The sequence below is a fragment of the Pleurodeles waltl genome, chromosome 11, assembly GCF_031143425.1.
Source record: "Pleurodeles waltl isolate 20211129_DDA chromosome 11, aPleWal1.hap1.20221129, whole genome shotgun sequence".
NCBI lineage: Eukaryota > Metazoa > Chordata > Amphibia > Caudata > Salamandridae > Pleurodeles > Pleurodeles waltl.
The window spans coordinates 126,589,833-126,734,011 of NC_090450.1; the positions used below are offsets into that span (position 1 = coordinate 126,589,833).

The 144,179-nt window shown below is 46.2% G+C and overlaps 1 protein-coding gene across 7 annotated transcripts; it reads left to right on the plus strand.

The window, feature by feature from the left end:
- Positions 1-72,619: 72,619 nt before the first annotated feature.
- Positions 72,620-121,316, plus strand: TRIM59 (tripartite motif containing 59). Of its 7 annotated transcripts, none has more exons than XR_011199369.1 (3): positions 73,030-73,144; positions 74,017-74,243; positions 78,659-78,750. XR_011199369.1 is itself a non-coding variant. In XM_069213249.1 (3 exons), exon 3 carries the CDS (start codon positions 119,611-119,613, stop codon positions 120,844-120,846), a length of 1,236 nt encoding a protein of 411 aa, XP_069069350.1. In that variant the 5' UTR covers positions 73,073-73,144; positions 74,017-74,243; positions 119,608-119,610; the 3' UTR covers positions 120,847-121,316. The 7 variants fall into 7 exon arrangements, 6 of the variants coding, with proteins under 6 accessions (XP_069069352.1, XP_069069348.1, XP_069069350.1 ...); XM_069213249.1 differs by lacking the exon at positions 78,659-78,750 and adding an exon at positions 119,608-121,316 and having other exon boundaries at positions 73,073-73,144; XM_069213250.1 differs by lacking the exons at positions 73,030-73,144; positions 78,659-78,750 and adding exons at positions 73,580-73,892; positions 119,608-121,316.
- The last annotated feature ends 22,863 nt before the right edge of the window (positions 121,317-144,179 follow it).

The following is a 144,179-nucleotide window of genomic DNA, read 5'->3' on the forward strand; positions in this document are numbered from 1 at the left end:
AGTAATTATGATGGGCTGTACAATTTATTTGTGAAAGAACACCTGTTAAGTAATTGTTTCAATGATAAACTGCATCAGCATCTGGTAGACCTAGGACCAATTTCTCCCCAAGAATTGGGAAAGAAGGCGGACCATTGGGTCAAGACAAGGGTGTCCAAAACTTCCACAGGGGGTGACCAAAAGAAAGGGGTCACAAAACCTCCCCAGGGGAAAGGTGGTGAGACAGCCAAAAATAAAAATAGTAAAGAGTCTTCTACAGGCCCCCAAAAACCTGCACAGGAGGGTGGGCCCAGAGCCTCTTCACAAACCAATCCTGGGTACAAGGGTAAAAACTTTGATCCCAAAAAGGCCTGGTGTCGAAACTGTAGTCAGTCTGGACACCAAACTGGAGACAATGCCTGTCCCAAGAAAAGTTCCACTCCAAACTCCAATCCAGGGAACACTGGAATGGCTAGTCTCCAAGTGGGATCAACAGTGTGCCCAGAGCAAATCAGGGTCCACACTGAAGCTACTCTAGTCTCTGAGGGTGGGGTGGATTTAGCCACACTAGCTGCCTGGCCTCCTAACATGCAAAAATACCGGCAGCAGCTCTTTATTAATGGGACAAGTGTAGAGGGCCTGAGGGATACAGGTGCCAGTGTCACCATGGTGACAGAGAAACTGGTTTCCCCTGGCCAATACCTGACTGGAAAAACCTATACAGTCACCAATGCTGACAATCAGACTAAAGCACATCCCATGGCAATGGTAACTTTAGAATGGGGAGGGGTCAATGGCCTGAAACAGGTGGTGGTCTCCTCAAACATCCCAGTAGACTGTCTGCTTGGAAATGACCTGGAGTCCTCAGCATGGGCTGAGGTAGAACTAAAAACCCATGCAGCCATGCTGGGTATCCCTGAACTGGTGTGTGTAAAAACAAGAGCACAATGCAAGGCACAGGGTGAAAAAGTAGAGCTGGAGTCTGGAAGAATGGCCCAGCCTACCAAGAGAAAAGGAAAGTCAGTTGGGAAACCAACTGCAACACAGTCAGAAAAAGAGAACCTCTCTTCTCAGGAAGAAGTTCTGCCCTCTGAGGGAACTGAGCCTTTGGAGCTTGAACCTTATCAGGTTGAGCTCTTAGGCCCAGGGGGACCCTCAAGGGAGGAGCTGTGTAAGGGACAAGAAACCTGTCCCTCTCTTGAAGGCCTTAGGCAGCAAGCTGCTGAAGAGTCCAAGGGCAAGAAAAATGGAACACATAGGGTCTATTGGGAAGATGGACTCCTGTACACTGAGGCCAGAGACCCCAAACCTGGTGCCACTAGGAGAGTGGTAGTGCCTCAGTCGTTCAGAGAGTTTATTCTGACCTTAGCCCATGATATTCCCCTTGCTGGGCATTTGGGACAAACCAAGACGTGGGAGAGGTTAGTCAACCACTTCTACTGGCCCAATATGTCCCAGAAGGTTAAGGAGTTTTGCCTCTCCTGCCCCACCTGTCAATCCAGTGGTAAGACAGGTGGGCACCCAAAGGCCCCCCTCATTCCACTTCCAGTGGTGGGGGTCCCCTTTGAAAGAGTGGGTGTGGACATAGTTGGTCCACTGGAACCTCCCACAGCCTCAGGAAATATGTACATCCTAGTAGTAGTGGATCATGCTACTAGGTATCCTGAAGCTATTCCCCTTAGGTCGACTACTGCCCCTGCAGTAGCCAAGGCCCTCATAGGTATCTTTACCAGAGTGGGTTTCCCTAAGGAGGTGGTGTCTGACAGAGGTACCAACTTCATGTCAGCATACCTAAAACACATGTGGAATGAGTGTGGAGTGGCTTACAAATTCACTACACCATACCATCCACAAATTAATGGCTTAGTTGAGAGATTCAACAAGACATTAAAAGGCATGATCATGGGGCTCCCAGAAAAACTCAAAAGGAGATGGGATGTCCTCTTGCCATGTCTACTTTTTGCTTACAGAGAGGTGCCACAGAAGGGAGTAGGATTCTCACCCTTTGAACTTCTGTTTGGTCACCCTGTAAGGGGACCACTTGCTCTTGTTAAAGAAGGCTGGGAGAGACCTCTTCATGAGCCTAAACAAGACATAGTGGACTATGTACTTGGCCTTCGCTCTAGAATGGCAGAGTACATGGAAAAGGCAACCAAAAACCTTGAGGCCAGCCAACAGCTCCAGAAGTTTTGGTATGACCAAAAGGCTGCACTGGTTGAGTTCCAACCAGGGCAGAAAGTCTGGGTTCTGGAGCCTGTGGCTCCCAGGGCACTCCAGGACAAATGGAGTGGCCCTTACCCAGTGCTAGAAAGGAAGAGTCAGGTCACCTACCTGGTGGACCTGGGCACAAGCAGGAGCCCCAAGAGGGTGATCCATGTGAACCGCCTTAAGCTCTTCCATGACAGGGCTGATGTGAATCTGTTGATGGTAACAGATGAGGATCAGGAGACAGAGAGTGAACCTCTCCCTCATCTTCTGTCATCAGACCCAAAAGATGGCTCAGTAGATGGGGTGATCTACTCAGACACCCTCTCTGGCCAACAGCAAGCGGATTGTAGGAGAGTCCTACAACAGTTTCCTGAACTCTTCTCCTTAACCCCTGGTCAGACACACCTGTGTACCCATGATGTGGACACAGGAGACAGCATGCTTGTCAAAAACAAAATTTTTAGACAGTCTGACCATGTTAAGGAAAGCATCAAGGTGGAAGTCCACAAGATGCTGGAATTGGGAGTAATTGAGCGCTCTGACAGCCCCTGGGCTAGCCCAGTGGTCTTAGTCCCCAAACCTCACACCAAAGATGGAAAGAAAGAGATGAGGTTTTGTGTGGACTACAGAGGGCTCAACTCTGTCACCAAGACAGATGCTCATCCAATTCCTAGAGCTGATGAGCTCATAGACAAATTAGGTGCTGCCAAATTCTTAAGTACCTTTGACTTGACAGCAGGGTACTGGCAAATAAAAATGGCACCTGGAGCAAAAGAGAAAACCGCATTCTCCACACCTGATGGGCATTATCAGTTTACTGTTATGCCCTTTGGTTTAAAGAATGCCCTGCCACCTTCCAAAGGTTGGTGAATCAAGTGCTTGCTGGTTTGGAGACCTTTAGCACAGCTTATCTTGATGATATTGCTGTCTTTAGCTCCACCTGGCAGGATCACCTGGTCCACCTGAAGAAGGTTTTGAAGGCTCTGCAATCTGCAGGCCTCTCTATCAAGGCATCCAAATGCCAGATAGGGCAGGGAACTGTGGTTTACTTGGGCCACCTTGTAGGTGGAGGCCAAGTTCAGCCACTCCAACCCAAGATCCAGACTATTCTGGACTGGGTAGCTCCAAAAACCCAGACTCAAGTCAGGGCATTCCTTGGCTTGACTGGGTATTACAGGAGGTTTGTGAAGGGATATGGATCCATTGTGACAGCCCTCACTGAACTCACCTCCAAGAAAATGCCCAAGAAAGTGAACTGGACTGTGGAATGCCAACAGGCCTTTGACACCCTGAAACAGGCAATGTGCTCAGCACCAGTTCTAAAAGCTCCAGATTATTCTAAGCAGTTCATTGTGCAGACAGATGCCTCTGAACATGGGATAGGGGCAGTTTTGTCCCAAACAAATGATGATGGCCTTGACCAGCCTGTTGCTTTCATTAGCAGGAGGTTACTCCCCAGGGAGCAGCGTTGGAGTGCCATTGAGAGGGAGGCCTTTGCTGTGGTTTGGTCCCTGAAGAAGCTGAGACCATACCTCTTTGGGACTCACTTCCTAGTTCAAACTGACCACAGACCTCTCAAATGGCTGATGCAAATGAAAGGTGAAAATCCTAAACTGTTGAGGTGGTCCATCTCCCTACAGGGAATGGACTTTATAGTGGAACACAGACCTGGGACTGCCCATGCCAATGCAGATGGCCTTTCCAGGTTCTTCCACTTAGAAAATGAAGACTCTCTTGGGAAAGGTTAGTCTCATCCTCTTTCATTTGGGGGGGGTTGTGTAAGGAAATGCCTCCTTGGCATGGTTGCCCCCTGACTTTTTGCCTTTGCTGATGCTATGTTTACAATTGAAAGTGTGCTGAGGCCTGCTAACCAGGCCCCAGCACCAGTGTTCTTTCCCTAACCTGTACTTTTGTATCCACAATTGGCAGACCCTGGCATCCAGATAAGTCCCTTGTAACTGGTACTTCTAGTACCAAGGGCCCTGATGCCAAGGAAGGTCTCTAAGGGCTGCAGCATGTCTTATGCCACCCTGGAGACCTCTCACTCAGCACAGACACACTGCTTGCCAGCTTGTGTGTGCTAGTGAGAACAAAACGAGTAAGTCGACATGGCACTCCCCTCAGGGTGCCATGCCAGCCTCTCACTGCCTATGCAAGTATAGGTCAGTCACCCCTCTAGCAGGCCTTACAGCCCTAAGGCAGGGTGCACTATACCATAGGTGAGGGTACCAGTGCATGAGCATGGTGCCCCTACAGTGTCTAAACAAAACCTTAGACATTGTAAGTGCAGGGTAGCCATAAGAGTATATGGTCTGGGAGTTTGTCAAACACGAACTCCACAGCACCATAATGGCTACACTGAAAACTGGGAAGTTTGGTATCAAACTTCTCAGCACAATAAATGCACACTGATGCCAGTGTACATTTTATTGCAAAATACACCCCAGAGGGCACCTTAGAGGTGCCCCCTGAAACTTAACCGACTGTCTGTGTAGGCTGACTAGTTCCAGCAGCCTGCCACACTAGAGACATGTTGCTGGCCCCATGGGGAGAGTGCCTTTGTCACTCTGAGGCCAGTAACAAAGCCTGCACTGGGTGGAGATGCTAACACCTCCCCCAGGCAGGAGCTGTAACACCTGGCGGTGAGCCTCAAAGGCTCACCCCTTTGTCACAGCCCAGCAGGGCACTCCAGCTTAGTGGAGTTGCCCGCCCCCTCCGGCCACGGCCCCCACTTTTGGCGGCAAGGCTGGAGGGAACAAAGAAAGCAACAAGGAGGAGTCACTGGCCAGTCAGGACAGCCCCTAAGGTGTCCTGAGCTGAGGTGACTCTAACTTTTAGAAATCCTCCATCTTGCAGATGGAGGATTCCCCCAATAGGGTTAGGATTGTGACCCCCTCCCCTTGGGAGGAGGCACAAAGAGGGTGTACCCACCCTCAGGGCTAGTAGCCATTGGCTACTAACCCCCCAGACCTAAACACGCCCTTAAATTTAGTATTTAAGGGCTACCCTGAACCCTAGAAAATTAGATTCCTGCAACAACAAGAAGAAGGACTGCCCAGCTGAAAACCCCTGCAGAGGAAGACCAGAAGACAACAACTGCCTTGGCTCCAGAAACTCACCGGCCTGTCTCCTGCCTTCCAAAGAACTCTGCTCCAGCGACGCCTTCCAAAGGGACCAGCGACCTCTGAATCCTCTGAGGACTGCCCTGCTTCGACGACGACAAGAAACTCCCGAGGACAGCGGACCTGCTCCAAAAAGACTGCAACTTTGTTTCAAGAAGCAGCTTTAAAGAACCCTGCAACTCCCCGCAATCAGCGTGAGACTTGCAACACTGCACCCGGCGACCCCGACTCGGCTGGTGGAGAACCAACACCTCAGGGAGGACCCCCGGACTACTCTACGACTGTGAGTACCAAAACCTGTCCCCCCTGAGCCCCCACAGCGCCGCCTGCAGAGGGAATCCCGAGACTTCCCCTGACCGCGACTCTCTGAAACCTAAGTCCCGACGCCTGGAAAAGACCCTGCACCCGCAGCCCCCAGGACCTGAAGGACCGGACTTTCACTGAAGAAGTGACCCCCAGGAGTCCCTCTCCCTTGCCCAAGTGGAGGTTTCCCCGAGGAAGCCCCCCCTTGCCTGCCTGCAGCGTTGAAGAGATCCCTTGATCTCTCATTGACTTACATTGCGAACCCGACGCTTGTTCGAACACTGCACCCGGTCGCCCCCGCGCCGCTGAGGGTGAAATTTCTGTGTGGGCTTGTGTCCCCCCCGGTGCCCTACAAAACCCCCCTGGTCTGCCCTCCGAAGACGCGGGTACTTACCTGCAAGCAGACCGGAACCGGGGCACCCCCTTCTCTCCATTATAGCCTATGCGTTTTGGGCACCACTTTGAACTCTGCACCTGACCGGCCCTGAGCTGCTGGTGTGGTAACTTTGGGGTTGCTCTGAACCCCCAACGGTGGGCTACCTTGGACCAAGAACTGAACCCTGTAAGTGTCTTACTTACCTGGTAAAACTAACAAAAAACTTACCTCCCCAGGAACTGTGAAAATTGCACTGTGTCCACTTTTGAAATAGCTATTTGTGAATAACTTGAAAAGTATACATGCAATTGAAATGATTCAAAGTTCCTAATGTACTTACCTGCAATACCTTTCAAACAAGATATTACATGTTAAATTTGAACCTGTGGTTCTTAAAATAAACTAAGAAAAGATATTTTTCTATACAAAACCTATTGGCTGGATTTGTCTCTGAGTGTGTGTACCTCATTTATTGTCTATGTGTATGTACAACAAATGCTTAACACTACTCCTTGGATAAGCCTACTGCTCGACCACACTACCACAAAATAGAGCATTAGTATTATCTATTTTTACCACTATTTTACCTCTAAGGGGAACCCTTGGACTCTGTGCATGCTATTCCTTACTTTGAAATAGCACATACAGAGCCAACTTCCTACAGTACCCCTGTGTGCATTCTTTATTTTTGTTGTTTGCAAAGTGCACTTGTGCTGTTTTAATAATATTTTGTTTGGTTATTTTATAAGGATGAGACTGTTTTTTAAATTAAAGTGTCTTTTTCTTGGTGCAGTTCTTGTGCGTGATATTGTATACATAGAAATTGCTATTAGATTATCACTGAATCCCTATATAGGGACTGTTAGTAACATAAAAACACAGGAAACTATGTATTGAGTAGAGATGTGTGGGGCTACAACAACCTGCTTATTCACATTCAATCACCGGTGCATTGAACTAAGTTCACTTATGACACTCTTAGATATGAAAGTCAGCGTCCTAGTTTATGCAACATTGGAGCCCAACAGCGACAGGAATATGGATTTTTTGGGCCGCTGGAGTAATTTCTTCCACTATGCACACACAAGAGAACCATCATTACAGAGACATCCGTTTTAATCATGGTTACTTACAACAGGGAATAAGGAAACACCTGTTGCTGTAGGTTTGCAAAGCTTGACTTTTAAAAGGTTATTCTCCATCTGTGGGTTTTCCATTTCTTTTGAATCCATATGGTTAAACAATGGCTCCTATTGCAATAGAAGTAAATTACCGGGAAGCAGTGAACCAGAATCTCAAGACTAGAGATGTCCCTGATGCAAGGGGTGGTGGGGAACACTTTGTGGTGTACCTAATGCCTCAATATGTAGTCAAGTGTCCCTCGGTCTAGTATTGATGTGAGAGACATGCGTTTTGACGAAAGTAGCACATTAGTTGCTGTTTTACTACAAAAGTAAATCCCTTTGACCTTTGTGGCAGAAACTTATAATTTGCAGACTACCACAACTGCTTCAGGGATTCAGAGACTGTTACAGACACAATACTTGACTTACGTTGCTGACATTGGTCATACGATTTTTTAATTAATCAACACCAACTTGTATTGTGCACTTTTTAAGAACCTTGGATTTGTTATGGTGACTGGATCTAAAGCTTTGTTCAAACTGATACCATCAATTTTTCACTCTTTATTTTCCAGTCTTTTTTTAGGGTTTCTGTTGTATCTTGATTTCTGAATGTTCTATGTATCTCTGCTCCAGAATGTCAGTGATGCTCCATTGAGTGTTGGTATGTCACGTGGAGTGTACGTATTTCATTTGGAATGTTGGTATTACTTTTACACCAGCTGAGACCAGAGGGTGATCAGTTAAGTCCCATTCTCCTAACGGGGTAACCTGTAGATGTATTATTGTACTTGCAGCTGAACCTGATGTTTCTTGACCATTTTTGTAATGTGTGAATAAAGACGCTAACTACTGCTAACCACACTAGTTGCTGCATTAGTGGGACTTCATTACACTCGCGATGGGATTAATGAATTAATGCGTGTGAAAAGAGCAAGAAGAAGAAGAGTAAAGAATTGGGTACCCCCACCAGTGTCTTCAGTATCAGATAATCGCCTGGTACAACATCCAGTTGAAAAAGAAAACAAGCCTTCATCTGTGCTTTGCCACCACTGACTTCATCATCAGACAGAGTGTAGGAAGCTGGCCTGGTGTGTGGTGAGCACCTATGGTGTTATCACCTCATACCAGGTCCAGGTATCCCCTATTAGTGAGGTGTAGTCAGTGTCTAGGAAGCCAGGCTCTCTAGAGGTAGCTGTGGATGAGCAGCTAAGACTTATCTAGAAGACATGCAAAACTTATGCAATACCACTGTAGTCACACAGCACTTACACTCATGAAAGAACCACCCAGTGTTACAAAAATAAAGGTACTTTATTATGGTAACACAAATGCCAAAGTACTATATAGGCAATACGCCAACTGGAGATACGTAAGCATACTATTATGTACACATTAGGAGTCACTGATTAGCTTAAAAGGCAATAGAAAACAGTGAAAACAATAGTAAGTCTTGAAGGCCCAGGGGGGACTAAACCATATACTAAGTAAGTGGAATGCAAAAGTTGGGTCCCCACCCAAGGAAGTGGAATTGGTAGAGGGGAGCTGGAGGAACCAGGAACCCCAAAAGGTAAGTACCAGAGTGCCCCCCAGCGACCAGGAGAAGAGAGTTAAGTACCTGGTTCTCCCCAAACCCACCAAAAGGAGTTTAGAAGAGGATTTTGCAAGACCAAGCCAAGACTGCAAGAAACCAAAGGAGGGTCCTGTTAGAAGAAGATCTATAAAGAAAGGGGACCAAGTGCAGTTCACGTTGCAGTGTCCGGTGGTGGCAGGAGCCACTACCCACCCTTCTGTGGATGCAGGACCAGGTCGACAGTGAATGAAGACAGTCAGCAGTGCAGCACTGGAGCAGCTGAAGAGTACCTGAAGTGATGCAGTAGATATCTCATGCCGGAAGAAGGACTGCAGTTGGTCAGTGGTGTGGAAAACCACCAACAAGCCTTGGCAACGGCAAATGACCTGGAAGACGAAATGAGGAGCTGCCGGGGACCAGCAAGGTCCAGAGGGACTCAACCCAAAGAGGGGAGTCCTGGGAGACTCTTAGTAGTGAGGAGAGTCACAGGAGGAGGAGGCAGACCCCACAGACAACCCACAGGCAGCAAGCACGAGTTGCAGTGAGACCCATGCAGCACACCTAGAAAGGAGTCCCACGTAGCAAGAGAGCCACACAGAGGGTTGTGCGTCGCAGGGAGGAGTGCTGGGTGCTTGGGCTACACGGAGCCTGAAAATTCCTTCGAGATCCCAACAAGACTTGGTAGCTGCAAGAGACGCAGGTCACAGGGGTACTGTCCTGTGTGGAAAGGCAAGGGCTTACCGTCTCCCAAGTTGGACAGCTGGTAGACAGGACCAAAGGGACCACTCCGGACTACCAGCCGTGATGTAGGATCCACACAGCACTGGAAGAGAAGAGATCCACGGAGCCAGTCGTTGTTGCAGTTGGTGCTTTCGGGTGCAGGGGTGTGACTCCTTTACTCCAAGGGAGATACCTTCTTCCTTCTCGTGCAGACTGAAGACTTGTCGCCCTCGGAGGATGCAGGGCCAGGGATATGTTGCACTTGCTGGAAGGAGCCATAGAAATAATGTTGCAAGCAAAGTCTTCACTGTGGATCCAGATAGTCGGTTCCTGGAACGTTCAGTTGCAGTTCAAGTGGCCAGAAGGTGAAGTAAACGATGTAGAGGAGTCCTGCTGGAATTTTGCATGTCGAATCTGAGGACCCACCCAAAAGGGAGACCATAAATAGCCCAGGAAGAGGAATTGGTCACCTAGCAGAGTGGCCACCTATCAGGAGGGGGCTGTGATGTCACTTGCCTGTCCTTGCCACTCAGATGCTCCCAGAAGCCTCTGCCCATCTTAGACTCAAGATGGTAGGATCAAGTGGCCACCTGGAGGAGCTCTGGGCACCACCCCTGGGGTGGTGATGGAGAGGGGAGTGGTTACTTCCTTTTCATTCCCCAGTTTCGAGGCAGAGCATGGACCGGGGATCCCTGGACTGGTGCAAACTGGTTTATGCAAGAAGGGCACCAAAATTACCCTTCATAGGATACCAGTGGCTTGGGGAGGCTACTCCTCTCAAATCATGTAACACCTATTTCCAAATGGAGAGGGTGTTGCCTCCGTCTCCCAAAGAAAATCCTTTGTTCTGCCTTCCTGGGCTTGAGCTGGACCATCAGCAGGTAGGCAGGAGCCTGTCTGTAGGATGGCAGCAGCGCGGGCTGCCCGGGAAAACCCTGCAAACTAGTAGGAGCAAAGCTGGGGGTCCTCTAAGGAGCCACCAGACTGCATGGAATCATACATCCAATACTGGCAACAGTATTGGGATATGATTCTTACATGTTTAATACCAAACATGCACAGGTTCGGAGTTACCATTATGTAGAAGGACACAGGTAGTGACCTATGTCCAGTACACGGGTAAAATGTATTTCCCGCACTTATGAAGTCCAGGAAAATGGAGCTGGAGTCATAGGGGCACCTCTGCTCATGAAGGGGTGCCCTCACACACAGGTACCTCCACCCTGTCCTATGGGCCAGGAGGGCCTACCATAGAGGTGACTTACAGTAACCTGGTGCAGTGACCTGTAGTGAAAGGGTGCATGTACATTTTCATGCACCTCAACGGCAGGCCAGCAAACCCATTTTACATGGGCTCCCATGGATGGCATAATACATGCAGCAGCCCATGGGAACCCCAGGTGCCCCAATGCCATTGGTACCTGGGTACCATATACTAGGGACTTATATGGGGGCACCAGTATGCCAAATGAGGGGTGTGTGAAGTCTCAAGCAAAATCATTTAGAGGGAGCACAGTCACCAGGGTCCTGGTTAGCAGGATCCCAGTGAACACAGTCAAAACACACTGACAGCAGGCAAAATGTGTGGGTAACCATGCCAAAAAGAGGGTACTTTCCTACACAGAGGGCCGTATTTACAAAGTCCATTGCACAGCTGGAACATCACTTTTTGTGACAGTTTGAGGGTGCACACTGCAGGGCCTTATTTACCAGGCCATGTAAACCCCTCTGCGTGACTTTTAAGGCTTTGTAAATATGGAATGAGCCAACGCAGTGCAAGTTGCTGAGTTGCCTCACCCTGAGTCAGGGAGGCGTGCCATGGGTGTTACGGTGGGTGTTCCAACATAACACCCATGGCATTTGACACATCCCAGATTTATAAAGCTTTGTGAACCTGAGAATGTGTCAAAAGCCTACTCCGTAAGGGAGACGCAAGGAGGCAAAATAACATTATTTCTCCTCAGTTTTTCCTGTTTCTGTGTGCTGCATTCTGTCCTGTGTTCTGGTGGCTGAATTATTCAGCTGAAATCATTGTGTGGCTTTCTTAGACATGGAAATGCTCCTGCAACTGTTGCAATTACACCAGAGACAATGCCAAGCAATGCATCTTTCCTTTCTGCAAGATGTTAAATATGATGGATCACTATCACCAGCGTCGCTTATTGATGAAGTTCTTGAGGATTGGCTTGTGTCATTGTTGTCGTTCAGGCCTCCAAATGAAGTACTCTCACCATCAGCAAGTGCTTTGGAATTGCAACCACTTCCTGGTCCATTTACTACGTGAACTAAGGACAACAAGAACTCCTTGACTGTTTTTCTCCACGACCATACATATCCTGTGTGTGACCCTGATGTTGTTGAAATATCCTTGGAAAAGGACTAAGAGCAACTTTAAATTCAGCAGAAATGTTTTAACTAACTAGATTTAATTTTTCCTTTTTTCTTCTTGAAGCCACATTATTTTTAATTTGTCAGATTCCGTATCATGTCTGATCTGTTTAATCACCATCATGCAACTCTCTTAAGTAAACCATCATGAGATAATATGCTTTTTACTGTAATGTTCTCCATGCTATCTTTAATAGAAGTGCCTTTTATTGCTTGAAACCTTCAAGGCTTTACAATTATTCATGTACAGTTTAATGCATTATTTCTTGCTATTTTAGGTCAGGGCACTGTCAGGAAAGCAAGGCACTACATATTGTGTTAGGTTGAACCCTTGCCCCCGGCTCCCCTCGTCTTATGAGTCCTATCATTGCACAGGAGGTGTTCCACCTTCACAGATAACTTCAGGGCCACCGTGTTGAGACATGACAAATGTTCCATTCATAGACATTCCAAATTCTAAATCTTGTTCCATTTTTGTGGGCAGGCCCGGCCCTCATAAACCACCTTTTCCGCCAACATAAGCCAGACCATGTCATCTTTCCAGTTGTCCAATTGTGGCACTTGTTCTGATCCCTACAGTCTGGTTATGTTTCTTTCAACAATAATCAACCCCAGTTTAACACAGATACCTTTTATGTGGATCAAATCTGTTCCCTTCCAAATGTTCAAAAGGCACAGATGTGATATCGGAATGAGGGTCATCGTGATTTTGAAGCCTTCCCAACTGTTGACTGACATTTGAGCTCTTGCCCCCATATGGCCTCCTGAGAAGACTGTGACTGCTCAAGTGCACCATCCTGAAAGTGAAGTCACTCTTGAGGCCCGGTACTCCCTCTCTTTTCCGTGGCCTCCCCGAGCGGGTTCTGACATTTGCTTTCCTGCCTGACTCTCTTCGGTGAGTAGGAGATTTGTCCAGAAGGGCATTGACTTATGCCCCCACTGCCCTGTGCAAACATATGGAAAGCCTATCTACATCCGAGTGATACACCGTTACTCTCAGATATTTAAATGTGTCACAGCTATGCCCTCTTCCTACCTTACTGGTTGCAGTGAGAAGTTGCCAGTTTCAGTCAGTGTGGTCCTCTCATGGTGAGGTCGGATAGGATTTCTCACTGTTAACCCTAAGTTTGGACTGAGGGCCAAATATATAGATCCCATCACTGAGGTAATATTCTGTGCATGGTGCCTAATAAAGAGCATAATATCACCTTCATACATGAAAAGTTCTTGCAGGTCACCCCTACTCATAACATGGCTCCAATTTTCTCATGTAACACATCAGCTAATGCAAAGATCAGTGTTGTAAGTATGCCTCAAGCCATTTTTATGCTCAGCTAAGAGGATATTTCCAGGCTTGTGTCTTTGAGTCTGTGCCCAGTATATCAAATACAAAGTTCATAGCAGCAAATACAGCTCTGAGGAAGTTCCAACGCAGTGTGTCGAAAGCTTTCACCATGTCAAAAGATACCACAGATGAAAGGGAGTTCTCTCCAGGGAAATCAGCCCTTAATTGGAATAGATGCCTAAGATTAGGGGAATCTGTTCAAATCTGCTTTGGAAAGGTGTTTCAAAGCTGTTAGTAAAGTTTAACATCCTATTGACTACAGGCTTCCCCAGTATGTTGTAATCTATGTTGAGCATCAACAGAGATTGGCAGGACTTTCCAATGTGTGTTCTCAGGCATTTGTACTACCACGGTGACAGCTTTTCTAGCAGGAGGTGGGAGTTGGCCATTGGCTTTAACAAAGTTATACATGTCCTGAAGCAATGATACAAGTTACCCTTGGTAAGAGATATAACATTTGACAGGTAGATCATCCAAACCTAACATTGTTTCCCTATATACAAGTGGTAGTCCATACATCTCTGCCATTCCACGAGAGTTGCAAGCTGTGTTTTTCCTTCTCAATGTGCTTGTTTGATTCAACGCACACCTTACATCTAAAGAGGAAATACATTCTTCTAGTTTGGCACCTATGGTACCGATTTCCCCAATACATGTCCCTTTAACCACTACTTTGAATGTCTGTCATTCAACTCCGACATTACCAGTAGAATCCTGAATCTCTTTAATGCCTTTAGGAACATCTCTAATAGTCCCTGTGATCGCCAAATCGGAAATTTGGCCGGTAAACTGTCCATGTTAGGCACAGCTGAATGAAATGAGCATTCACAGGTTCGAGTACAGATCTTGCCCATGTGTCCTCGACCCAAAAGGACAAGCCAGTATTTGAATTCTGTTAATATTCGGGATCAACAGGGAGAAAGGGCCTGTTAAAGCCACACAGTTCACGTCTCCACCCTGCGGTGTTGTGACAGTGCTGTTTAAAAAAAAAAAAATGAATCAGTAATCTTATCGTCTTTCTTAGGAAATCTGCCAGGTGTAAATTGGGTACATATATAATCTCAGAATGAGGGGCATATCGTTCACTCTTCCTTCCACCATTACATATCTTTCCCCCTATCCACTTTTTTCAATAGGACTAAGTATTCTCCAAATTAATACTGCCAGGGGATTAGTAGAGAAAGTGTTGTAGTGTAGCTGTTACCTCCATCTTCTTGCAATCTTGGCCCCTTCTCTCCCATCCAAGTATGTTTCCTTTATAAAAGGAAAATGCATACTCCTCCACGTCGGGTATGCTAACGCCCTGTGGCATTTCAGTGCATTTGCCATGCCCCTTACATTCAATTTCAAGAAAGTATACTCTACTAGCTATACCATGGTAACAAAGGATTTAGGGACAGATGTATCAAAGGGTTTTACCCATTCTGTGTCTATGGGGAAATGTGTTCGTACATATGGCCCTTAATACCATACAATTATCTAAACTTGTCTTCCCACAACCACTGGGGTATATATTATTCTTGTATCTCACCTATCCAATGAAATGACAGGTGCATCAATGCCAAACCTTCATTCTTATAAAAAAGAGAATTTGTATTTAAAGGGACCATGAAGTGAGGGCTACAACATACCGGTCTATATGATGTGACACCAGAAAGCTGTTATTGATAAAGGAATTTCCTATGGAATGGTAAGCCGTTTCAAAGCTGTGTTCACTTTGGTGCCACAACTGCCATCTAATTGCATTTCTACCCAGAGGGCAGGCTTAAACACCTCCCATCCCACAAAAGACCCCAAATCAGAAACGAGATTAACCAGAACAATGGGAAACTTGTATCAAGTGGCGGGTATCCCTCATTACTCCTAACTAGGATTATTGACACCCTAAAGTCTCTGAGTGCCACGGAGAAGGAACCTCTGTCCAGAAAATATCACTAGCAATATTTACCAGTACTTTATCTTTGCAGCAATGTGACCAGTAAGAGAGGAAGAATAAGCAGTAGGGCATGGGGGGAGTATCTCAGTAACCACTTTTTCCTGACACTTGCCGAGTCTAGCACTGTTCTATACATTTATTGATAAGGGACTGCCAAGTGCCCCTTGGGTCTCTGAACGCATGGACTACCTCTTTTGTGGGGGTTAGTATGTAGGATATAGGAATCAGTAACAACACACAATTGTGTTCAAAGTCCTAGGTCTTACAGATGGTCTAGACAACTCTACCTCTGAAAAGTGCTTTGAGTCCCCTCCTGATTTCACAGAGTGGTAATCAGAGGGGCTCACTATGTTAGTGGTGCCAGTGCACCTCCTAATGTCTGTGTCGGCTACTACTCTTTAGTGTTGTTTCTTTGTTTCGCTAACCATCGCTCTTCCCTAGTTTGTCTTTTATTTCTTGCCCACCAACATTGTATGTCAACCAAGGTCTCAGCTTGATTATCTGCAGTGCACACCCTTATATCAATGTGGTCCCACGTCTCTGAAGTATCTGTGGAAAAAAATCTACTTCCCATCCACCATGACCTTCAGCTGTGCAGGTGGAAATGTGACATGTATTTAGTGGTAGAACACAAACTCTCTTCTTTATTTCCAAAGCTGAGTGCAGTTATTGTAACATCACCAGTGTGTAGTCTAGAAAAATCACTAAATGAAGCATTTCTGATCATAAAATGACCCCTCTGTGACGAATGATGTAGCAGTATCTAAACTTCAGCTATATGACTGTGATGGAGGGCCTCTGGTGGCAGGGGCCCCACCAGTTCTGTGTACATCCTTTCCTCTGCAAAGTACTTCAAAAATGTTTTGTATTACCCTTCTTATAATACAAATTTCAGGCTGGGTCCTTCTGTCTGCTTTGGACGACCTACAACTCTAATACTGTTCTACCTGGGGCAATCTTTTGAACCCTCACCTCGGCACTCCAGTTTACATACTTACTATTGTAGGACTGTGACGTGGCAGTGCAGCTCTGATACCCTAGAGGGCATATTTTCAATCCCCTTGTGATGCAGGTGCGTCACTTTTTATGACGCAACAGCAGCACGGAATGCAGACACAATTTGCGTGGCTTTTCATGGCCTCGTAGATATGGTGAAAGGCAATTCAGAGCAAGTCGCAGCTTTGCCTTACACTGCGTCAGGTAGGCATTCCATGGGCGGTGAGGTGGGTGTTCCCACTCAACACCCAAGGATTTTGATGCATCCCCTGATTTACACGGATCTGTATACCTGGGAATGCGTCAAGACCTTGTAAACCTGGGTATGCGCCAAACCCTTAATCCTCTCCAGGGGAGGTGCAACCATGAGAAATATCACTATTTCTCCTTGTTGTTTTCTTCCTCTTTCTATTAGTGCTGCATTCTGCAGCACACATAGAAAGTGGAAAACAATCTCCCAGGATTGATGTTGTGCAGGAAGGGCACCTTCCTGCACAAAAGCAATCCTGCATGCAACGCAGGCACCCTTGAACCATGGTGCAAGGGTGCCTGCACTGGCCCTAGGATGCCAAAACGGTGCCACGCAAGGGGGAAAGGACAGGAATGTGCCATATGCCATTAATACAGTGCATTCCTACCCTTTCCCTGTGATGCAGGGAAGTGCAGCAAGGTAACTTGCTGTGCTGCCCAGCGCCACAAATCCATAAATATGCCTCTCAACATCCCATTTCCACACTTCTCTCAAACCCACCAGAGTATCTGAGGAGTCATTCGTTCTTTTTGTATAGATAACGATGATTGCCTAGTGCTGTAGGGGTTCAGCTAATACTCGATCCTCTAGACGATTTCAATCCTTCAATCTTGTCTCTTTCGATATGGCCTTTTGTAGGGTATATCTGATTCTCAGATAGCGGAAAAACCTCCCCCTCAGGCATCTCATATTCATCCTTGAGGGCCTAAAACGTCTTCAGTGTAGTGCCTTCCCACACATCGCCCAATTAGCTAATACTTACTTGATCCCACTCTCTAAAGTCAGTTAGGCGATACATTTCAGTTACTTACTGAAAGTCCCGAAACGGGGTCTCTTTTGTTAAAGTCTCTTGCCACCCTAGTTGTCGGAGTGCCTCGTCCTACCTACAGCACCGCCGTCATATATGCTGGCCAATTGAATCCTCCTAGTTTCCTATAAAAGGCGGCCTGATACCTTGTGCTCCCATCCAGTGCACATCATGTCTAACAGAAGGTTCTCTTTGGTTGGCATGTACCCAGTCATTGACCTTCACTAAATGCCACGGACCCTTCCTGTCTCGCTGCATTATACACATTTAAGAGACAAGACAATAGTTTGCTAGCCATTCTTTTGTAGACCTCGAATAGTAGGCCTTTCTGGCCTGCAGCACTTTTATCACTTTCTCAATTTCCTCAGTCATTGTCTGTGAGTCCAGAGCAAACTTATTCTCATAATCCATATGCGATATCTCTTTTCCCAATGTTTATACATCTGGCAGCCAGATATTATGACTTGACCCTCTCAGGGATGCCTTCTTCACAACGGTGAGTTCCTCAATGCCAGTCTGATTTGACTTTATCTAAACTAGCTGTGGATCATTTTCGCCTACAACTGTACAGGCAAGGTATCCTTCAATACTGTGCTTTATCCTTCCTTTAGTGGTCCCCTTAGGCAAGATGTTCTAGGAAATACTAACACCTGAGGCAGAGAATCTTGTGAAGTGGCTGTATTTCCTTCTGGGAAGTTTCATGATAATTATGAAATGCCTTCATCATTTGAGGCTGGAGTCTGAAACCAGGAGACTAATCTGTTTGACATAGTGCTGAATGAGGAAAACAATCATAATATGCACCAATACTAAGAGTGTAGCCGATGATAATGGAAGACGCCCAATTCTCCAGCTCCGGTGTGAAAACTTTTAGACGACACGGTCAGGCTACCTTCTGGCAAACCAATATACATTTTCTCAAATCCAGTTGTTGGTGATGGGGGAAAGACTCCTGACTTTCTACCAACTGCTCTACTCAAGAAAAGAGGGCACATTTCTAGATAGCTAACATGTTATCAATGTTTAAATAGTGTTTACTGAATATAAATCAGATTTGTGTAAACACAGCATATCTTAAGAGGCTCTAGGTGACCAGGCTGCAACAATTTTCACAGATCTTGGCTAATCCTGCCAGCATCCACAGGAGTTTCTTCTGTTCTTTGATGTCTTACTGCGTAGAAGCTCCACATGAGGCTACACATCTCACAGTTGAGGGCAATGTGGGCGCCTCGAAGTCCCAATGGCACCATCTTGTATCTACAGCTGTTCGTCAGAGAAAGCCCCAACAACTCCAATTCCTCGAATGCCACCTGTCCATCTATCAATCGGACAACATGTGTGGCCTCACAATTGGTTCGGCGTCTAATAAATGGAAGTTAGTGGTGAAAAGAGTTTGGTGGGCAGCCCCCGGCATCGAGACATGGTAGCAACTTGAGGAGCCAGAAGGAAAGTATCCATTCCACTTGACGCGAGTGTCCGCCTTCAGAATTGTATTTTAATCTGGGATGAGCCTTAGTCCTCAGTCAAATTCTCAAAGTATAATGTAATGTTGCAACTCCTAAATATTTAGAAGAATTTTAATTCTTGAAGAAGCTTGTTTCGGAGCATGCCGGAAATACTTGCTTGGAGTGGCAAATGAGTGATAACCTTTTTTTAATTATTAGTACTACTTGTGACCAATTAAAACGAGCCACGATATCCAAGGTCCAGGTTGCCACACAAAAAATCAATGTGCGGTTGACAGAGGAAGCCTCGGACAGGGTGAATGATTTCTCAGTTAGTTGGAAAGTTCATTTTTCACTGTGCTATTAGTGAGTTTTTCATACAATGTAAGACTGGGGCACTTCTCGTCAAATAATTCTCTCTTTTTGGGGCCTTACAATAAATCCCCAAATTCTTCTTCTTTTCATATGCTCCCAGATACAAATGAACACAAGTCTCACTGCAACATTCAAATAAAAATTCAGAAATGTTTTTTCGAGCCAAACCTAAAGGACACTAGAAAAGCAAATAAAATACTAAATAAATGGATTATCCTCCAAGGATTTTGACTGTAAACAGCAAAACTGTCTCCTCATGCCAGTCAGAGCAGACGTTTTTCAGGCAACACCAATCATCATTTCAATGACTATCAACAATGGGGACACATGTCAAGGCTCCTAGATGCTCATGGTAGTAAGCCGCTGTGAGATTTCCACACGCCTTACACTCACACCCACATGTTCAACCCACCACACAAGAACACCTGCCTATCAAAACATTAAAGTAGGTTAATTGTCCCAGATTCTGGAGAATAGGCAGGGTTTCTCCAACAAATCCGCAGGATGCATTGCTTCCTTTTCTGATTTGGGCTGCCACCACCTTTGGATTGTGATAGGAAAATAAAACAACCAATACATAGTCCTGTTCATCCTCAAAGGACATGGAATCTTCAGAAAGACCATGGTAGCAGTGCTATGCTACTTTTGAAAACAGTAGATGCACGTTATATTATGTGTATTTGTATAGCGTACAACTCACCCTGGAGGGCGGAGCCAGTGCCAGGGCTAGGTGAAGAGTCAGGTCTTCAATTTCTTGCAGAATTTAAGCACTGAGGAGACGGCTCTGATGTGCAGGGGTAGGTCTCTCCAGGCTTTAGAAGCGAGGTAAAAGGCACAACTGCTAAATCAGGTTCTGTGTTTGCCAGGCGTATGAGTAGGGAACTGGCTGAGCGTAGGTGTCCTGTAGGCTTGGGGATGTTTCTGCTGTTGTTCAGGTATGTGTGGCTTATCTTGTGTATGGATTTGAATGTGTGCATAAGGAGTGCTAGTTTGTTGATTGGGAACCAGTGGACCTCTTTGAGGTGAAGGGTGATGTGAGTGCACTACCTTAAAGATTAACCTATGAGAGCTTCACTACCAAACTAAATAATAATTTCACCTCATAGAGGTCCTAGAGACAATGCTCTATGTTTCTTAGTAAATTTGATTAGGTCCACCATAGTTGCACTTTAAAGATCACAGCTTACTGATGGAGTTCTGGCCACAAATCAAGCTATGCTCTATAATGACAATTGCATATACTCGCACTCAGCAGAAGGTGCCTCCTTTTAAAAAAAGGAAAGGCAACAGCATGGTGGTTTTAGTGTATCACAGGTTAGAGGTACCCTTGGTAATAAAATGCAAACATAAAAAGGAACAACCAAATTTCATATTTCAGATGGCTCAGGTGAGATTTAGTATCCTTAGACTGGCAACATCACCACAATGGAATTCAAGATATTCATTTAATTGCTTTAGGTTTCAATATTATTTATTGATTTTGCAGGTAAACAATAAGGTAGTAAATGACTGCACCCAGCTCTCATCACCAGCTCTTCCTAAACCCCTCATGTCACACCCAAATTAATAATTAAAGCACCCTCTCCCATAAATGAGCCAGTCTGACTACTAACTCCTACACCGTAGTTTATTTCAGCTCTACTTCTCTGGTTTACTCTCTTTCAAACTCTGTTGATCAGTTTGCTCTATTGTACTCAGTCCCTCCCTTAAAATATGCAGCACCTGATGTCACCGCAATATCGCAAATCCTGTAAGTTCCTTGCCAATTATTGTTTGCCATCACTTTACAAATGTCTTCTCCTCTGAGACAGCTCCTCCACCACCAGCACCCACCATACATTTTGAAGCCATTTATGCTCACAGGTATCGTCTGTGTATCCCAAGGTGCTAGGAGAACCTGCATTAGGAGTTTGGTTTTGTGGGGGTGCCAACTAAGGTCACCTATGGGCATTGCTCTAACGCAGACCCTGTAATTTCCTCTACAGACATCAGAATTGCTCACTAAAATTGCTGTATCTTGAGGCAAGGCAACAAAATGTGTTAGAGTCTCGATGTCCCCACAGGGCGGATCAAGTATAGCTTTTCTGGGATATGATGCCACCTACATAGTAATCTAAACATGCCTACATGCACAGTGAAGTTATTTGCTCTCATCAAAATGTTTTCCCTCTTGTGCTTTTGTTCCGCTGTGTGTCTATAAATGGTGGATTTTACATGTGTGAGGTGTGGTCATCAAGGAGAAATGTCTCAAACGGCATCAGCTGACTTATTGCTCCCCTGCTGAGCTGTGGATTCATAACTCAGTGCCTAACCTATTGATTCTGGAAGTACTCTACTCCTGGAGCCCAAACTCCTCCTTCACCTGTTGAAATGCTTTCTCTATTCCTCTGTGGCACTGTCGCGAATAGTGTGACCAGCCCCTTTCTCTCTCCATGGCTTTTAGCTGGCCTGGTCGATGCCTGGGGAAATATTTGGGCTGCCCTAAAGTATGGTGATGGGGAGCGAAACACAGTTAACCAGTTTGGTCCTGATTTGATTCCACATTTGCTGTTGTGACACACACAGCTTATGTTTTTGGTAGTCAAGGAACTTCCCAGAGGGATCTATTCGATTGGCTATGATAAATTATACACCAAGCACTGTGGGCATCGCTCTTCAATCTATTCTGTGAAGAACCTGAATTGTGCCACCTAATAGTAGTGCCACATATTAGTACTCACAGTACCCCCTCTCTTGGCCGCTTTGTGTACACTCCATTCTTTTTTCCCTTGCCATACATACCGCAGACTCAAGCTTCTGTGTGTCTCCTTTTTTTGAGATGCAGAGGCCTGATCCACAATCAGCCACCTAAGGAACCACTCTCCTAATACCTTCTGCAGAAAAGCTCATTCCACCACGTCGAAAGCTTTTTTGGCTTACAGTGTCAGGACCACCTTCCTTTCACCCTTACATACAACCTCAATAAGACAGAGTGCTATGTTTGCTTCTCCCTTGTTCCTCTGCTGAATAAACTCTGCTTGTACCAAAAAGGTTATGTGAGTCTACAGTTGGGTTACTAATGTTTTTTTTTAAAGTAGCTTCAAGTCCACATTGAGAGGAGATATGAGTCTATAAGAGGCACAGTTGTAGAGGGATTTATTAGGATTTTAGGGGCCGATTTAAGAGCCCCTTGCGCCACTTTTATGCCTCCTAAGCATATATATATTTTTTTTTTTGCACTAAGGTGAGGTTTTGCAGGCATTGTGCCACTTTGTAACCCTTTGCGCCACATTATGCAAGTGCCATGCATAATGTATGCAAATGGGGCGTTCCGGCGCAAGGAGGCCAGCAAAAATGGAGCAATCAAATCTACAAGGTTTTATTGCACCATTTTTGCGTCATTTTTAATGCCTGCTGAAAGCTGGTGTTAAAAGGACACACCCATTGTAATCTATGGGCCCCCTTGCACTTTGCTCCACTAGTGTAAAAGTTTTTTTCAGTAGTGGAGCAAAGCGCCACTATAGTGTCAAAAATTGACTATTGTTCCTAATACTGCCATGGTGTGACGTATCATAGATATGGTGCACACATGGTGCCATTAGGAGGGTTCAGGGGGGGAGCAAGAAAAGTGTCCCTGCATTGGATGCAGCGCCACTTTTCCTAAATTCGGCTCCTTAGTTTTATCGAGATTAAGGTCTCTGTCATTCTTTTTGTCATGGCTACTGAATGTGCCACATCATTCAGAAATTCTGTGAGGATTACCAGTAGCAAAGGAGCGAAGGTCTTGTTAAAGCCTGTCAAAAAGCCATCGGATCCCGATGCTTTTACACTTTTAAGGCTTTTTATTGACACCAGCACCACTTCTTTAAGTTATGGGAACCTCAGTTTAGGAAGTTGGCTCTGTATGTACTATTTCAAAGTAAGAAATAACATGCACAGAGTCCAAGGGTTCCCCTTAGAGGTAAGTTAGTGTCAAAAAGAGATAATTCTAATGCTCTATTTTGTGGTAGTGTGGTCGAGCAGTAGGCTTATCAGAGGGTAGTGTTAAGCATTTGTTGTACACACACAGGCAATAAATGAGAAACACACACTCAGAGACAATTCCAGGCCAATAGGTTTTTATATAGAAAAATATATTTTCTTAGTTTATTTTAAGAACCACAGGTTCAAGATTTACAATCAATACTTCAAATGAAAGGTACTTCACTTAGGTATCATAGGAACTTTGAATCAGCAAAATAGCACATACAGTTTTGGCAAAAATGGCAATAAACTATTTTAAAACTAGACAGTGCAAATTTCAACAGTTCCTGGGGGAGGTAAGTATTTGTTAGTTTTGCAGGTAAGTAAACCACCTACAGGGTTCAAAGTTGGGTCCAAGGTAGCCCACAGTTGGGGGTTCAGGGCAACCCCAAAGTTACCACACCAGCAGCTCAGGGCCGGTCAGGTGCAGAGGTCAAAGTGGTGCCCAAAACACATAGGCTTCAATGGAGAAGGGGGTGCCCCGGTTCCAGTCTGCCAGCAGGTAGGTACCCGCGACTTCGGAGGGCAGACCAGGGGGGGGTTTTGTAGAGCACCGGGGGGGACACAAGTCAGCACAAAAAGTACACCCTCAGCGGCACAGGGGCGGACGGGTGCAGAGTGCAAACAGGCGTCGGGTTTGCAATGGAGTTCAATGGGAGACCCGGGGGTCTCTTCAGCAAAGTAGGCAGGCAAGGGGGGGCTCCTCGGGGTAGCCACCACCTGGGCTAGGGAGAGGACCACCTGGGGGTCGCTTCTGCATGGGAGGTTGGATCCTTCAAGTCCTGGGGGCTGCGGGTGCAGTGTCATTACCAGGCGTCGGGTTCTTAGAAGCAGGCAGTTGCGGTCAGGGGGAGCCTCTGGATTCCCTCTGCAGGCGTCGCTGGGGGTGCTTAGGGGGGTCAACTATGGCTACTCACAGAGTCGCAGTCGCCGGGGAGTCCTCCCTGTAGTGTTGTTTCTCCGCAAGTCGAGCCGGGGGTGTCGGGTGCAGAGTGGAAAATCTCACGCTTCCGGCGGGAAACGTGCAGTCCTTTAAAAGATGTTTCTTTGTTGCAAAGTTGTTTCTTCTTTGGAGCAGAGCCGCTGTCCTTGGGAGTTCTTGGTCCTTTTAGATGCAGGGTAGTCCTCTGAGGCTTCAGAGGTCGCTGGAATCTGGGGAACGCGTCACTGTTGCAGTTTTTCTTGAAGTGGGGAGACAGGCCGGTAGGGCTAGGGCCAAAGCAGTTGGTGTCTCCGTCTTCTCTGCAGGGCTTTCAGGTCAGCAGTCCTTCTTCGTCTTCAGGTTGCATGAATCTATCTTGCTAGGTTCTGGGGGGCCCTAAATACTCAATTTAGGGGTGTGTTTAGGCCTGGGGGGTTAGTAGCCAATGGCTACTAGCCCTGAGGGTAGCTACACCCTCTTTGTGCCTCCTCCCTGAGGGGAGGGGGGCACATCCCTAATCCTATTGGGAGAATCCTCCATCTGCAAGATGGAGGATTTCTAAAAGTCAGTCACCTCAGCTCAGGACACCTTAGGGGTTGTCCTAACTGACCAGTGACTCCTCCTTGTTTTTCTCATTATCTCCTCCGGCCTTGCCGCCAAAAGTGGGGCCGTGGCCGGAGTGGGCGGACATCTCCACTAGCTGGAGTGCCCTGTGGCGCTGTAACAAAGGGGGTGAGCCTTTGAGGCTCACCGCCAGGTGTTACAGCTCCTGCAGGGGGAGGTGAGAAGCACCTCCACCCAGTACAGGCTTTGTTACTAGCCACAGAGTGACAAAGGCACTCTCCCCATGTGGCCAGCAACATATCTGGTGTGTGGCAGGCTGATAAAACTAGTCAGCCCACACTGGAAGTCGGGTATGTTTTCAGGGGGCATCTCTAAGATGCCCTCTGGGGTGTATTTCACAATAAAATGTACACTGGCATCAATGTGCATTTATTGTCCTGAGAAGTTTGATACCAAACTTCCCAGTTTTCAGTGTAGCCATTATGGTGCTGTGGAGTTCGTGTTTGACAGACTCCCAGACCATATACTCTTATGGCTACCCTGCACTTACAATGTCTAAGGTTTTGCTTAGACACTGTAGGGGCATAGTGCTCATGCACCTATGCCCTCACTTACGGTATAGTGCACCCTGCCTTAGGGCTGTAAGGCCTGCGAGAGGGGTGACTTATCTATGCCATAGGCAGTGTGAGGTGGGCATGGCACCCTGAGAGGAGTGCCATGTCGACTTAGTCATTTTCTCCCCACCAGCACACACAAGCTGGCAAGCAGTGTGTCTGTGCTGAGTGAGGGGTCCCCAGGGTGGCATAAGACATGCAGCAGCCCTTAGAGACCTTCCCTGGCATCAGGGCCCTTGGTACCAGGGGTACCAGTTACAAGGGACTTACCTGGATGCCAGGGTGTGCCAATTGTGGAAACAAAGGTACAGTTTTAGGGAAAGAACACTGGTGCTGGGGCCTGGTTAGCAGGCCTCAGCACACTTTCAAATCATAACTTGGCATCAGCAAAGGCAAAAAGTCAGGGGGTAACCATGCCAAGGAGGCATTTCCTTACACAGCCCCCCACCCCCAAACGAAAGAGGAAGAGACTAACCTTTCCCAAGATAGTCTTCATTTTCTCAGTGGAAGAACCTGGAAAGGCCATCTGCATTGGCATGGGCAGTCCCAGGTCTGTGTTCCACTATAAAGTCCATTCCCTGTAGGGAGATGGACCACCTGAACAGTTTTGGATTTTCACCGTTCATTTGCATTAGCCATCTGAGAGGTCTGTGGTCAGTTTGAACTACAAAGTGAGTACCAAAGAGGTATGGTCTCAGCTTCTTCAGGGACCAAACCACAGCAAAGGCCTCCCTCTCAATGGCACTCCAACGCTGCTCCCTGGGTTGTAACCTCCTGCTAATGAAAGCAACAGGCTGGTCAAGGCCATCATCATTTGTTTGGGACAAAACTGCCCCTATCCCATGTTCAGAGGCATCAGTCTGCACAATGAACTGCTTGGAGTAATCTGGAGCTTTTATAACTGGTGCTGTGCACATAGCTTGTTTCAGGGTGTCAAAGGCCTGTTGGCATTCTACAGTCCAGTTTACCTTCTTGGGCATTTTCTTGGAGGTAAGTTCTGTGAGGGGTGTCACTATTGATCCATATCCCTTCACAAACCTCCTGTAGTACCCAGTCAAGCCAATGAATGCCCTGACTTGAGTCTGGGTTTTTGGAGCTGCCCAGTTCAGAATAGTCTGGATCTTGGGCTGGAGTGGCTGAACTTGGCCTCCACCTACAAGGTGTCCCAAGTAAACCACAGTTCCCTGCCCTATCTGGCATTTGGATGCCTTGATAGAGAGGCCTGCTGCTTGCAGGGCCTTCAAAACCTTCTTCAGGTGGACCAGGTGATCCTGCCAGCTGGAGCTAAAGACAGCAATATCGTCAAGATAAGCTGCACTAAAGGACTCCAAGCCAGCAAGGACTTGATTCACCAACCTTTGGAAGGTGGCAGGGGCATTTTTTAGACCAAAAGGGCATAACAGTGAACTGATAGTGCCCATCAGGTGTGGAGAATGCTGTCTTTTCTTTTGCTCCTGGTGCCATTTTGATTTGCCAGTACCCTGCTGTCAAGTCAAAGGTACTTAAGTATCTGGCAGCACCTAGCTTGTCAATCAATTCATCTGCCCTTGGAATGGGATGGGTATCTGTCTTGGTGACTGTAGGAAGTTGGCTCTGTATGTGCTATTTCAAAGTAAGGAATAGCATGCACAGAGTCCAAGGGTTCCCCTTAGAGGTAAAATAGTGGTAAAAATAGATAATACTAATGCTCTATTTTGTGGTAGTGTGGTCGAGCAGTAGGCTTATCCAAGGAGTAGTGTTAAGCATTTGTTGTACATACACATAGACAATAAATGAGGTACACACACTCAGAGACAAATCCAGCCAATAGGTTTTTATATAGAAAAATATCTTTTCTTAGTTTATTTTAAGAACCACAGGTTCAAATTCTACATGTAATATCTCATTCGAAAGGTATTGCAGGTAAGTACTTTAGGAACTTCAAATCATCAAAATTGCATGTATACTTTTCAAGTTATTCACAAATAGCTGTTTTAAAAGTGGACACTTAGTGCAATTTTCACAGTTCCTAGGGGAGGTAAGTATTTGTTAGGTTAACCATGTAAGTAAGACACTTACAGGGCTTAGTTCTTGGTCCAAGGTAGCCCACCGTTGGGGGTTCAGAGCAACCCCAAAGTCACCACACCAGCAGCTCAGGGCCGGTCAGGTGCAGAGTTCAAAGTGGTGCCCAAAACACATAGGCTAGAATGGAGAGAAGGGGGTGCCCCGGTTCCGGTCTGCTTGCAGGTAAGTACCCGCGTCTTCGGAGGGCAGACCAGGGGGGTTTTGTAGGGCACCGGGGGGGACACAAGCCCACACAGAAATTTCACCCTCAGCAGCGCGGGGGCGGCCGGGTGCAGTGTAGAAACAAGCGTCGGGTTTGTAATGGAAGTCAATGGGAGATCTAGGGATCTCTTCAGTGCTGCAGGCAGGCAAGGGGGGGGTTCCTCGGGGAAACCTCCACTTGGGCAAGGGAGAGGGACTCCTGGGGGTCACTTCTCCAGTGAAAGTCCGGTCCTTCAGGTCCTGGGGGCTGCGGGTGCAGGGTCTCTCCCAGGCGTCGGGACTTAGGATTCAAAGAGTCGCGGTCAGGGGAAGCCTCGGGATTCCCTCTGCAGGCGGCGCTGTGGGGGCTCAGGGGGGACAGGTCTTGGTACTCACAGTCTTAGAGTAGTCCTGGGGTCCCTCCTGAGGTGTTGGATCGCCACCAGCCGAGTCGGGGTCGCCGGGTGCAGTGTTGCAAGTCTCACGCTTCTTGCGGGGAGCTTGCAGGGTTCTTTAAAGCTGCTGGAAACAAAGTTGCAGCTTTTCTTGGAGCAGGTCCGCTGTCCTCGGGAGTTTCTTGTCTTTTCGAAGCAGGGGCAGTCCTCAGAGGATGTCGAGGTCGCTGGTCCCTTTGGAAGGCGTCGCTGGAGCAGGATCTTTGGAAGGCAGGAGACAGGCCGGTGAGTTTCTGGAGCCAAGGCAGTTGTCGTCTTCTGGTCTTCCTCTGCAGGGGTTTTCAGCTAGGCAGTCCTTCTTCTTGTAGTTGCAGGAATCTAATTTTCTAGGGTTCATGGTAGCCCTTAAATACTAAATTTAAGGGCGTGTTTAGGTCTGGGGGGTTAGTAGCCAATGGCTACTAGCCCTGAGGGTGGGTACACCCTCTTTGTGCCTCCTCCCAAGGGGAGGGGGTCACAATCCTAACCCTATTGGGGGAATCCTCCATCTGCAAGATGGAGGATTTCTAAAAGTTAGAGTCACTTCAGCTCAGGACACCTTAGGGGCTGTCCTGACTGGCCAGTGACTCCTCCTTGTTGCTTTCTTTGTTCCCTCCAGCCTTGCCGCCAAAAGTGGGGGCCGTGGCCGGAGGGGGCGGGCAACTCCACTAAGCTGGAGTGCCCTGCTGGGCTGTGACAAAGGGGTGAGCCTTTGAGGCTCACCGCCAGGTGTTACAGCTCCTGCCTGGGGGAGGTGTTAGCATCTCCACCCAGTGCAGGCTTTGTTACTGGCCTCAGAGTGACAAAGGCACTCTCCCCATGGGGCCAGCAACATGTCTCTGGTGTGGCAGGCTGCTGGAACTAGTCAGCCTACACAGACAGTCGGTTAAGTTTCAGGGGGCACCTCTAAGGTGCCCTCTGGGGTGTATTTTACAATAAAATGTACACTGGCATCAGTGTGCATTTATTGTGCTGAGAAGTTTGATACCAAACTTCCCAGTTTTCAGTGTAGCCATTATGGTGCTGTGGAGTTCGTGTTTGACAGACTCCCAGACCATATACTCTTATGGCTACCCTGCACTTACAATGTCTAAGGTTTTGCTTAGACACTGTAGGGGTACCATGCTCATGCACTGGTACCCTCACCTATGGTATAGTGCACCCTGCCTTAGGGCTGTAAGGCCTGCTAGAGGGGTGTCTTACCTATACTGCATAGGCAGTGAGAGGCTGGCATGGCACCCTGAGGGGAGTGCCATGTCGACTTACTCGTTTTGTCCTCACTAGCACACACAAGCTGGCAAGCAGTGTGTCTGTGCTGAGTGAGAGGTCTCCAGGGTGGCATAAGACATGCTGCAGCCCTTAGAGACCTTCCTTGGCATCAGGGCCCTTGGTACTAGAGGTACCAGTTACAAGGGACTTATCTGGATGCCAGGGTCTGCCAATTGTGGATACAAAAGTACAGGTTAGGGAAAGAACACTGGTGCTGGGGCCTGGTTAGCAGGCCTCAGCACACTTTCAATTGTAAACATAGCATCAGCAAAGGCAAAAAGTCAGGGGGCAACCATGCCAAGGAGGCATTTCCTTACAGTGACAGAATTAAGTCCTCTGTAGTCCACACAAAACCTCATCTCTCTTTTCCATCTTTGGTGTGAGGTTTGGGGACTAAGACCACTGGGCTAGCCCAGGGGCTGTCAGAGTGCTCATTGACTCCCAATTCCAGCATCTTGTGGACTTCCACTTTGATGCTTTCCTTAACTTGGTCAGACTGTCTGAAGATTTTGTTTTTGACAGGCATGCTGTCTCCTGTGTCCACATCATGGGTACACAGGTGTGTCTGACCAGGGGTTAGGGAAAAGAGCTCAGCAAACTGTTGTAAGACCTTCCTACAGCCAGATTGCTGTTGGCCAGAGAGGGTGTCTGAGTAGATCACTCCATCTACTGAGCCATCTTTAGGGTCTGTGGAGAGGAGATCAGGGAGAGGTTCACTCTCAGCTTCCTGGTCCTCATCTGTTACCATCAGCAGATTCACATCTGCCCTGTCATGAAAGAGTTTGAGGCGGTTCACATGGATCACCCTTTTGGGGGTCCTGGTAGTGCCTAGGTCTACCAGGTAGGTGACCTGACTCTTTCTTTCTAGTACTGGGTAAGGGCCACTCCATCTGTCCTGAAGTGCCCTAGGAGCCACAGGCTCCAGAACCCAGTCTTTCTGCCCTGGCTGAAACTCAACAATAGCAGCCTTTTGGTCATACACATCTTCTGGAGTTGTTGGCTGGCCTCAAGGTTTTTACTTGCCTTTTCCATGTACTCTGCCATCCTGGAACGTAGGCCTAGTACATAGTCCACTATATCTTGTTTAGGCTCATGAAGAGGTCTCTCCCAGCCTTCTTTTACAAGAGCTAGTGGTCCCCTGACAGGGTCGCCAAACAGAAGTTCAAAGGGGGAAAACCCTACGCCCTTCTGAGGCACCTCTCTGTAGGCGAAAAGCAGACATGGCAAGAGGACTTCCCATCTCCTTTTGAGCTTTTCATGGAGCCCCATGATCATGCCTTTCAATGTCTGGTTAAATCTTTCTACAAGGCCATTGGTTTGTGGATGGTATGGTGTGGTGAATTTTTTTTTTTTTTTAATATATTTTTATTTTGTATAACACAACAAATGAACATAGAGAAGATATACAGGTGGACGTAGTACAATGCAAGTGTAGACTCATTCTTCTCATCCCCTGGCAGTCGAGTCGAGTGTTACCGAGTAGCAGTGCCCACAGGTGGCCCCGAGCGCCCAGGCAGGCATGGGTATGCGCTAGGTCGGTGGGGCAAAGCCAGGGGAGAGCGTTAGTCTGGAAAGCTTTAAAAGATTAAGAGTCTACGATTAGAGGGGGGGGTGTAGGAGGGCCACGATCAAGGGGGTCGGGGGGGTCCAGCGAGCGCGAGCCATGAGCGGCGGGGGAAAGAACACATAGAGGAGTGCAGAGATAGTAGTACACGGGTCTACACCCCCTCCCCTACCGGCAAACTCGGGAGGGGTCTACCGCGTCGCATGGCGCGCCGGCCATATGCAATCAGAGATCACTACGTGGGAGCGAGCCCCCGGAGGTCAAGGGGGGCGGGGGGGACACTCGGTGAGGCAAGTGCAGTTGTGGGGCTAGGTCTCATTGGGAGGCAGTCAAGCCCAGCTGTTACCCTGCCAGCACTCTCTCATCCCGTCCCCCTAGCGCGTCTTGTTTTTTTTGTTTTTTTGTTATTCTTTGGTGATGTTGTGCTAGGCTTTGCCGAGGTTATGCCTGAACCATCACATGTGATTATGTGGTCTGGTGTGTTTTGAGGTGTGTCATTATAGTGTGTAAGTAAATATTTGATATTAACGGGTATATCTGTTCTTGATCTCGGGGGTTATCTTTTAGTGAGATATTCATGGTGGGCGTTCGTCGTCTTTGTTTTCTATTTTTGTGACAAAGGAATTCCATGTGTTTAAGCCCTTGATCGGGATCCCCCTGGCCAACAGGAGCTGCAACGTCCATGCCTCGGCTTTGGCCCAGCGCAGCAGTTCTGCACGCCACATATCAATCCCAGAGGCGGCCGGTGCTTTCCAATGCATGGTTATAAGGCGCCTGTACATCACCAGCGCCAAGGCTATGCATCTTAATGAGTGCTTCTGGTTTTTAGGGCAGGGGACAATACCCAACAGGCACAGTTCAGGTGTGAGAGGGAGCAAGATGGTCGTCCATTCTGTCAACTGCGTTATAATATCGTTCCATGTTGTACGGACTGGGAGGCAGTCCCAGGTCATGTGAAAAAAATTGGCATCGGGAGTAGCGCATCTGGGGCAAGCCTGGGGCGATTGGGGAAACATGCGTGTGATGCAGTAGGGTGAGAGGTATGTTTGGTGTATATAGTTAAACTGGGTATATCGAAAACGTGGGTTGCGTGATACTTCTTTTACCATATTCATAGCCTGGGTCCATGCGCGCTGTGACAGGGATTCTGATAGTACGCTGTCCCATCTGTTTTTTGCTTGTTCTTGTCTGTGTTCTAGGTGGGAGGCGAGGATCGTGTAAGTTCTGGTTTTATTTAATGGGGCGGTTATGCTGCTTAGTATGTCGTGGAGCGTAGGAGAGATGTTAGGTTCCAAGTTGCCGGAATTTCAGCAGGAGCGTAACACTTGTTGCACTGCTCCGAATGTTATGAAGCCACCTTGCCCCAAGTTATATTTGACGGAGAGAGCATTGAACGTTAGGAGGTGGCCTTCACTGTATAGATCCCTGATTATGCTTATGCCTTTATCGACCCATCCACCCAGACCCACCTTGGGAGCTATATTAGCGAGTTTTGAGTTTGCTAGTAGTGGGATCTTTGGGGAGTACGGCAGTGTTTGGTCGTCCGTTAGAACGTAGCGGCCCCATAGCCAGTGCGCGGTTTTCAGTAATATATTGCATGGGTGTTTGGGGTGCTCGCGATTCATAAGGTAATGTAGTACTCCCGTGTTACCCAGAGTGGAGATGATCAATTGTGATTCTGCATTGTCGGGGCATCCAAGCCAGGTAGATGTCCATTGTAATTGGGCGGCTGCATAGTATAGTTCAAATCTGGGAGCTCCCAGTCGACCCAGGGTTAGTGGCTGATATATTTTAGTTAATGCGTCGCCTACCATTGCCCCAGATTAAGGCTGTTAAAAGGCTATTCAAAACTTTAAAGAAGGAGGCTGGTAGTATCAACATGAGGGCCATAAAAAAATAGGAGTCGGGGAAGGATTATCATTTTTGCAATGGCCACTCTGCCCATAGGCGAGAGCGGGAGCGAGCACCAGAAGGGCAAGGAGCCTCTAATGGATCTGATCGCCTGCCCAAGATTACCGTCCCTAAGGTCATGTGTATCGTGATATATGTTTATGCCCAAATATTTGAAAGTGGTGTAGCACCACTTCAGATCACCCGGGTTGGAAAATACCCTGTGTGCCTCAGGGACCGGGCGCATGGGAAATATACACAATTTTGTCCAGTTCACCTTTAACCTGGCGAGTGAGCCGAATTCGCGCAATAGTTTCAATAAGTCAGGCAGAGAATCGTTATAATTGTGGAGAAAGATTAGGGCATTGTCTGCGTATAAAGATACTATGCGGTGTGTATAGTCGTCGCGAATGCCCCATAAAGGGGCGACCAACCGTAGGCGGGCTGCTAGGGGTTAGATGGCGAGAGCGAACAGAAGAGGGGACAGTGGGCAACCTTGTCTGGTACCCCTTTCTATATTGAATGATTGGGAGATCGTGTCGCCAGTTTTGACCCGCGCGGTTGGGTTAGTATAAAGCACCCTCACCCATGCAATGTATGCCCGTCCAAAGCCCATGCGATGGAGTGTTCCCATCAGAAAGGGCCATCCCAGCGTGTCGAATGCTTTTTCTATGTCTAAAGACACAGCTACTCGATGATAGTCGCCCTCTGGGGAGTTCGCCATTAGGCGCAGTAAATTCCGGATATTGCCGAAGGTGCTACGACCCGGAATAAAACCGGACTGGTCTTGGTGGACTAAGTCCGTCATGTATGGGAGCAATCGATTGGCCAAGAGTTTACAGAGTAATTTACAGTCTGTGTTCAATAGCGAAAGTGGTCTGTATGAGCGTACGTCTAGTGGGTCGCGACCCGGTTTAGGGAGTACCGCTATTAATGCTTCCCGGCAAGTATCAGGCAGTTGGCCACGTTTCATAGCTTCGGATAGCATTGCGAGGTACGGGATTAAGATTTGCGATGAGAACGTGGTGTAATACTCCGGGGGTAGACCGTCGCTGCCGGGTGCCTTGCCTTGTGATAATTGTTGCAATGCCCGTTGTATTTCCTTTATATCTATAGGCCTGTCCAGGTCCGCTGTTTGTGTGGTAGTCAGGCAGTTTATGGTGATATCATTGAAAACCTCGCTCATTGATGTTGTGGAGGGTGGTGGGTGAGCTTTGTAGAGTGTACTATAGTAGTCTCTAAAGGCACTGTTGATATCTGCTTGGGTGTTCACTATTAGTCCTGTGTTAAGGCGGATGGCGCCTATAGGAGAATTCCGTGGCTCAGAACTTGTGAGCCATGATAGAAGTTTACCTGATCTATCCCCCTCCGAGTGCGTACGGGCCATGTGGTGTCGATAGTCAAAAAGCCTTAGTCGTTTATCTGTTTCGTACCACTGTGTTCGCGTTCCGGTGAGCTCAGCCTGGGTGATTGTGCCGCGAGCTAATTTATTTTCGGAGGAATGGACTTCTTCTTCTAGGTCGCGGAGCTCGCGTACTAATGTTTGCCGTACTCCTACTGTCTTTGATATGCAAGCTCCTCTTATAACTGCCTTGTGAGCATCCCATTCGTTTGCTCTGGAGTTCGATGTTCCATCATTTTGAATAAAGTAGGAGGAGAGGTGTGTGTCTAAATCATTTCTGAATGCCGGGTCCTGTAGTAACTGGGTTTGCAAGCGCCAAGTTGGGATACAGGCGCGTGGCCTATCCCATCTAATATGGGCAATGAGTGGGGAGTGATCTGAGATTACCCTGGCAGTATATTCGGCACTCGTGATTTTATGTATCAGATCCAGAGTAGTGAGAATAAGGTCTATGTGGGTGTGGAGAAGATGCACCGGGGAGTAATAGGAGTATTCCCGGTCTTGTGGATGTAAGTGCCTCCAAGTGTCTATCAGGCGGCGATCCGACATCCACTTCCGTAACAACTGCGAGTTTTTGGTGGCTGGGGTAGCGGCTATGGGGGGGTGTGATCTATCCATGTCTACTTGCGGTACGCAGTTCATATGTCCCCCCCAGATGCATGTTGAAAGAGAGTCATTTGAGATGTGGGAGATCGTTTTTTGTAGGAAGTCGCCTTGTCCGACATTCGGGGTGTATAGACCATTAATCACCAACATCTCTCCATCCAAATGGCTCGCTAGTTGTATGTACCTGCCATCCCTGTCAGTAGCGCTGCGTTGTACTATGTAGGGAACCCCAGGGGCTATCCACACCAGGACCCCCCTAGCGAAGGATGAATTACCCGAGCCGTATGCCTGTCCCGCCCAGCACTTTACTAGCCGTGGGATCTCTTCTGAGGGGATGTGTGTTTCTTGGAGAATGGCTATGTGGATACGATGTCTTTTTAGGTGTGCATGTATTCTGTTGCGTTTTTTCATTCCCGCCATGCCCTTTACGTTCCAAGTCATTATGTTGTATATTGGTGCCTTATTCATTATGTTGGGGTGAGGTTTAGCGCGATGGTGTTATGGTCCCGGGATCCCATCCCCAGTGTCAAACATAAGTCGCTGCCCGCCCGGCGCGTGTGTAACTCGCGCATGCCCATTGACCGCCCCGCCCCCACCCGCCGCCCCCCCCGGACCCGAAAAGGGGGAAATAGTGCTGAGTTAGGATAAGAAAAAGAAAGAGGAACAACAATATACCACAAAAAAGGATATTTCGGGAGAGACCCGATTTGAAACAAATTGGCACAACCGGTGCCTAAACAGCAGTCCAAAAGGTTAAGTTCCATACGGGTGTTTTTCGGTTGATGGGGAGCGTGGGTTGGTTGAAGCTGGACACCTCGTGGTCCTCCTCCAGGATAGTTCTTTCCCTTTGTGCATTGAGTTGTGGTCGCGTCCTCCGGCCCCGGTCCAATGAAAAGTCGGCATGGCCGCAGCGGCCCCAGCTACATCGCAGAGCGCTCGCGTGACTCTGTCCGTGTCTACCCGGGAAGTGGGCGGCCGCACCCCCCCAGCCCGGCGCCCAGAGAAAGCGCGGCAGCGGCGTGTCTAACAACACTAAAGTTCATCCGCAGAGCGCGGAGTGAGGTCGGGGCCGGCCAGGAGAGGGGAGAGGGAAGAGCCGGATTCCCCTCCGGGAGAGCTGCTGTCGGTGACGCACGCCTCTCTTCTGGTGTCGGTTTGGGATCCGGTAAATGTGCTGGTTTCCCCTAAGCTTTGCGCCTGATCGGCCTCCATTTGCGACCTCGTTGGGCGAGATATTGTTTTAGTTTTCTTTTTCCTATTGTGGTTGGGTGTGATCCATTCTTCAGCTACTTCTTTTCCTTTGGGAGAGCTGACCAGACCCTTTGCGTGAATCCATGTCCATGCATCCTCTGGGGTGGAGAACATGAGTATTTTCTCATCGATGACTACACGGAGGCGGGCAGGGAACACAAGAGAGTAAGTGATGTTGTGTTCCCGTAGAAGTTGTTTTATTTTGATATATGTTGCACGTTTACGTTGCACTTCCATCGTGTAGTCCGGATAAGTAGATACGGTGCTGTTTTACAAGCTAATGGGATTGGATTTCCGGAAGTGCTGGAGGACTGAGTCTCTCTCTCTGTGGTTAAGGAACCGGGCTATCAGTGGGCGTGGTGGTGCTCCGGGTCGTGGGGGCCTGCCCGGGATTCTGTGAGCTCTTTCTATTACTGGAGCTTTTGTAGTGCCTAGTATGTTCATTATATCTTTCAGCCATTTCTCTATGAAATCTTCAGCTGTAGGTAGTTCCAAGCGCTCCGGGATGCCGATAAATCTGATGTTATTATGCCTCGACCGCCCTTCCGCTTCCTCGGCCCTACGTTGCAATTGTGCAAGTTCCGTTTCCATTTGTTGAATTTTATTTTTCATATCTGTTACCTCTGGTTGGATCGTTTCTAGTGATAGTTCTGTATTTTGCACTCTGTCCTTTAGCTTACGGTGGTCCGCGCGGAGCAGTGAGACTTCCAGTGCCGCAGCGTCAATTTTCGCTTCCAGCGATGTCTTCGTCTCCATTATCGCTTGCATGATTTTGTCGAACTGTAGGGAGTGTGTTTGTAGAGTTTTGCTCAACTGGAGCAGCGTAGCAGCTTGCGTGTCAGTGCGGCCAGTAGCGAGGGGGGAGTCCCCTTCCGTGGGGGCCCCCGGTTTGGGGTGTTTTGGTTTAACCATAGCGCCTTCTACACCGTTGAGGTGGGGGGGTAGGATAACTTCCTTGAGGGGTCCAGGAAAAGTAGGCTAGGTGACTCGCCTGCGCAGGCGGATGCTGTTGTGTGAGCTTCACTGGGTGGAAGCGCGTGGTTTAGTTTTGAAGCGGAGCCGCAGGCTGTTTGAGTCTGTTTTTTTTTTTTAATGCGGATCCGGATTTACGCCGATATCGGCGCTGTCCTTGTTGCCTTCGCTGGCGCAGTCCCTGGAGCCCCGGCCTTCGGTCACTGAAAGAGAGATGTTTTATCTTGCACCAGTGAGGTCAGTGCTGTAACCCGCTTCTTGGGGAGTTACTCTATTTTTTCCTCTCCCCCTTTTTTTTTCCCTTCTTTCCTTTTTTAAAATTTTTTTTTATTTGTTTTTCCCCCCTTGCTCTTCACGCAGTCTTCTCACCCTTCACTAAATTGCCGTTCTGTGTCCTCTGCGCTCGATCCAGCGGCAGGACGCGATCAGGCCCGCATATTTTCCTGATGTGGGAGGGCGAGCAGTCACCAACTGAAGGACGCAATCCTTGTTCCAGGCCCCGGCGCGCACTGATCCTCGCGCCGCCGCGGGCCGGGGACAGAGTTCAGGCCTCACCAAGCCCCACGGAGGCACCAGCAGAAAACGAGCGGCACCTAGACCAGGTATCCGCTCGCGGGGGCCCGGGAACACTTGCGCCGCTCCTCTACGGAGTCGATCGATGCAGCGGGCCGCAGTCCGCTGAACGGGGTCCAATTCCGCCTGCCGCGCACGCCCTGGGCCCCGGCCGCCCAGGCAGAGCGCGGCCGGGCCGAGGGACGGAGGGCGCCCGAGTCGCGCTCGGGAAGGCGGCACACAGCTCCCCCGGGAGTCGACGGGCGCTGGAGCCCCAACGCCGTCTGGTGGGGAGCCGCTGATTTCGGTCGGCTCCCACCTCGGCAAGGGCTGTCGCTCCACGGAGCCGGGGCCTCGGCCACGCCTCGCTCCGCGCTCCACTCTTGGGCCGCAGCAGGATCGACGCAACCAGCTGTGGGATATGTTGGGCTTCCCCTAGATGCTAGGGGAGAGCCCCCTTGACTTATAGCACTTCAGGGGCCAGGATAATTGTTTATAGGGCGGACCGTGAGCGGAGCTCCTAGCTCAGAGCGTCCGCTCCGACCGCCATCTTGGCCACGCCCCCGTGTGGTGAATTTGTAAGTCACCCCACACTCATTCCACATATGTTTCAGGTATGCTGACATGAAGTTGGTACCCCTGTCAGACACCACCTCCTTAGGAAATCCCACTCTGGTAAAGATACCAATGAGTGCTTTAGCTACTGCAGGGGCAGTAGTGTACCTAAGGTGAATTGCTTCAGGGTACCTAGTGGCATGATCCACTACCACTAGGATATACTGGTTCCCTGAGGCTGTGGGAGGTTCAAGTGGACCCACTATGTCCACACCCACTCTTTCAAAGGGGACCCCCGCCACTGGAAGTTGAATGAGGGGGGGCTTTGGGTGTCCACCTGTCTTACCACTGGCTTGACAGGTGGTACAGGAGACACAAAACTCCTTTACCTTCTGGGACATGTTGGGCCAATAGAAATGGTTAACTAACCTTTCCCAAGTCTTGGTTTGTCCCAAATGCCCAGCAAGTGGAATATCATGAGCTAAGGTTAGAATGAACTCCCTAAACTCCTGAGGCACTACCACTCTCCTAGTGGCACCAGGTTTGGGATCTCTTGCCTTAGTGTAGAGGAGTCCATCTTCCCAATAGACTCTATGTGTTCCAATGATCTTTCCTTTGGTCTCTTCAGCAGCTTGCTGCCTAAGGGCTTCAAGAGAGGGACAGGTTTCTTGCCCTTTACACAACTGTTCCCTTGTGGGTCCCCCTGGGCCTAAGAGTTCAACCTGATAAGGTTCCAACTCCATGGGCTCAGTTCCCTCAGAGGGCAGAACTTCTTCCTGGGAAGAGAGGTTCTCTTTCTCTTGTTGTGTTGAAGCTGGTTCTCCAGTCTTCTTTCCTTTTCTCTTGGAGGGTTGGGCCCTTTTCCAGGCTCCGACACCACTTTTTCACCCTGATCCTTGCACTGTGCCCTTGTCTTGACACACACCAGTTCAGGGATACCCAGCATGGCTGCATGGGTTTTAAGTTCTACCTCAGCCCATGCTGAGGACTCCAGGTCATTTCCAAGCAAACAGTCTACAGGGATATTTGAGGAGACCACCACCTGTTTCAGGCCATTGACCCCTCCCCACTCTAAAGTTACCATAGCCATGGGATGTACTTTAGTCTGATTGTCAGCGTTGGTGACTGGATAAGTTTTTTTTACATTGGTGACACTGGCACCTGTATCCCTCAGGCCTTCTACACTAGTCCCATTAATTAAGAGTTACTGCCTGTACTTTTGCATATTAGGAGGCCAGGCAGCCAGTGTGGCTAAGTCCACCCCACCCTCAGAGACTAATGTAGCTTCAGTGCGAACCCTGATTTGCTCTGGGCACACTGTTGATCCCACCTGGAGACTGGCTATTCCAGTATTAGCTGGAGTAGAGTTTGAAGTGGAACCTTTCTTGGGATAGGCCTTGTCTCCAGTTTGGTGTCCTTGCTGATTACAGCTACGACACCAGGCTTTCTTGGGATCAAAGTTTTAACCCTTGTACCCAAAATTGGATTGTGAAGAGGCTTTGGACCCTCCTTCCTGAGCAGGTTTTTGGGGCCCTGTAGAAGACTCTTTTCTTTTTCCCTTGGATGTCTCAACACTCTTCCCCTGGGGAGTCTTTGTGACCCCTTTCTTTTGGTCAGCCCCTGTGGAAGTCTTGGTCACCCTAGTCTTGACCCAATGGTCCGCCTTCTTTCCCAATTCTTGGGGAGAAATTGGTCCTAGGTCTACCAGATGCTGGTGCAGTTTATCATTGAAACAATTACTTAACAGGTGTTCTTTCACAAATAAATTGTACAGCCCATCATAATCATTTACACCACTGCCATGAATCCAACCATCCAGTGTTTTGACTGAGAAGTCAACAAAATCAACCCAGGTCTGGCTCGAGGATTTTTGAGCCCCCCTGAACCTAATCCTGTACTCCTCAGTTGAGAATCCAAAACCCTCAATCAGGGTAGCCTTCATGAGGTCATAGGATTCTGCATCTTTTCCAGAGAGTGTGAGGAGTCTATCCCTACACTTTCCAGTGAACATTTCCCAAAGGAGAGCACCCCAGTGAGATCTGTTTACTTTTCTGGTTGCACAAGCCCTCTCAAAAGCTGTGAACCACTTGGTGATGTCATCGCCATCTTCATATTTAGTTACAATCCCTTTAGGGATTTTCAACATGTCAGGAGAATCTCTGACCCTATTTATGTTGCTGCCACCATTGATGAAACCTAAGCCCATCTCTTGTCTTTCCCTTTCTATGGCTAGGATCTGTCTTTCCAAAGCCTATCTTTTGGCCAACCTGGCTAGCAGGAGGTCATCTTCATTGAGGCTGCCCCCAATGCTTGCAGAGCTGTTGGACTCTCCTGTGAGAGAAGCAACATCTCTGACTATCACTTCTGGAGTCAGGGTTGGAGAAACCCTGGGCTCCCTAACTAGGAGAGGGGGTGGGAACTTTCCCTCCTCATCACTAGCTTCCCCCTCTGTGAAGATATCATCAGAGGGGTTGTTTTTAGCAAACTCTGCCAAAAGCTCCTGGAGCTGTACTTTGGTAGGGTTTGAACCAGTCTTTATCTTTTTGATTTTGCAGAGAGACCTTAACTCTGACATCCTAAGATGCAGGTAAGGGGTGAGGTTGAGTTCCATCACTATCTCTTCTGCAGCAGACATTATGGGGGTTATTCCAACTTTGGAGGAGGTGGTAATCCGTCCAAATGTGACGGATTTACCACCAGCCGTGTTATGAGTTCCATAGGATATAATGGACTCGTAATACGGCTGGTGGTATATCCGTTACTTTACCGTCACTTTTGGGACGGATTACCACTTCCTCCAAAGTTGGAATAACCCCCTATGTTTCTAAAAGTTGGAATACTTTTTAAGAATCTAAACCTATCTCTAGAACTTAATTCAAACTTTTACAAAACTTTTAAACTCTAAAAGAAATGCTAACAGGGACTAACACAAGGCCCTAGCAGGACTTTAAAAAATTTAGAAAAATAGCTCAAATTTCAAAAATCAGTTTCTAATGACAATTTTTGGAATTTAGTCGTGTGATCAGGTATTGGCTGAGTAGTCCAACAAATGCAAAGTCTTGTACCCCACCGCTGATCCACCAATGTAGGAAGTTGGCTCTGTATGTACTATTTCAAAGTAAGAAATAGCATGCACAGAGTCCAAGGGTTCCCCTTAGAGGTAAGATAGTGGCAAAAATAGATAATTCTAATGCTCTATTTTGTGGTAGTGTGGTCGAGCAGTAGGCTTATCAGAGGGTAGTGTTAAGCATTTGTTGTACACACACAGGCAATAAATGAGGAACACACACTCAAAGACAATTCCAGGCCAATAGGTTTTTATATAGAAAAATATATTTTCTTAGTTTATTTTAAGAACCACAGGTTCAAGATTTACAATCAATAATTCAAATGAAAGGTACTTCACTTAGGTATCATAGGAACTTTGAATCAGCAAAATAGCACATACAGTTTTGGCAAAAATGGCAATAAGCTATTTTAAAAATAGACACAATGCAAATTTCAACAGTTCCTGGGGGAGGTAAGTATTTCTTAGTTTTGCAGGTAAGTAAACCACCTACAGGGTTCAAAGTTACCACACCAGCAGCTCAGGGCCGGTCAGGTGCAGAGGTCAAAGTGGTGCCCAAAACACATAGGCTTCAATAGAGAAGGGGGTGCCCCGGTTCCAGTCTGCCAGCAGGTAGGTACCCGCGACTTCGGAGGGCAGACCAGGGGGTTTTGTAGAGCACCGGGGGGGACACCAGTCAGCACAAAAAGTACACCCTCAGCGGCACGGGGGCGGCGGGGTGCAGAGTGCAAACAGGCGTCGGATTTGTAATGGAGTTCAATGGGAGACCCGGGGGTCTCTTCAGCGAAGCAGGCAGGCAAGGGGGGGGGGCTCCTCGGGGTAGCCACCACCTGGATAAGGGAGAGGGCCACCTGGGGGTCGCTTCTGCACGGGAGGTCGGTTGCAGTGTCTTTACCAGGCGTCGGGTTCTTAGAAGCAGGCAGTCGCGGTCAGGGGGAGCCTCTGGATCCCCTCTGCAGGCGTCGCTGTTGGGGCTCAGGGAGGTCAACTCTGGCTACCCACAGGGTCGCAGTCGCCGGGGAGTCCTCCCTGTAGTGTTGTTTCTCCGCAGGTCGAGCCGGGGGCGTCGGGTGCAGAGTGGAAAGTCTCCCGCTTCCGGCGAGAAACGTGCAGTCCTTTAAAAGATGTTTCTTTGTTACAAAGTTGTTTCTTCTTTGGAGCAGAGCCGCTGTCCTCGGGAGTTCTTGGTCCTTTTAGATGCAGGGTAGTCCTCTGAGGCTTCAGAGGTCGCTGGACCCTGGGGAACGCGTCGCTGTTGCAGTTTTTCTTGAAGTGGGGAGACAGGCCGGTAGGGCTGGGGCCAAAGCAGTTGGTGTCTCCGTCTTCTCCGCAGGGCTTTCAGGTCAGCAGTCCTTCTTCGTCTTCAGGTTGCAGGAATCTATCTTGCTAGGTTCTGGGGGCCCCTAAATACTCAATTTAGGGGTGTGTTTAGGTCTGGGGGTTAGTAGCCAATGGCTACTAGCCCTGAAGGTGGCTACACCCTCTTTGTGCCTCCTCCCTGAGGGGAGGGGGGCACATCCCTAATCCTATTGGGAGAATCCTCCATCTCCAAGATGGAGGATTTCTAAAAGTCAGAGTCACCTCAGCTCAGGACACCTTAGGGGTTGTCCTGACTGGCCAGTGACTCCTTGTTTTTCTCATTATCTCCTCCGGTCTTGCCGCCAAAAGTGGGCCCGTGGTCGGGGGCGGGCATCTCCACTAGCTGGAGTGCCCTGTGGCGCTGTAACAAAGGGGGTGAGCCTTTGAGGCTCAGCGCCAGGTGTTACAGCTCCTGCAGGGGGAGGTGAGAAGCACCTCCACCCAGTACAGGCTTTGTTACTGGCCACAGAGTGACAAAGGCACTCTCCCCATGTGGCCAGCAACATGTCTGGTGTGTGGCAGGCTGATAAAACTAGTCAGCCCACACTGGAAGTCGGGTATGTTTTCAGGGAGCCTCTCTAAGATGCCCTCTGGGGTGTATTTCACAATAAAATGTACACTGGCATCAGTGTGCATTTATTGTGCTGAGAAGTTTGATACCAAACTTCCCAGTTTTCAGTGTAGCCATTATGGTGCTGTAGAGTTTGTGTTTGACAGACTCCCAGACCATATACTCTTATGGCTACCCTGCACCTACAATGTCTAAGGTTTTGCTTAGACACTGTAGGGGCATAGTGCTCATGCACCTATGCCCTCACCTATGATATAGTGCACCCTGCCTTAGGGCTGTAAGGCCTGCGAGAGGGGTGACTTATCTATGCCATAGGCAGTGTGAGGTGGGCATGGCACCCTGAGGGGAGTGCCATGTCGACTTAGTCATTTTCTCCCCACCAGCACACACAAGCTGGCAAGCAGTGTGTCTGTGCTGAGTGAGGGGTCCCCAGGGTGGCATAAGACATGCTGCAGCCCTTAGAGACCTTCCCTGGCATCAGGGCCCTTGGTACCAGGGGTACCAGTTACAAGGGACTTACCTGGATGCCAGGGTGTGCCAATTGTGGAAACAAAGGTACAGTTTTAGGGAAAGAACACTGGTGCTGGGGCCTGGTTAGCAGGCCTCAGCACACTTTCAAATCATAACTTGGCATCAGCAAAGGCAAAAAGTCAGGGGGTAACCATGCCAAGGAGGCGTTTCCCATACACTCAGTCTCTTCTCTGGCTTGCTGATTGAGAATCTGGAACCACCACTGAATTCCGGTCAGACTCTCTTGCCCTGGTCTGTAATTCGGTACTCATAAAGTCAGTGTAAGACTGCCTGAACCTTTCAGATTTCCAAATTCCTCTGCATAGCAACACTCCCTACTTGTCACTAATTTGCACCACGTTTCCCCTGGCTTGCCAGGCGCACAATCTGTTTGCTAACCTCCTTCTTGCTTTGTTGCTCAAAGAACTTAATGTCAAGTTCCGTCAGTATATGACTGAAACTCTCGGATTTTAGGGTCTTGATCTTCCCACTCCATCCTATGACTTCCTTCCAAAGCGTTTGTGATTGTGTTTCTTTACCATCTCCTGCAACTCTTCTTTGAGCTTCTTATGAAATGTCTGTCTTCTCATTGAGATGTGCTGCTTCAGCAATAAATAATTGCAGCACTGCTTTAAGGATGTTCCACAGGACAGCTTTGCTTACCTCTGTATTGATTTAGTTGGAGGCTAAATCCTTGATGAACATTCACCAATACTATCAGATATCTAGGTAGTGCTCTGTGATACTTTTGTGAAGCCCTGCCTCTCTCTCCCTCTCCCTCTCCCACTTCAAGCTAAGAAGCACTTAATATGTCCATGGTACAAGAAAGTTAGTGAGCGATATTCCATCTCCCCCACTTAAAGGAGCAGGAGTTTATCAAGAAGGATTTGGGCTATTCATGCACAGCGGAGCAGTATGAATTGTCCAGTAGAATTGGGTGTTGGTGTCACCACTCATGACCTGAGCCAATAACTTCTAATCACACCCTTCCCTTATGTGATATTATGTTTGTGCCACTGAATCGAGTCTGGGACTTGTCTTTTGCATACTAAGTCGAAGTCCACACCAATAATCGAGGGCATTAGCATGAGAGGTGATCCTTTTTGTGTGCTAGGTATTGCCACTTATCTTACCTTCTTTTCTCTCTTGTGACTTTGATCCAAAAACTGAAAGGTCTGCGTAACAAATTGCCCATTTCTGCCACCCTTTTTCCTCGCAGATGAGAGGTATTACAAGGAAACATGCTTTGATCTTATGCATTTTTGGTTCACTACTAATAGGTGAATTAGTTGCTTATCTTTTGAGCAGCACTGTTCATCTTATGGAATTTCATCCCACTCTCCTCTATTCTTCACCTAAACCTCCTTCCGCAAAAACAACCCCTTATAATAGTAACAAATTTAACGGGGAAAACTCATGGTCTCCCCGCTCCACTACATCCACCCAAAGGATCAATGTCTCAACTCTCTGAAACAAGAATCCATGGATTGGGGCATGGCTTGGCCGCTTACTAAGAGCGCTCTGCAGCTCTGAAACAGAAGTTCCTCAAATCCGGACAGAATCCGTCAACATCCTGCCCCAGAAAATGCTCGAGCAGCTGAGCTGATCAATGGTAGGCGAGGCCCCTGGAAATTCAGAGCGACCATGTAGGGGAGAGGCAGTAGGATGAGGTGAGGCGTGCCCAGGGGCCAGAGCTGAGAGGGTACATAGGCTCTGGAGCGTGCTGCGGCAGCTGAGTGTCTCGTGCACCGCAAGAGAGGACACCTGCCAGCCGGCCCAGGAGCCAAGAGAGAGGCCAGGAGTTCGGAGTAGCGGAGGGGCGGCCTGGCTCTCTGGATAGTGCGTGAGAGGGGCCAGACGTGCAGCAGTGGCCTGCTGGAGCGTGCAGAGATGAAAGGCTGCGCTATGACTGGTGGTCCCTGAGCAGGGCTGCTGTTGGCAACAGAGGAGGGAGAGTGGAGCCTGGAGCAGGGCCCGAACTCGGTGGGAGAGGAGCAGAGAGGTGCATTGCAATTGTACCTCCGCCTCCTGGGACTTACTGCGAGTACGAGGGGTGGCCTGCTATAAGGGGGGGAGACTGAAGTTCTGCACCCAAACTGAGTGGAGAGGAACAGCCGGCGTGTGACGGAGGAGCCTGATTTTGGGTGCACCACTCCTGGGAGGGGCCGGACAGAGTTGTTTGCAAGCCCTACTGTCAGTCACACTCAGTTGGAGAGACTAGGACTTCGTGTCAGACCACATGCTATAACCAGTCAAAACTGGAGGCAAAAGAGATTTCAGAGGAGACGCAGAGGAGGAGGTGGACTGAGGGAGGCAGCTGTGATCGTTGTGGGGATGGAGGGACACAGGAGGTGAGGATGGCAGACCACACACAAGTGAGAGAGCTGGGGCCACCAGGATCCCCCAATCGGGTGCTCATTCCAACAAAATACACAAATATGCAATAACCAAACAGGCCCTGCCCCCATCAGGACAGGATTCATTCAGATTAGAAGCAACAGGGCCTTCTCTGGGTGCTATAATGGAGGCAATCTCAAATCTCAAGTCCACTCTGGAATCCAAATTAGATGCTGTAACAGAGAATGTTTCCTTCCTGCGAGCAGATCTCCAGAAGATGCCAGATAAGGTGTCCACTGCAGAGACAAATATCCAGGCGCTCAGGTCGACCTCCAAAAGTTTAGAAGAGCAGGTGCAATATCTCACAAAACATCAAAGAGCAATGGCAGCTAAGCTGGAAGACCAGGAAAGCCAAGCAAAAAGGTACAATATTAGGGTGGTCGGAGTCCCAGAGGGGGCGGAGGGGCCTAGCATGGACCTTCTTCTTGAAGACCTTATCCTGAATACCCTCTGCCCAGAGTTTCTATCAAACGTCTTCTCAGTGGAAAGGGCTCATCGGGTGCCGATTCCGCCATCAAGGCCTGGGGCCCCTCCATGGGCAATTATTGCCAGAATCTTTAACCAATGCGATCACAATGCCATTCTACAGGCAGCTTGAACTCATGGGGACTTGCACCACGAAAACGCTGTCATCAGGTTCTTCCCAGACTGCACATTTGAAGTCCAGAAGCAAGCAGCAGCTTTGATGAAGTTAAGAAATTTCTGCGAGCTAAGAAACTTAAATACATTATGCTCTTGCTAGCTAAGCTTCGTGTAGTAGCAGAGGGAAAATCCTGGTACTTTACCACACCAGCAGTAGCATGGGATTGGATTGAAGCCTGGCATCTGGTGGGGCAACTAGCCAGAGAGAAAGGGAAGGATGAACAAGTGGACTGGTGGCCCCATCGAACCAACCCAAGATTGCGACGCCTCCGAAGAGAAGGAAGGGGTGAGCCTTAGATCTGAATAGCTTCAAGGTTGCGGGCTGGGCCCACCGGGGAAGCCACAGGAACAGAATAGATGATGCACCCCAGGGAGGTGGGAAGGCAGGAGCAAGAAAACAGACAAGACTCTTATTGGACAGGATGGCACATAAATCAAGATGGATAACATAGCTCCAACAGGCCCAAAGAGGGGTTAAGCATGTTGATGATGACGGGCAGGATGTTGAACGTTAGGCATGCTGGTCGTAATCAAAAGGAGAGATACATCCGAACATCACCTTTGCGGGGTTGTAGGGGGGTCATGGGTGTTAGGGGAGCGCTCTGGGGAAGGGGAGGTGGGAGGGGGAGACCCCAATCAGTGCCAGGGAGCGTATTCTTCATCTGTGGTGTTCTTCTTTTCTCCTCTTCCTCACCACGTTCTCTTCCTGCTTTGCTCTTCATCTGTGTTCTTCTTTTCTCCTCTGCACCCCGTTCTGCGTGTTCTTTCTTCATCTGTGTTCTTCTTCTTTTCTCCTCTTCCTCACCGCGTTCTCTTCCTGCTTTGCTCTTCATCTGTGTTCTTCTTTTCTCCTCTGCACCCCGTCCTGCGTGTTCTTTCTTCATCTGTGTTCTTCTTTTCTCCTCTGCACCCCGTCCTGCGTGTTCTTTCTTCATCTGTGTTCTTCTTCTTTTCTCCTCTTCCTCACCGCGTTCTCTTCCTGCTTTGCTCTTCATCTGTGTTCTTCTTTTCTCCTCTTCCTCACCGCGTTCTCTTCCTGCTTTGCTCTTCATCTGTTCTTCTTTTCTCCTCTGCACCCCATCCTGCGTGTTCTTTCTTCATCTGTGTTCTTCTTTTCTCCTCTGCACCCCGACCTGCTTGTTCTTTCTTCATCTATGTTCTTCTTCTTTTCTCCTCTTCCTCACCGCGTTTTCTTCCTGCTTTGCTCTTCATCTGTGTTCTTCTTTTCTCCTCTGCACCCCGTCCTGCGTGTTCTTTCTTCATCTGTGTTCTTCTTTTCTCCTCTGCACCTCATCCTTCGTGTTCTTTCTTCATCTGTGTTCTTCTTCTTTTCTCCTCTTCCTCACCGCGTTCTCTTCCTGCTTTGCTCTTCATCTGTGTTCTTCTTTTCTCCTCTGCACCCCGTCCTGCGTGTTCTTTCTTCATCTGTGTTCTTCTTCTTTTCTCCTCTTCCTCACCGCGTTCTCTTCCTGCTTTGCTCTTCATCTGTGTTCTTCTTTTCTCCTCTTCCTCACCGCGTTCTCTTCCTGCTTTGCTCTTCATCTGTGTTCTTCTTTTCTCCTCTGCACCCCGTCCTGCGTGTTCTTTCTTCATCTGTGTTCTTCTTTTCTCCTCTGCACCCCGACCTGCTTGTTCTTTCTTCATCTATGTTCTTCTTCTTTTCTCCTCTTCCTCACCGCGTTCTCTTCCTGCTTTGCTCTTCATCTGTGTTCTTCTTTTCTCCTCTGCACCCCGTTCTGCGTGTTCTTTCTTCATCTGTGTTCTTCTTCTTTTCTCCTCTTCCTCACCGCGTTCTCTTCCTGCTTTGCTCTTCATCTGTGTTCTTCTTTTCTCCTCTGCACCCCGTCCTGCGTGTTCTTTCTTCATCTGTGTTCTTCTTTTCTCCTCTGCACCCCGTCCTGCGTGTTCTTTCTTCATCTGTGTTCTTCTTCTTTTCTCCTCTTCCTCACCGCGTTCTCTTCCTGCTTTGCTCTTCATCTGTGTTCTTCTTTTCTCCTCTTCCTCACCGCGTTCTCTTCCTGCTTTGCTCTTCATCTGTTCTTCTTTTCTCCTCTGCACCCCATCCTGCATGTTCTTTCTTCATCTGTGTTCTTCTTTTCTCCTCTGCACCCCGACCTGCTTGTTCTTTCTTCATCTATGTTCTTCTTCTTTTCTCCTCTTCCTCACCGCGTTTTCTTCCTGCTTTGCTCTTCATCTGTGTTCTTCTTTTCTCCTCTGCACCCCGTCCTGCGTGTTCTTTCTTCATCTGTGTTCTTCTTCTTTTCTCCTCTTCCTCACCGCGTTCTCTTCCTGCTTTGCTCTTCATCTGTGTTCTTCTTTTCTCCTCTGCACCCCGTCCTGCGTGTTCTTTCTTCATCTGTGTTCTTCTTTTCTCCTCTGCACCCCGTCCTGCGTGTTCTTTCTTCATCTGTGTTCTTCTTCTTTTCTCCTCTTCCTCACCGTGTTCTCTTCCTGCTTTGCTCTTCATGTGTAAGGAAATGCCTCCTTGGCATGGTTGCCCCCTGACTTTTTGCCTTTGCTGATGCTATGTTTACAATTGAAAGTGTGCTGAGGCCTGCTAACCAGGCCCCAGCACCAGTGTTCTTTCCCTAACCTGTACTTTTGTATCCACAATTGGCAGACCCTGGCATCCAGATAAGTCCCTTGTAACTGGTACTTCTAGTACCAAGGGCCCTGATGCCAAGGAAGGTCTCTAAGGGCTGCAGCATGTCTTATGCCACCCTGGAGACCTCTCACTCAGCACAGACACACTGCTTGCCAGCTTGTGTGTGCTAGTGAGGACAAAACGAGTAAGTCGACATGGCACTCCCCTCAGGGTGCCATGCCAGCCTCTCACTGCCTATGCAGTATAGGTAAGACACCCCTCTAGCAGGCCTTACAGCCCTAAGGCAGGGTGCACTATACCATAGGTGAGGGTACCAGTGCATGAGCATGGTACCCCTACAGTGTCTAAACAAAACCTTAGACATTGTAAGTGCAGGGTAGCCATAAGAGTATATGGTCTGGGAGTCTGTCAAATACGAACTCCACAGCACCATAATGGCTACACTGAAAACTGGGAAGTTTGGTATCAAACTTCTCAGCACAATAAATGCACACTGATGCCAGTGTACATTTTATTGCAAAATACACCCCAGAGGGCACCTTAGAGGTGCCCCCTGAAACTTAACCGACTATCTGTGTAGGCTGACTAGTTCCAGCAGCCTGCCACACTAGAGACATGTTGCTGGCCCCATGGGGAGAGTGCCTTTGTCACTCTGAGGCCAGTAACAAAGCCTGCACTGGGTGGAGATGCTAACACCTCCCCCAGGCAGGAGCTGTAACACCTGGCGGTGAGCCTCAAAGGCTCACCCCTTTGTCACAGCACCGCAGGGCACTCCAGCTAGTGGAGTTGCCCGCCCCCTCCGGCCCCGGCCCCCACTTTTGGCGGCAAGGCCGGAGAAAATAATGAGAATAACAAGGAGGAGTCACTGGCCAGTCAGGACAGCCCCTAAGGTGTCCTGAGCTGAGGTGACTCTAACTTTTAGAAATCCTCCATCTTGCAGATGGAGGATTCCCCCAATAGGGTTAGGATTGTGACCCCCTCCCCTTGGGAGGAGGCACAAAGAGGGTGTACCCACCCTCAGGGCTAGTAGCCATTGGCTACTAACCCCCCAGACCTAAACACGCCCTTAAATTTAGTATTTAAGGGCTACCCTGAACCCTAGAAAATTAGATTCCTGCGACAACAAGAAGAAGGACTGCCCAGCTGAAAACCCCTGCAGAGGAAGACCAGAAGACAACAACTGCCTTGGCTCCAGAAACTCACCGGCCTGTCTCCTGCCTTCCAAAGAACTCTGCTCCAGCGACGCCTTCCAAAGGGACCAGCGACCTCTGAATCCTCTGAGGACTGCCCTGCTTCGACGACGACCAGAAACTCCCGAGGACAGCGGACCTGCTCCAAAAAGACTGCAACTTTGTTTCAAGAAGCAGCTTTAAAGAACCCTGCAACTCCCCGCAAGAAGCGTGAGACTTGCAACACTGCACCCGGCGACCCCGACTCGGCTGGTGGAGAACCAACACCTCAGGGAGGACCCCCGGACTACTCTCCGACTGTGAGTACCAAAACCTGTCCCCCCTGAGCCCCCACAGCGCCGCCTGCAGAGGGAATCCCGAGGCTTCCCCTGACCGCGACTCTCTGAAACCTAAGTCCCGACGCCTGGAAAAGACCCTGCACCCGCAGCCCCCAGGACCTGAAGGACCGGACTTTCACTGGAGAAGTGACCCCCAGGAGTCCCTCTCCCTTGCCCAAGTGGAGGTTTCCCCGAGGAAGCCCCCCTTGCCTGCCTGCAGCGCTGAAGAGATCCGTTGATCTCTCATCGACTAACATTGCAAACCCGACGCTTGTTTCTACACTGCACCCGGCCGCCCCCGCGCTGCTGAGGGTGAAATTTCTGTGTGGGCTTGTGTCCCCCCCGGTGCCCTACAAAACCCTCCTGGTCTGCCCTCCGAAGACGCGGGTACTTACCTGCAAGCAGACCGGAACCGGGGCACCCCCTTCTCTCCATTCTAGCCTATGCGTTTTGGGCACCACTTTGAACTCTGCACCTGACCGGCCCTGAGCTGCTGGTGTGGTGACTTTGGGGTTGCTCTGAACCCCCAACGGTGGGCTACCTTGGACCAAGAACTGAACCCTGTAAGTGTCTTACTTACCTGGTAAAACTAACAAAAACTTACCTCCCCCAGGAACTGTGAAAATTGCACTGTGTCCACTTTTGAAATAGCTATTTGTCAATAACTTGAAAAGTATACATGCAATTGAAATGATTCAAAGTTCCTAATGTACTTACCTGCAATACCTTTCAAACAAGATATTACATGTTAAATTTGAACCTGTGGTTCTTAAAATAAACTAAGAAAAGATATTTTTCTATAACAAAACCTATTGGCTGGATTTGTCTCTGAGTGTGTGTACCTCATTTATTGTCTATGTGTATGTACAACAAATGCTTAACACTACTCCTTGGATAAGCCTACTGCTCGACCACACTACCACAAAATAGAGCATTAGTATTATCTCTTTTTACCACTATTTTACCTCTAAGGGGAACCCTTGGACTCTGTGCATGCTATTCCTTACTTTGAAATAGCACATACAGAGCCAACTTCCTACATCTGTGTTCTTCTTTTCTCCTCTTCCTCACCGCGTTCTCTTCCTGCTTTGCTCTTCATCTGTGTTCTTCTTTTCTCCTCTGCACCCCGTCCTGCGTGTTCTTTCTTCATCTGTGTTCTTCTTTTCTCCTCTGCACCCCGACCTGCTTGTTCTTTCTTCATCTATGTTCTTCTTCTTTTCTCCTCTTCCTCACCGCGTTCTCTTCCTGCTTTGCTCTTCATGTGTTCTTCTTTTCTCCTCTGCACCCCGTCCTGCGTGTTCTTTCTTCATCTGTGTTCTTCTTCTTTTCTCCTCTTACTCACCGCGTTCTCTTCCTGCTTTGCTCTTCATCTGTGTTCTTCTTTTCTCCTCTGCACCCCGTCCTGCGTGTTCTTTCTTCATCTGTGTTCTTCTTTTCTCCTCTGCACCCCGTCCTGCGTGTTCTTTCTTCATATGTGTTCTTCTTCTTTTCTCCTCTTCCTCACTGCGTTCTCTTCCTGCTTTGCTCTTCATCTGTGTTCTTCTTTTCTCCTCTTCCTCACCGCGTTCTCTTCCTGCTTTGCTTTTCAACTGTGTTCTTCTTTTCTTCTCTGCACCCCGTCCTGCGTGTTCTTTCTTCATCTGTGTTCTTCTTTTCTCCTCTGCACCCCGACCTGCTTGTTCTTTCTTCATCTATGTTCTTCTTTTCTCCTCTTCCTCACCGCGTTTTCTTCCTGCTTTGCTCTTCATCTGTGTTCTTCCTTTCTCCTCTGCACCCCGTCCTGCGTGTTCTTTCTTCATCTGTGTTCTTCTTTTCTCCTCTTCCTCACCGCGTTCTCTTCCTGCTTTGCTCTTCATTTGTGTTCTTCTTTTCTCCTCTGCACCCCGTCCTGCGTGTTCTTTCTTCATCTGTGTTCTTCTTTTCTCCTCTGCACCCCGTCCTGCATGTTCTTTCTTCATCTGTGTTCTTCTTCTTTTCTCCTCTTCGTCACCGCGTTCTCTTCCTGCTTTGCTCTTCATCTGTGTTCTTCTTTTCTCCTCTGCACCCCGTCCTGCGTGTTCTTTCTTCATCTGTGTTCTTCTTTTCTCCTCTGCAACCCGTCCTGCGTGTTCTTTCTTCATCTGTGTTCTTCTTCTTTTCTCCTCTTCCTCACTGCGTTCTCATCCTGCTTTGCTCTTCATCTGAGTTCTTCTTTTCTCCTCTTCCTCACTGCGTTCTCTTCCTGCTTTGCTCTTCATCTGTGTTCTTCTTTTCCCCTCTGCACCCCGTCCTGCGTGTTCTTTCTTCATCTGTGTTCTTCTTTTCTCCTCTGCACCCCGACCTGCTTGTTCTTCTCTTCCTCTGCACTTTTCTCTGCGTGTTCCTTTTCTTCCTCTGTGGCCTTCTCCTCATCTTCTAGACGCTTCCCTCCTCTGCTTCTCTGGTCTCTCCTCTTCTGCCTGACTCTTCTTCTTGACTCCTCTCTCCTCTTCTTCTTGACTCTTCTTCTGGTCTCTTCTCTCTTCTCTCGACTCTTCTCTCCTCTTCTTCTTGTCTCTTCTCTCTTGACTCTTCTCTCCTCTCTCCTGACTCTTCTCTCTCCTCCTCTTCTGTTCTTCCTGACTCCTCTCCTTCTCTGTAATCCCCCTTCCCCTATCTTTTCTCCCCTCCCCTCTACCTGACCGCCCACCCTCCGCTTTCCCGCCGCCACCTCCTGCTCGGCCCGCCCCCCCTGCTCCCATTCGTCACCCCCCCTCCCACCTCCCGCCCCCAGCTGACCCCTCCTCCCCCCCTCCTCCCTCTTATGGTGGCCGCGGCGCGCCATTGGTGTGCCGAAGGTGTGCCAAAGGCAAGCCCGTCTGCGCCCGTCCGCGCCTGGACCACGCCCAGCGCCACGACCCCTGGCCCCCAGCACTCCCAATCCCCACAGCACCGCTACGACCCCAACACCCTCCACGCCCTCAACCCGGGACGCTCTAGAACCTGCTTCCAAGCCAACCCTAAACGCACCCACGGACCCTTCGCATGCCTTACCTGCAAACTCACCTTCCACCGTGAATCCACCCCGCCCGCCAGCCCACGCGCCAACAACCACCTCAAATGCATCCTGATCAACGCACGCTCCGTCCACAAGCACGCCGTTGAACTATGGGACCTCCTGGACTCCACCGGACATCGCCTTCATCACTGAGACCTGGATGAACGCCTCTTCGGCCCCCGACATCGCAATAGCCATCCCAGACGGCTACAAGATCTCCAGGAGAGACCGCACCAACCAAGTCGGTGGAGGAATCGCCATCGTCTTCAAGGACTCCATCAACGTCACCACCTCCACTGAAGACACCCCCCTCGCCGCCGAACACCTGCACTTCCAGATCCACACCGACCCCAGGACCACCCTCAGAGAAACTCTCATCTACAGACCCCCTGACCACGCACCCTTTTCAGCGAATCCATCACTGACTTCATCTCCCCGCACGCCCTTGCCTCGCCGGACTACATCCTCCTCGGTGACCTCAACTTCCACCTGGAACAGAACAACGACCCCAACACCACCACCCTGCTCGACAACCTCGCCAACCTCGGTCTCAAGCAACTGGTGAACACCCCCACCCATATCGCCGGACACACTGTCGACCCCATCTTCTCCGCCAGCAACCACGTATCCTTCAGCCACTCCTCCGTAATACACTGGACCGACCACAGATGTGTCCACTTCACCTTCAGACACGAGACTCTCCACCTCCGCACACAACCCATCCCACGCAGACATTGGAACAAAATCCCCACGGAACAGCTTCTCTCCACTCTCAGCGACAACCAACCCACCTTCTCCACCGACCCCAACGACGCAGCCCTCAGCCTCACGCATTGGATCACCAACTGCGCGGACAACCTCGCACCCCTCAGACGCCTCCCAAGACAGACCAACACCAGGAAACCTCTTTGGTTCACAGACACCCTCAAGGAATCTAAAAAAACCTGCCACACCCTCGAGAAAGCCTGGCGCAAGGACCACACCGCAGAAAACATGTCTGCCCTCAAAAACGCCACCCGCGAACAACACCAACTGATCCGCGCCACCAAAAGAACTTCCTTCACAGACAGACTGGACAAGAACACTCACAACAGCAAAGAACTCTTCAACATTGTCAAAGAGCTTTCCAATCCCAACGCCAACTCCAACACCATCACACCCTCACAAGACCTCTGCAACTCCCTCGCCACCTTCTTCCATCGTAAGATCACCGACCTACACGACAGCTTCGGACACCAGACCCAGCCAACCACCACAGAACCTACAACCCCAGCCATCACCCTCAACGCCTGGACTTACATCAGCACGGAGGAGACCAAAGCTACCATGAACTCCATCCACTCCGGTGCCCCCTCGGACCCCTGCCCACACTTCATCTTCAACAAAGCCGACAACATCATCGCCCCGCATCTCCAGACCATCATCAACAGCTCGTTTGCTTCTGCCACCTTCCCCGAGAGCTGGAAACACGCAGAAGTCAACGCCCTACTAAAGAAACCTACGGCGGACCCCAGCGACCTGAAGAACTTCCGCCCCATCTCGCTCCTCCCCTTCCCTGCCAAAGTCATAGAGAAGACCGTCAACAAGCAACTTACCAACTTCCTTGAAGACAACAACCTACTCGACCCCTCTCAGTCCGGATTCCGAGCCAATCACAGCACAGAAACCGCCCTCATCTCAGTCACAGACGACATCAGAACTCTGATGGACAACGGAGAAACAGTCGCCCTCATCCTCCTCGACCTCTCGGCTGCCTTCAACACTGTCTGCCACCGAACCCTAATATCCCGCCTCCGCTCCACTGGTATCCAAGGACAGGCCCTGGACTGGATCACCTCTTTCCTCTCCAACCGCTCCCAAAGAGTCTACCTCCCACCGTTCCGCTCAGACCCCACCGAGATCATCTGCGGCGTCCCACAAGGCTCCTCGCTCCGCCCGACTCTCTTCAATGTCTACATGAGCCCCCTCGCCGACATCGTATGCAAACACAACATCAACATCACCTCCTACGCCGACGACACTCAGCTGATACTCTCCCTCACCAAGGACCCCACCAGCGCCAAGACCAACCTGCAAGATGGAATGAAAGATGTTGCAGAATGGATGAAACTCAACCGTCTGAAACTTAGACAAAACGGAAGTCCTCATCCTCGGAAACACCCCGTCAGCCTGGGACGACTCCTGGTGGCCCACGGCCCTTGGCACCGCACCTACCCCCTCAGACTACGCACACAACCTCGGATTCATCCTGGACCCACTTCTCACCATGACCAAACAAGTCAACGCCGTATCATCTTCCTGCTTCCTCACTCCCCGCATGCTCCGAAAGATCTTCCGTTGGATCCCCGCCAACACCAGAAAGACTGTGAGCCACGCCCTCGTCACAAGCTGCCTGGACTACGGAAACACCCTATACGCAGGAACAACCGCTAAACTCCAGAAACGTCTGCAGCGAATACAAAACGCCTCAGCCCGCCTCATCCTCGACATACCCCGCAACAGCCACATCTCCGCCCACCTGAGACACCTACACTGGCTTCCCGTCATCAAAAGGATCTCCTTCCGGCTCCTCACCCACACACACAAAGCCCTCCACAACAAGGGACCCGAATACCTCAACCGTCGCCTCAGTTTCTACACGCCCACCTGTCAACTTTGCTCCGCCAGCTTCGCCGCCGTCCCTCGCATCCGCCACACCACGGCAGGTGGGAAATCCTTCTCCTACCTGGCGGCCAAGACATGGAATTCCCTCCCCACCAACCTCAGGACCACCCAGGACCACCTCTCATTCCGGAGGCAACTCAAGACCTGGATCTTCGAGCAGCAGTAACCCCTCCCCCTAGCACCTTGAGACCCTCACGGGTGAGTAGCGCGCTTTATAAATGTTTTTGATTTTATTTGATTTGACACTCACACACCCTTCCAGCCCTTGGGACCCTGCTGTTACAATTGCCCCAGGGATTCTAATATTGGGGGGATACGAACGATACCACAGATCGGAAGTATGACAGACTGACTAAAACCGGGGAGGGCAGAGGAGTTAGGAAACTGAAGTCCTTTGCAGACTTGATGGGGCTGACAGACTTGTAGAGGGCCCACAGCCCATGCGAGAGACAATATACCTTCCTGTCCGCATCCCATAAAAGTTTCTCATATCTAAATTATTTATTTACCCATCACTCAGAGGTAGGCTCCCTTCAGGGGATGACCCATCTGGCAAGAGACATCTATGATCATTCCACAGTAGAGGTTACATTGCAAGGAGCCATAACGGGCATGCCGCAAATGCCTAGACTAGACATGTGGTGTTTGAAGGAGAAAGGCTTCCCAGAAAAGATACAAGAGGGACCATAGCGATACTTCTATGAAAATGGTGGGACAATGGCCACATGGCCAAGCTGATACATCGGGATCAAACTGGCTTCATGCCACACAAAAACACTTGATTAAATTTGAGACGCCAGTATGGGATCTTGCATGCGACAGGGGCCCAAGGCACGGAGGAGGCAGCAGTACTCTTGCTGGGTGCCAGGATGGCCTTTGACAGTATTGAATGGCCTTACCAATATGCAGTTCTGGCCAGGCTGGGTTTTGTCCTCAGGTTTTGGGCTTGGGTTCAACTATTATATAATTGCCCATAAGCAAGGGCCAGAGTTAATGGAGTTATGTCCTGTTCCTTTATGCTCCACAGAGGCACTAGGCAGGGCTGTCCTTTATCGCTGTGGCTGTTTGCCCTTGCATTGGAGCCATTGGCCACCTGGGTGAACCAAGACCCCCTAGTGTGGGGTATACCCAAAGGGGGCTGGTGGAAGGCCCGGATATCTCTGTATGCTGACCGTATTCTCTTATATGTCACAAAACCTTGCTGCTCCATAGATAGATTGTTGCATATTTTCCATCTTTTGGATCTTACTCTGGTTATCAGATAAAATGGGCGAAATACCAAGTCTTTACTTTAACAGTAAAATAGATTTCCCAACCAAAAAGGTGTGTAGCCTCGGTGACTAGAGAGGGTTTTCCCTATATGGGAATTTATGTGACAAGAAACTCAGCAGAGTTCCTTAGAAAGAACCTCTACTCTCAACTGGACCAGCTCTGCGTTGATCTCACGCACTGGCGGTGGCTCCCGCTGTCCTTGATGGGGTGAGCCACCCTTTTCAAAATGATGACCTTACCCTGCCTGATCTATGTATTCTAGAATACCCCATTTAGGGTGCCCCCAGAGTTCTTCTCAAAGATAAATGGTGAGATACGCAAGCTCTTGTGGCATGGTGGAAGCCCTTGCATATCCCTTGGTAAACTGCAGGGAGGGGTTTTCGACTGCGGAATAGCGGTCCCTGACATATAAATGTACTACTGGGCAGCCCAACTAACTCAGTTGGTGACTGGGTATTCGCCGAGGTGGGGGGCCCGCCTACCGGATAGACAGGGAGGCAATGGGAGAAGAAGGGCACCCCTCAGTGTTCTACTTCAGGAAGGAGGAGGACTTGCTCCCGCCCCACATGCAGGCCACAGTGAGTGCATGGAGGGAGGGCCATGGTGTAGTGACCAACTAAAAGAGATTAGTACTCTGAGGGGATTACTAGGTCTCAACAGACATAGGGACATCTGGAGGTGTGGGATACTAATTCCTCTAGACGACCTACAGAAGGAATATGAATTGGGAGTCTCCAAAACTTTTAAATATATCCAAATGGGCCATGCACTCAAGAGGCATCTACATGCTAGGAACATCTTCCTGAATCCTCCCCATTAGAGGACCATTTACTACTGGACCCTATGCCCGAAAAAGCGATCTCACCTATCTACAGGAAATGAATAACTCCCCGATCCATGCCATTCTCTCCTTGAGGCATGGGTGGGCGACCTAGGCAAGATAGAAGACAATGATTGGCAGGACGCCCTCCAGGGCCCTAGAAAGGTGGCAATACGTGCGATGTTCCGCCTCATACAATTGCGAATCCTCCACATGTTGTATTTTTTCAGATCCCTCCTGCATCGCATAAGGCACAGTGATTCAGACCTATGTAGAAGAGGGTGTGGCAGGATGGGGAAATGTTTTCACATCCTATGGGACTGCCCAGTATTCCAACAGTTTTGGGGAAAGGTGGTCCATATCATGGCCCAAGTCATGGGGCTCATGATCCCATGGGAGGCCCGGTGGTTGGTGTTACATATTACAGGGGAGGAGACTTGGCAGAGACATCAGAAGACCTGGCTGATGCTTGTGGCGGGAGTGGCCAAAAGAGACATAGCCCAAGCCTGGGGAGCGCCCAGGCCACTGGATGTTCATGCCTGGGAGGAAAACATAGACTGGTGCCATCATACAGAACAGGTTGGGTATCAGAGCCGGAGGTGCCGCGGAAATTAGATAAGATATGGTCACACTGGGGTGCTTATAAAGGATTGTGAGGAGGATCCTGGGGACGGGTGGAGGGGTGGGATTCTTCATAGGGGTTTCGTGGGACCTATTAGGTTTTGCTAGGTATGATTTTAACAGAGTTTTCTTTCCATGATTTGGACTTACATTCGGATAAGACTTCACCTCTGAAACCGATCACTTCTCACAAAGGTATATTCGTTGAATGTATTTGTTTTTAATGTATTGTACTGAGCAACGGTTTAATAAAAAGATGTTTTTAAAAAAAAGAATCCATGGATTGCAGGTTTCTTGTGCAAGTTCCACCTTACCACCTCATTCATCCATTTGCTCCTATGCCACTTGTTTCATTATCCCATTGCGATTTTATCAAATTTCACCTCTGACCAGAAGACGTCCTCATACTAGACTGTCTGTCGGTTGGGGTTTGTTCTCCATCTCTCCCTTTTGTCTTGTTGCTGACCTTTTGTAGCTAATAGCGTCCATTTCCCTTTCTTGGATTTCCCCCACATCTGGTCCTCTGCCTATGCGTTGATGTGAAATGCTCTTCCAAGGAGGCCGCTTGATGGCATGGGCTCCTAACAGATCCACCTATTCTGTTGTTCCATTGAGATCAAGGCCCATGATGCTGCAGTTTCCTCCAATTACTTTGTAGACCAATGTTTGCATTTTCATGAAAGGCATAAACAAAAAGGATGACATATTCCTTCCACAGAAACTTAGCTGCCGTTCTGATGTGATTTCTTTTCTGTAGCGTTATCAGAGACAGATCCGGGAAGATTTGTATAGCCACATCATTATATCTTACTTTTTACCCTTCTCTCAAACTGCTCATTGGTTCATCTTTGTCTTTGAAGTTGTGGAGTAAAGCTAACACACTGGGTGGCATGTTTCTCTTAAAACACATGGATACCACTCTATGTTCTCGTTCAGTTTTGATGGTCATCTATCTGGATGATCCAGCACATCTGGCACAGTTTCTGGATGTGCTTCTTGAAGTCTGCATCTTATGTCATTGGTGGAATAATCACCTATTCAAATATTGCACTTTCTGGATCTGTTCTCCAGGTCTACTTGCTTCTCCTGAAGGATGGTCTGCTATCCTTCAGGGCTCGAAAATCCACTCGACCAATCGCATTGGTGAGTCTTATTTGATGAGGTCAAGCTATATTTTATACTTACTCATCCCTTCTGGCGAGTTGACAATGAACAGGTCTTCTGTTCAGTTGAAAAGTGGAGGGGCAATAAAAGATGCCTTAAAATCTTGTTCTTATATCACATTTGCTCTGTGTTCACAGACAGAGGTCAAAAGTCAGTTTTTCTTACAATTAATTTTCCTTCTGACTGCTGAGTTCCAGGACTTTATAAGGTGAATTGTGTGACCTGCTGATTAGAATGTAAAATAAAAGGATATAGGGTGTCAGGTTTTTCCTAACACACAACATTTGAATGACTAAGTCAACTGTGAAAACATTTCAAAATATATTTCAGTAGTTGTGAAAGCCCTTTTTTATATTTCTGTGTGATGAAAAAATATTTTAATAGGATAAAAACAAAATCAGGATACTTTACATGTTGATGATCAAAAGATATGTTTTCTGAAACCCAATTTTCACAGATTGTTAATACACTATATAGTTTTATCAGTAAAGCTGCAAGATAGTGGAGAGTTTTTTGGACATTTCTTGGAAAGTTAGTGTGTAATTGACAATATGTTACCACATCATGTTTTAGTAATATATTTATTAAAATTGAGTGTTTAAACAAACTGAGAAACACTCCAGCCCTGATGGCAATGTTGTTGGTAAACTAAAAGAAGTACTAGGTTATGTGGGTTAGACCTCCTGGGTATGTGGGCTAGGTTCTTGCAGCAAACGTTAGTCTACTTAATCAAACAAAATAGTTTTTTTGTACTGCAGAAATGCTGAGTTCACATATTTGAAGGTGCAATCATATGTGAGAATTAAGAAAAAGGCGACTCTCCTTTCATGTCTCTCTCAGCATTTCTGCTGCCCGATCGTGAAGCGATCGGGCAGCAGAAATGCCCACTAGACGCCAGGGATTTTTTTTGCAATTGACATACGGGGAGCGGCCAGGGGGAAAAATTAATTTTAGGACATTTCTGTCCCCCTTGGGGGCAGATCGGCCTATTTTTATTAGGCCAATCTGCCCCCAAGGGGGGCAGAAACCACTAGACACTGGGGATTTTTTTTTTTTTGCAGTTGACATGAGGTGTGCGGCCCCTTGGGCTAGGGTCGTTCCCTTGGAGGGGCAAATTTAGTTTTAGGCCATTTCGCCCCCCATGGGGGCAGACTGGCCTAATATAATTATGCCGATCTGCCCCCATGGGGGGGGGCAGAAACCCCCTAGACACCAGGGATAATTTTTTTAAAATGTATTTTACTTTTTGATATGTGGGGAGCAACCCCTTAGGCAAGGGTCGTTCCCTTGGGGGGCAAATTTATTTTAGGCCATTCCTGCCCCCTTGGGGGCTAATCCACCTATTGTTTTTATAGGCCGATCTGCCCCCCCAAGGGGGCAGAAACCACTAGGCACCAGGGATTTTTTTTGCGCCAATTTCCTGCAAGGGGAGCGACCCTGGGGGGCCAAATTTATTTTAGGCCATTTCTGCTCCCCTTGGGGGCAGATCGGCCTCTTTATATTAGGCTGATCTGCCCCCGGGGGAGGGGCGGCAGAAACCACTTAGGCACCAGGGATTGGTGTGTGTGTGTATTTTGTTTGGGGGGGCATCCCCTTGGGCAAGGGTCGCTCCCCATGGGGGCAACTTACTGTTGGCCATATCTGCCCCCCCTTGGGGGCAGATCGGCCTATTTTTGGAAGGCCCAACTTTTTTCAAAATAAGAGGCCATATTATGGCCATACCCCCACCCAAAATAAATGAGGCCAAAGTTGTTCTGGCCACCAGTGGGCAGATGGGGCAATTATCCCCGATCCACACCCCTGGGGGGGCAGAAAGTCTACTAGATGCCAGGGAATAAAAAAAAAAATTGTGGGGTGGTGGCTATCAACCAGTATGGGCCTTGTTATGCCCCCACCCCAACTGAAGGGGGTAACAGTTTTTCAGCGCTCCCCCGCACACTAAAACATCTTATACCATGGCAAGCAGGAGGACATCTGATTATTTTGGGTTTTGGTTTTACATTTGGGCCAAGAGAGCTTGACTAACTCTCAAAATTGTCCCACTTGGAATGGTGAGGGCTGCACTTTTTGGACTTTGGGACGCTGCCAGGTAGAAAAATCCACCAGACCTAGACACATCTGAAAACTAAACATCTGGGTGAGTCCAGGGTGTGTGCTTCACATGCAGCCTGCACCATTTTCTTACCCACATTGCCCTGCAAACCTCCAACTTTGCTGGAAATCACACATTTTTCCCACATTTTTGTGATGGAACCTTCTGGAATCTGCAGGAATCCACAAAATTCCTACCACCCAGCATTGTCGCATCTATACTGTGGGAAAATGCCACTGTTGTCATGGTTACCCCCTAACTTTTTGCTTTTTGATGATGCTAGTTATGATTGAAAGTGTGCTTGGACCCTGCTAACCAGGCCCCAGCACCAGTGTTCTTTCCCTAAACTGTACCTTTGTCTCCACAATTGGCACAGCCCTGGTACACAGATAAGTCCCTTGTAAATGGTACCCCTGGAACCAAGGGCCCTGTGGCCAGGGAAAGTCCCTAAGGGCTGCAGCATGTATTATGCCACCCTAGGGACCCCCTCACTCAGCACATGCACACTGCTTCACAGCTTTTGTGTGCTGGTGGGGAGAAAAAGACCCTCCCCTCAGAGTGCCATGCCCACAACCCACTGCCTGTGGCATAGGTAAGTCACCCCTCTAGCAGGCCTTACAGCCCTAAAGCAGGGTGCACTATACCACAGGTGAAGGCATAGCTGCATGAGCACTATGTCCCTACAGTGTCTAAGCCAATTCTTAGACATTGTAAGTACAGGGTAGCCATAAAGAGTATATGGTCTGGGAGTTTGTCAAACACAAACTCCACAGTTCCATAATGGCTACACTGAATACTGGTAAGTTTGGTATCAAACTTCTCAGCACAATAAATCCACACTGATGCCAGTGTTGGATGTATAGAGAAATGCACACAGAGGGCATCATAGAGATGCCCCATGTATACCAGTCCGACTACTAGTGCTAGGCTGACCAGTTTCTGCCAGCCTGCCACATCCAGACGGGTTTCTGGCCACATGATGTGAATGCCTTTGTGCACTCTGTGGCCAGGACCAAAGCCTTTACTGGGTTCACACCTCTCCCTGCAGGAGCTGTAACATCTGGTGGTGAGCCTCAAAGGCTCGAGCCTGGCTTTACAGTGCCCCAGGGCATTCCAGCAAGTGGAGATGCCCATACCAAGGACGCAGCCCCCACTTTTGACAGCAAGTCCGGAGGAGATAATGAGAAAAAGAAGGAGGAGTCACCGTCCAGCAAGGACAGCCCCTAAGGTGTCCTGAGATGAGGTGACCCCTGCCTTAGTAAATCCTCCATCTTGCTTTGGAGGATTTCCCCAATAGGATTAGGGCTGTGCCCCCCACCCCACAGGGAGGAGGCACAAAGAGGGTGTAGCCACCCTCAAGGACAGTAGCCATTGGCTACTGCCCCCCAGACCTAAACACCCCCTAAATTGAGTATTTAGGGGCGACCCTGAACCCAGAAAACTAGATTTCTGACACACTGCAACAACAAGAAGGACTGATGACCTGAAAGCCCCGCAGAGATGAAAACTGACTTGGCACCAGCCCTACCGGCCTGTCTCCAGACTCAAAGAACCTGCACAGCGACGCATCCAGCAGGATCAGCGACCTCTGAGGACTCAGAGGACTGCCCTGGAGCCAAAGGACCATGAAACTCCTGTGGACAGAGGCTCTGTCGAAACAGCAACATAGAAACCATCTTCAAAGGGACTCTAGCCTCACTCCGGAAGTGTGAGTCCCCAACACTCTGCAACCGATGCCCCAGGCTCGTGTCCAGAAGAACCAACACTGCAGAGAGGACCCCCAGGCGACTCCAACGATGTGGACACCCTGAGACGACCTCCCTGCACCCCACAGCGATGCCTGCAGAGAGTATCCAGAGGCTCCCTCTGACCGCAAATGCCCAGTAACAAAGAACCCAACGCCTCGAAGAAGCACTGCACCCGCAGCCCCCAGGCCCGAGAGAAACCAACTACTGGTGCTGGAGTGACCAGCAGGCAGCCCTCATCCTAGCCCAGTCGGTGGCTGGCCCGAGAAGTCCCCCTGTGCCCTGCCTGCATCGCCAGAGTGACCCCAGGGGTCTCTCCATTGATTTCTACCTAAAACCCGACACCTACTTCACACACTGCACCCGGCCGCCCCTGTGCCGCTGAGGGTGTATTTTGTGTGCCTGTTTGTGACCCCCCAGTGCTCTACAACCCCCCCGGTCTGTTCCCCGAGGATGCAGGTACTTACCTGCTAGCAGACTGGAACCGGAGCACCCCTAGTCTCCATACGCGCCTATGTTATTTGGGCCCTACTTTGACCTCTGCACCTGACCAGCCCTGTGTTGCTGGTCCTGGGTGTTTGGGGTTGACTTGAACCCCCAATGGTGGGCTGCCTATGTCCCAGAGACTGAACTTGTAAGTGCTTTACTTACCTGAAAAACCAACCATTACTTACCTCCCCAGGAACTGTTGATTTTTGCACTGTGTCCACTTTTAAAATAGCTTATTGCCATTTTTGCCAAAACTGTGTACATTAATGTTTTAATTCAAAGTTCCATATTTACTTATGCCAAGTACCTTAAAATGTATGTACTTAATTGAATTCTGAATCTTGTGGTTCTAAAATAAATTAAGAAAATAACATTTTTCTATATAAAACCTATTGGCCTGGAGTTAAGTCTTTTGAGTGTGTGTTTTCATTTATTGCCTGTGTGTGTACAACAAATGCTTAACACTACCCTCTGATAAGCCTACTGCTCGACCACACTACCACAAAATAGAGCATTGGTATTATCTAATTTTGCCACTATCAACCTCTAAGGGGAACCCTTGGGGTCTGTGCACACTATCTCTCACTTTGAGATAGTATGTACAGAGCCAACTTCCTACATATACCAATAATAATTGTGCTGCACTTGTCAGCCTAAAACTGTTTTTTTTAAACTGCCCTTTTGGACCCGCTTTGGTTCCCTCTCAATGTCGACATGTTTTTGGCTCTTCCCTGTCACAGGCACTTACCTGGCCCACCTACACAAGTGAGGTATCATTTTTACCAGGAGACTGAGGGGAACGTTGGGTGGTAGGAAATTTGTCCAGGTGCAGTGATCCCACACAGAAATGTGGGAAAATGTGATTTTTTTAGCTAAATTTGAGGTTTGCTGAGGATGCTGGGTAAGAAAACATTGGGGGATCCACGCACGTTACACCTCCCTCGGGTGTCTAGTTTTCAGAAATGTCTGGATTTGGTAGGTTTCCCTAGATGGCTGCTGAGCAAAGGACCAAAAACCCAGGTGCCCCCCATCCTGCAAAAACAGGTAGTTTTGTATTTGATCATTTTGATTTGTCGAGATAGCGTTTTGGGGCATTTCCTGTTGTGAGCACTAGGCCAACCCACACAAATGAGGTATAATTTTTATCGGGAGACTTGGGGGAACGCTGGGTGGAAGGAAATTTCTGGCTTCTCTCAGATTCCAGAACTTTCTGTCACCGCAATGTGAGGAAAAAGTTTTTTTTTGGACAAATTTTGAAGTTTGCAAAGGATTCTGGTTAACAGAACCTGGTGAGAGCCACACAAGACACCCCATCTTGGATTCCCCTAGGGGTCTAGTTTTAAAAAATGCTCAGGTTTGGTAGGTTTCCATAGGTGCCGGCTGAGCTAGAGGCCAAAATCCACAGCTAGGCACTTTGCAAAAAACAGGTCTGTTTTCTTTGGGAAAATGTGATGTGTCCACGTTGTGTTTCGGGGCATTTCCTGCCGCGGGCGCTAGGCCTACCCACACAAGTGAGGTACCATTTTTATCGGGAGACTTGGGAGAATGCTGGGTGGGAGGAAATTGTTGCTCCTCTCGGATTCCAGAACTTTCTGTCACCGAAATATGAGGAAAAAGTGTTTTTTGGCCACATTTTGAGGTTTGCAAAGGATTCTGGGAAACGAACCTGGTAAAAGCCCCACAAGTGACATCATCTTGGATTCCCCTAGGTGTCTAGTTTTCAAAAAGGTGCAGGTTTGGTAGGTTTCCCTAGGTGCCGGCTGAACTTGAGGCCAAAATCTACAGCTAGGCACTTTGCAAAAAAAAGTCAGATTTCAATGAAAAAATGTGATGTGTCCATGTTGCGTTTCCTGTCGTGAGCATTAGGCCTACCCACGCAAGTGAGGTACCATTTTTATCGGGAGACTTGGGGGAACACAGAATAGCAAAACAAGTGTTATTGCCCCTTGTATTTCTCTACATTCTTTCCTTCCAAATGTAAGACAGTGTGTAAAAAATACATCTATTTGAGAAATGCCCTGTAATTCACATGCTAGTATGGGCACCCCGGAATTCAGAGATGTGCAAATAATCACTGCTTCTCAACACCTTGTCTTGTGCCCATTTTGGAAATACAAAGGTTTTCTTGACACCTATTTTCAACTCTTTATATTTCAGCAAATCAATTACTGTATACCCGGTATAGAGTGAAAACCCACGGCAAGGTGGAGCTCATTTATTCGCTCTGGGTACCTTGGCTTCTTGGTGAACCTACAAGCCCTATATATCCGCGCAACCAGAAGAGTCCAGCAGACGTAACGGTATATTGCTTTAAAAAATCTGACACTGCAGGAAAAAGTTAGAGTAAAACGTGGAGAAAAATTGCTGTTTTTTTCACCTCAATTTTAATATATTTTTATTTCAGCTGTTATTTTCTGCAGGAAACCCTTCTGGGATCCAGCATTGGTTTCACACCCATTTTTGTCACTAACCGGAAGGAGGCTTAAACCACAAAAAAAATGTAAAAATGGGGTATGTCCCAGTAAAATGCCAAAATTGTGTTGAAAAATTTGGTTTTCTGAATCAAGTCTGCCTGTTCCTGAAAGCTGGGAAGATGGTGATATTAGCACCGCAAACCCTTTGTTGATGCCATTGTCAGGGGAAAAAACACAAGCCTTCTTCTGCAGCCCTTTTTCCCCATTTTTTTTTTTTAAACGAAATGTTCGCTGTATTTTGGTTAATTTCTTGGGCTCCTTCAGGGCAACCCACAAAGTCTGGGTACCTCTAGAATCCCTAGGATGTTGGAAAAAAAGGATGCAAATTTGGTTTGGGTAGCTTATATGGACAAAAAGTTATGAGGGCCAAAGTGAGAACTGCACCAAAAAGCCAAAAAAAGGCTTGGCACCTGAGGAGGAAATGCCTGGCAGCGGAGGGGTTATATAGTGCCAGGATACTGCTTTCTAATCACTTCTGAGCAACATGCATGTAAGGCTATGGTGAAAATAAAACATTAATAGAATAAAAATAAACTTGTTAGTTTAAGGTGTTGCCATTGTGCAAATTAGTGCTGTGTTTGTTGACATATTACACATGAAAATGCTAGTAGAAAAAAGCTAGGCATATAAAACAGTGTGACAAAAAGTTGGTTTCAAATTGCTCCCAGTAAGAGTTATGACACTCAGTATTCTACTACAGTGTCAACTGCACTTGAACACCTGACTGCAAAGTATGGTGGATGTGGGAGGAAGAAAATATCCATTTCCTCTATGTGCCTGAAAACTTCCAGTTTGTCAGGAACTTTGCTTTTTGTTTTCTGATAAACATAAACATGCAAATTGAGCAGCCATTACCACATCTGTCACCATGGCTGTGGCAGCACTCTGACAAATATTTCCGACCTGTTCTGGCGTTCGGTGCTTGGAGCTTGTCAGGCTCTGCAGCTCCCATCCAAGATGCAGACTGCGGCTGACACCAAAACCATCAAGATCCTGCTAGTTCCAGCATTCCCCCCCCCCAATAAAAATGGGCCTGAAACCTACAGTGAGCAAGCCCGTCCTCCCTCATCTGCTTGGAAGATGGCACTTTGGTTTGGAGTTGGCAGTGGCTGAAGAAGAAAAATTGAGTCATGGAGAGGTAGTGAGAGCGATCAACTGGGCTTTCAAAAACTCCCCCTTTGTCACAGTGTCCTTTCCTCGGGATCTGCACGCTGCCGAACAACAGGCCCACCTTCCGGTGTCACCAACTCAGAAAGCTATTATAGCACAGAGTTATGGTGAAGCCAGTCGGGGGAAGGGAATTAGGGTAGGGAACAGCAGGGAGAGAGATCTGAAAAGGAAAAATGGTTCAGTATGTATGTATATACTTGTTCATAACAGCATTAACATTCAATTATACTTTTAGACAAAGGCGTCTCTGTGAATGCAGGTGTTGAGACCCTTATGGAATAAACAAAGGTGTCTTAGTGGATGCAAGAGTTGAGACCCTTATGGAATAAACGAAGGCGTCTCCGTGTGTGCAAGAGTTGAGACCCTTATGGAATAGACAGGGGCGTCCTTGTGGATGCAAGTGTTGAGACCATTAAGGAATAGACAAAGGCGTCTCCGTGTGTGCAAGAGTTGAGACCCTTATGGAATAAACAAAGGCGTCTTCGTGAATGCAAGAGTTGAGACCCTTATGGAATAGACAAAGGCGTCTCCGTGTGTGCAAGTGTTGAGACTTTATGGAATAGACAAAGGCGTCTCTGTGTGTGTGCAAGAGTTGAGACCCTTATGGAATAGACAAAGGCGTCTCCGTGAATGCAAGAGTTGAGACCCTTATGGAATAGACAAAGGCGTCTGCGTGAATGCAAGTGTTGAGACCCTTATGGAATAAACAAAGGGGTCTCCGTGGATGTAAGAGTTGAGACCCTTATGGAATAAACAAAGGTGTCTCCGTGGATGCAAGAGTTGAGACCCTTATGGAATAGACAAAGGCGTCTCCGTGGGTGCAAGGATGCAAGAGTTGCGACCCTTATGGAATAGACAAAGGTGTCTCAGTGAATGCAAGAGTTGAGACCCTTATGGAATAGACAATGGCATCCCCGTGAATGCAAGAGTTGAGACCCTTATGGAATAGACAAAGGCGTCTCCGTGAATGCAAGTGTTGAGACCCTTATGGAATAGACTAAGGCCTCTCCGTGAATGCAAGTGTTGGTGGAATCATGATACTTCAGGATGTCATGAGCATTAGACAAAACTGGGCGTGGCCCTTCTCTGAATCATGGAACAAGAACAATTGGTAGAATCATGATACTTCAGGATGTCATGAGCATTAAACAAAACTGGGCGTGGCCCTTCTCTGAATCATGGAACAAGAACAATTAGTAAAATCATGATACTTCAGGATGTCATGAGCATTAAACAAAACTGGGCGTGGTCCTTCTCTGAATCATGGAACACAAACAATTAGTAAAATCATGATACTTCAGGATGTCATGAGCATTAAACAAAACTGGGCGTGGCCCTTCTCTGAATCATGGAACAAGAACGAACTGAGACCTCTGAACCTTGAGAAGGCAAGAGCTTGGACCTTGGACATACTCTGAATATCAATCATGCAACTACTATGCATTCATAAACATAAAACGTTTGGTCTCAGTCTAGAAATTCGCAAAGACTTAAATATGTCTCTCACATATTATGCTTCCAAAAATAATGAAACTATGATTTGCTTATCTTTGAGATGTTTTCACATTTGCCACCTAGGCCTGAAAGTTTTACTCATGTAAACTGAAGCGCCCTGATTAGTGGACCAATTTACTTCCAATGAACTGAAGCGCTTTGAATGTCGTGCCAAGTGCGCTTTACTCCTGTGAACTGAAGCGCTTTGAATACCATGCCAAGTGCGCTTTACTCCTGTGAACTGAAGTGCTTTAAATGTCTTGCCCCGGGCGCTTTACTCCTGTGAACTGAAGCGCTTTGAATGCTGTGCCGAGGGCACTTAATTCCTGTGAACTGAAGCGCTTTGATTGCTGTGCCAAGGGCACTTTACTCCTGTGAACTGAAGCGCTTTGAGTATCGTGCCAAGTGCGCTTTACTCCTGTGAACTGAAGCGCTTTAAATACCATGCCAAGTGAGCTTTACTCCTGGGAACTGAAATGCTTTAAATACCATGCCAAGTACGCTTTACTCCTGTGAACTGAAGCGCTTTAAATACCATGCCAAGTGCGCTTTACTCCTGTGAACTGAAGCGCTTTAAATGTCGTGCCCGGGGCGCTTTACCAATGTGGCCTGAAACGCTTTGCTCGTTATGCTAAGGGGGCGATTTACCTTTTGGAATCAACGACTTCCTTCAAACTTGGATTCAGCAAGGCCTTACTGCTACGAGTACGACCTACTCGTTTTTGAATGCACCATGGAAACAAGGATACTTCGGTTAGATGACACTCTGCCATTCAGGAACTCTGCTCTTCTCCAGAGAAACCCCCATGAGGTCTGGCTGCATCGAAGTCTTCCAAATAGTGAGCAATGTGCTTGGGTATGACTGGGCTTTATAGGCCCTCCACACCCCAAGATGGCTGCTGCCTCTAAAAACATGGGAATTGTAGTCCCTTCATGGAATAGCACTGATAAGTGCATCTTGTCCACCAATGACCTGAACCTGCAGCTCTATGAGCTTTGCCACAGGGCAGACGATGTTGATGGGCACCTTTGGACCAAGAGGGGATGACAAGTGGTGCGCAGAAAGCACTGCAGAGCCGCACAGCGGAGTTTCGGGCAGGACCTGGACCACGCATGGTTCTATTCCTGACACCCTCATACCAGTTATCAGCATGTTGCTTTCTGCTGACTCTGCCCCATGTTATGCCCTAGGAAGTCAGTTTGTGTGAGGGCTGTATGGTACCGGTCAATGGATAGGTGTATCTCCGTGGGGGCGGAGGAGACTCACACCCCCTGCCCCCACCAGCAGCGGCAACTGCAAACCTTTTCCCAAAAAACGATGATTAACTTGTGTTTATGATTGTTTTTTGGTGAAAAAGGGAGGGGCCACTGGGTGACGTAACGGAGGGGGAGTGCATGTGTGTTTGGCCAGCTGTCTCATGCCTTGAGCAGGGTCAGGATTGGCAGCAGGGCAGGCTGGGAACCTGTGCCTGCAGTTGACGAGAGACAGAGAGAGGAGTGGCGTGCGGCGGAGGAGGGAAGTGGTTTTTTGTTTGTTTTTCATTATTATTGTTTTATTTAATTCTTCGCCCCACCCTTTCAGTTTAGCGCGAGCAGCGACTGCTATTAAGGAGTTGAGCTTGTTATCAATTAAGGCACAAATTAAGTTCAAAACCTTGTGTTGGGCTCACAAGGCCTTGCACCAGGTTGGCCCTATCTCTTTTCAAGAAATGTTTAAATGGTACTCACATACTCGTATTCTACGGTCCAGCGCTGCGAGACAGGTAATCATTCCCAGAATCACAAAAGCACAACGAGGAGGAAGAAGTTTCTCTTACACTACATCTAAATGGTGGAACTCTATACCTACCATCTTAGAACTCAGCCTAACCTCATAAAATTCAGGAAGCAACTAAAAATGTGGCTTTTCTGCTCAGTTATCTAAATCCCCTTCTCAGCCTTCATTTCATTCTGAAATATCAAGTTGAAACACTACCACCAAGATGCCGATTGGTATTTATGTGCTTTCTAAAACTATTAACACAAGATATTACTTTAACAAACTGTTTGATCCAGGTGAAACCATAATCCCTCCGTCTCTCTGTCCACCGAACTGACAATCCGTCAGCACTTTCAAACAAGGTTAAATGGAAGAAATAAGCATCAAGGGTTTAGTCCCAGGACAGGTGCCCTGCATGGTTTTCATTCCCACATTCTAGTCTGTTTATGGCAAGGGTCTGGATTTACATCCTCGCATACATGCCAGATTCAGGGGAGACTCCTGATTTTAAAAGCCAAACTTGATTTTATTTTAGCTGTCTTCCGCCTAAAATGTCTTCTGCTTCACTGGAAGGAAATGGGGAAAATACAACTTCCCGCTTTTTTATTTTACTCAAAATTAATCTCCCATTTTCCTGATCGAATATGTTGGCAGGTATGACCTCAGTTGCAGAACGTGCTCCTGAAGCTGCAATGAGTAGGGCCTCCTGGGTTGCAGCTTCTTCCTTCCAGGGAGTCAGTGCTTAATTTGTAAATAAAAACTTGCCAGTACCCAAAAACCTCATTTTAAACACGCTGCCATTAAATGTGTGAACATGGTATACTGAGGCAGCGTAATTCTGAAGCCATCTCTGACCTCTTGAATCTATTTGATGCGACTCTCTGCCCCTTCAGCTCACTCCTGCAGCTTTCTGCTTTCTCCCATTGTGACGCTCTTTTCGTTTTTCTCTTCTCCGTCTTTCCCAGATGTGCTTTTTGCTCGCAGTAAATGCTTGAGGCCGAAAAATAAGTGCAGGTGCTTTGCACCGGAAAAAAACAAGCACAAATTAAGCACTGCAGGCAGGAACTAGTACTGCTGGCCCTTTGAGAGAATTAAAACTGGTGGGGAACCTTAATGAGAAGGGCAGTCAGGCAGGAGCTATGACTACTGGATAAACATGTAAATGCAGGACGCGTGACTACCCTACAGTGTTACCACTTCTTGAAAAAATAACCAGAGAACGATTTGCATTTTAACACTTTCAAACTAAACTTTCTCCGAAACTTCCAGCTTGCTTGCTGTATCTGTTCAAACCGTTGATGAAGTCTCTGACACCAAGTTTACGTTTGAAATGAACTTTTGTTATTCGTAGAAAACTCGTTTCAAAACACGCAGAAGCCCGCCCCATTCAATGGGTGTGTCTAGCCGTCCCAATGTAAGGAATAAGAAGCCTGTGTAAGAGACTGAATCGACAGCAAGATACCGGCACCGCCATAATATGATTGCGAAAATACATTTGTCGCTGCAGTACGAGCTGGCACAAATCAGAAGGTAATTCATTTTATTTATTTCTATTAAGGAACAGAAAATATGTAGTTGATTTTATGAACAGAAGCGCATTAATATTTTTATATTGTTTAGTAGTAGAAAGCATAAAGGTCTATAATTTCTTTAGAAGAACAGTTAATTATAACCAATTTTCACAACGGCATCAATAAATTAGACATTTTTGCCAATTATTTTCTTCGAACTGGAACATTTTTGTTGAGATAAACGTAAACATCGGCCTTTCGAAGATGGCCGCCACTGCTACCTACCAGGAGCAGGGCGGCACTACATGTGTAATTCCTGTGGAACTTGTAGTACTGTACCTTTCGTTGCGGACCAGACAACATAGACGCGAGGAAGAAGGCAGCACAGGCTGTATGAACTATGCACGTAAGTTGAGAACACTTTAACCGAATTATTGAAAATAAATAGTAAACAGATTTAACATGATTATATATATATATATATACATAAATAAATAAATAAATAATGACTTTAAGTCGGCCCATCTGTTTCTACTGGAAACACATTTTTGTACGAATAGCTGTAAACTAATTTAGACTTCGCTCTTTATTTTACGCTAGAGCTACAACTAAACCCGGGCCGATGGTCCTGGATCTAGGCAAAAATGAGTGTCGTTTTGTTTTTTTCTACAAGTTTATCGTACGAATCCTTGTTTTCATCAGTCGAATCAAATTGCCTACTCGAGTTCATCTCTCAAATTCGAGCTGTTTATGAGCAGCATCATTTACGAGTTTATAGAAGGATACGAGTATCGGACGTGAGTTGGCTACAATAGACCTTTCGCAGGGAATTATTGGAAATGCAAACGCATATAAATTGAAAGTTTTAAAACAAAGGTCATCAGAAATGTGCGGGGTTGTCTACAGATAAGAACACGGACCTGGAGTTAAAGCTGTTGCATTGTCCGTTTTCGATATACTTTAGTCAGTTCTTAGTTGACAAGTCAATAAATAAATAGACTATACTTAAGTGATCGGATTTCCCAAAGTACTGGGATTTGAGGAAAGTTTGGGCGAAAGTTAACGCTTTAACAGAAACAGTCGATTATCCAGTGTGAGACCTTAACGTCAGTGATCCGTTCAGATTGGGAAAGAATAAAGCTGTTCCCTAAAGGGTAAGACTCTCCCAACATGGGACAGGTGTTGCCAACTGGTCGGTTTTCTTCATGCATGGTCGATATTTTATAAGAAAAATTATAACAATAACTTAAAGCCGGTATTTTTTTCTCTTATCGATAGAAGAAAACATGTGTTCTACAGCTTCCTTAATGACCCCTGACTGACGATTAATGTAAGCAAAGGCAGAAAGGCCATGTTAAAAAGGAGTACAGATGATTTTTGTAAAGTTTTACTTAAGAAGCATGTCCAGGCCTTTGCGGAATCTGAAATCATGAACACACGGCCAGCGTTTTTTCTCTGGGAAAGGTGGAAACCATACAAGGCACACACATTTGCGGTATCCGAGAGTAAGTGTTATCCTTGCCTTTCTGGAGATATATAGAATGACAGCAATCCAGCTCAATTCATGTAGTTCCGAGTTTGACCAATTACCTTGTAGTATTACAATTTAACTACAATTGCATAATCAAATCCACTTTGAAGGCCTGGCCTGAAACAATGTAATTTTTTTCTACTTTCTATGAACAAATACATGTATAGGTTTTTTTTATCTCCATATTCCATAAATCCTACAACTTAAATTACAACACTGTGTTTAATAGCTGTTTTGCCACGGATTGTTCTGTATATTTGGCCCATGGCCAATTTCATTCTAATTTGTGCATACTATTACCACCTGCAATGCTTTCCCTTTTTTTCTTCATTATCACCTACAAAAGGATGTTGACATACATGACTTCAAGATGTGGAATGTGCAACACCTTCTCCTGTGTTTGATTTAATAAACTATAATGTTGTTTGTGTATAACACCAACCCAACCAACAAGGTGCACTTAACAGTTGAGATGCATCTTAGCTCACTATTGACACTGTTGTCAAGGTGAGGGAAAAATAATGTAAATTCATGTTTAAAAACTATTGCTTTTAAAAAAAATAGTTCTCAATGCACTGATAAAATGTGAAGTACGAAGGTGAAACGGTTTTATATGTTAATGAAATACACTTTCTGAATTTTTAGTGGATTTTATCATATTTTTACAGTATTGCGTTAAAAATAAAGGTGTTTCTAAAGATAAACAGTGCAGGATAACCTAGTTACTTCCTTTCTTTAATTTCAGTTAACCTTTACATAAATGCTTGCTTGTTTATTTAATTTCTTGCTCAGTGTTAGTACTGATTCAGCCCACTGCTACTTTTGACCTTGGGGCGCGTGTAAAGGTCAGGGGGGCCGCATGTGGCCCCCCGGCCGTACTTTGAGTATCAATGCTTTAGAGTTTTCTGGAAATACATTCACAACTTCAAAGTTAGCAGTGTGACTTGTTGTTTGTGCTCAACTCTTCCTCATTTCCCCAACTCACACTCACTGTCTAACTTCAATATGGCCAGACAGCCTGTGTTACCAGGTTTCCTGATGAGTGAAAAGTTCATCTGCCAGAGACAGCTGCTGAGGTAACCTCTAGCTGGCAGGAGAACTGCTTTCAGTACTTCTGACTCAGTGTGCTTTGGATAAAAAGGCTGTAAATACCCACCATTGTTTTACTACCATTTTCATTGTTGACCATCCTTGTGTGTAGTTAGTGATCATTAGTTCTGAAGCACATTTCCACCTTACTATGTTCATGCAATGGACTTGCATCTAAAATAAGCTGGAACATGCTTAGTGGAATATCCCATCATCCCCCACAAGGACCATATCCGGCTCTGTCAGTCATCCTCAGAGGATAACTTGTTGAGGGACTCTTGCAATCACCTGTGTTATTTCTCCTGTGTCTTCATCTACAGATCTTGCCAAAGCCTAAAGGTTTGTTAGCAACAGCTTCCCAGAGCCATAACTTACCTGATCTACTTCCATATTCTTGTTTTGTTCTTCTCTGTTAAAATCTGAATGGGAAGAGCCCATTCTCTTTCTAACTGGCAGCGGTTGTTTTGGTTTCAAGGTTCTCAGGGTTCCAAAGTAGGGCAAGATCTGATGTTATAGACATCAGAAAGGAGTCCATACAGCTACTTTTCTACAGAGGTAAAAAACCTTTAGTCAAGCTCATTCTTTTTTGTAGGTCATGACAAAATCCATTGGCAGACAACATTTTTCAGGTCTTTTACTTCCCCGGCAAGTTCCAAATTGTTTATGTCTTCTTGCTCTTTGAAAAGGCATGCAGAAAGAACTCTTGTCACAACAGCAATATTCTGCAGTACGTTCCGGAGGAAAGGTCTGATTCTTCACAAGAACAATTATTTGGCGAGTTTTATGTTTTCCAATAATACACATATTCATCAGCATATTTACATACATTCTTTTGTAGAGTTTTGTCTGAGGTTATAGAAAATATATGGAATTTAAATGTGCCTGATGGCCTCATCTAAAATTTTTGCTTCTATTTTGGTTCTGTCCGATCAGTTTTTGTACATCTTGACTGAGCTTTGTATGAGCACCACAAACAGGGTTCAGAAGACGAGGTTTTTATTGGACTTGCAGAAAAGTCAAACAAAGATGTATAAGACTAGGTTCACCCCTCAATATCATCTTCACTGACTTTTCTATTGTTCCTCATCCACCAAGACTTGGGGACAGATTTAGAGTTTGACGGACGCGTTATATAGTGGAATTGTAATGTGGCAGATGGGATATCCGTCATGCTTGTGACTGAGTTACCCCATCCTCCAAATCTCTAAATAAAGCCCTTGGTCCCCCTTCTTCCATTTCCCTGTTTTCTGTAGCCAAAGCCCTTTAATGCTGTAGCATGTTTGTTTACAGCATAAAAAAAAACAGTTAAAGTTAATTACATTAATAGAGCGGAACAGAGATGTATTAAAACACTGGAGTATTGAATAATATATATTTTTTCCTGAAACAACAAAAAGTCACACATTTCTTATTGGTTTACAAGGGAATGTTTAATCACTCCTACCAATATATTTCTTTGGTTATTCCAGTAAGCAGAATTAAAACCGTCATATTATTTAATATTATTTATTTGTATGTGCAAGCATGCTATCACCAAAGGTTTTCTACTGCTAGATGCTGAACAAGAGGGGGCAGTAAGATAAAACAACAACAAAAAGAGAATGCAAAAGATAAAACAACAAAAAAACAGAGAATCGAAAATCTGGTAACCCAAGTCAGAAAGGAAGGGTCACCAGAACAGAAGATCAGTTATGTCTTTCCTGAATTCACTATGACAAGGCTAGTTCCCAAAGCCAGGACCCCAAAATATGGAACATTGTCAACCTTCCATCTAGCCCTCTTCTCATGAGGGAACTGAAGTACAGCCTAAGAGTTGGACTGCAAGAGTTCAGAGGGCAATCACCACCATTGGGCCTAAAAGGAAAATGAGTCCATATTTCCAGACCCAGTGTATGAGGTAAAACAAATCTTGAATTGGGCCTTTTTATATACAGCTATAGATCTCTCAGAATTGAAGGTGCTTTTAAAAATGCAAACTCTATTATAAAGACAAGACACTAGGCATTTTTTTAGTTTACTTATAGATAGCTTTATCTGTTTGTCAGATCTCATGTGACCAGTACACACGTGCAAGAAGTAGTACAGTGAGTGTGCTCTGAGTCTGGGTTTTTCATGATTTACCATTGCTTTGTTGGGATGTCCAACAAGTCCATGGCATTTTGTGGGATGTTAAATTGTCCTATTTGGGTTCCATTGATGTTGCTGTTAAGCTAGCACTTTTGTTAGACCACAGAAGCAACATGAAATGTAGCTTGTACTTCAGAATAAGTGTGTGTTCTTTGTTGTTTTTACTGAAATTAGTACATTTTAATTGCTAGTTTATGTTTTTTTTGTCTTAGAAAGCAAGTCTTGTTGGTCTTTGTGACAGGGTTAAGGCTATATACTAATGACTCTTGCAGATTCATTTTATGTTTGACTACACACAGCTTCAGATAGTAGACAAGACCTATATTCTCCTCTGAAGCCCTCTAAGCCCTCTAGTGGCCCAATCTTGCCTGCGGCTGCCTTGTAGTGTGTACTTCTACACAAGTGGCATCATACAAGACACCCACTATCGTAAGGCCATAGTCACTGTCATAAGGCAAAACAGCCACCATCATATATCATCACAACCGTATGACAACACAACCACCATCATTTATACACGCAGCCAGTATCATGCACCTACACATCTTCCATCATATGCCCATAAAATCTACACCAACACGCAAAAAAGGTAAAACAAAATACCCCAAAAAGCTAATGAAATTCCCTAAAAAACTAAAGTTGAACAGCTTAGTTTCACTAATACGTTTAGTTGGCATATGATGGTGGATGTGTGGTTATGTGATGATGGATGTGGGAGGTCATCATAGTGGCCTTGTGGGAACCTCACAGTGGGTCTATGAACATATGTTGTTGGTTGAATTGTTCAATTCTGGTTGTTTAATTGTGTTTGTGTGAACAAATAATTGCGTACATGCAGTCCTTTATGATGATGATTGGGTGTGTGACTGTTTGATGGTTGGCATGTTGGTAGATGAAAGCTGGTGGGTGCATGCTTGAAGTTGGGTGTATTGGTGTATGATATTGGTTATATGGACATGATGGTCTGGTATCCTGGTGTTGTAATTAACCACATCTTCCTTTTAACTCTTAGTGTGCCTCTATATATACATACATATATTGATAAAAACACTCAGTTCATACTTGCATGACATCATTAATGACATCTCATATGACATCTTTGATAACATTACTACTTTCCTACTTTTCTCATTCTAATTTCTTGTTCTGTTCCTTTGCTTATCTTCAAACCAGCTGAAGGTTATCCAAAGCCATTTTTGAGGGTCATTGTCATCTAAGCCCAAGTTGACCTCAAGAAAGATCCGGCATTGCCTCTCCTGATGTGCGTAGCTTCTTAACAGCGCTAAACTCTGCTTCCAGAGTGAACAATCCACTTCATTATGGTGGTTCAAAGCAGCTATCATACTGATGACCTCCTCCATTCGTGAAGTGCAACACTGTAGGTAAAACCTATATAGCTCAGGCTGCCCCAATACAATAAAGAGCAACAAATGAAGTCCACATGCAGTAAACATTTTATTAGCCCTTCTCAAGGGTCAGGTGTTTTTAATCCTACTAAACTTTTTAAAATTTGATTGAGACACCACTGTATTCTTGAAGCACACAAATCCTACAGGAATACAAATCAATCTGCCCTGTGTGTTAGTAAAAGGTTACTGCTGTTCCTCTGAAATTAGGTTGATGAAGGAGAAGCTGTTGCTTACAGTCTCACAAACTGTTATACAGTTCCCACTAAAAAGGTAGGACTGCACATTGAGGAGGCAGAACTTCTGGCTGAGAGGGCTGAGTCCATCTACACCATCGGAAACTGTTGACCTCATTTCTAGCTAGGTCACTGTGTCTCACCTGAACCCCTAACTTTGCTAGGGTAGCAGATGATTACAGCAACCTCAGATATTGTAATTGTATTGTAATCGTATTTGTATAGCGCTTACTACCCCTGACGAGGCGTCGAAGCGCTTTTCGATGAGTAGCACCCTACTCTGGAACCCAACAAGAATTAGTGATGGATTAGTATAGTTAAATAATGAGTACAGTTTTAGTATTATTATGAGTTAATTTGAGCCGCGGATATGAGAGTTTGTTAGTTAGATTGACTGGAGTAATGGAGGGGTGGAGGAGGAAAGAAATCCAGAAGTGTTAATTGGGAGTATACCCTTCATTTACTCAACCCAAAGGCTTGGGATGAGTAAAGGGGGGCAGAGGGGGGAAGAGTATGTGGAAGGGTTAGGGAGAGCATAGTAGCAGGGTGAAATAAATTCAGGAGAATTTAGTAGGGTTGTGTGGGAGGTCACAGTAGTAGAGTGAGGTTTGGTGAGTTAGATGTGGAAGCAGAGGGAAGAGCTTAGGCAGAGTTATTTAGGAGATGAAAGTAGTAGAATGGATTTGGGATGAGTCAGACTGAGAATGGAGGGTAATTTGATAGAGACATGACATATGATGATGAGTAGATAAGTGTGATAAGATGACAGCAGGAATTCATAGATATCTAGTATAACAACCCACCCAGGAGCCATGCAATGATCCACGAACATGCCAAGCACAGAAACAACATATACACATACACATATATATATATATATATATATATATATATATATATATATATATACACACATACACACACACACACACATACACATGAATTCATACACATATGCACATACAATACATAATTAGAACCATGGTTAAAAAATACTTAGTCAAACAGGTTTAAAGAGTGTTTGTGTATTTTATTGTTATGACATAGTAGCAATACATATATTCTAAAGAAACTATAAATAAATAGAAATGTACATATAATCTGAAAAAATATTTATCAACATAGGCATATGTAGTTCATAGTTGTTTGAAAATGGTGGTTATGAAGGAAAGAGCCAACTCTTGAGTAGTTTTCTGAAGACAAGAAAGTTATCTGTGGCTCTTATAGTTGGGGGTAAAGAATTCCATGGTTTGGGTGCTTGGACGGAGAAGGATGTACCACCTATAGTCTTTTTCTTGTATGGTGGTGTTCTAAGGCGGGGTGCCAATCTTGAGCGGAGGGTTCTTTGTTGGATGTATTTGGTAATTTTCTTTCTGATAAAAAGCGGCCCTGTTCCATGTATAGCTTTGTGGGTGATACAAAGCAGCTTGAAAGTGCATCTTCTGGCAACGGGTAACCAGTGTAGTGCTCTCAAGGCAGGGGAGATGTGACACTCTGACTTCCAAGGAAGACGTTGAAACAGATCTTACCCCTTTCATTGTTTACTCAAACATGCCCAGGGTAAACACAAGAAAGATTTGAATAAAGTAATTCAAACATTTATTGAAATAATCCGATTCTTGCATAGAAAGAGCTGTGACTATTCTACAGATGATACAAAGCATTGTAGTCAGTGTTACTAACATTGTGAAAAGAAGAGAGCATCCAACCATGGCGATCTTAGATTTATGTCTACCTAGCACTATCTACAGTCTGAGAGTACAGTGAGTGTACCATCTTCCTGTGCCTGATCTGATGGGATAACCTAAACCCTCCCCACCCCCAGAATTGGAGAGCTGAACCAGGGTGCCATCCTAGAGTAAATTTGGCAGTCCATCTCTTCAAGCTGAAAGGTCAGCAGAGCTGCATGTCGCACACAGGAATCGTTCCAGGACAGCAGTGGCTGGAGTGCTGCTCTGCCCCCCCGAGTAAGTGCATTGTTTGAATAATCAAAGCCATCCTGTGTTGGAGGTACAACTCTGATGCAGTGAAATGTCTAGATGTCATAAGCTGTCTCTGAGCTGGTAACACTAGCACAAGGATATCTTGAGCTATGTTCCTAACCTTGAACAGAGTGTACAGGTTATATGCCGAGAAAGATTAACTGAAAACAAGCAGCATTCACAATGTATTCTCAGAATAATATTATGCACACATAAAGTGTGTAAAATGTCATTGGCAAAAATGCGATGGCAGCTAAAATGTGTAACATATCAAATATGAAAGTAAGCAAAAAATTGAGCTACAATGGAGAACCAACGTGCGCCCAAACCACACCTCACAACAAAAATAATGAGAGCAAATCCCGGTAGAGATAGAAAATGGTTGTGAGTGGTTGCCTACTATTATCAAATTAATCAGTTTTGAATCTTGACCAATTTAGGCCTTCCTTAAGTCAATATTGCTGGTAATATGTTAGCCCACTGCAGTAAATGGCTGTGTTCCCTGTGAGTGACAGTGTGTTATGCACTTCTTTCTGATGCGTAGACACTTCAGTGCCAGTGCAGGCTGGTCAATTTTTTATTCGTACCCCCATTCATTCCGTCATTTTGAATGTTTTTGTCATGGGTTATTCTGTATTTGCATTGCATTATTTGCAAACATATGCATAGTATGTTTAAATTGCAGCACTTTAAAAAAAAATGTTTTAATGCTTATGCATGTTTGCAAACAAACATATTGCACCTATTGGCTTTGCCAGTGCTTTTTTTTTAATTGTCTTTACAAGTAGCATAGAGCAGATGCCCTCTTTGATAAATGTCCCACTGCTAGATCTCTATGGTAGACCATAAGGAGGTGTCTCCATCCGGTTGATTGCGAGCTACCAGTAGCTCCCAGGCACCTTCAGAGAAGCTCACAGCCTTGAGTTTATTTTTAACTAAGCACAGGGTCACATGTTCCTTTTAAAGTTAAGCAAAGGCTGTGTTTATTTTGCATTATCAGGCTGCAGATAGCGGGGCCTGATAATGAGTAATGCTCAGTCAGATTTATGTCCCAAGCTCAGGTTGGGGCACAGAGGTGAAGAACTTAAGCACTGAGGTATCTGACTCTTAAATAAAAGTCCTTGTCAACTCAATATGGGAGCTGAGATCAAAATTATGTTTCTGAATGCTATTAAATGGGAGAAAATTCAAATGAAAAGTTACCTTAGTGATTAGGTTAACTCTTCACTTTAATTTTCTCCTATTTCAAAGATTCACATTTACAAACAGCAGGCCTTTTACTTCTAATGGCCAATAGACACTTTGACAGATGTGTAATACAGTCTTTTTTTAAAGGTGAGCAATTTAAAGTGCAGAAAAATGTTCCATATTTTGAATATTTTTGCAGAACGTTTTTCTGCAATTTAAATCCTCGCGTTAAAAAAATAAATAGTTATGATTGTATTATACATGTAACAGTGCCACATGTGGCAAAAGGTGTGTGCTGTGCCACACAGACATACAACACAGGCTCTCAGTCACCCATCCACAAATATCCCGTTCATAGGCGCATTAGTCCATACATCCCCGAAGACCATGCTCTCACTGACACACATGGCAGTCCTGTCATATTAGCCCTAATCAAAGTGTTCTGTTCAAACCATAGGATCTGGCTCTATAGGTATAAGACTTAATTAAAGTCAAGGAAGCGGGCTGTGGTAGTATCTGGTAACAATGCACAAGTTGTTTAGCCTTCAGTAGGTCACAATGATTTTCACTGATCCGAACTGGCACTCACTACAGAAAATGTTGGAGACCCCTGGTCTATACATTTTCCCAGTACTTAAATGTACCTGTTTAAAAATTAGAATGCCAGCTGGAACAGAGAAACAGGCTAGAGCGTTTCTTATGCCCATCATCTGTAGGGGTTTCCGAACAGTAAGTAGCTCTCAAAGTTCCTCAAGCTGGAGAAGAACCTCTGGAGAAGATTACATGATCTTATACAAATATATACAGGGAGAACATGGCTAATATGTCAACTCACCAGGAGACCTTGACAACACAATATTAAAATCACTGAAGCAAACCGATTACATTTTTGACTAGGCCAGTAGGTTTTAAAATTGTGCCCAGTCAGTACTCATCCCACTTTAACAAAACGTATATAAAATAATCCCCACATCAATCGCGTGCCAAATTAACCTTTGTATTTTCCGTTGGCAGACTCCTTTATGTGAAGTTGCCAGGCGACCTTGCCTAGATGATTGCATAATTCATGTCACTTTCCTCTAGTGGGCAGCATCATTTCTTTGCTCGATTGCCAGCATGTTGTAACATGTACGTTATAGTGATGTAAAAGGAATGATATTGTGGATTTCCTTAAGGTCTTTTTTGGGTCATGGCTGAAAGCAACTTCAAGTGTTTGTCACATACTATTGCTTCCAGTACATTACATATATTGAGAGTGGGCTGTGGGTCAGGTCTTTGCTATGACTGAATGGATTTATTGTCTATCCCTAGTCTCTGCTCACGAATAAGACCTAAGCCTTCCTCTCATCTGTCGGATCACACAGCTTCCATGGGTGATGTATACATACTGGAGAAACTGATGACTATTTGAACGAAGCTGCTTGGATATTCTCAAATACTGGAGAGTGAAATTCCCCCCACTTGCCCCCCCCCCCAGTCCACTCCTCTCCAGCCACCCAAAATTATCTTTAAATTTCTTCTGTTATCATTTTACGTGCTGTAGGGCGTTGTTGGGAGTATTTTTTTAGCAACATATTTCAGTATTAATATACAAATATTCTCAAAGTTAACACACTCCAAGCTTTGGTAACCAAACTATTTCATCTAAGGATTATGTTGCACAGGGGCCCCGTAACCTAAGGTTACGTGGCACATGAACATTGTCACCTAGTAATTGATTACCTTCTGAAGGTTGTGGAATTCGATGGCCTGAACGGCATAAACACAACTGGACACAGGAGTACCATCTCTCACAAAAATACTGTTTACAGGTCCATTGTGCCACATTTAGCACATATTTTTGGTTCTGGATTTGGTGGAAGAGGTGTGCCTGGATCCCGCTGCACCCCCCTGCACAGGCACACGGACCTGTGAAAAGGCACGTCATTTTTTTATGCTAAGGCAGCGCTAAAGTGGCCTTTTCCCTGTGCCAAATTTACAAAGTGGTGCAACGCATGCATTGTGCCACTTTGTAACCCTTCGCACTAATTATGCATGCGCCATGCATGATGTATGCAAATGGAGCATTCAGCTGTTGGGGGAGGAGGCGAACAAATGTTGGAAAGAAATCTAAGAGATTTCTTTGCGTCATTTTTTGCGGCACTTTTAACGCCTGCTCAAACCAGGCATTAAAGGGAGGCAAACCATTGTGTACAATGGGCCCCTATGTACTGTTCAGGGTTAGCGTTAACCCTGAACAGTTCAGCAATCTTGCCAAAAATGTTGATGCTATTGCACCCTACCCTGTGCCATATCTGCGATACAGCGCACATGTGGTGGCGATGGTGGGGGGTGTTAAAGGGGCACAAGGAAAATGGGGCTGCACTGTGTGCAGCGACACTTTCCTTAAATCTGCCCCTTAGTTTAACAATGTTCAATATACTGGCCTTGAAAGGTAAATCGAACTTCCCCGGATTCAAACTTGTGATGGGACAGTCACCACTTTTCTCATATGTCCTGGCATAATGTAGACCAGAAGAGTCCAGCTATATCCAGGAGGGCTGGATTCGGGCCATATTTCAGGATAACCCCTGACTGTATAAAGAAGTGCCATTTGTATTCAGGGCATAGATAGTCTGAAAGCCTGGAACAGACATCTTAAGTATCTGCTGTGGGGGAGGGGAACCCCCTCCCCGAGGTGCACACAAAAACACTACTGACTGTAAAGAGACTTTCACATTACTTGCTTTCGCCCTGAAGTGAGAAACATTCTGCAGAGAAGCTCATAGACCCTTGTGTTTATATTTTAATTAGCATGCGCCTTAAAGAATAGAGTTGTAGAATGCGTATATGTAACAATAGCAGCCAGTAGAGACACGTTCCTTCTATGTCGGTTACGCAGGAAGCGTTATTGGACGTGTTGGCCTGTACACTTTTGTACCAAGGGAATACTTGTTTGACTTACCTGGATTCCAGACAAGCCCTGCACACTTTCAGTATGCAGTGCTTACCTCCAACATGTCTGCTGCCCACCACCCCATTGTCCCACTTGTAGGGCCTGATCATGGAATGACCCGAGACAGTTACATAAGTGATATATTGTAATCACAGTCAGGATGAGGTTGGACGTGGATGAACCTCGGAAAAATGGGAAGAGTGCCTTCCAGTTCTCTTTGTGCTCTCTGCTCAGGGGCTTGTGGGCGTATAGCTAATGTAAGGCCACAGCCCAAGCCTCAATAAAGGCTCTGTATCGATTTCCGAGTCGTTTAGGGCTGCCTCACTTTTGTTACAGCACTTATCCCATACTCTAAGGTAGAAACGTATTAGAAAGTTTTAAAGATATTTGTTCTGCACATTTGTGTTCCAATGATTTCTTTTCAATATTCTAAGCAGTGGGGCCTCTCACATGCACTTCTGTGGAGATCTTAAATATATGACCTGGTGCTTAAGGCTCCACACTTTTCCAATGGTGTTGGAATATCTTTCAGCCTGCTTAATCGTCTGTGGACACCAGAGTGCCACACCTGAGTTACTCCTGCTAATTGTAATCTGTTGTGTATTTGAACATCGTACAAAATAGGTAAAACTTATTGTCCCTGACAAAGATTAACATGTGTTGGGCGACACACATTCCTGTTGAACTTGGCCCCCCCTGACATACCGATGCCACAGCCTCCCCCATGAGCCATATATTTCCTACCCTCCTCTTCCTGATCCACTGTACCTCATCCCATGCGCCAGTTCCTGATTGTATTTGCCAGAACCTCATTAAAAAATACCCAGAGTGCTGCTGGGTCGCTCACTATATTTCTTTACGCTGTTACACAATCTGTTGCTAAACTCTATTTTACAGTTCTTAAAAAGTTGTGAGCTAGGATGAAATAGCAAATTAAATAAGCATTGGCAATGCTCATTGATCTCACCAAACTAAGAGCTATAGGCGCTGGCACTGTTAATGCATTTGTGTATATCAATAAGAACAGCCCCAGAGCCGTACACAAATGCATGTACATTGCCAGTGCATATAGCTCTCGGATTGTTAAGACGTATTGGCTTTGCCAATGCTTGTTTGAAACGGTACGTTTAATTTCACAATCTAGCATGTTCTAAGCACGGTCGATATACTTCCATAGAGGGTGATACTATGCTTTTAATATGAAGACTGGCACTTTCTTTTTAGCACGGTTGGTATACTTTTAAGTCCGTCCGTCCTTCCATGCAGTGTCAAATTGGTGCATGTTGACATTGTTGGTGAAACATTACACGAGAACCAGTGCAATTTCTTTTATCCTTCTGCAGTCATTGTTGTTTCCATCTTTGTACTTGTAAAGTATATAAAATTACCGAGATAAGAATAGTAATTAAATATATGTGAAAGTAGCTTATTGTGCTTTGTTCCATACGTGAGAAATATGAAAACAGTTATACAGGGGGAGAACCTGGATGGGCTCACGCATTCTGGGAAAGAGGTTTATACAATATCAGGCAAGCTGGTAAAGTTATGTATCGTTTAAAGTGTGATTACATTTTGTAGCAAATAGATTACCTGCACACATGCATGCGTGTATGCACACAGACATTCGAGTTCACACACACGTGCGTGCACGCACACTTTCTCCAACCGCCCCTCCCCCCAAACCTCCCATCACTTATCTTTGAAATATTTTTATATTGGTTTGAAATGCACAATGGCTAAAGAAGGCCACGGGGTATCATCATCGAGTTGATAGAAATAGTTTTCAAATGTACGACGCGCGGGCAGCCTTACAAATTAACAAGTTCATTGGTATTGTATCCTTTAAACGTTGAAGTTCAATTAACTGAGTCCCCATGCACTGAATACATTGTTTCTATTTGTATCTTCCACACCGAGTCTATTATTTGTATCGTTATCTATCGTTCTGAACGCATTATTACAGTGTTCCTAATGTGCGGTTCTGTGTGGTTTACAAGATTGACCAAACTCCGACAAGTCTGCTGACGGGAGGCAAAGTGATAAACAGGGCGAACAATGCCTCAACCTCGTAGTACACATCGTCCCATTCCCTGGATGCGAAGCCCTTTACTAGCAAGCCAGGCATGTCATTAGCGCCGCTGCGAGATTCCATTATCTGCCTGGGACCGACAAAAGGCAAAATAAGCCCTGTCAAGGCGTGAACCTTTGAGCTTCAGGTTTCTCAGGCGGCTGCTGTGTACAAAACACCAACACGCCAAGAGTCTAAAGCAGAGAGGGTTCTCGCTTGATAATCACTTTCTTGAAAATGAAATATATTTAAAGAAATACACATTTAGATTCTCGCAAGTTGTGGCTAAATAATACATGGTTTTGCTGTGCTGGAGGCATGCTTCTGGCGCACGAACCAACGGGGGGATGGTCGCGACGATGAGGGGAGGAGGGTGGGTGTATGTGTAAGCAAGAACCGGTAGGTCGGAGCACGCTATATAAAACGGCAGTGGCACGCAATTAAACAAAAAAATAATAAAGTTGGCGCTACAGCATTCCTAATGTGTGGCAGAGCGGTCACCCGTTTCAAAAATAAAATAAAGCCGTCCCTAAACAAAAGGTAAATAAACAAGCATTGGCAAAGCCAATAGGTCTCGCCGATGCAAGAGATATTGGCTTTGACAATGTGTTTTAGCCATGTTGTACAGCAGGACTGCTGTATGTTAGAATAAAAGCGCTATGAAGTGGCCACTTCTGGCGGAGTCACAGCTCTTTGTATTCCTAGAGCTGGTTGGTGGTGTAAACAGAGATCATGGATGGGAGGCAGAGCGGGAAGGAAGGGGCTCATGTGCATCTAGACAGGATTAAAAAAAAAAGTCCGTGCTCTCCAGATGTTGTGTAACGGGCAGGGCTGCGGACTTTAGAACTGGGGAACCACGTTTTAGTCTCTGCATCCGTTCAACAACCTGTGATTACGGGCAAATCACTTAGGGCCAGATGTACCAAGGGGTTTTACCCATTCTGTGTCTATGGAAAAATGCTTTAGTACATATGGCCCTTAATTTCCCCCATCTACCAAAAACATGAATGTGTTGTTGTGTATTGTAACTAGTGCTCATGAAAAGTACTCCATTACCTTCAAGTCAAGTTCCTGTCATATAAAAAGTGCAACAAAACACAACCTGTTGTTGTTTAAACCCTTCCCGATTTGCAGTGACAGTTTTGTTTTACATTGTGCTTTTGCACAACTTTTTTTTGTTGTTAAGATACTCATCCAACTCCGATCAGTAAAGTAAAAAAAAAAAATAGGTGTGATGACCCAGTCACTTTTGTAGACTTGCATGCTTTGTCTGAATTAGCAAAGTTAGTAGGTCTTTAAGCCACGGCCTCTTGACTTTGCTAATGCTTGTTGTGGCTCTTTGAAAACGAGTGGCCCTGCAGTCCTGGTGGGATGAAAACTCCCCAGTAACACAAAATTGACACATGATGTGAATAAGCTAGGGTGACCATATACTCCCTGAATGGCAGCAAGTCGACATACTGCCAGAGACCTGGAGATGTGGGGGTAATGGAGGAGCGGGGTCACTGTCATAGGATCTAAAAAAAGCTGCTGGAACACTGGATGGGAGGAGGACGGGTAGGAAGGGCGAAACACAGGGGCGGCTCTTCCATTAGGGTGGAGGAGCGTAGCCCTCCCCCCCCCCCCCCCCCACCTTCCCCATCCCCCCTGCCGGCAGCTGCAAAACCTTTACAAGGAAGCCATAATAAACCGTGCTTATAATAATTTCCCTGCAAAGGGGCAGGTATTGGGGGTGATGAGCTGTGAGGGGGAGGCACTCCCCTTCAGAGTGCATATGTATTTGGCCGGCCAACACAGTTGCGGGGCTGGAGAGAGCCTGCACAGGCTCCCAGTCGGCCTGGGAGTGCCCTGGCTGGGCGCCCCAGCCAATCCTGATGCTGCTCTAAGCAGCGTCAGGACAGGCTGGGAGCCTGTTCCTGTAGCAACGATGAAAAGGGGAGAGGTGCGGGTTGGTGGATCAGGTATGTTTACAAAACAAACAAAAAAAATAATTTTGTATTTATTACATGTTCCCCGTCCTCCCCTTGCGCCGCCCCAGCCCCTTGTCACAGCGAGCTGCGACTGGCGTAACAGGCAGACTGTCTGAAAGCTGCAAGGAGAGAGCTCTGCAACAAAATCAATCTTGTGTAGCAGAATGTCGGTATGTAGTTTATTTATTTTTAAATAATGAAATGGCATTAGCAAATTACAGAACAGAAATGGCATGAGGAGGCGAGTAATAAAATCGATATGTGAAGGAAAAGAAGCAACAGGGTTGGGGTGGGTGGTAGGGAGCTTGTAGAAACAGGAGCACTCGTTTTGAGTGCTCAAAAACAAAGGAAACTGTAGCTCTTAAGATGGGAGGGGTTGAAGGGCACAAGTACTTGGGGAAATCTCTTGGGTGAGGGCTAAACACAAGAAGAGGCATGACCATGCAGTCCATGGACAAATGGGCACAAAGAATACAAGACCAACAATGAAGTGAGCAAATAGTAAGTCTAGGGGCGGGCCAAAGCCCACAGATTATAAACAACATGTCTCTTTAAAAAGTGGCTGCTGTATAGCTTTAAAGTACTTGGCCGGTGCTCTCGGAGAGGGCTAATCACTGGAGCGATGGTGGTAACAGCAAATGGCAAGCCTTTGGGATGGTGGAACTCCCAGATGTAGACACAGCATGTCTCAGTTCGAGACATTGCATGCGTGCCATCTAGAGCAGAGACCTAAAAAATGACAGCCAGTGCCTCATGATAAATGCACACACGTGACCCAACACGGAGGCATGCATGCGTAAGGCCGCTGCATCCTCTTGTTGTCATTGTGTAACTTGTGGTTTTGTTTCACAGGGTGAATCCCATTGTTTTGGTATTAATGAAGGGGGCAAGCATAACGAGTATGCTTAACACCTTCTTTTACATTCACAGAGTGTATTGTTTCCGAGTACAGTCTGGTGAGAGCCATGCATACTGGCCTTTTTCCATGCAATTTGATAAACACTGTCAATCATATCTCCTAACTGAAGGCAAGCTAATGGGCTAAGAGATTTGCCAATATTTGCCTTACAAGTTCCACTGATGCTTAGAGGCAGGCCTGGGAGTTCTTATGTATGAATTTGATGTGGACAGCACTGTGAAGCTCACACCAGGAGGCCTGTGGAAAACTCAGTGGCCTCTGGGTGAGCTGGGGCACACTTTGTCTACCGTAGATTTTATCATCCTTCTTCTTACTGTGTTATGTGCATATCGACGCACACTCTGTTAATGCTACCTGTGCTGTGTCTGCTAGAAAAAGTTGTACTGCACCCGCCTGCACTGCACCTTAGCTATGCGAGGCAAACGTGCACTGTTGGTGCTAAGCTGTAGATGCTTAAGATATATGTGTAGGAAGTTGGCTCTGTATATACTATTTCAAAGTAAGAAATAGTGTGCACAGAGTCCCAGGGTTCCCCTTAGAGGTAAGATAGTGGCAAAAAGAGATAATTCTAATACTCCATTTTGTGGTAGTGTGGTTGAGCAGTAGGCTTATCAGAGGGTAGTGTTAAGCATTTGTTGTACACACACAGGCAATAAATGAGGAACACACACTCAAAGACTTACTCCAGGCCAATAGGTTTTTATGTAGAAAAATATATTTTCTTAGTTTATTTTAAGAACCACAGGTTCAAGATTTACAAGTAATACTTCAAATGAAAGGTATTTCACTCAGGTAGTCTAGGAACTTTGAATAATCACAATAGCATGTACAGTTTTGACAGAAAAGGCAATAAGCTATTTTAAATGTGGACGCAGTGCAAAAATCAACAGTTCCTGGGGGAGGTAAGTAATTGTTAAGTTCACAGGTAAGTAAAACACTTACAGGGTTCAAAGTTGGGTCCAAGGTAGCCCACCGTTGGGGGTTCAAGGCAACCCCAAAGTTACCACACCAGCAGCTCAGGGCCGGACAGGTGCAGAGGTCAAAGAGGTGCCCAAAACACATAGGCTTCAATGGAAACAGGGGTGCCCCGGTTCCAGTCTGCCAGCAGGTAAGTACCCGCGTACTCGGAGGGCAGACCGGGGGGGGGGGGGGGCGTTTTGTAGGGCACCGGGGGTGGGGGCGGGACACAAGCAGGCACAGAAAGTACACCCTCAGCGGCACAGGGGCGGCCGGGTGCAGAGTGCAAACAGGCATTGCGTTTTGTATTGGAATCAATGGGGAGACCCGGGGGGTCTCTTCAACGATGCAGGCAGGCACAGGGGGGGCTCCTCGGGGTAGCCACCACCTGGGCTAGGCAGAGGGTCGCCTGGGGGTCGCTCCTGCACTGGAGTTCGGTCCTTCAGGTCCTGGGGGCTGCGGGTGCAGTGTTGGTTCCAGGCGTCGGGTCCCTTGTTACAGGTAGTCGCGGTCAGTGGGAGCCTCTGGATTTCCTCTGCAGGCGTCGCTGTGGGGGCTGAGGGGGGTCGTCTCTGGTTACTCACGGGCTCGCAGTCGCCGGGAAGTCCTCCCTGAGGTGTTTGTTTTCCGCAGTTCGAGCCGGGGGCGTCGTGTGTAGAGTAGAAAGTCTCACACTTCCGGGGGGAAACGTGGAGTCTTTAAAATTGCTTCTTTGTTGCAGAAAGTTGCAGTTTGTCGAACAGAGCCGCTGTTCTCGGGAGCTTCTTGGTCCTTTGGATGCAGGGCAGTCCTCCGAGGCTTCAGAGGTCGCTGGTCCCTGTTGGATGCGTCGCTGTTGCAGTTTTCGTCGAAGTAGGGAGACAGGCCGGTGGGGCTGGGGCCAAATCAGTTGTCGTCACCGTCTTCACTGCAGGGCTTCAGGTCAGCAGTCCTTCTTCTTCTTTAGGTTGCAGGAATCTATCTTCCTTGGTCTGGGGGCCCCTAAATACTGGATTTAGGCGTGTGTTTAGGTCTGGGAGGGCAGTAGCCAATGGCTACTCTCCTTGAGGGTGGCTACACCCTCTTTGTGCCTCCTCCCTGTGGGGAGGGGGGCACATCCTAATCCTATTGGGGAATCCTCCATCCACAAGATGGAGGATTTCTAAAAGTAAGAGTCACCTCAGCTCAGGACACCTTAGGGGCTGTCCTGACTGGGGTGTGACTCCTCCGTGTTTTTCTCATTATCTCCTCCAGCCTTGCCGCCAAAAGTGGGGGCAGTGGCCGGAGGGGCTGGCATCTCCACTACCTGGGATGGCCTGTGGCGCTGTAACAAAGGGGGTGAGCCTTTGAGGCTCACCGCCAGGTGATACAGTTCCTGCAGGGGGAGGTGAGAAGCACACTGCCACCAGTGTGCATTTATTGTGCTGAGAAGTTTGATGCCAAACTTCCCAGTTTTCAGTGTAGCCATTATGGTGCTGTGGAGTTCGTGTTTGACAGACTCCCAGACCATATACTCTTATGGCTACCCTGCAATTACAATGTCTAAGGTTTGGCTTAGACACTGTAGGGGCACAGTGCTCATGCACGTATGCCCTCACCTGTGGTATAGTGCACCCTGTCTTAGGGCTGTTAGGCCTGCTAGAGGGGTGACTTACCTATGCCACAGGCAGTGTGAGGTTGGCATGGCACTCTAAGGGGAGTGCCATGTCGACTTAGTCATTTTCTCCCCACCAGTACACACAAGCTGTGAAGCAGTCTGCATGTGCTGAGTGAGGGGTCCCTTAGGGTGGCACAACATATGCTGCAGCACTTAAGGACCTTCCCTGGTCACCGGGCCCTTGGTACCACCGGTACCTTTTACAAGGACTTATCTGTGTGCCAGGGGTGTGCCAATTGTGGAAACAGTAGTACATTTTAGGTGAAAGAACACTGGTGCTGGGGTCTGGTTAGCAGGGTCCCAGCACACTTCTTAGTCAAGTCAGCATCCGTATCAGGAAAAAAGTGGGGGGGTAACTGCAACAGGGAGCCATTTCCTTTCAATAGTCTATTTAAATTAGACACAAGAGAGGTGCTTGTATAATGCACACCCTGAACTCACGTGTTGCAAAGTACTCTCACATGCAATAAGGTACAAGCATGGGCAAAGCCAATAAGTCTTGCCTATGCTAGAGCTATTGGCTTTGCCAATGTGTCTAGTCATGTTGTACACCAATGTGGCTGCTATTCAGCATGGCTAAACGTTAGTGACATAGAGGAACATGGATTAGAGTGTTGTAGATTGATGTTTTGCAGAGTGGGATAGTGTCATTGAGTGGAATGGTGTAGAGTGTCCTGGAGTGGCGTGGAGTAGCATAGAGTGTTGTAGTGTACCGTGAACATGAGTGTCATCGACTGAAGTTGCATAGAATGGAGTATTGTAAAGTGTAGTAAATTGCCCTACAGTGAAGTAAAGTGTCATAGAGTTAAGTGGCGTAGAGTGTTATAGAGTAGAGTGAAGTGGCAAAGTGAAGTAGGGTATGGTAGAGTGTAGTGTAGTAGTGTGGAGTGACGTAGAGTGTCGCAGAGTGTAGTAGTGTGGAGTGATGTAGATTGTCAGAGTTGAGTGTCATGCATAGTGTGTAATAGAGTTGAGTGGTTTAGAGTATCATACCGTGGAGTGGTGTAGAGTATCATGGAGTAAAGTGGTGTAGAGTGTTGAGGCATAGAGTGGAGGAAAGTGGTGTGTAGTAGAGTGTTATAGAGTGGAGTTGACTGCCATGAAGTGGTGTACAGTGTCAGAGTATCGTAGAGTGTTGTAGCGTAGAATGGCATAGAGTGGAGGAAAGTGGTGTGGTGTAGAGTGTCGTGGGGCAAAGTGGAGTTATGTAGAGTGTTGGGGTGTAGAGTGGAGGAAAGTGGTGTGTAGTAGAGTGTTATAGAGTAGACTGCCATGAAGTGGTGTACAGTGTCAGAGTATCGTAGAGTGTTGTAGTGTAGAATGGCATCGAGTGGAGGAAAGTGGTGTGGTGTAGAGTGTCGTGTGGCAAAGTGGAGTTGTGTAGAGTGTTGGGGTGTAGAGTGGAGGAAAATGGTGTGGAGTGTCATGGAGTGGACTAGAGAGTTGTGGAGTTTTGTGGCATAGAGTAGAATGTCAGAGTGGAGTACGTAAAATGTTGCAGAGTAGCGGGTCATAGAGTAGAGTGTAGTGGCCTGGAGTATAGTGTCGTAGAGTTGAGTGGTATTGTGTTGTGTTGTAGACAGTCGTGGAGTAGAATGTTGTAGAGTGGAGTTCCGTACAATGGAGTGCCATAGGGTGGAGTAAAGCGGTGTGGAGTAGTGCCGTAGAGTGCAGTGGTGTAGAGTGTCTGAGTTGAGTGGCATGGAGTGTCATACAGTGGAGTGGAGTATCGTAGCGTAGTGTGGCGTAGAGTTTAGTGTTGTTGAGTTTCTTGGAGTAGACTGTTCTGGCAAAGATTTGCAGAGTAGATTGGCTTAGATTGGAGTCGAGTGTCGTGGAGTGGCATAGAGTGGAGTGTCTTATGCATAGAGTCAAGTGGAATAGAGTTGAGTGTTCTGGAGTGGCATGGAGTAGAGTAAAATGGTGTTGCGTAGAATGTTGTAGAGTGTCATAACAGTACAGTTGAGTGGCGCAGAGTGGAGTAGAGTTGCTAAAGCATACAAAAAGTGATGGATAGAATGCTTGAAATAATCCCAGCCACATGTGATTACTTGAAACAACATCCCAATCCATTGTTATTTTGCATATAACGTCACCTCAGGCTGGACTCCGCTATCTGCAAATCAGTCTGCTGATGATCCCTAACTTGGATGAAACCGGTCTGGGGTTGCTAGTATTCCATTTCAGTGAGCACCTAGCAGTTTGGGCTGGACTGATTCCTTTGGAGCAGGGTCAAGACTGATTCACATTTGGCTGGGTCCAGACTGTCATGACATGGTGTGCAAAAAAAATAATGGACTGGGATGCAGCCCCAGGTAATTACCACTGGCTGAAATTAATTCTAGCATTCAGTGCGCAACTGTTTCGTATACTTCAGTGTGCCGCTCGAAGTTGGGTGGGTATGCCCAGACTTGGTCCCGTGCACAGCGTGTCACTGGACTCAGCCTATACCTGGCTGATTAGCCCTGACTAGGGTGAAACTAGTCCTGTGCTGCTTGCATTCCGGTTCAGTGAAGGCCTGGCAGTTTGGGCTGGACTGTTCGCATTGATCAGGATCAAGACTGATTTGCATATAACTAGGTCCAAACTGAGGTGCCATTGTGTGCAAAGCAACGATGCACTAGGACGTGGCTGTGACTAATTAACAAGATAAATTCAAGCATTCCGTCTATCACTGTTTTTATACTTTAGAGTGAAGTAGACAGGCATTGATTAGAGTGTCGTAGAATGGAGTGGTGAAGAGTTTTGTGGAGTGGCATAGCGTAGAGAGGAGTAGTGTGGATTGTCATGGAGTAGAGTGGTTTGGAGCGTTGTGAAGTGTCAGAGTTGAATAAAGTGGCATCACGTAGATTGGTATAGATGGGAGTGTCGTAGAGTACAGTGGGGGTGTTGTGGAGTAGAGTAAAGTGGAATTGTGTGGATTAATATGATGTGAGCTTGATGCTTCTTTCTGTGTCACTCTAAAAAGATGAAACCAGAGTGTTTGCGTGGCACTGACCAATAAAGACAGAGATGCAAAGAAATAGTAAGTAATGGGTGGACAGTAATCCCTTATGTGATAGAGACTTCTAGTTGCAGTTTCTTTACCTTCGACTTTTCCCCTAGGCGTCAGACTGGATCCGGAGCTTTTTTCTTTGAGCAGTACCCCTGCACGTCAATAGGTGTCGTCAGTCGAATCCATGTGTGTCATTGGCATTGTTGTCGCCGTGATGATGTCTGGAGTAGTACACAGATGCCGTCTCAGCGCAGTACGCTGATCCTGACGTCAACCCAATCCTCATCCTTGATGACTTGGAGTCTGAATGGTGTCATCCGACGCCGACTCTGCCTTTAATGGGGCCTATTCACCTCAGGTTGGATTCTGACCCTTTTTATTAGGAGTATGAATTCGGGGAAGGATTGGAGGGATCCCTGGACCCATATGAATACCAGGATGACCCTATTTTGGACTGGGCACAGGAATTGGGTGAGGCCAGTGGACACTTGTCCAGGCACTGGCATGCTGTCTCCTCCTACCGTGGCTATGGCGGAAGGAGCAAGTTATTCTACGTGGTCAGTAGGCGGCTGAGGTCCTTGGCCTTGAGCTGCCTACTGTTCAAGTCAGGTCAAATCTCCTGACGGAGGTGCTTCAGCCAGGAGCTTCCACATCTGAGCACCTTCTGTCATTCAATGAAGCCCTCACTGATGTCCTATTGGGTACTTGGTCCAGACCCAACACAGGGGCTCCTGTGAACAGGACTATTGTACGCTGCCATCGGCCCTCCCCGAATGACCCTAAATTTCTGTCCCAACACCCCACACCTTGACCCTTGACACCCAGGCATCCTCTTCCTCGGGCGCATTCCCTTTCGCGCTCTCGGGTAGGGAATCAAAAAGGCTGGAACAATTTGGGAAGAAGATGTTTTCTTCCACCAGTCTTGCGCTGCAGTCCTTTTGGACTGCTATACCCACTCTCTGTGGAATACGGTCACGCAGGTTCTGCCACAGATACTGGAGGAGGCCTGTGCTATAGTCTCCCAAGCTGTCACGGATGGGAGATATGTGACAAAGTTCACGATAAGAAGTGGACTGGACACGACCGACTCTCTAGGTAGATCGTTTGCAACAACGGTGGCCTTGAGGCATCATGCCTGGTTGCAGACATCTGTTTTTTTGAGGGATGTCCAACCGACTCTTATGGACATGCCATTTGATGGCTCCCATCTCTTTGGAGACAAGGCAGACTCGGCTTTGGAGAGGTTCAAGGACTCCCTAGCTATGGCTCAGTCCCTCGGCCTTTCCACTGCTCCTTGCCCCCAACAAGTCCGCTTTTTGCCCCATTCGTGGCCACGGAAGGGGCTCCCTGTCACATCCCCCTCCCAGCCACCGTGCCACCCATGCTTTTCAGCCACTGCGTGGCCTGGGACAAGGAATCCCATGTTGGCGTGGGACAGGGAACCAGAGGTCTGCTCAGTTCACCGCTGCCCCCGCTGCAGCCTCCAAACCCTCCTATTCCGTTTCCTCACTCCGATCCAGTTGGCCACCGGATTCGCCATCACCTGCCCCACTAGGAATCCATCTCTACGGACAGGTGGGTTTTGCAGATCGTGCAAAGGGGCTACTCCCTCCCCTTCGTTTCTGCCCCACCAGCCATGTCTCCATAAGTCAGCCATATTCTGGAGGATCATTTGGCACTTCTGTGCCAGGACGTTGTGGCTGTCTTGGCCAAGGGAACCATACAGAAGGTCCCTGCGCCAGAAGTAGGTCGTGGTTGTTATTCCTGCTACTTTCTGGTGCCCAAAAATGACTAGGGCTTACGTCTTATCATAGATCTTCGAGACCTTAATTACTTCCTCGAGAAGAAGAAATTCAAAATGCTCACCCTGGCTCTGGTCCTGTCTGTCTTGGACCCAGGAGAATGGATGGTAGCGTTAGACTTGCAGGACGCTTATTTCCACATTCCCATCCTGCCTGCCCACAGATGTTACCTACGATTCATGGTAGATCACAAGCACTTTCAATTTACCGTGCTCACCTTCGGCCTTACCAGCGCCCCTCAGGTGCTCACCAAAGTGATGGCAGTGGTTGCAGCTCATCTGCGCAGGGTGGGGGTTTCAGTATTCCCCTACCTCGATGACTGGCTGTTGAAGGCGGACTCACCCCAGAAAGTCATCTCCAACCTTCAGACTACGGTGAACCTCCTGCACATGCTGGGGTTCACTATAAATGTGCCAAAGTCACACCGGACTCCCTCTCAGACGCTCCCTTTCATCGGAGCTGTTCTGGACACACGGCAGTTTCATGCTTATCATCCTGAAAAGCGAGTCCAAGATATTCGGACTATGATTCTGATCTTTCAGCCTCTGTCTTGGGTTTTGGTGGGACTGACTCTGAGGCTGCTGGGCCTCATGGCTTCCTGCATCCTGCTAGTGACACATGCCAGATGGCATATACAGGCTCTGCAGTGGGACTTGAAGTACCAGTGAGCGCAGCATCAGGGAAAACTCCTCAACATGGTCCAGATCTCGGAGGGGACTGTGAAAGACCTGCAGTGGTGGCTTTAGAATCCGCATTGGGTCCACGGCAGATCCCTCTCCCTTCCCTAGCCAGATCTACCGATAGTGACAGATGCATCCCTTCTGGGATGGGGCGGCCACATGGGAGAGGCAGAGATCAGAGGCCTCTGGTCTCCAGCAGAGTCTGGGCTTCATATCAGTCTTCTGGAGCTCTGGGCAATCAAGGTTGCGTTGAATGCATTTCTTCCCTCTCTCAAAGGGAAAGTAGTGCAAGTGTTCACGGACAACTCTACCGCCATGTGGTACTGCAACAAACGGGGGAGTAGGGTCCTGGACCCTTTGTCAGGAGGCACTACGCCTCTGGACATGGCTGGAACATCAGGACATTACCCCGGTGGTTCAACATCTGACAGGCTCTCTGAGCACCAGAGCAGACAAAATCAGCTGTCGATGCATAGCCAATCACGAATGGCGTCTCCATCCGGAGGTGGCGCAAGGTTTCTTTCAGAAGTGGGGAGAGCCTTGGTTAGATCTGTTCGCCTCCGCCAAGAATGCATAATGTTAGCTGTTTTGCACATTGGAGTTTCCACGGCGGCACTCGCTCTGAGATGCTTTTCGTCTTGAGTGGAACTCAGGCCTTCTTTATGCCTTTCCGTCTTTACCACTTCTGCCCAGGGTTCTCAAGAAGATCAGGAACGACCGGGCTCAAGTTATCTTGGTGACTCTGGACTGGGCACGGAGAGTATGGTATCCCGAGCTATTGAGCATGGCCACAGATCCTCTACTCAGACTGCCTCTTCGGGAGGATCTTCTTCACGTAAAAAATGGTGTAAACTGACGTCAGCACGCCGGCGAGGACCTCTTATTGCCACAATGACATCAGACGGAGCCGCGTGGAGTAAGGCAATTGTGACGTCCTTGCTGACCTACAGTGCTGGAAAGAAGTTTCAGTTGAATGCTGCGCATTGGGAGAATTTATTAGGTGAGGAATCCACAGGTAGCTAGTGTATCCACCAGAAAAAGCGTTACTGAAGGTAAGTAACTTGTTCATCGGCTAGTTCGGCCTTTATTAGCCCTCACTCTAAGTCTCAATCGACTCCTTAAAGGTCTCACCCACTTATTTCCTCCCACTCCATTTATCATGTCTCAGTGGGACCTCAATCTTGTCCTTACTTTCTTAATGTGTACTCCATTCGAGCCGATGCACAATTGCCCTTTACGGCTCCTCACTTTCAAGACTGTTTTTCTTGTCGCCATCACTTCTGCTCGCAGAGTGAGTGATTTTCAGGCTCTTTCTTCAAAGCCCCGGTACTTGTCTGTGTACCCTTACAGAGCGGGGTTACGCACTAAGGCATCTTTCCTTTCCAGGGTTGTTATGCCTTTTCATGTAGGCAGTCCATCACCTTGCCTACTTTTATGTGCCCCCACATCCTTCTCATGAGGAGGAGAGACTCCACCATCTGGACCCAAAAAGAGCATTGGCGTGCTATATATATCAAACTAAAGTTTTCCAGGCTGACGATCAACTCTTTGTTGGATATGTGGGTGCGAAGAAAGGGAAGGCAATGCAAAAATGTACCATCTCTCTATGGGTACTTCTTTGCATCAAGATGTGCTACGCTTTGGCCTAGAAGCAACCCCCTGAGGGCGTGCGCGCTCATTCCACCAGAGCAACTGATGCTTCCACTGCGTTAGCACGCGGAGTTCCTGTCCTGGATATCTGCCAGACAGCTACGTGAGCATTCCTGCACACGTTTGCTAAACATTACTGCTTGACACTCAGGTCCGTTGGGACAACTACTTTGGTCGTTCGGTCCTACAGGACTTTCTAGTATGATCTTGGCAGCCCACCTTTGAGGATGGCATTACTTGGGTATCTATTCTAAGGTAAGAAATCCACAACTAGAAGTCTCTATCAGATGTACAAATTACTTACCTTTGGTAACAATATATCTGGTAGAGACATATTCTAGTTGCAGATTCCTTACCGGCCCACCCATCCTCCCCGCTTGCGAACTGATTTCTAGGGACAGGGATTCCCCATTCAGGACCTTAGCTCTGGCGCACCAAACTCCGTGTTCTCCGCGGCTCTGCGCTTTGGCGTGGAAAGTCGTTAGAAGAAACTGACGTCACTGCGCTGAGGCATCATCTATGTACTACTCCCTACGCCATCACGGTGACTCCCATGCCAACAACGACCGCGGAGTTGACCAACGCCTCCTACCGAAGCGCAAGCTTATTGCTCAAAGAAAAAATTGCCAGATCCAGTCTGACACCTGGGGGTAAAATTCTAAGGTATGGAATCTCCCAGGTATATCGTTACCGAAGGTAAGTAACTTGTACTTTAGGTTTGTTTAAGATATAAAAAGATATTGAAGAGACAGCCCATGCGTGCTGCCTCAGGCGAGACCTATAAAGGAAGCATAGTGTAAAAAATATTTGCTTAGGGTCACACAGTTGTATCAAGCGGGGAAGCCGAGAAAATTCCTGGGTTTCATGATTCATGTTATAGCATTCAGTCTGTAGAGGAGTATACATTTCCCTCTGCTGTTTTACATCAAAGTTAATGTTTTTTTCTTAAATTTTTGGCCCATTGGGTTAGAGCATAAGTGGCAGGCAGAAGCCACATTAAAGCTCGGCTTGTTTTAGCCTGGAGGGTCCAAGAGGGCCTCAAGCTGAAAGATAGACAGGCATCTGTAATGGCCTGGCCAGAGCTTTCAGTGCATCGTCTACTTCTATCATGCAGGTATCTCTGAGGAGACCAAAAGTTGGAGTAAGGCATACAATAAAGCCAACTTTGAATTCCTGGCAGTGAGACACAGAAAGTTAACAACTGTCTTTGTAGTGCTGAGTTTACTATGGCTTCCAAAGTCCCTTTAGAGAACCTGGCCATTGAACTATATTATCCAACTTTGTTTCCGCAAGCCTTCACAAAATAAAATGTTGGTTTGGAATGGAGACATTCTGATACTATTAATAAGTGTAGCTTCTTCAGCATGGCAAATATAATTGTATCATTCCAGCAATGATTGGGTCACAACTGCCTCTCAAGAAAAAATGTCGAATTTCAGATTAATTCTCTCAGGGAAAGTCGACCCATGCAACCTCAAAGTGGGTCTCCATCTGCTTCTCTCAGTCACATTGGGTGATTCGTCTGACATAGTAACTAAACCCAAGTCCCTTAGATGGAAACTTCCTTTGCTGTTCTGGCCATCCTTAGGGAGGTGATTACCCAAACCTAATACTAAAACTGAAAAGGGTGCTCATCAGAACAGTCGACAATCACATTTTGGCCCAAAGCAGTGGGGCTTAGCTCCACAGAACTCATCCTTGCCATTTCTTTCCTCTACATAAAAACTTTCATCTGGGAATAGGACCTCTCCGTTGGGCACTGAACATCAGCAGTGCAAGAACACATAAAACACAAACTGCTAGCTCAGGCCATTGCTATAACTTTCCCAGCCAATAAAGATGTGCTGTGTGTTGGCTGCCCTTCGACCTATTCACAGTACCAGGTACAGATGGAGTCACACTCATACAAATGATAAAAAATAAATTGAAGTTTTTCACAATCTAGACAAAGTTCTCCTTTCCAGACGGTGCACAGAGTACAATAAAGAAGCTTTTTTATTTTCAAATCACATTCTTGAGGAGACAGCGGATCACATCTCTTTTTACATTGCTGCATATAATAAGTCCCAAACCTTTCTTCTACAGTTATCCAGCAGTGAATATGTCACAGGGAATAGCTGTTGCCTTCTTCTCAAGCATGACTTCCAAGTCAATTCAATTGTACACTTGGTTGATGTATGTGGTTTAGGATTTGAACTTTTATTTTGTGATTTACTGTAGTCAAGTTCTCTTTTACAAATCATAGAGAGGAAAAGCCATAGAATAGAAAACACTGTGACGAACTACATGGGATGGCTGAGTCAAGCTGTTCTGATCTATAACACTCCTACTGCTAGAGCATTGGTTTAGGAAGATATAGGGTGGGTCAGAGCTAGCCTGGCCTGAAGGGAAGGGAGGGCGAAGAACATGGAACTCAAGAATTTTTAGAAAAACATTTTGACGTTTGTAACCATTAAGTTTTTCAAGAATTAGCAGCTTGTACTCGCAGTGAAAATCTGTTCTATGTCCTCCCACCATGGCAACATAGGTTTGCTGGGACCCCAAAGCAATATATGGGAAAGCTAATATTGCTTACCTCTGCAGTGTTGCGGTGCTGGGAGTGCACATCTGGTTGTCACTAGTTCCCCTGCCCAGCCCTAAAACAACAGTTGCGAACCAGCATGCCTAACCCAACAGGCAGTATGGTCCCTACATTGTTATACAGCTGATGTTGCATACCTGTCATCTACATAGTGCGGTCTGCCTTACCCCAACAGGCAACATGCCCTCCAGCCTCAAAACAGCAGTCTGTTGAACACTAAACCCTGTAAGCACTAACAGTAAGCAGTGGTCTGCTATCACTCCAAGTCCAGCAGGTACGTAGGGCATAAAGTGGTCTACCTTTAATACAAGTATGCCAGGCCTTTAAGGTATGGAGCTTCTTCTTGGGATCCTGAGCCGACCAGGTGCTTAGGGAAGGGAGTTTCCTCTCAAGATCCCACACCCAGTAGGCATTTTAGACAGGAATGCTAAGGTGGTAAGAGAAGCAGCAATTGCTACTCGGAACCCCGATCCATGCATAGGCACGCCACCTCACCTTATGTCCAGTGGTATGTCTTGTCACCTCAAGGTGCAGATGGAAGTAGCTGCAAAAGGAGGCTCCTTTGTAGGGCTGTAGGCATGCAGCGATCTGTCTTTTAAGTTTACACAACAGTGGCCCCTGCTGTGCAACACTAGCACAGGTAGCACTGATGGCAGTGGGGGCGAGGGTTTTATGTTTTTTGTGGCACTCTGCCTAGCGATTTTTGGTTTGAACCACCGAAAAAACAGATTTTTATCCAGTGGGTATTTACTGTAAAAAATCAATCAAAACTAAAAACCGAACAGCCTGCCTAGGTGACATTGCTCTGTCCCACAGTACTTTAAAAGAGAACTTGGGACACCTCCTCCCAAAGGTGTTGGCTGTGTTACGTGGGGATAACTGACATAGATGGCAACCGAGTGCCAAAATTACCTGTCCTCTGTGGTCTACTTACAGCACAAGGGAGTTTATTGAAAGGTTTGCATGCCGTAAGAAAATATCCTATGTATTCTTGCCCATCCCATTTTCCAGAAAAATGTGAGAGCTTTCTTGAGCCCTACTGATATTAAAGGAACTTTTTGGTCAACTTTGGAGCCACAGTTGGCCACTTGGCAGCTGCAACCTCCAAAAATTTTTCCAAGAAGGTTATATGGACTGTGTAGTGTCCAATATCCTTTGATTTATTTAAATCAGGCACTTTACAAAGCACCTGTACTGAAGACCCCAGACTGTGGTCACCACTGTGAGAACTGAAAGTACAGCTCTGGGTTGGAAAGGAGAGGGAAGCTACAAAGTGTGGTGTTCAGATATTTTATTATTATCTTTATACATTTTGTTTTTCCCATTATGAGATGGGGTGGGTGTTTTTATAAGGGTGGTGTGGGTGGGAGACATCAAGTCTGTGTGTACGAATATATATATATATATATATATTTATTTATTTAATATTGTGCTAGGGTGAGGGAGGGGAGGGTGCTTTAGATGGTGGTAAGGGAGGGTGACAGGACACCAAGTTTATTTTGCATATATCGGTGAGGGGTGGTAATAAAGAGGGCAGTGGTGATGGGTGGCAGGACAACAGGTTAATGCTGTTTTTAAACCACAGCAAGGTCTTAAGTATCTGGGACCATGTTGTGCATAGTTTGATAGTCACTTTTCTATCCCTTTGCTTTGATAAGCCTGAAAATCTTCTTGCTACCGGTAAAAGCAAAGCTAATACAACTTTATAGTTCAGCAAGAGATGAATCTAGGCTGGTGGTGGTTTTAGATAGGCCTACAGTCATGACATATATGTAGATTTGCACAACATCTAATATGGAGCCACACCTGTCATGAATTGTGAAACCAGAACATAGATTCTGTTTAACCAGTTTAAGGCTGAATATGGTCCATCATTTAGTGGCCTTTCCTGTCTATGGTACCTGGCATGCCTCCCTTCCTCTATGTCCCTGTGATGGGCTAACCAAGCAATCTACTTTGCACTTTGTGTTTTTTTGCATTCGGCCTGCTTCGCCAATGTTAAGTTTTCTGCACCCCATTCTGTTACAATAACATTGTATATCATACAAAAAGGGGCTGATTTACTTACAGTTTATGTCGACTGTTGATGTATGTATGGAAGTCCTTAGTTATATAATTGCTGCTATTACCATAAGAATGGGCTATGCTTTTTAATGTAGAATCTTGTTTTTATTCTCAGCGAGAGCCCCTGTATTACTGTACGTGTAACAATGAATTATTACTTGTTGTATCATTGATAGATTTTATGAATTTGTTTTAATGATTGTTTTTAATTTCATATATACGTGCGTTAATGGGCAAATGTTTTCTGCCGAATAAAGATTGACTTGACTTGATATACTCCAGTCTCATGGATTTTGCAACCTGAGACATGGCATAAAGCCAGCAATTTTGTTTTACAGTTTTCAAAGGTAATCAGTCGTCCAACAATTTGGTCCTTTGTTGGCAAGCGTACACTCGTATTGTGTGGTAGCCTGGCTGCCGTGATCTCTGCAGAAGATCACCAATTGGGCTAACACATAGTACAAGCAGACACTTGCCAACATTACCTTTGAAAACTGTAAAATGACATGGCCCGCTTTATACTATGTTTCTGGTTACAAAACCCATTGGATTGGAGTATATCAGTAGGAAGAAAAGCTTACATGAACTATATATTTGTGGTTAGCAAAATCTTATTGGCCCAAAAGAAGTCCTAAGAGGACGAAACACATTAGCTACAATTGAATTGATTTCCATTGTGAAGCATGAACAAATAAAGATGGAATTACTGATAATCTCAAGGACTCTTCTTAATCACACTTGACAGTTTACATTGTTGCATTCCTTCTTGTGATTGCAGTGTTTGTTACACATGTTCATAGTGCAGGGTTGCATTTATCTTTTTTATCTGGAGAGCTTGCTGGCCATATCATTCAAATTTTCCAGCACTGCCCTTTCACACTGTGACCTGGTTCTGAAGCCTAAGTCACTGTAGTCCCTTCTGAAACAGCCCAAGTCATGCTGTTCACCAGTCAATATTATCCTAGAGTGAATTATGGACTACCTGGCCTTACAAGACAGCATGCTATACATACTTAGCGTATTACTACCTCAGTCTGGTGGTTGCAGGATGCCCTTAGTCTAATGAGATTTTTGCATATCACTGCTTCTGGCAAGAATCTGAGTGAGAAACATTTCAGTGGCTTCAGTGGCCTCTGATAATAGGCACCATCATCTTCTTAAACAATCTGCCACACCTGGACTTAGTCAACATGAAAGTTCAATATCAAATAACATTCCAGAATTAAATGTAAAGTGCAATGGATTTCACAATAAAAACTGACAAGTGTGAAAGCCACAAAGGTTTATGAAATGTTTAAGGACATTACAAAGAGAAAAATCACTGGGAAAGGTTCAGTTAGTTAATTATTTGTTATAAATGAAAGTGTGGGTGTGACTAGCCTTATATTTCTTTTATAATATTATTATTTAAAAGGTGTCACATATAGGATAATCATCAATTACTCTTAGAGGTCGACACAAATCTTTGGACTCGGATAGGAGTGCGATACTGTCCTAAAAAACATTTAACAACAATTCAAAACATTTCCAAACAATAGCACTTGATTATAGAGTCATTACTTTTTCATGCACCATGACCGATGTGGCCATGAATCACCACACCAGTTTAGTAAGTTCAAAACATTTACTACCCTAAATCAACAATGCTAAAGTCACGGAAATCACGCAAAGAACCAAGTGACACAAGTACAGAAATAACACAGGCTGACCAAAACATCTAAAGAACCTTAACCTACCTAGAAAACGTATCAACAAACATTCAAGAATAACAGCACTAAATAACAATAAAAGAATGAAAGAAACTGCATACATTTAGTTAACATAGATGAATCAATAACGAATCATTTTCATTTGATCTAATTTTGAATATGACATCCTTAACAATTACACTAATTAGAGGTGCAACTTGGTACATACATGCAAGAAGAAAAAGCAGACAAAAATTAATTTGGAAAATATCTAGCTATAGGGCGCTAAACAAAAAAAAAATGCGGTTCGATTTCTAAAAATAAGAAAACGCAAAAACTGAAAAAATAACAAATGCACATTTTGTTATACCTCTCCTCAGTGGATTTGATCAGCAAGCAGCAAAGTCTTCATCAGTAGAGCATCTTTATTCTTCATTCGAACAGGACATGAACAGGGGACACAGTTCAGTAATGTTTGGCCTTATATCTGAAACATCAATGACAGAAAGCTAAGGACACCGCATGTCATTTCACTAGCTGATAAAGTGTTAATTCTAAGACTCTGAAAGTCTGAGATAACAACTAAGCAACAACTGAACTTACATCATTTAAAATTTGCAATATTAAAACCCTAGAAAGCAACTAGCTAGGATGCCATTGGACAGTCTTTGGTGTGGTTTAGGTCAGTGGTTTCCAACCTGTGGTCCGGGAAGCCTTCTCAGGGGACCCGCGACTGCTTAGAAAATTAAAAAATATTAACAAATTAAGTCCCCAGCTTCCAGTAATGACTCAGGCGGGGGTGACCGGATTACAATGATGATTCAGTGGGGGTCCCTGGGTTTCAATAATGTTAAAATGGGGGTCCACATAAATCAAAAGGTTGGGAACCACTGGTTTAGGTCCTAACCAATAAGCTTTACTCCACATTTCAGAAGTATCTATTCTTAATTTTCTGGGTTCATGATTGGACCATCTTCTTTTGCTCCCAGTCACCAGTTTCTGCAGTAGAAGACAACTGTTGGAAGTTATACATGAGCACTGAAGACTATTGTTCCTGGGAGACAAACAAATGTTACAACAGAAGAACATAACTTTCCACAATATGTGAATTACACAAGATATTGAAAATCTATCTGCCTAATACATTTGAGGCGTTTATGAAAGGTCAGCAAACAGTGAACACTGAATTTCAGGAAACCGCTGAGACAGAGACATTGCACAGGCCTTTAAACATAAAATTAGCTTTAGGTACATTCATGTAGATATAAATTTAATTAACAATTTAATTCACATTTAAACATAATAATCATTTAATTCAATCACATTAGTGTTCATATTAATTCATATTAATAATTACAAAACATTTTCACATTAAACGTTAATATTTTTCTATTTACGTGTATTGTTTATGGTGTCTGCCACTTTTGCCATTTTACATGATGCACTTTCTAAAACACACATTTTACTCTATTAATTAGTACTTTAATATTCCAAAATGTTATTAATTAACTTGCTCTCTAACAAAAGAGTGAAGCTCAGAATAAAATGCAAATCTTGATGTAGCAGAGCAGCTTATAATGCAGCTCATTGAATAGGTTTTAAATTAGAAGTCGGTCTGACAGAGTGCCACCTGCTGAAGTTCAGGAGAAAGAGCACTAAACACTGTGTGAAGTCCATTTTTATAGGGTAAAATACAATAAAACTATACATTTTTTGGTGTAAATGTGTAAAGACCCATAACCCGACCCAATCTTAATAGAGAATGAACGATGCAGTTTGAAATTACATTTATGAGGACTGTCCCTCAGATGTTTACAATACAGTTCCCATAAATAGTCTTCCTATGACACATTAAGGTTGGTACAAATTCTGTTACAAATCAAATTTACGTTCTCAGGAGAATTACATTAGAATCCCAATAGGTGAAGTCTTGAGAAAGCATTCTCTTGCTAACCCGGCATGAGAATGAAATTTGAGAACAAAGCATTGTGTTGTATATGAGAGAATGACATTCTGTTTTATACCATTGACTACAAAATATCACTTCTATGCTGAATGCACAGCGTGTAAAGGACAGAAAGATGACTATGTAGGAACAAGATGGCGACAGGCAGCAACAACAATTTTGAAATCAAGGCCTACATTATTCGTGTTAAAATAAAAACAGTTTCTTATTAAAATGTCTCTCATTAATTATGTTACTCAAGCCATATTAAGACAAAGATACATTTTCACAAAAATTCCTTAACCAGAGGCATTTTAAATTTGTCATAACGATTGCTTATTGGAGACAGCAAGGCAAAATTGTTAACATATGTAATAGAAATATCCAGTAGGAATGATTATAATAAAACATACATGCTGTTTTAGGATTGTGGGCTAATTGGCATACTATGTCATAGAGCAGTTGTGACATCATTGCTTACTCATAATTGGGAATGTACTGTTGCCACAACCTTGAAATGTTTCCACTGCTAGGCCTACTAATACAGCTCCATCATTTCCTTTAGTTGAACACTGAATTACTGAACAGTACCATGACAGTAATCAGAAGATTTTGGGACAATAACGTTTGTGGTGTACGCTGACTTTCATGGAGTGCATCTTAGAAGGACTTTTTGGCTCATGCCAAGCTAAAAAAAGGCCATATGGCATCTCTGGAACAATTTCCTAAGGTCAGCAAGGTTGACAAAGAGGGCTGCCCACAGCATCTAATTTTAAAGAGCAGCCTGAAGATGGGGGCAAAAGGCTGCCGCCGATCCCCTACCTCAGAAGAACGCATGAGAAATCTAGTGGACAATCACATCTTTTCGCCATCTCAGGAGACTTTGAGGAGACTCTGCACGTTCCCCTCCAAGGGTAGAACTGAGACGATGATAGTTGATGGACATCGGGAACCCGTCATTCGGAATAATAAAAAAAAGGTGGTGGGACAACCCTTGGACATTACAGTCCACCGGAAGAGTAAAACAATGGAAATAAATTGCCTTCAGTACTACAACACTGGAAGTAAAAAGAAGGTAGTAGTAATGTTCTCCTCCTGTAACGGCAACCAGTCTGAGAATGAGAATAAAACATCAGTCATTACTTACAAGGTTAGTGCTATCGTTTTGCAGGATAAAATAGTAATAAAGTGAAGTTTTGGGTTCCAAAATTTGAAATGTTAATCTGTCTCAACAGCAAAGTAGTTGGCAATATGATCCTAGAAGAAGCCACATCATTAATTGTAACACCTTGCACATAGAATGGTGTGACCAGTAATGCAGCGAGTTAAAATCTTCTCTTTCAATGGTATTGAAAACGAGGAATCTCTGTCTTGAGGGGGGTAACACCTAAAAGCATTAAGGCAGAAGTACAAGCATCTTGTCAAATATTTTTTAAAAAGTCTGCCGCAAGTTTAGGCTTGTCAGGCACTCTAGGAAACTCTTAGAAGCAAACAAACAGGTGCTTCTGAGAGCTAGTAAGATGGGGATGGCCAAGAAAATTGAAGAGCACTGTCATGTCAGCTTCATGATTCAACTACTTTTCTTCACTATACAGTTGTATGAGCTATAGTAACCTAGGGCCAGATGTAGCAAAGGGTTTGCGCCTCGCAAACAGCGAAAAACGCCGTTTGCGAGGCGCAAAAGCCTCTCTGCTATGCAGAAATGCATTTTGCGAGTCGGATCCGACTCGCAAAATGCATTTCCGACTCGCAAATAGGAAGGGTTGTTCCCTTCCTATTTGCGACTTGCAATGCCATTCAATTTCAATAACAAATCGAAGTTATCATCCACTTGAAGTGGATGGTAACCCAGTCGCAAACGGGAAGGGGTCCCCATGGCACCCCTTCCCCTTTGTGAATGGAAAAAACCGAAACTAAAGGTTTCGTTTTTTTTTTTTCCAAGTGCAGCTCGTTTTCCTTTAAGGAAAACAGGCTGCAGATGGGAAAAAAAAAAACTGCTTTATTAAAAAGCAGTCACGGACATGGTGGTCTGCTGACTCCAGCAGGCCACCATCCCCGTGAGTGGCCATACTCGCAGTGGGGTCGCAAACTGCGAACACACCTCATTAATATTAATGAGGTGGGTTTTTGTGACCCCATTGCGAGTTGCAGAAGGTGTCTGAGACACCTTTCTGCATAGCAAATTGCGACTTGCAATTTGCGAGTCCGTGCGACTCGCAAATTGCAAGTCGCGATTTGCTTTGTTGCTACATCTGGCCCCTAACCTCTGTGCGAAGTATACTAGGGAGCGGAAGATCAGCAGATAAGGAATGTATTATGGAGAAGATACTAAGTGTATACCACCAGGTGCTCTAGAAAGTAAATCAGAGAAATGAATTCTCTGAAAGTGAAATAAGTTTAGCAATCCTCCATCAGGAAAAAAACCTAAGGCTCCAAGCTTGGCCCGATACCAGCTGATAGATTTAGATAAGACCTCACTGCATGGTTACTTATTGTAACCTCAGCCTACAATGCAATGTTGATTCAGGGGATGGTACTGGCAACATGAAAATCTACCATAATCTCCCCCTCCATAAGAAAGGTTCTCAAGATCATCCTGGTAACTATCAACCAATCTCCCTACTCGATGCAGAAGGCAAAATATACGTGAAGCTCTTGCACACTCTCCTTGATGATTGGATGTGCAACAATATGATTCTCAACACATTTCAGGCAGGTTTTAGGAAAGGCCAAGACTCTTTTAATTTTACCCCCTACTTCTTTCCTTTTATCAATACCCTACCTCTTTTTCATCACCTAAAACCATTACACTTATTGAGAAAAGGACACTCAGTAGGCAGCAAGTTCAGCTTCCACTTTAACCCACAAGAAGGTGGATGTAATAACTGTACACGTTCCGTTCTTTAATATTTTCTGGAAGTCAGAGGCTGTAACAGTATCAAAAGATGCTCACAATGTCCCAGTTAAGCTCAGCCTTGTGCTAATTTATTAGGTATGTGGTTGCCTATCATAGATATTGTTAGACATTGAAGCTAATCTCTCATATAATCACCATGGGTATGATCTGACAATGGAAATACTGACTGCCACCAAAACTGGTGACAGTAGAAGCATTTGCCTAGATATATGAAGGGCTGAGGTTCTGTTATGTCTACGGGCTTGTTTCCTGTCAGATTGTCTTGTGTTTCACTGGTCTGATAATGTTTTGTGTCTGAGTTAATGTGTCTCATATGATTGTACCTGAATAGGTTTTTATGAATGTGTGCTTCAGAAGATTTCAGCAAGGTTTAATACATGGAACGCAGGGTTGTGTGAACTGGGTACTCATTCAGATATATATGAATTCTTAGGGTAGTAATTACCGCCAGATTGTTTGGCATTTGTTGCATGCTGAAGTATGTGAGGGAAAGAGTGGTTATTTGCCTTGCTGAAGGGACAAAACTACAGAGATGAGGATAAGAGTGAAGTAAGGAGAAAGTGGAGTGTCTGAGGTGCAGAGAGGGGTGGAAAGGAAGGTAGATTACACCAGTAAATGAGAGTCCTCAGGGAGAGGAGAGCTGATATTGACGCAAGAGGAGAGGTGGAGTGGTAGTGAAGCGATGGTTGCATGTTGGCTAGTAAAGATAAACAGGTTTTATCGAGATGGAAGCTGTTGTGTGTGCTTATGCTTGGGTGGAATGTTGAGGCAGGTAACATGACTGGGTTCCATTACGTCTAGGACGTAGGGAATCTACTTGTGTCAGTTGAGCCTCGGTGTATTCCTGGACAGACCTGTTCCCCGTACTCTGTTCTTAATAAAGAAGAAATTGACTTACCTTCTGGCTCCAGAGTATCCATTGTGCCGCAGCCACTTCAGAAACTCTCTTTTAATGCCCCTCATGTTCTATTTACATGGTACAACATGGGAATGGGAGTTCTGTTTTAATGCTCCTGATATCCAATTTGTATTGTATAGTGTGACAGTGAAAGCTTGTTTTTATGCCCATAATATTTACTTTATATTGTATTATATTAAATGGAGGTGGGAGCTCTCTCTTCAAGCCCCTAATATTCAGTTTGTATTGTATTTTATTGTAGGGTGGAGATAGGAGCTCTCTTTTAATGACCCTGATGTTCAATTTACTGACTCAGTAGAGGTGACCTTCTTACCAGGTTTTGCTACACTCTCCCTGATTCTTTGTCACTCATTTGTTCCCTGTGCTCAGCAGTAAGGTCTTATGGATGCATCATTTTTTTCTTTGTGGCATTGAAACAAATCACTATTCAAACAAGTATTGGCAAAGGCAGTAGGTTGCATCTTTATAATGTGAATGCCGAGCTGTTGACTTTGCCTGTGTTTGTTAGTTTTTAAAAACACACTGGAGAAAAGCAATCACATGCCTTAAGGTATCTCAAAACGACATTGAATTTAATATTTTCAGTCTTTATAAATGGCATAAGTTATTCTATCAAAATACTCCTCTCGTAGGAACCCCTGAACATAAATTAAAAACAATACGGAAATGTCAGACTTTAAAGGAAACTCTCAACAAGGCCTAATTTATTTTCCACAAGACTCGCATCTGAAACAGATACTCCAGCCATTTGATGCTCTTCAGCATTATGGGGAATAGAATTGCAGCACCATAAATGTTGCCTTTGTATGCTAAGACCTCAGCTTTCATGCAAAATGTGGAAGGCAGGAAATAAATCCAGACCTATAAAATCTGCTGTTTCGACAAACCCCAGCACATTTTGCTTTGTTTTTACAGATGAACTGGGAAGGGATTAACAATGAGAGTGTAGGAATCGGAGTGGGAAGAAGCACATGGGGGACAGAGCAAGAAATCACGTGCTCTGTCAGAGTGGTCAAAGTGGAAAAAGCAAGAATTGGCACAGTCAGTATGTCTGGCATCGGCTGTCAGCCTTTTGGCTATGTCGATGCTTGTTTTGTTTTGTCATGGATTTTGTGACATTTTATTGTGGGGGAGCTGCGGGCCAAAACCAATATGAAAAAGTATTTGTTGTCATTTAAAAGCACACATTCTCATAATTACATTTTGTGCATATATGCTCCTCGCGGTGAAGTTAGCCAATGGATTATGTGAGTTGACCTATTGCTCAATGTTGTTTTCTGTAATTTAGAGGAAGAAAAATATGATTCTGAAGAGGGTGGCCTATAATAAAGTATACTCTGTACATATTTTATTAAAATCAAAATGACTTAACACCAGAACTAAAAAGCAGTTCCCTAATGCGAGCCTTGGGAAGGGGGTGGGAGTTATATAGTTATCCAGTCAAAAGGATGGCAAAGAAGCAGTGCTCAAGAGGAGTGACAAATGCACGAAGAGGACGGAAAGCCACCAAAACAGAAGCAAGCATATGATATACAATGGCTAACCTAGTGCCCACTGTAAGTATTGATATTATGCACAAAAGATTTTCAACAACAGACAACTAAACACAGTCTGTCGGCAAGAACTATATTACTATACCGAGGAATTCATTATATTAAATAGACTAGCGTGTAATTCCAAACTAATGGCAGGAATACTAGTTAATGAGACCCAGAAATACACATCTGCTATTGACTTAATAGCATGTAGCAGTATAAGCACATGATGAACATCAACATAAAAATCACAAACCACGTATTAGAACACAGTTGGCACAGGTATCCCAAAAATGCAATATGCTTAAAGGAGTAGTTTTTAACATACTTTGTGCTGTTTCCTTTGTTTCACAGTTTTTGCATCACTATACAGTTATGCTGATAAATGTATAAATATATATGTTTACTTGTTTTTAACTTGTAGTCGTAAGAAAGCATGAGTTGGTTATGCATAACATGTATGAAATTTGCGAAGTAATACAGCAATAAAACTGTGAATGAATGACCAATGACCAGAAAAAATATTCCACTTTTTTCATAAATTGGGAAAATTAACTGTATGAAAATACAAGTGCATGGTCACCACCGAACTTTATAACGGAGAGTGAGAGTGTTGGCCTGGTAAAGAGAGGGGAAGAGAGGAAAAGGTGACATGAAATTGGGGAGGGAGTTAAAGCTGTCTTTTTAGTTACATGGGTGGATTTTTTATGGGTCTTTATAGCATGTCATTTATGTTGGGGATCATGTATGTCAGAGTATTTAGAGAGATTATGCACTTTCTTTCTTTGCACAAACACTTGCCACGAATGCCGCATTAACATTGGGCATATTGATGTATATCAACGCAGAACTGAGACCTGTGGTGGTAAGAGTGGATGCAACTCGAGACGCAGTGCTTTGAGGAGTTGAGATTGAATTAAGGTGAAGTGTAGAGGTGGTCTGGCAGTATGGAACAGGCAGAGAGAAAAGAGGTTGCAGTAAGATGGGGGTCTGTCACGGCAGGTGAAAAATGGAAGGCAGAAGATGGAGGTAGGTGCGTGTACAGGTGAAGGACAATGCAAAATAGCTGAGTGTATGTGAAGCAGCGCATGCAGTGAGGGGAAGGTGAAGTAATGGGGGCTTTGTATGGCAGTGAAGGGAAAGGAGAAGATAGCTGGAGGATGCTAGATGTGGTGTAGTGGAAAGTAATAGATAGGGGATGGGGTGTTTAGTGCTCTGAGGTCTACACACAATCTGATGTCCCCATTACTCTTTTTGGCCTCTGCAATGGGGACCAACCATTCCATTGCCCCTACCTCTTTATAACACCTGTAGCCTATGACCTTCTAAGTTCAGCACTGACTTGATATTGTATTGCTAAAGGAATTCTCCTTACCCTTGCAGTGACCGGTTTTGCACTATTTTTTTTAACTTCCAATGCTTGTAGTTCTTCAGGGACCCTAAAGACTCAGTAAAAACTTCTGGAAACTTAGAAACAAATTCCCTATCTGACATGTGAATCTCTTGCACCCGAACCTGTGGCTCAGCATTAGGATTGAGCACCACACCTAAAAGTCTTTGGTGCGGCCAGCGTACCAAATTCCTTCCTTTGTTGGATACATAAACCTTGCCTATTACATATCTACCTCCTAACTCCAAACACCCTTCAGAATAGCCTATCATTTTGATAGGCTGCCCTCCATAACCTTGTGGGTTCACATCCATTGGGTGTAATTTGTTTCTTCCCTCAAAACATCATAAAAACTGTTTGGATATGATTGTCAAATGGGAACAGGAGTCAAACCTAACTAACACTTTCACTCTATCTGTCACCACATTTTCACTGGGATGTTCGTCCTTTTCCATTGACTTCTTAATTTGAAACGCAGTTTCTTGTTAAACTTCTTTTGGTGTTTTTCTTTCCCCTACTTCGACAGCACTTGTGAAAATGCCCTTTCTTCCCACAGCGCTCGCAATAAACATTCAGCTCTGGGCGAGAACTCACATTCACTCTGTGACCCCTGTTGCAACACCTAAGACGTTCTCCCATGAACTTCATTTGTCTCTCTTTCTCTTTTTCTTTGAATACTTCCTTCTTTTTTTAACTCACACACCAACTCTTCCACTTTCTCAGACTTTAACACATTTATTTCTTTAATTGAGCTCAATTCTGACACACACTTTAACATATGTTGCACTCTCTTTGCCACTATAATTACTTCCTCTAAGGGTGGCTCATCCTTCATCCACAATTGTTTCCTGCTCTTGTCACTACCACATCTTAGGACAAGCTGATAACAAATTCCTTTTTCTAATGTCGCACCAAATTTACACGTAGCTTCCAGTTTTCTTAGACTTGTTATATACTCTTCACCCGTTTCAACCTTCTCTTGTTCATGTCTCCCAAAGTAATACCTCTCCATTATCGGACTCACCCTGGGAAGATAATTTCTGTCCATTTTTAATAAATCTGTCATAAACTTCTCAGTTCGTCCGCATTCAGGTCTAGTACATTTTCCAAAACCTCTTGTCCCTCACCCCCCCCCCCCCAAACAATGGATACGTAAAGCATGCCTCCTTTCTGCACTTAACGTTGGCCCAGACAATCTCACATAATGGTTAAATATCTTTTTCCATTTACACCAATGTACCCTGGGCTGCTTGAGAAAAATGGGGGTGGCGTTATGTTTTAAATTTCAGTATAACTTTGTTTAAATGTATGCACTTGAGCTAAACTTCAACCTACTGTAACTTTATAATCTCTACCCAAATTACAGTTAAAGTTGCTGTAAACTCAAATGTAAACTTAAGCAATAACAGGCTTAGGTGTGCATGTGACCGAAGTTATAGTATATTTTGGTGAAATTCTTCTCATTCTGATAAATTCCCCCATGGGTATGCTCCTCATCAGAGATTTAGGGTGGAAACTGTGTCCATGTAACACACTATTACAAGCTGTTTCTTTCACTTTATGTGAAACAAGTACTTCATCGATTAACTTCTTAGATATTACCATCTATATTGAGAACAATAAAATAGAAACAATGGTATATCGGAAAGAAACGGCTTGTAATAGTGTGTTACATGGACACAGTTCCACCCTAAATCTCTGATGAGGAGCATACCCGTGGGGGAATTTATCAGAATGAGAAGAATTTGCTCTAATGATAAGGAGTTATCCATAAAATGTTTAGAAACTTATGAAAGATGTAGAAATCGAGGCTATAATGAAAATATGTTAAAGAAAAATATGACTTTGATCAAATCAAAAAAAGATAAAATTTTATTTAAGAAAAGAGAATCAGATTTGAATGAACCAGTCAGAATGATCATGAGGTATACGAAAGAAAGTGGATGTATAAGGAACATAATTGAGAAACATTGGAAAATAATTGAGAAGGATTTGGATTTGGGACCCTTGGTAGGTTCCAAACCTCAGTTCTCATATAGAAAAGCACCTAGTATTAGAGACTTGGTTGTAAAAAGTCATTTCACTCTAAGCAAAGATTCTAATTGGTTGGAGGAGGAACAAAAGGGTTTTTCTAAGTGTAACAGTTGTAAAGCGTGCAAAATAGGTAAGTCTGTGAAGAATGTATTATTTGCAAATGGGCAGGTGATGAAAATTAAACATAGAATCACTTGCAATACCAAATTTGTAATTTATATCATTGAATGCCGTTGTGGTCTTAAATACATTGGTAGTACCATTTGCATGCTAAAGAAAATAATATTAGAAAATATTAGAGCAATAACCCACAAAGATATTACATATGCAACAGCAAAACATATGCAGACACATATATCGAGTGATTGGAGAAGTTTAAGATATTATGTAATAAATCATATCCCAGACCAGGAAAGAGGAGGCAAGCGAATTAAAAAGTTGCGGCAGCTAGAGTCTAGATACATAATTCAAATGCGAACAAGGGCCCCTCATGGAATGAATTATGATGAGGAGCTTTATGTACATTTATGAAATGTATCAATAAAATTTTGAAATATTGGAACTTTGATGGATTGGTTATTTGGGAGATATACGTGGATATATTATACACTGCCAAAATAGGGTAAAGCATGCAATACATTTAATTTTATTGGACTAAGGGTCATATGTTAATGTCTCTCAGGCAATGATCAATGAGTATTGATAATGAGTTATTTTTGAAGCTCTAAATCTGTTATAAAATCTATCATAGTATACTATGAAGAACCATTTGTTTGTTGATATTGGTGTGATACAAGAATTTTTCTTTATTTAATTAAATTATATTTGATAGAAATATTATGTATAAAAATATATATAGTATATAGTTTTTGTTGATATAATCATATAGGTGAATGTAGATTGGGATGCTATAGCACTTTCTTCTTCTCTTTTTTGTGTGTATAGAACTACCAGCCCCAGCATGCACCACTTTGGTAGTAGTGTGATTAGCTATAAATAGGATGTAAATGGAATCATGAATTTTGAACTAGACAAAGACCGCGTTGGTCAAAACGCGTTGTTCGTTCTTTCTTTCACAGCCAATAAACTATTGAATCACTATCCTTGGTGGAGTGCTCAACCGAACGTCGCTTTATTTATGAATTGAGGGTTCGGCTTGCCCTCGGATTGAGCACCGGTTCTTGGAGCGCGGTGCCATTAATTGAGCCGCTTTGTTTGTATATATATATATATATATATATATATATATATATATATATTTTTCACCTACATTGAAAATATTCTTTTCAATGTACTTGTTTTTTTGGATTGTACAATGGGCACAATACTTGTGTGAACCATGGGTGTGTGTGTGTGTACAAGCTATCCTATCTTGGTACTGTATATTTTATCCTTGAGTAAATACAGTTTTACATACACAGTGCAGAAATCACATGAATCGTAGAATGTTTTATTTGTTTGGTGCTATTTCATGGTTCACTAAAAAGTTACACTTCAAAGTATTTAAATGACTATACTTATTTACATACATTTCCACTATTTCTGTGAGTCTGTTATTAATTTTAAGACATCGGATAATATTTATGTGTTTCAAAGATCATTGTAATACCTAGAACAGTATCCTTATATTAGAATTTCTTTGTTTTGGCCACTTGTGGGATCTGTCTGGTGTCATTTTTGGGGAAGTAGCCCTGCCACGTCAAAACTTGAAGCAGTGGTCTAGGGAAGCTGCCGGTAGTGGACTGAGTAAAGGAGTTGATTGGGTAAGAGAGTCAGACACACTTTGGGTGAATTAGAAAATGAGGAAAGGGGTTGAGTTGGTAAATAGTAATGAGGAGAAGTGGATAACAGAGTCAGTGACAACCGTAGCAGAGCGTGGTAGATTTTTCTCACTTGAGTGGCAGGATTGAGGAATGGGATACAGTGACAGCCACGGGGAGCGAGAACAGATCAAGTACAAAACAAATAATAAATACTGAGAACAAATTGAGGTAGGCAGGTACACACTTTTCCCTAATGCTTTCTTACCTTGCAGCAGTTTTCAGTGCTGAGTATTTGTTGGTTCTGTTTTGGGAACAGGATGGCCATTTTCACAGGTTACTTAATTGCGTACGTTAACAGCAGGAAAGTGGTTTAGGCCAATACAAATTCCTTCCTCCTTATAGCACCTTTTTGTTTGTCTTAATGTTGTTGTCCTAGATCGAACTCAGTTCGCTAAACGTTGAATCAGAGTCAGCTGTTGAAACCCCTGTGTGAGAAAATTGTGAGAATGGCTATTTAAGAGTCTGAAATTAAGCAAAATAGGGATATGTAAAAGTTGCTACATTTCTATGAGAATGGATGGCATATATACAGGTAATTCCAATATTTCCTGCATATGTGTAATATAATATGTTTTGGGTTTACAAACGAGACATTTTACCATCCACATCTAACTTTTTATAATTTATCTTAACTTGAAGAACTTTAGTTTGAAAGTATTGTGTTGTATAGCTACTTATGGTGCACTTTACATGCCTAACAAATCCTAAATTGCAAGGTAGTACTATTACCCACACAATAATTTATCTCTAAATGCTAGTTAATACCCAAATATATTTAACATCCCTTCTTTTGTTCCAACAGCAAATGAATAACCTGGAAGAAGAATTGACATGCTGTATTTGTTATAATTTATATGAAGACCCTCGTGTACTACCGTGCTCTCACACGTTTTGTAGAAGTTGTCTAGAAAGTGTGGTTCAGTCATCAAGTAACTATTCTATTTGGAGACCAATACGATTACCTCTAAAATGTCCAACCTGCAGAAGTATTGCAGAACTACCTCCCACAGGTATTGGAGCTCTGCCAGCCAACTTTGCTTTGCGGGCCATCATTGAAAAATACAGTAAGGAAAACAACCAAGATATTTTGACTTGCCCAGACCACAGCCGACAACCATTAAATGTGTATTGTCTCTTGGACCGAAAGTTAGTTTGTGGGCACTGTCTTACAGTAGGACAGCATCAGGGTCACCCCATTGATGACATCCAGAGTGCATATATTAAAGAAAAGGATACACCGCGTAAGCTTATGGAATTGTTAAGTGACAAACAGTGGACCAAAATATGCGACTTGATTGATAGTCTGGAAGAACGAAAATCTGAAAGCATGAACATGGTACAAGAACAAAAGAAAGAAGCTCTACAGTATTTTAAAAAGATAAATGAAGCGATTGAGACCAAAAAGTACGGTTTGCTAGGTACGCTAAATGACATTAATACAAGAATGGTTGTAAAATATGACACTCAAATTGAGAAGATGAAGGAAATCCAAGAAGAACAGCTTGAGCTGGTGTCCCTTTGTAGCTCTGTTCAAGAAGAGGATTCACCACTTATTTTTCTAGAGAGGATTAATGATATTCGTATACGAGTAAAAAGTTTGAGAAAACAAAAACTTCTTTCAGTAAATCATGTCGAACTCTATCCTCGTGTAGAACATGTCTTGAAGAATCAGTGGTCCAAAACTGAAATTGGGGAAATTGACAAACTTACTATTCCAAAAATTGAAATTTGTTCAAAAGAGGAGGCAGAAAAGAAAAGTAATGTTAAGAAAAAAAGTGTTGCTTTACTCACGGTGACTTTTCTCCTAAGGACAATTTTCCTTTCCATGTTGTTGATATTGATGATGATTCTGCTTGACACAACTGTTATCTTTCCAGTTTTAAACGAAACCAGTTTAATGTATATCACAGAAATTATGCAAACAATATCTAACTATGCTTTTTCAAAGGTGCAGGCTGCAAGATCTACATTTGACTGCATTTCTGATGTGTTGTTGGAATTTATACGGAAACTGATTTCCTATTTTTATGGGAGTGTTTGAAAACATGTTAATAACTACTTCTTTAGAAGCAAGAATGTACTAGACCATTAAATGTTTATTGTACCTTCAATCAATTATGATTAATAACTGAAAATTAACTTGACTCTGTATTTATTGCCTATGAACTTTATAGCAACAGATTTTCGCATTTTTGTTTTCTTCGAACAATATGTACACCATAACATTTTAATAGGGACATGCCCTTTGTAGTATACATTACGTCTGCTTTGGAAATATGTGTATGTAACGTTTTTAACACCCATACGGTTGTAAAACGATTTATATATGTAGACCTATTTGTGAATTACTCTGGTAAATTATTGCTTTCACTGTTTTACGTTCATTTTACCTAAACTGGTTTTTAAACTAAAACTTGCAATGGTCCCAGAAGCCACTAACAATGATTTCAAGATGCCTCTAACATGTTATGTTGCCTTGATTCACTGTAAATATACTCCCAAATACCTATATATGAAGAATGGTGTTGTTTGTACGCTTATAGTAAGTAGAATAAGTAAGCTTTATTCTGTTGCTGGAGAATTCCTGTAAAGAGGGAGTAAGTAATTCACAATTGCTACTGCCCGTCAGTAGTGGCATAAGATTATTAGCTCCTTTCTGCATCCCATCTAACGTGAGCATACTTTCCAAGCCTGTTGATTTGGGTGGTAGGCTATTGCTATTTCAGCAGTTCCACTGCCTACTGTTTTGAGCTCACATCCTACAGCTTTTCAAGAGGCAGGGGAGGAGTTTTAGAATGAAATCTCACTCTGCTCCTTAGGTGTGTTTTAAACCCCATTGGATAGTTTGAGCGAAAAGCTACATGACAATATCTTTAAAGCGCTTTGGAATTAATATTTGTAACGTGCACTGTCAAGACCTTTGCGCTGCCTTGCGGTTCTTAGTGTTAGGCGTTCCATGGGTGGAGCATGGGCGTTCCTGTATATCCACCCAAGCGCTTTATGCAATTCCAGATTTACTAAGGTATGTAAAGCTGGAATTGCGTGAAATTTGTGCGCATACCATATAGAGGCGTAATAACGAGAAATATGCATATTTCTCCTTGTTAGTTCCTCTTCTTATGCGTAGGGCATTCTGCATTACACATAGAAAGAGGAAAATGCCTCTCTGGATCGTCTTTACGCAGAAGGTATCCCTTCCTGCACTAAAAATAAGCCTGCCCTTAACGCAGGCACCCTTGCATCAATGTTACAAAGGTGTCTGCTTTGGCGCTAGGCAGCCACAAGTGCGCCCACTGTGAGAGAGAGCTGAAGAGTGCCATATCTTTGTAAATATGGTGCTCTACAGCTCTCTACTGTTCAAGCAACGTAGCAACTAGCCGTGCCGCACTGAGTTGTGTGATAGTAAATCTTCCCCTTTGTGTTTGGGGCTGTGCAGATTTTTGACCTCATGAACTGAAGCAGAGATAAACATGGAGCCACTACCTGTCCCTCTAATCAAGGGGGCTCTGCCATTTGTTGCAACATTTTATTGCTGGATTCAATAGTCCTGTGAATTCACTACCTCTTTTCTGTCTGCGAAACGAGTTTGATGCAATTTTATTTCCATTCTTTATATATTTTATTTTATTTTTATTTGGAATAAATCTTGAGCATTTAATTTTTCGAGCATATTCACAAACCGTTTTTTATTGAGTCTAAAGTAGTGCTACTTTAAGTACCACAAAATGTTATGCGCAAACCTGCAGCTGGATACCTCCGCCTCCATTTCTTTTCTATGTGGAGAGTTCCACCACAGTATCAGAGATTTCCACATACATCACTATATGTTTTAGTAGTAATTGTGAGACGGACAAGGCAGAGTGGCTAGAAAATTGTGAATACTTACTTAATGGGAGGACTTGGAGGTAATTTAAGAATGGGTTTAGGGATGAACATGCTAATAAAAACATGCTCTCACAAACATGTAAGGTCATTACTTTTTACAAACTACAGTGTAAATACAAATATAAATGTACTTCAGCCCAGCCTTAGAGTAAGTCAAGCCTCGTAGATGGCAACTCTGGTATTCAACGCACTTCCATAAAAAAAACAATGGAGGCAGATGAATAAAATAGCACCCATTGAAACTATGATTGTCATGGAGAAATCTACACTGCATTTCATCACTGTGACTGTGTTATATGATACTTTCAGTGGTGGAGTTATATGCTAATAAGCAATTGCAAACCAGAAAAATCGTATCTCTTTTCGGTCAGAAAATATTGTCAAGTGTGTGTTATACTGCTTTGTCTCTCCATCCCTGTGCAGTTGTGTCCCCTACATTCTAAAGGAGCTGAGGGTGAAAGCAAGTCCGATCAAATCGAAGAGTATAAACAGCGCATAGTCCCCTATTGTTTCTTTGAGGAGATTTCGACTTTAGTGGTGGAGATCTCTACACGAGTAAGTATAGTACTTAGTAGTAAATGTGGAAGAAACAAGGCGAAGAGGTGGAAATATGGGGATTCACTACAAAATGTGTGGGGTAAAGGAAAATTTAAGGGGGTGGGATTTAAGGAGAGACATGCTAATACAAAACATACACCCACAGGGGAGTAAGACAATTGACGTTCACAGAGTGCACTTTATAATCTCCTGCAGCCCAATAATGACAAAATAGATTTAAACACACCCCAGCTTAGCTTTGGAGTAAGTCACCATTCATGGCCAACCGGTGGTACTTCAGTGCACTTCTAAAGACTACAATGGAGGCAGGTTATAACACTAACACACCATAGGAAATGATGTAAAATAAACTCAATTCTAACATATATATAAATATATAACACAGAAATTCACCAGTTATAGGTAGCAGAACTAACTTTAGCTTGCGCCCTTGCCATGCACTGCTTCTGTCCTTGCATATTGCGTCACTCATGACATGCTCTATGACATCTTTGATAACATCATCCAATGAGTGTTAGTTTGTTTTATAGTTCACATAGTGGAAGGTATCTTCCATATTACTTTTCTACCTAAGTTTATAAAGCCTGTGTCCAGCAAATGAGTGTGTTTTTGAAACATGTGCTTCTAATGCATCAAAGGCGTGTAGAGGGATTGAGCAAGTTATGAATCTTTGAACTGATGAGTAACTCTGTGCAGATGACAGCTGACAACTTGTGTCCAGTATATTCCACACAAGTTTTTTTGGTTCTGCATAAAATGTTTCCAGGAGGGCAAAGATTCTATGTAGTAGATAGTAAGTGGCATATTTTAAAAATCCCTATCACAACCAGAGCATCACTTTCAGTGATGCTCTGGTGGCACAATGCACTGCACCATATTTACAAGCTGGTGTTTAGCCACTTTTTGTGGCTTAACGCCATCTTGTAAGTACGACCCCTTCACATGCAGAACTTTGGCTGGAAGGGGGCATTTGCCGCTGCCGCAGATTTACGTGTTTTCGTAAACCTGAGGCAGTGCCAAAATCTAATGTCACCCCAGCGTGGTGTTAGCAGGTCGCAACTAGGAGAAATGCTTTTATTTCTCCTTGTTTTTTTGCTCTTTCTATGAGTGCTGCATTTTCAGCCCACATAGAAAGAGCAAATCACCATTTAAGATTGTTTTTGTGGATGAAGGTGTTCCTTCTTGCACAAAAACAATCTCCCCCTCAAAGCAGTCATCCTTGCACAATGGTGCAAGGGTTGCTGCTTTGGCACACAGCAGCAAATTCAGGGCCAGCACAGGGGAAAAACAGGCGTGCTGTGTATTCTATTGAATACGGCGCATCTCTGCATTATGAAAATGACGGTGTGCAACGTTGCCAAATTTGGCGCAGTGAAGTGCACTGTCATTTCTCTTAAATCTGGCCATAAGTATTGTAAGCATCCATGAGTTACTAGTCAGGATCGTCTCAGCATGACAATGTATACATAACATAGAAGTCTGACCCCCAGGTACTAACCTATGTACATGTGATTTTGCTTAAGAAGATAGGCTATCTGTAAAAATTTCACCACAGTATAAAGGCTGCAGGTAGTACAATCTTTGGCACCTCCTGACCTTCGTTATTTTAAGCAAATAGTGCATTTTTTTTCAAAAGTGGTGCATAGTCTGTACACTCATCTTAGTAGATACGTTTTAGTATCCTGTGGTGTGATTCTTATATGAGTTTTATTGTCTACAAACAGTATGGTATAGAGTAAACTCTCTCCATAGAGTAAAAACTGTTTACAGTACTTACTTTCCTGGTCATATCATCTTCATTTCTCAATGTAGGTTCAGTGACCGTGAGACGTTTGATACAGATAAAGGCTGTCTGTACAAGTTATTAATTTTGGAAGAGATGTTGAGAATCCTGAGGGATTTGCCTTTGGGTGGCATTGTTCAGATCCGCGTGGCGTTGTCGGCATCATTGGAGCCATCTGTGACATCACATTCACCTATAAAGGCACCACATAGGTACACTATTTCTTTTCCTTCTGCGCCGGTTAAAGCGCAGATTACGAATCGAGTACCCTCTGTCTTTTATGACAGGCCTTTTTCGACCTTTTTGTCAAGACTTTTTTGCATCTGTGCAGAAATGACTTCTAGGAAGACTGGGTTCAAGCCCTGTGGCGTCTGATACTGGCCACGTCAGTGATTGTCTGGTGCCTAGACCGAGACCACGACTCAAAGTCGTGTTCTGACTGCTGGGCCATGGCTCCGAAAGCTTTGAGGGAGCAATCCCTGAAGCTCATGGTGGCCTGGCAGTTGACGTCGGCACGCATGACTCCTTAGAGGTCCAAGTCGAGGAGGTCGTGGGACTGCTCCAAACCCTAAGTCCTCTTAACCCCATTAAAGGTCCTCTGGGCACTCGGGGAAGAGGCACAAAAAGAAGAAGTCTAAGCGGACTTCAACTTCACCTCGTCCGTAGGCTGACAAGAGGAGTCTGGAATGTCCACATTCCAGGCACGGTTCCACGGAAACGTTGCCAAGGGCTGACTCCGAACCTCCCCATTTCCAGGAATTCGGAGCAACCCGCACTCAGCTCAAAGAGTTTTACGAGGCCATACATCTCATATTTGATCAGGCTGGCCCTGCCGGAGTGGTGCCTTCGAGCCCCTGAGGAATCGGCTGAGGCCCCATCAGGTTCCATGCTGGCGGCTTCAGTGCCTCTTGGATCCGATATTGGATCCAGATTGATGCCGCGTTCGCACAGTTGACCTCCTCCGGCATCGCTCCTGACGTCAACACTCTTGGTGCCCACCGGTGGCGCCAGCCCCATTCTAATAACCGATGATCCGGAGCCGGAACGGCATCGCACAGTGCCAATGATGACGCCCTCAGGTGCCAGATAATTGCTAGGAAAAGCCAGGCATGGGAATGGGTGCCAGATCATTGCCTGATCATTTTTACGAACAGCCAGGCACAGGAATGGGAGAGGTATCAGGACCCTCTAAAGTCCCAGTTAAAGCCTATGGACCTGTAGGAGCTAGGAGAGGCCAGTGGACTGGACACCTCTCCAGATATTGACATGCTCTCACCTAGTACAGTGTTTACGGAGGAGGGTGCATCGTATGCAATGGTGCTATGCAGAGCAGCTGAGGTCCTGGAATTTGAGCTTCCCTCTGTGCAGGTCAAGACTAACATCTTCACGGAGGTGCTTCAGTCAGGGGCTTTGTCATCTGAACAAATGTTGCCCTTTAATGAGGCCCTCACCGATGTCCTGCTGGGGACGTGGTCCAAACCCAGCATGGGGGTGCCTGTAAACAGGACAATTGACTGCTCTGGGTGACCCACATCCCATGGCACCTTCCCGTCCATCCCACCGGATAGGGAATCCCAAGATGCTGGACCAATTGGGAAAGAAGATGTTTTCTTCCACGAGCCTGGCATTGTGGTCGGTAAGCACCTCATGCCTATTGGGCCGTATTCCCCAGACACTATAGGGTACGGTGGCGCAGGTGCTGCCTCATATCCCTGAGGACATGCAGACCATTCTCTCACAGGCAGTTAAAGATGCAGCCAAGTTCACCATCCGGTGTGGCTTGGACACAGACTCACTGGACAAGGTGATTTCCTCTACAGTGGCCCTTCGACGCCATGCCTGGCTACGTACTGCTGGCTTTTATGGGGATGTCCAGGCAAATATTATGGACATGCCCTTCAATAGGACCTGCCTTTTTGGAGAGCTTCAAGGAATCCTTGGGCCTCTCGGTGACCCCTTATCAACAGTGTCTATTGCCTCTATTGAGGCTTCAGAAGGGGTGGGGGTACCATGCCATCATCAGACCGCCACTGTCCTCCCAGTCAGCTTCCTGTGCTAGGACGAGGTCCTGGTGCCTTCAGACCCAGACGGTCTGACCAGAAGTCATCTACTACCCTACCTCCACAGCATTCAAGCCCTCTTAGTATGATCCTGCATGACCATGTACATCCAGTTGGAGGGAGGATTCAATTTTTATTTTCCTCTCTGGCTGTCTATAACATCGGACAAATGGGCCTCGCAGATAATACAGAAGGGCTATTCCCTCCCCTTCCAGTCTTTTCCTCCCCTAGTGCCACCCTCAAAAGAACTGCTGATGGAGGATGACTTGGTTTTGCTCCCCAACAAAGTTTACATCTGTTTTGGACAAGGGAACCATAGTCCCGATATCAGAAGTAGGCAGTGGTTGTTATTCCTGCTACTTTCTGATACCCAGAAAAAACAAAGGCCCTCAACCCATTCTGGTCTTCAATCTCTTCCTCAAAAAGGAGAAATTCAAAATGCTCAATCTGGCACAGGCCTTGTCTGCCCTAGACCAAGGAGACTGGATGGTAGAGTCGGACTTACAGGATGCGTATTTTCACATTCCCATCCTGCATGCCCACAGGTGCTCCTTGTGGTTCAAGGTGGGCCACGAGCACTTTCAGTTTACTGTGCTACCCTTAGGCCCTACCAGTGTCCCTCGGGTGTTCACTAAGGTGATGGTGGTGGTCGCAGCTCATCTGCGCAGGCTTGGGGTTTCAATCTTCCCCTACCTCGACGACTGGCTGTTGAAGGCTCCTTCACCCCAGGCTGTCGTCACCCACTTTCAGAATATGGCAAACTTTCTGCATTCACTGGGGTTCACTATAAACACGCCGAAGTCACACCTGACTCCTTCTCAGATGATCCCTTTCATCAGTACTATTCTGTACACAGTGCAGTTTCGGGCCTATCCTCCTGACAGCGAGTCCAGGATATTCAGGGTATGATTCTGATGTTTTGGTCTCTATCCTGGATTTCGGTGAGACAGACTCTAAGGCTGTTGGGCCTCATGGCCTGCATCTTGTTAGTAAAACATGCCAGATGGCGTACAAGGGCTCTGCAGTGGGACCTGAAGTTCCAATGGGCACAGCATCAAGTAAATCTCACCTCTATGGTTCAGATCTCGGCGCGAACTGCAAAAGATCTGCAATGGTGGTTAGTGAACTGCAATTGGGTGAGACAGACTCCTCTCCCTTGCCCAACCTATTCTCACAGTAGTGACAGATATATCACTTCTAGGATGGGGTGGCCATCTGGGAGAGGTGGAGATCAGAGGCCTCTGGTGGAGTCTGGACTCCATATCAGCTTACTGGAGCGCCGAGCGATCTGACTGACATCGAAGGCATTTTCTTCTTGTTGTCAAAGGGTGTTCACGGATAACACCACCCCAATGTGGTATTGTAACAAGCAGGGCAGTGTGGGGTCATGGACCCTTTGTCAGAAGGCCCTGCATCTTTGGACATGGCTGGAACAGCAGCCCTAATTTCAACACCTGTCAGGTTCTCTGAACCTGCCAGGTGTTGAACCACCAGGGTTATGCGGACAAATTCCGCCGTCCATGCCTAGTGGATCACGAGTGGTGTCTCCATCCGGAGGTGGCACAAGGAATCTTTCAGCCGTGGGGAGAGCCTTGGTTAGATCTGTTCGCCTCCGAAGAGAACACGCAATGTCAGCAGTACTGCATGTTGGAGTTTCCAAGGTGGCAATCGCTTGCCAACACTTTGTCATGAGTGGAGCTCAGGTCTCCTGTACGCCTTTCCACCCATACCGCTTCTGCCCAGAGTTCTCAAGATCAGGGATGACCGGGCCCAAGTACTCCTGGTGGCTCCGGACTTGGCACGGAGAGTCTGGTATCCTGAGCTTTTGAAAATAAGCATCGATTCTCCGATCAGGCTGCCCCTTTAGGAAGATCTGCTATTGCAGCAGCAGGGGGAAGGTTCTCCACCCAAACCTGTCAACTCTGCACCTTCATGCGTGGCAACTGAGCGTCGACAGTTGACAGCCCTTAACTTTCCTCCTGAAGTCTGTAAAGTTATTTGGCAGCCAGGCATCCCTCCTCTAAGATGGTACACGCCTGCCATTGGAAATGCTTTGTGAGTTATTGTACAGAAAGATCTATTGATCCTCTTTCTGCTTCTCTGTCTGACATTCTTCTCTTTGTCTTGTCCCTTGCCCAGCAGGGCTCTGCATTAGGCACTTGTAGGAGGCTGGCCTGGCTTGTAGTGGGTACCAAGGGGTACTTACACTCTGTACCAGGACCAGTTATCCCTTATTAGTGTAGAAGAGGTGTTTCTAGCAGCTTAGGCTGATAGAAGGTAGCTATAGCTGAGCAGCTTAGGCTGAACTAGGAGACATGCAAAGCTCCTACTATACCACTGGTGTCATATGCACAATATCATAAGAAAACACAATACACAGATATACTAAAAATAAAGGTACTTTATTTTTATGACAATATGCCAAAGTATCTCAGTGAGTACCCTCAGTATGAGGATGCCAAATATACACAAGATATATGTACACAATACCAAAAATATGCAGTAATAGCAAAAGGAAGTAATGCAAGCAATGTAGAATTACAGTAGATTGCAATAGGAGCACATAGGTATAGGGGCAACACAAACCATATACTCTAGAAGTGGAATGCGAACCACGAATGGACCCCAAATCTATGTGAGCTTGTAGAGGGTCGCTGGGACTGTAAGAAAACCGTGAGGGTTAGAAAAATAGCCCACCCCAAGACCCTGAAAAGTAGGTGTAAAGTGCACCTATATTCCCCAGAGAGCACAGAAGTCGTGATAGGGGAATTCTGCAAGGAAGACCAACACCAGCAATGCAACAAAGGTGTATTTCCGGACGAGAGTACCTGTGGAACAAGGGGACCAAGTCCAAGAGTCGCGACAAAGTCGAGATTGGGCAGATGCTCAGGAAATGCCAGCTGAGGGTGCAAAGAAGCTGCCACCGGATGATAGAAGCTGTGGATTCTGCAAGAACGAAGAGGACTAGGAACTTCCCCTTTGGAGGATGGATGTCCCACGTTGTGAAGAAGCTTGCAGAGGTGTTCCCACGCAGAAAGACCGCAAACAATACAAGGTTGCAGTAGTCGTCTTTGCTACTTTGTTGCGGTTTTGCTGGCGTCCTGAGCAGTCAGCGGTCGATTCCTTGGCAGAAGGTGAAGAGAGAGATGCAGAGGAACTCTGATGAGCTCTTGCATTCGTTATCTAAAGAATTCCCCAAAGCAGAGACCCTAAATAGCCAGAAAAGGAGGTTTGGCTACCTAGGAAGGAGGATAGGCTAGCAACACAGGTAAGAGCCTATCAGGAGGAGTCTCTGACGTCACCTGCTAGCACTGGCCACTCAGAGCAGTCCAGTGTGCCAGCAGCACCTCTGTTTCCAAGATGGCAGAGGTCTGAAGCACACTGGAGGAGCTCTGGGCACCTCCCCTGGGAGGTGCAGGTCAGGGGAGTGGTCACTCCCCTTTCCTTTGTCCAGTTTCGCGCCAGAGCAGGGCTGGGGGATCCCTGAACCGGTGTAGACTGGCTTATGCAGAGATGGGCACCATCTGTGCCCATCAAAGCATTTCCAGAGGCTGGGGGAGGCTACTCCTCCCCAGCTATCACACCTTTTTCCAAAGGGAGAGGGTGTAACACCCTCTCTCTGAGGAAGTCCTTTGTTCTGCCTTTCTGGGCCAAGCCTGGCTGGACCCCAGGAGGGCAGAAACCTGTCTGAGGGGTTGGCAGCAGCAGCTGCAGTGAAACCCCGGGAAAGGCAGTTTGGCAGTACCTGGGTCTGTGCTAGAGACTCGGGGAATCATGGAATTGTCTCCCCAATGCCAGGATGGCATTGGGGTGTCAATTCCATGATCGTAGACATGTTACATGGCCATGTTCGGAGTTACCATTGTGACGCTATACATAGGTAGTGACCTATGTATAGTGCACGCGTGTAATGGTATCCCTGCACTCACAAAGTCCGGGGAATTTGCCCTGAACGATGTGGGGGCACCTTGGCTAGTGCCAGGGTGCCCACACACTAAGTAACTTAGCACCCAACCGTCACCAGGTGAAGGTTAGACATATAGGTGACTTATAAGTTACTTAAGTGCAGTGGTAAATGGCTGTGAAATAATGTGGGCATTATTTCACCCAGGCTGCAGTGGCAGGCCTGTGTAAGAATTGTCAGAGCTCCCTATGGGTGGCAAAAGAAATGCTGCAGCCCATAGGGATCTCCTGGAACCCCAATACCCTGGGTACCTCAGTACCATATACTAGGGAATTATAAGGGTGTTCCAGTATGCCAATGTGAATTGGTAAAATTGGTCACTAGCCTGTTAGTGACAATTTGTAAAGAGAGAGCATAACCACTGAGGTTCTGGTTAGCAGAGCCTCAGTGAGACAGCTAGGCATCACACAGGAAACACATACATATAGGTCACAAACTTATGAGCACTGGTGTCCTGGCTAGCAGGGTCCCAGTGACACATAACAAACATACTGAAAACAGGGTTTTCACTATGAGCACTGGGCCCTGGCTAGCAGGATCCCAGTGAGACAGAGAAAACACCCTGACATATAATCACAAACAGGCCAAAAGTGGGGGTAACAAGGCTAGAAAGAGGCTACTTTCTCACAGCACTCTTAAAGGATATATTTTCGCCTTATCGGCGTTCCTTCGGCTGCCCGATCAGCCTTCCTTATTCAAATTACCTATTGTACATAGATTTCTCAAAGGGCTTGTACACATGTATCCGCCTATGCCTTTTGTTATGCCTCAGTGGGACTTAAATCTGTTCCTCACATTTCTCATGTGTGCTCCCTTTGAGCCCTTGCATAACTGTCCCCTCCGGCTGCTCACCATAAAGTCTGCCTTCTTAGTGGCAATAACATCTGCCAAGAGGGTGAGTGAGATGCAGGCTCTATCATCTAAGCTGCTGTAAATCACCATGTTCCTGGACAAGGTGGTACTTAGAACTCGTGCCTCTTTCCTCCCGAAGGTAGTGACCCCAGTTCACCTGGATCAGAGCGTCACCCTGCCCACCTTCTTTGCTCCACTGCATCCCTCTAAAGAAGAGGAGTGACTCCACTGGCTGGACCCAAAAAGAGCATTGTCGTTCTACCTGGACTGCATAAAAGAGTTCTGGGTGGATGACCAACTCTTTGTGGGGTACAAAAGTCACTCTTTGGCATGGTTACCCCCACTTTTTGCCTGTGTATTAGTGTGTTTAGCCTATTCTCACTGGGATCCTGCTAACCAGTACCCCAGTGATTGTGCTCTCTCCTCTAAATTTGATAGCTTTGGTTATCCTTTACACCCCACAATTGGCATACTGGTGTACTCCTGTAAGTCCCTAGTATATGGTACTCAGGTACACAGGGCATTTGTACACCATGGGTCCCCCATGGATTGCAGCATGTATTATGCCACCAATGGGAGTCCATGCAAACTGTTTCTACAGGTCTGCCATTGAAGCCTGTGTGAAAAGGTGGTGCACCCTTTTACTGCTGGTCACTGCACAAGTCATGGTAAGTCACCCCTATGGTAGGCCCTTCTAGCCCAGAAGGTAGGGTGCAGGTCCCTATGTGTGAGGGTGTCCCTACATGAGCAGAGGTGTCCCTACAAACTCAAGTTCCCTATGCACTGACCTCCTTAAGTGCAGGCAAGCCATTTTACCTGTGTACTGGCCACAGGTCACTCGCTGTGGTCCAGCTACATAACGGTAACTCTGAACCCAGGCATGTTTGGTGTCCAACATATCATAAGCATACCCCAATACTAATGCCATTATTGATGGCATGATTCCATGCACTCAGAGCTCCTTAGAGAACCCCCCACCATTATTGCTCCTACCAGTCTTTTAGGGTTTGCGGGCAGCCCCTCACAGGTTTCTGCCCTCCTGCTGCTTGACCTGCTCAAGCAGGGGAAGGCAGAAGAAAGCATTTCCCGTGGGAGAGGGATGCAACACCCTCTCCCTTGGAAATAGGTATAACAGGGCTGGGGATGGGGTAGCCTCCCTGCACCAACAGCTTGCTTTGAAGGGCACATTTGGTGCCATGCTTGCGTAATCTGGATTGTACCAGTCCAGGGACCTCACGTCCCTGCTCCGGCACAAAAGCATGCAAAGGAAAGGGGAGCAGCCACTCCCCTGTCCATTATCACCCCAGGGGTGGTGCCCAGAGCTCTTCCAGGTGGCCACTTAATTCTGCCATCTTGAAAACAAGATGTGCAGAGGACCCAGGGAACATCTAGTTGGTCAGGACAGGTAACTGATGTCAGTGACCCCCTCAGATAGATGATCACTCTGCCCTGTGTTAGGGCTATTTAGGAACTTCCTTGTGGGTGGGTTCCCAGATTCGGCATGCAAGATTCCTCCAAGACTCCTCTGCAATGACCTCTTCTGCTCCTGGCCACCAGATCCGCTGCTGGACTTCACAGGAACCAAACAAGCCTGAAACTCCCAAGACGACCTCACCTTGCAACATTGTTTCAACTGCTCCTTCCAGCATTTGCAACATTTCCACATCTGTGCAACCTCTGAGGTAGACAAGACTTCAGCTGCACCAAAGAAGCAAGAAGGAATCTCCCTTGGAGTGAAGGAGTCACTCCTCTGCATCTGCAGGCACTTGGGCCAATGATGAACGGATGCTGGGATCTTCAGCCATCCAGCTTTAAGACAAATCTCCAACACAGGTGGTGGTTCTGAGTGGTCCCCTTGGTTCTCACTACCTGGGCTCCAACTTGGGAGACTGTGAGCCCTTGCCTCTCCATGCAGGACAGTACCCCTGTGCACCGCGACTCTTGCAACAACCAAGGCTTGTTAACCCTTGCTCCAAGGGATCTTCAAGCCCAAAGTAGCCCTGGCCTCTAGCACTTCATCCTTACAAAGACAGACTTTCCTCTGCCGCTCCAGCAATGTGGGACTCCTCTCCAGGTGTGCTGGTTGGGCCTCACTGCAACTTGCTGTGTATGCCGTCTGTGGATTGCTTATGGGGGCTGCAACTGCTTCTGCTGTCTCTTCCGACTGCTGAGGGTCAGCCCAGACTTTCCTCCGAGGGCCGGGTCCCCTGGCCCTTGATGGTTCTCTTCTTCGCTGCAAGTCCTATACTGCCCGGATTTGCATTTGCCAAGGTTTGATCAGGTGCAGAGTGAATTGGTGAGCCAGGAGCTGTGGGCAAAGATGCCCTTTGGATTTAAAGGTAAGTCACTTCAAGGGTCGCTTGCAGGAAAACGGGGGCACTCTGGCGGGAGGTCTGGGTGTGTTCCTGAAGTCCATCAAATAGGGTTCCCTCCAGGTCCTTTTCAGCCCCAGGCGGGATGGTTTTCTTGGGGTCCAGTGTCAGCTGACCAGTACCCAGGGTATTGGTATGGTTCAGCCATTGGAGGGTGCAGTGCCACCAAACTTGGCACACTTGCACTCTGGTGCCCTGTCCCATGACCACGTGGGATTCCGCGCCTCCGGCCGCGCATAGGCTGTCCAGCGTGCATGGCCCGGTGGCTGGGTTGAGGACGCGACAAGGCACCCCTTCCGTGGCCACTAAAGGGACGAAAAAAAGACTGTAGGGGGCGTGTGGCAGCAGAAAGGCCAAGAGACCAAGCCGTAGCCCGGGAAACCTTGAACCTCTCCAAGGCCGAGTCCGCTTTGTCTCCGAAGAGACAGGTGCCATCAAAGGGCATGTCCATGAGTGACAGTTGGACATCCCCCGAGAAGCCAGATGTACGTAACCAGGCATGGCGCCGTAAGGCCACTGTCGTTGCAACCGATCTGCCCAGAGAGTTGGTTGTATCTAGCCCACAACGGATCGTGAACTTTGCCGTGTCTCTCCCATCTTTGACTGCTTGGGAGACGATAGCACCGGCCTCCTCCGGTATCTGTGGCAGGACTTGCGCAACCGTATCCCACAGTGAGTGGGAATAACGGCCCAAAAGGCATGCGGTGTTCACGGACTGCAGCGCGCGGCTGGAGGAAGAAAATAACTTCTTACAAAATTGTTCCAGCCTTTTGGATTCCCTATCCGGGGGTGCGGAAGGGAACGCGCCAGAAGAAGAGGACGCCTGGATGAGAACACTCTCAGGTGTAGGATGTTGGGACAGGAACTTTGGGCTGTTCAGCGCAGGCCGATGGCGGCGAGCGATAGTCCTGTTCACAGGAGCCCCTGTACCCAAAGGACGTCAGTGAGAGCCTCATTAAATGGCAGAAGGGGTTCAGACGTAGAAGCCCCAGGCTGAAGCACCTCTGTCAGGAGGTTAGACCTGACTTTGACAGTAGTTAGCTCAAGGCCAAGGACCTCAGCTCCTCTACTAACCACCGTACTATAGGTAGCTCCCTCTGCCGTAGCCACGGTAGGAGGAGACAGCATGCCAGCGTCAGGAGAAGTACCCAGACCACTGGCTTCGCCCAAGTCCTGTGCCCAGTCCAGAGTAGGGTCTTCCTGGTATTCATAAGGGTCCAGGGACCCCTCCAATTCCTCCCTGTATTCGTACTCATAGGAAAATGGGTCAGAATCCGACCTCAGGCGAATAGGGCCCACCTAAGCCGATGGTGACATCAGCCGACGCCGCTCCGACTCCGAGTAGTCGGGAAAGAGAATCAGGTCGACGTCGATAGTGGGCACTACCGACGTCGAGAGCGTCGCTAAACGACCCGGGGAAGGTCTCAACTTTGCAACCTGCGTCGGTGCGGATCCGCGCACGGATCCGGAGGCGACCTCGGTGGCCGGGGCCGAAGCCACAGGTGCAGAACCCAAAGGCCCCTCAGCTAAGCCCCTTGGGCCCGAAGGCACCATATCTGGGTCGGCACGCCCAAAGATGAGGTGCATGGCCTCGTAGAACTCCTTGAGTTGGGCGGGGGTCGCTCCGGCTCTGGGAAACTCAGGGTAGCATGGAGTCGACCCAGACGTAGGCTCCGAGGACGGAGGCCTAGTGCGTGGATGCTCGTCCTGCGTCGCGTCGGCTGAGCGAAGGGGTGAAGTCGGAGAACGATGGGACTTCTTCGACTTCTTACCTTGACCCAAAGACTTAGAAGAAGATGAGTGGGGATGGCTCCGCGACCAATCTCGAAGCCTTCCTCTCGAGTGAGATCGGGATCTACATGGAGTCTAGTGCCGCGCTGCGCCGCCATCAACTTTAGGGACCGCTCCCTCAAAGCCTTCGGATGCATTGCCTGACACTCGGAGCACGACTTCGGGTCGTGGTCGCGCTCATGGCACCACAGGCAGACAGGATGAGGGTCCATCACCGACATCATGCGGTAGCAGTCCTCGCACGGCTTGAATCCGGTCTTCGGGGACATCCTCGACGCACCAAGTGTCGCACCAAAAAAGTTCGACAAAACGGTTGAATTCGGCCCAAAAATAGCCTAGGGTAGCTCCCTCTCAGATCAGCGCGTGGCGCGGAAAGAAAAGAACTGACGTCACTGCGCAAGGGCGGCGTCTATATACTACTCCCGACGTCATCACGACGCCTGCGGAGTCGACCGACGTGCAAGGGTATTGCTCAAAGAAAAATCTCCAGATCCAGTCTGACGCCTGGGGAAAAATTCTAAGGTAAGGAATCTGCAACTAGAAGTCTCTATCAGATTTGTTTGATTACAAACAACCCTTGGTTCAGAGTGGCCATCATGTAGCTGGGAAGCTTGTGTTGACCACTGTCCAGCACATGCATTAAAATAGCTGCTCTTTTCACTCACTATGTCCCAGGTTTGACGACGACACAGTGGGGGCATATTGCTCATGCAGCTGTGCCCTCACATATAATATGGTGCACCCTGCCTTAGGGCTGTAAGGCCTGCCAAAGGGGTGTCTTACCCATAATAAATGCATTGTATGGTGGACAGGTGCTTTACACTCCTCCTAGGTAAGTCTTGGCAGCTCACCACAGCTACCACTAGAGAGCCCTGGCTTCCTAGCCACTGTCTCTCTCACTAATAGGGGTTACCTGGACCTGGTATAAAGTGCAAACACCATAGGTGTCCACCAAACACCTGGTCAGCTTCCTACACATGGGAGCACAGAAAGGTTGGGCAGTGCAGAAGTGAACCATTTCACACTGGGCCGTTCTCTGCATTATGATCTGCTACACACTGGCCAAGAAGCAGCCTCCTGAGAGCTTGACAGCTCATTCTATCAGGGGCAAAGCTGTTACCTTTGCGATAGCATGGGGTGTTCCAGTCCTGGACATCTGTCAGGCAGTGACATGGGCGTCCTTGCTCACATTTGCAAGACATTACTGCATGGACAATCAGGGCTGCTGAGACGGGCACTTTGCCCATTTGGTCCTGAAGGACTATTTTAGTGCTGGAATATCTGTCCGCAAGCCACCGCCAGGAGGTTATGGCTTGGGTATCTATTCTAAAGGTAAGGAATCTGCAACTAGAAGTCTCTATCAGATGAACAAGTTACTTACCTTCGATAACACATTATTTGGTAGAGACTTTATCTAGCTGCAGATTCCTTACACCCACTCATGCCTCTCTGCTCTGTGGACATATCCTGCAGGGTCAGGAATTGTCCCTTTCAGGGCCCTAGTTTTTTGGCACAGACAACCTGTTAGTTCTTTCCATGGCTCTGTCCTTTTGGCATGGAAGTTCATGGAGAAAGAACTGCCTTACATGTGCCTGGGTGGTGGCTTTATAGTCGACACCACCCGAAATGTGCTCAAGGGTATTGCTCTGCAAAAGTTCCTGATTCCAAGCTGATGCCAGGTGTAGGAAGTTGGCGCTGTATGCACTATTTCAAAGTAAGGAATAGTATGCACAGAGTCCAAGAGTTCCCCTTAGAGGTAAGATAGTGGCAAAAAGAGAAAATTCTAATGCTCTATTTTGTGGTAGTGTGGTCAAGCAGTAGGTTTATCAAAGGAGTAGTGTTAAGCATTTGTTGTACATACACAAGCAATAAATGAGGAACACACACTCAAAGACAATTCCAGGCCAATAGGTTTTTGTATAGAAAAATATATTTTCTTAGTTTATTTTAAGCACCACAGTTTCAAGATTTACATGTAATACTTCAAATGAAAGGTATTGCAGGTAGGTACTTTAGGAACTTTGAATTAGCAAAATAGCATATACAGTTTTCACATAAATCACATATAGCTATTTTAAAAATAGACAGTGCAATTTTCAACAGTTCCTGGGGGGAGTAAGAGTTAGTTAGTTTTTGCAGGTAAGTAAACCACCTACGGGGTTCACGTTTGGGTCCAAGGTAGCCCACCGTTGGGGGTTCAGAGCAACCCCAAAGTTACCACACCAGCAGCTCAGGGCCGGTCAGGTGCCGAGGTCAAACTGGTGCCCAAAACGCATAGGCTTCAATGGAGAAGGGGGTGCCCTGGTTCTAGTCTGCCACCAGGTAAGTACCCGCGTGTAAGGAAATGCCTCCTTGGCATGGTTACCCCCTGACTTTTTGCCTTTGCTGATGCTATGTTTTGAATTGAAAGTGTGCTGAGGCCTGCTAACCAGGCCCCAGCACCAGTGTTCTTTCCCTAACCTGTACTTTTGTATCCACAATTGGCACACCCTGGCATCCAGATAAGTTCCTTGTAAATGGTACCCCTGGTACCAAGGGCCCTGATGCCAAGGAAGGTCTCTAAGGGCTGCAGCATGTCTTATGCCACCCTGGAGACCCCTCACTCAGCACAGACACACTGCTTGCCAGCTTGTGTGTGCTGGTGAGAACAAAACGAGTAAGTCGACATGGCACTCCCCTCAGGGTGCCATGCCAGCCTCTCACTGCCTATGCAGGTATAGATATGTCACCCCTCTAGCAGGCCTTACAGCCCTAAGGCAGGGTGCACTATACCATAGGTGAGGGCACCAGTGCATGAGCACTGTGCCCCTACAGTGTCTAAACAAAACCTTAGACATTGTAAGTGCAGGGTAGCCATAAGAGTATATGGTCCGGGAGTCTGTTACACACGAACTCCACAGCACCATAATGGCTACACTGAAAACTGGGAAGTTTGGTATCAAACTTCTCAGCACAATAAATGCACACTGATGCCAGTGTACATTTTATTGTAAAATACACCCCAGAGGGCACCTTAGAGGTGCCCCCTGAAACCTTAACCGACTATCTGTGTAGGCTGACTGGTTCCAGCAGCCTGCCACAACCGAGACATGTTGCTGGCCCCATGGGGAGAGTGCCTTTGTCACTCTGAGGCCAGTAACAAAGCCTGCACTGGGTGGAGATGCTAACACCTCCCCCAGGCAGGAGCTGTCACACCTGGCGGTGAGCCTCAAAGGCTCACCCCTTTGTGCCAGCACCGCAGGACACTCCAGCTAGTGGAGTTGCCCGCCCCCTCCGGCCCCGGCCCCCACTTTTGGCGGCAGGGCCGGAGAAAATAATGAGAATAACAAGGAGGAGTCACTGGCCAGTCAGGACAGCCCCTAAAGTGTCCTGAGCTGAAGTGACTCTAAACTTTTAGAAATCCTCCATCTTGCAGATGGAAGATTTCCCAATAGGATTAGGGATGTGACCCCCTCCCCTTGGGAGGAGGCACAAAGAGGGTGTACCCACCCTCAGGGCTAGTAGCCATTGGCTACTAACCCCCCAGACCTAAACACGCCCTTAAATTTAGTATTTAAGGGCTCCCCTGAACCTAAGAATTTAGATTCCTGCAACTTACAAGAAGAAGAGGACTGCTGAGCTGAAAGACCCCTGCAGAGGAAGAAAAGAAGACACCAACTGCTTTGGCCCCAGACCTACCGGCCTGTCTCCTGCCTTCCAAAGAAACCTGCTCCAGCGACGCTTTTCCAAGGACCAGCGACCTCTGAATCCTCAGAGGACTGCTCTGCTTCAAGAAAGACAAGAAACTCCCGAGGACAGCGGCACTGCTCCAAAAGAACTGCAACTTTGTTTCAAAGGAGCAGATTTAAAGACCCCTGCAACTCCCCGCAAGAAGCGTGAGACTTGCAACACTGCACCCGGCGACCCCGACTCGACTGGTGGAGAACCAACACCTCAGGGAGGACCCTCCGGCGACTCCGAGACCGTGAGTAACCAAAGTTGCCCCCACAGTGACGCCTGCAGAGGGAATCCCGAGGCTCCCCCTGACCGCGACTGCCTGAACCTAAATTCCCGACAGCTGGAAAAGACCCTGCACCCGCAGCCCCCAGCACCTGAAGGAACGGAACTTCTGTGCAGGAGTGACCCCCAGGAGGCCCTCTCCCTTGCCCAGGTGGTGGCTACCCCAAGGAGCCTCCCCCTTGCCTGCCTGCACCGCTGAAGAGACCCCTTGGTCTCCCATTGAAACCTACAGAGAACCCGACGCTTGTTTACACACTGCACCCGGCCACCCCCGCGCTGCTGAGGGTGTACTTTTTGTGCTGACTTGTGTCCCCCCCCCTGTGCCCTACAAAACCCCCCTGGTCTGCCCTCCGAAGACGCGGGTACTTACCTGCTGGCAGACTGGAACCGGGGCACCCCCTTCTCTCCATTGAAGCCTATGTGTTTTGGGCACCTCTTTGACCTCTGCACCTTTTTACATTTTACATTTACACCTGACCGGCCCTGAGCTGCTGGTGTGTTAACTTTGGGGTTGCTCTGAACCCCCAACGGTGGGCTACCTTGGACCCAAAACTGAGACCTGTAAGTGATTTACTTACCTGCTAAAACTAACAATACTTTACCTCCCCAAGGAACTGTGAAAATTGCACTGTGTCCATTTTTAAAACAGCTATTTGTGTTTTATGTAAAAAGTATATATGCTACTGTAATTCTGCAAAGTTCCTAAAGTACTTATCAGCAATACCTTTCAAATGAGATATTACATGTAGAATTTGAACCTGTGGTTCTTAAAATGAACTAAGAAAAGATATTTTTCTATAACAAAACCTATTGGCTGGATTTGTCTCTGAGTGTGTGTTCCTCATTTATTGCCTGTGTGTATGTACAACAAATGCTTAACACTACTCCTTTGATAAGCCTACTGCTCGACCACACTACCACAAAATAGAGCATTAGTATTATCTTGTTTTGCCACTATCTTACCTCTAAGGGGAACCCTTGGACTCTGTGCATACTATTCCTTACTTTGAAATAGTGCATACAGAGCCAACTTCCTACATTGGTGGATCAGCGGTGGGGTACAAGACTTTGCATTTGCTGGACTACTCAGCCAATACCTGATCACACGACAAATTCCAAAAATTGTCATTAGAACCTGATTTTTTTGGAAGTTGAAATTTTTCTAAATTCTTAAAAGTCCTGCTAGGGCCTTGTGTTAGTCCCTGTTTAGCATTTCTTTTAGTGTTAAAAAGTTTGGTAAAAGTTTGAATTAGATTCTAGAACTAGTTTTAGTTTCTTAAAAAGTATTCCAACTTTTAGAAGCATAATGTCTAATACGGATGTGAATGTGGTGGAACTCAACACCACACCTTACCTCCATCTACAGATGAGAGAGCTAAGGTCACTCTGTAAACTAAAGAAAATAGCAATGGGCTCCAGACCTTCCAAACTACAGCTCCAGGAGCTGTTGGCAGAGTTTGAAAGAGCCAACCCCTCTGAGGATGGCAACACAGAGGATGAGTATAGTGACTTGGAGGGTGATTCCCCCCCACCAGTCCTATCTAGGGAGGACAGGGCCTCTCAAGCCCTGACTCCACAAATCATAGTCAGAGATGCTGGTTCCCTCACAGGAGGGACCAACCTCTCTGAAATCACTGAGGATAACTCCAGTGAAGAGGACATCCAGTTAGCCAGGATGGCCAAAAGATTGGCTTTGGAAAGACAGATCCTAGCCATAGAAAGGGAAAGACAAGAGATGGGCCTAGGACCCATCAATGGTGGCAGCAACATAAATAGGGTCAGAGATTCTCCTGACATGTTGAAAATCCCTAAAGGGATTGTAACTAAATATGAAGATGGTGATGACATCACCAAATGGTTCACAGCTTTTGAGAGGGCTTGTGTAACCAGAAAAGTGAACAAATCTCACTGCGGTGCTCTCCTTTGGGAAATGTTCACAGGAAAGTGTAGGGATAGACTCCTCACACTCTCTGGAAAAGATGCAGAATCTTATGACCTCATGAAGGGTACCCTGATTGAGGGCTTTGGATTCTCCACTGAGGAGTATAGGATTAGATTCAGGGGGGGCTCAAAAATCCTCGAGCCAGACCTGGGTTGACTTTGTAGACTACTCAGTAAAAACACTAGCTGGTTGGATTCAAGGCAGTGGTGTAAGTAATTATGATGGGCTGTATAATTTATTTGTGAAAGAACACCTATTAAGTAATTGTTTCAATGATAAACTGCATCAGCATCTGGTAGACCTAGGACCAATTTCTCCCCAAGAATTGGGAAAGAAGGCGGACCATTGGGTCAAGACTAGGGTGTCCAAAACTTCCACAGGGGGTGACCAAAAGAAAGGGGTCACAAAACCTCCCCAGGGGAAGGGTGGTGAGACAGCCAAAAACAAAAATAGTAAAGAGTCTTCTACAGGCCCCCAAAAACCTGCACAGGAGGGTGGGCCCAGAGCCTCTTCACAAAACAATCCTGGGTACAAGGGTAAAAACTTTGATCCCAAAAAGGCCTGGTGTCGCAGCTGTAGTCAGTCTGGACACAAAACTGGAGACAAGGCCTGTCCCAAGAAAGATACCACTTCTAACTCCACTCCAGCTAAAACTGGAATGGCCAGTCTCCAAGTGGGATCAACAGTGTGCCCAGAGCAAATCAGGTGTCACACTGAAGCTACATTAGTCTCTGAGGGTGGGGTGGATTTAGCCACACTGGCTGCCTGGCCCCCTAACATGCAAAAATACAGGCAGCAGCTCTTGATTAATGAGACAAGTGTAGAGGGCCTGAGGGATACAGGTGCCAGTGTCACTATGGTGACAGAGAAACTGTTTTCCCCTGGCCAATACCTGGCTGGACAAACTTATCCAGTCACCAACGCTGACAATCAGACTAAAGTACATCCCATGGCTATGGTAACTTTAGAGTGGGGAGGGGTCAATGGCCTGAAACAGGTGGTGGTCTCCTCAAATATCCCAGTAGACTGTTTGCTTGGAAATGACCTGGAGTCCTCAGCATGGGCAGAGGTAGAACTGAAAACCCATGCAGCCATGCTGGGTATCCCTGAACTGGTGTGTGTCAAGACAAGGGCACAGTGCAAGGCACAGGGTGAAAAAGTAGAGCTGGAGTCTGGAAGAAAGGCCCAGCCTACCAAGAGAAAAGGAAAGTCAGCTGGGAAACTAGCTGCAACACAACAAGAAAAAGAGAACCTCTCTTCTCAGGAAGAAGTTCTGCCCTCTGAGGGAACTGAGCCTATGGAGTTGGAACCTTATCAGGTTGAGCTCTTAGGCCCAGGGGGACCCTCAAGGGAAGAGTTGTGTAAGGGACAAGAAACCTGTCCCTCTCTTGAATGCCTTAGGCAGCAAGCTGCTGAAGAGTCCAAGGGCAAGAAAAATGGAACACATAGGGTCTATTGGGAAGATGGACTCCTGTACACTGAGGCAAGAGATCCCAAACCTGGTGCCACTAGGAGAGTGGTAGTGCCTCAGGCGTTCAGAGAGTTTATCCTGACCTTAGCCCATGATATTCCCCTTGCTGGGCATTTGGGACAAACCAAGACGTGGGAGAGGTTAGTCAACCACTTCTACTGGCCCAACATGTCCCAGAAGGTTAAGGAGTTTTGCATCTCCTGTCCCACCTGTCAAGCCAGTGGTAAGACAGGTGGACATCCAAAGGCCCCCCTCATTCCACTTCCAGTGGTGGGGGTCCCCTTTGAAAGAGTGGGTGTGGACATTGTGGGTCCACTTGAACCTCCCACAGCCTCAGGAAATATGTACATCCTAGTAGTAGTGGATCATGCTACTAGGTATCCTGAAGCTATTCCCCTTAGGTCGACTACTGCCCCTGCAGTAGCCAAGGCCCTCATTGGTATCCTTACCAGAGTGGGCTTCCCTAAGGAGGTGGTGTCTGACAGAGGTACCAACTTCATGTCAGCATACCTAAAACACATGTGGAATGAGTGTGGAGTGACTTATAAGTTCACTACACCATATCATCCACGAACTAATGGCCTTGTTGAGAGATTCAACAAGACATTAAAGGGCATGATCATGGGGCTCCCAGAAAAACTCAAAAGGAGATGGGATGTCCTCCTGCCATGTCTGCTTTTCGCTTACAGAGAGGTGC